General features: G+C 39.4%; 4 protein-coding genes and 1 long non-coding RNA gene across 7 annotated transcripts in view; 2 read left to right on the top strand and 3 right to left on the bottom strand.

The window, feature by feature from the left end:
- Positions 1 to 14245: 14245 nt before the first annotated feature.
- Positions 14246 to 14761, bottom strand: LOC308627669 (ADP-ribosylation factor 1-like; the record flags this gene model as incomplete). The annotated part of the gene is made up of 1 exon (XM_081254006.1): positions 14246 to 14761. One exon carries the CDS (start codon positions 14759 to 14761, stop codon positions 14246 to 14248), a length of 516 nt encoding a protein of 171 aa, XP_081110132.1.
- Positions 14762 to 30760: 15999 nt separating this feature from the next.
- DNAAF10 (dynein axonemal assembly factor 10) lies at positions 30761 to 56287 on the bottom strand. 2 transcript variants are annotated; one of them, XM_081253497.1, is made up of 8 exons: positions 55873 to 56287; positions 45357 to 45457; positions 42730 to 42860; positions 40431 to 40532; positions 37317 to 37432; positions 36469 to 36603; positions 33791 to 33888; positions 30761 to 31722 (listed from the first exon to the last, which is right to left on the bottom strand). In XM_081253497.1, the coding sequence occupies exons 1-8, from the start codon at positions 56053 to 56055 to the stop codon at positions 31515 to 31517; spliced, it is 1074 nt and encodes a 357-aa protein (XP_081109623.1). In that variant the 5' UTR covers positions 56056 to 56287; the 3' UTR covers positions 30761 to 31514. The 2 variants fall into 2 exon arrangements, with proteins under 2 accessions (XP_081109623.1, XP_081109624.1); XM_081253498.1 differs by lacking the exon at positions 55873 to 56287 and adding an exon at positions 47444 to 47619.
- A 217-nt stretch (positions 56288 to 56504) lies between these two features.
- PNO1 (partner of NOB1 homolog) lies at positions 56505 to 66131 on the top strand. The gene is made up of 7 exons (XM_081253580.1): positions 56505 to 56784; positions 57019 to 57168; positions 59813 to 59896; positions 60085 to 60145; positions 60366 to 60483; positions 64905 to 64975; positions 65668 to 66131. The coding sequence occupies exons 1-7, from the start codon at positions 56578 to 56580 to the stop codon at positions 65733 to 65735; spliced, it is 759 nt and encodes a 252-aa protein (XP_081109706.1). The 5' UTR covers positions 56505 to 56577; the 3' UTR covers positions 65736 to 66131.
- Positions 66132 to 70628: 4497 nt separating this feature from the next.
- PPP3R1 (protein phosphatase 3 regulatory subunit B, alpha) lies at positions 70629 to 129636 on the bottom strand. Of its 2 annotated transcripts, XM_081253499.1 has the most exons (7): positions 129200 to 129636; positions 123531 to 123633; positions 95501 to 95540; positions 80117 to 80293; positions 78983 to 79042; positions 77054 to 77238; positions 70631 to 72758 (listed from the first exon to the last, which is right to left on the bottom strand). In XM_081253499.1, exons 3-7 carry the CDS (start codon positions 95511 to 95513, stop codon positions 72711 to 72713), a joined length of 483 nt encoding a protein of 160 aa, XP_081109625.1. In that variant the 5' UTR covers positions 95514 to 95540; positions 123531 to 123633; positions 129200 to 129636; the 3' UTR covers positions 70631 to 72710. The 2 variants fall into 2 exon arrangements, with proteins under 2 accessions (XP_081109626.1, XP_081109625.1); XM_081253500.1 differs by lacking the exon at positions 123531 to 123633 and having other exon boundaries at positions 70629 to 72758; positions 129200 to 129576.
- Positions 129637 to 140379: 10743 nt separating this feature from the next.
- LOC308627395 overlaps positions 140380 to 144179 on the top strand; it is an 8876-nt gene continuing 5076 nt past the window's right edge. Inside the window, exon 1 of the long non-coding RNA XR_014017399.1 lies at positions 140380 to 140649. This is a non-coding gene — a long non-coding RNA (uncharacterized lncRNA). The remainder of the gene's footprint in view (positions 140650 to 144179) is intronic.

The following is a 144179-nucleotide window of genomic DNA, read 5'->3' as shown; positions in this document are numbered from 1 at the left end:
TTAATTCCAGAAATTTCCAAAAAGCAAAACTTGACTTTGCTCCCCACTAGCACCTGTTTACATATCACTTACATTGTATTTACAACTATTTACATAGCATTTACATTGTATGTCATATTATAAGTAAATTCAGATGATTTAAAATATAAGGAAGAATGTGTGTAGGTTACATGCAATGTTATATGTCATTTATATCAAAAAATTTTGAAATTAAAAAAGAAAAAAGTAAGTAAGGATTTTAATAATGATTGAAAATATGACCCATATGCTAGAACTATTCTGTAGGTTGCTCAGGCAAGGTGTGATCAATCACACCTTGAGGCAGAGGCAGCATCAGGCAAGGTGTGATCAATCTTTGAAGAAAGAGTGAACTTTTTAGGATACAGTACAGCTGGCCTGGTTGGTAAAGCCTATCCATGTGATAAAACAAGATGGTTAGGAAATAAAGCCACCACTGTGGATACACAAATGCAGTGATTCTCAAACTTGCGTGTGCATCAGAATTAACGGGAAGGCTTGCTACAATACAGATTGCTGCTCCCTCTCCCCTCCCCCCAGAATTTATGATTCAGCATGTCTGGAGTGGGGAGCTGAGAATTTTCATTTCTGGCAGGTTCCCAGGGCACACTGATACTGCTGGTTCTAGCCTGCATTCTGAGACTCACACAACTCATGGTATTTAAGTGAACTCTGGCAATATATGCCGACCGTATTTTAACAGATATAAGTCCATTTTGGTTTCAGGATGTAAATAACTTCTCTCCCTGATATTGATTACTATTAAAAATAATGGGGGAGATGTTTTCCGAAAGACAAATCGTTTTGCCTATCTGAAAAGTTATTTAAAACCAGTCGAAAGACTTGAAGATCCAACTGCTATTTGGGGACTCCCAGAACATAGTATATAAGCAGTCATGAAGAAAATGATACACACATCTAATGTTGAATGAGTTACTATTAAAAATCAACCTGTCTTGGGGCTTCCCTGGTGGTCAGTGGTTAGTACCCTACCCTTCCACTGCAGGGGGCCCAGGTTCGATCCCTGGTGGCGGAACTAAGATCCCGCAAGCTTCGTGGCGTGGCCAAAAAAAAAATTTTTTTTTTTAAATCAGCCTGTCTTTACCATTTAGCCTTGTCTGGACTAAATATTCCTGGGCTACAATATAACTCAGGCCTGAAATAGATTTTTAAAAGATGAATTACAAATCGAAACTGTAACTTGTTTTATTTCCCCATTTCCATCCCTGTTTATTACTTTCCTTTATTCCATCCTGATGGATCTTTCTTTTTCTGCCCTTTCTTTTTTTTATTATTTTTTATTCAATGACTCCACTTTACTAATACCTACAAATACTTTTTCTCTTATTGTAGGGCTGCTAAGTACTTCATGTCAAGTGTAACAAGCAGAAGAGACTGTACAAAGGAATCTATTATAAATAGCCAGACTTAGTGGATTTGAACTAAATCCAGTGTGTTCTCTATGCGGCTCCAGATAATTTTTCCAAGCTAACGCTATTATGATGTCAAGTGGAAACGGCTCCCCTGACCCCACCTCATCTTATGAAATTCTCACCCTCTGTTCTTATCTAATAATGGGTATAACACAGTTAAGTTTTCTGTGTTTAGCCTACTCACTCATTCAAACAGGAATAGTGAAAAGTCATTGGGGCAGGGCTGAGCTATGAAAGAAATATCAATTCCTCGTGTTTAGAGGAGCCCAGAAATGATGTTGATTTGCCAGCGTGAGCTCTAGTGACTGTATTTTCCCATTATCAAAGCCAACTCACAGAAGCTTAGTCTCTCCTGGGGGAGAGGAGTCACTGAAAATATAATACTTTATTGCTTTTACATATTTGATGTCTATACAGTGACTTGGTGGATTTTATGAGACTCACATCGATGTGATTTGTCAGACTCCAAACAACTAACTCTTACAGAGCCATGTTGAAACCCAGGCATCTCAGTTTGCTGGAGATGGACGGGGTTCTTGGGATGCGGGACTTTGACTTTTAAAATGGGACAGTCCCAGGTGAACTGGGGCAAGTTGATCATCCTAATAGATCTAGCACATGCGGGTGCTAAAGCATCATTTCTGAAGGTTAAGATGCCTTTACAGTGCTCTGAAGCCCCACCAAAGGAGATGACATTCATGTGAAACCCAGAGCACTTGAATAAGGAAGGTAGCTTCTACCTCCTGACTGACCAACCTGAGGACTCTAGCATCACAAGTGTCCTCCCAGAGGTGACTCCTGTCATCCTGTCACCACTTGTGGGTACACAGCTATTTCCTCACCAAGTTTTTAGCCATATTTTAGTCTGCCATTGGTGCTTCTCACCAGAACCGATGGGGTCAGAACTTCAGCTGCCTCAGTTCTTGCTTGTAAGGTGAGGTTGATAATACCAAACACTTTCTTTAGGTGCTGTGGAGAGTAATGAGGTGACGAATGAAAGCAGCTAGAAGCGTGCCTGGTGCACAAGTGTCCTGCAAATGTGAGGTTCACACTTCTTTGAGTTTCTAGTGATACCTATAATGGAGAGGAAAATGAATCTTTTAGAAGAGGCAACCTCTAAATGATCACTTCCTAAAGCCTAGTATTTATTTTTGTCAGCCTCTTTCATTTTCTTTTTTAAGTTTTTTTTAACATCTTTATTGGAGTATAATTGCTTTAAAATGGTGTGTTAGTTTATGCTGTATAACAAAGTGAATCAGCTATATGTATACATGTATCCCCATATCTCCTCCCTCTTGTGTCTCCCTCCCACCCTCCCTATGCCACCCCTCTAGGTGGACACAAAGCACCGAGCTGATCTCCCTGTGCTATGCGGCTGTTTCCCACTAGCTATCTATTTTACATTTGGTAGTGTATATATGTCCATGCCACTCTCTCACTTCATCCCAGCTTACACTTCCTCCTCCCCGTGTCCTCAAGTCCATTCTCTATGTCAGCCTCTTTCAATGGAAGCATTCTGTGAGAATATTTTAACTGAACTTGTATATTGAAAAGGTGCTGGTTTACTATGGTAATGGATTTTTTTCTATCCTACAGACATAATCTGAAACAGACCTGAACAGAAGATACAACTTAGGGCACACAAACCTTGAGATCACTGAGATGACCCAGATTGCACTTAAAGGGTTTGCCTCAAAACATTAGACATAAGAGACACTCCCTGACTTATTTACTATGAACAATAAATTGGTGCAGTGGGTGGGAAGTTTTTAAAGCAGTTTTTTCTATGAAAAATTTCAAATATGCACAAAAACACAATAGTACAATGGAGGGAGTTGTTTTAACATAGCTGAAGTTATATTGCAACACAAGGAGCAGAGTGATTAAAGGAAAATGTTTGAACCCTCAGCTTATGCCTCCAGTAATGAGGTAATAATTTATTTAGTAGTCGTAGGATTCTGTTTAAAGTGTCATATGACATTCTCTCTCTCTTCTTTTTTTTTTTGTTTTTTTTGGGGTGAGGGTGGTAGTGTTTTTTGTATGATACTCTCTTATCAGCAGTGATTAGCGCAAACCACAGTAAAAAAAAAAAAACACAAAACATTTTACCTCGTGACTCCTACTTTATGTATGACCAAGAGAAAAGTTTTCTAAAAGAATCCTTACCATTTGCCATGATTCATTCACTTATTCCTCCATTTGTTCAGTATATGCTTGTAATGTTATATAAAATAGGTAGAGTAACATCTGCTTAGAGAACAGGGATGTAGAAAAGAGAACAAATACGCCATTTGTCTCACTTGATCTCCTTTCTGAAGATCTAACTAAAATTATGCAGGAGACATAATTTCTTTTCCGCCATAGGAAGCCCACAAACCTGATGTTCATGTAGCCTGATTATTATAAAGGAAACTTTGAGTATTTTTCTTGAGAATTGGAGAACCTAGGCACATATGTGTCATTTAGATCCTGTGACCTGTCCTGGGTCAAAATGCATAATCCTAAAGGGACTGCAGAACTTCTGCCCCCAGGCAACAGTCTCCACTCCAGTGCTCTCCTCTGCCCTCTCCTGGTGGATTTTCTGCAGCAAAGTACACATCCAGGCAGCTCAGAGTCCCAAATCCTAGACAATTAAACATATCCTTTGCTTAAGCAGTGGGCAGACTACTTGAACTTCCGTTCACCCTGGACCCAGAAGAAAAAAGAAAATGAAAAGGATAAGGGAAAAACGAGAAGAAAACATTTGGCTATGTCTAGCTTTGGTAATTCCAATTAAATTAGAATTATTTCTCATCTACCCATCTACCACTTAGTTTCTTTTTCTTTTCCTTTTGGTCTTTATTCAAGAAATAAACACAAAATAGCTCATCAAAATAGCAATGACTAAGGGGTTGGGAAGAAGGAGCCCAAGTTTGATGTTGTTTTGTTTCTAACAGAATGAAAAAAAATTCTAAACCCAAACCCTATAATTCAACCCAACTTTTCGTAACCCTCTGATTAAAGCATTGTTTAAAAATAACAGATAGAAGTAGAGATCTGCACTGAGATAAGGATGGTTAGCATAGATCAAAAGGAATTGTACATATGTCAGTTAGATTAAGTGACAGGATGTGGGGAAGTGGTGGGTTCCATATCCAGTTACTTCATGCAAGAGTACATTTGCTGAATGCAGGTACTCTAACGGGAGCCGCACATAGACGGAAACTGGGGAAATAAATGGAAGGCGACCTATAACGGTTAGAGTGTTTGTTCTAATATGGATCCAGGACCACATTTCTCCTAATTGGTAATATTACTGTAATTTTTTATAACTGTCTATCTTGCCCCGCCCAGGATAATAAATTATCTTTGAAGCTTTCATCTGGCATTTCTGAGAGGTTAGCATTATGTGGTAAGTACTCCATAGCCCACATATATAAACTTAGTCATCAGATATAGACAGACTACTTCCCCAAGCCTAAGAGAAGGAAAAATATTTAAAATCCTCCCCCTCTCCACACACACACAAAGATTCCATCTATGGCATTTTAAGGAACAAAAGGGGCAGGTAATGTAGAAGAATGTCAATATCAATGGATCCCGAAAAAGAAGAGTCAGGAGGCTTTATGGTGAGGTGGGGCTGGGAGATGAGAGGATGAGAAGGAGAAGGAGTAAAATGGGAAAGTCACGCCATGTTTATTTTTCTGACAGGGAAATTTGCAGTAGAAGAGTGTTGCTAAAGAGTATAGTTAATGCCACGTATTTCTTTGGGATGCCATTCATACATTACATTTTATAATGAAGATGATCTTGGCTAACTGAGGCCAGGCTATAAATCAGAGAAGTTAGGAAGCCATGTTACAGAAATTCTATGCAGCTTAACATAGGGGTCGCTTCCTTATTTAACTTAGTCACCAAAATCTAAAATTCTAGAGCTGGAAAAGACCTTCTCATTTACCTCCACCAGGCTTAACTATTCCCCAGCTTAGTAATACTCAAATCAAATCACCTTTTAGCTGAAACGATTCCACACCCTTGATAATCCAACAGGTCAGGACTAGAGTGAGGGGACTGAGGTCCTTGCCTGGGGCACAAAATTTAAGCGAGATGCCCCTCAGTAATCAAGATAAACAAGATTTTAACTTCCTCTACGTAAATCCCATCTCTGTTGGATCCTGTCTTTATTTAAAATTTTGATACACTGTTCATCATGGATGTTTTGCACTGATTTTCTAAAAATATTATTTATCTTGGTTACTGAGGTTTTTGACACTCAAATTATGCACCCAGAGGCCAGTGCTTCACTCACCCCACAGTAGTCCTGGACCTGTAAACCCACTCCGATACTTATATAACTTAAAGTTTAGAAATTTCTTTCTTACATCAAACCCAGGGTTTCTCAACTTCAATACTATTGACATTTCTGGCCCAGATAATTCTTCATTGTGGGATTTTGTCCTGTGCATTATAGGATGTTTAGTGGCATTCTGGGCCTCCACCCACTAGATGCTAGTAGCACCCTCTCTTTTCCTTCTCCCTACCATCATTGCCAAATCACCCCTGGTTGAAAGCCACTGATCTAAGCAAAGTCACCTCATTTCTTCCCGTTGTGTTCTCAGGAGAGACAGAAAGCAGCTTTTCATCATCCTCTAAAACAACCCCATGAAAGTCTTTGCTTTGTAGAGTGTGTGTTTAATTTACAACCTGATTAGAGTGATGATAATCATATTAGTGTGTCTAGACTTACGAAGGTCAAACCCCTGGCCTCTGTAAGGTTTATTCCTATCTTATATCTGACATCTCAGGAGACCACTTGGCCATCTGAAGCAGTAGCTTCTTCCAGAAGTTCAGAGATGCCTTGTAATTATAAACCCCTTTGTCAAACGGCAAATTCAACTCTCTCATTGCATTAGGCCAGAGAGATTCGTTACCCAGCAACCACATTTCATTCTCTTCAAAGTGAATTCCATCTTGGAATTTATCAGTAACTTTTTTGTAAGCTATCGTATCTTCTTCCATCTCAGAAGCTAAGCCTCTAATGAGTCAGATTACATTAAATAATTCAGCAGTTCAACTTCCTCTGTGATCTCAGTTTTGTAAGTACTGAAATTTGAGGAAGCCATTTTGCTTAAAACAGCAGGAAAGATACGTAGTAATTTTCTTTCTTATTATTCAAAGGCCAAATTCATCACAAAAATTTTAAAACACAGAGTCAGACTTGGAAGTCAATTTACACTTGGAAGGTAAAAGTCCACTTCTGGACACCGGTTTTGTAACAACACCCTGAAAAATCCCATAATCATCCATGCAAACTGCAACGTGAATCATAAATAGTCAGATCAATGAGCTAGAAATTGTTCCCAATGATCCACCATCTTCCACCTTCACCCTCTACTCTGTTGAACTTTTATAAAATTCTGGGTCCATGTGTGTTTTTTCTTCCAGGTAGGAATGATGTATGTTGGAGTCAACCTACATTAAAGATAATGAGTCTATATATTATACCAGTCAGAGTTGTTGGCTGCAAGCAACAGAAACTAATTATGGTTGATTAAGCAGAAAAAAAAGCATTCGTTGGTGAGTTGTGAAATAGTTCCAGGACTTTCCAACATGACTGGAAACAAGCAAGAAAAGGAAACCAGACAAGGGAAGCTTTGCCGCAGGTGGACCCCAGCCAAAACACATCACCTAACCCACCTAGTAGGGAAACCACCACCACTGACCCACCATTGAAAAATGGAAGCCACAGATTGCCTGGCAACCACAGACACCGGACTTTGGATGCTGCTGCTCCTGCTACCACCCCCTTGGCGCCTCTGGATTCTCCACTGTCTCTGACTCTTTATGTCACCAGCTCCCAACTCAGAGTCTCTAGCAGAGGCATCTGTTCAGTCAAGCCTGGGTCACCTGCCTGAATTCTAGCTGCAAGAGAGGATGGGACAATGTCTGGGCTTTTCAGCTTCTAAAATAGGAGGCAGGTCGCCAAGGAAATGACAGGTGTCCATTAGAGGTGTGATAAAGGGAGGTCGTTAATAATAACAGATGAAGTCTTGGGCTCTGAAGTCAGACTATCTGAATTTGAACTTATGCTCTATTACTAGTTATGTGACCTTGGGCAAATTACTTAAACCTTTAATCATTTCTCTTTCCTTATGAAGATTAAATTAAAATATCCCTGTATGTACAGTATATGGTACATAGTAAGTAGTTCTATCTATCTGTATATGTGTGTGTGTATAGACACATATGTGTGTATGTGTGTGTGTGTATATGCCAGCACGCAACATTGATAACAGAGATAGAGCTTCTCCACCTCCATTCCCTTCCCTCTTTTATAAACACCCACCAGATACTGAGACTGTACTTGCCTATCTTAGACTTTTCATTTAGTTTAATGCAGGACAAGGCAATTCAGTTTAACGACAAGGCAATTCAGTTTAACTTTGGTCTCCCCAGTTAAAGCATACGTGATCTAGCAGAGTGACACCAATGAAGGAATAATTATAATTCAACATATGCTATTGTAGCATGAAAATGAAATTTCAGAGAAGGATAGGATTAATTTTATCTGGGGAGCTAGAAAAATCATCATAGAAGAAACTTGCCTGGGAACATAATGAATGGGTAATAAGATTTTTCCAAAGAGTTGAGAGAGAAGGATTTCTACCAGGCAGTGAGAATACCCTCAGCACAGCTGTGTAAGTGCAGGCTGTGCCTGGGAATTGGGAAGAGTTCAGAAGGACAAAAGCAAGGAATTGATGGGAAGGTGGGAAAAGATGAACTGGGAAAGATAGACTGGGGCCAGATCGTCCAAACCCTCAGGGTCACACCAGAGTGGTATTTTTTCTTCTGCTAACACACATGCCAGCAAGACTGCTAAGAACTGATCAAAAGCCCCAGCAATGTGTCTCATCACTGCTATCAATATGTTAGGTCAATATTTATTCCTGGTAAGATTTTTAATTCATTATTCAGAAGTTCAACCTGTCAACTGAAAAAAGATGCACAACTAAAAGTTGAGAATTATATTTTATTCAGCAGACTTGCTGAGGACTTAAGCTTGGGATACAGCCTCTCAGATAGCTCTGAGGGAATGTTCCAAAGAGGTCATGGAGGGGCCAGGATATATTGGAGGTTTTGCAATAAAAAACAAGTGGTCAGAACATCAAAAATTAATTACTGTTAATTAAAGAAAAAGCAGATATCTCAAAGTAATGAATTTAGCACTTTTCTCTGTATGGGAAGATGCGAGAGTCTGGGCTCATTGAAATCATTCCTTTGATATGCACCTTAACTACCTAGGACCACTGTCCTGCTTTTCTCCATCCTGAATCCCCTCAGGGTGGGTGCACAGTTGGGGGCGGCTGCAGTGGCTGATAGTTTGATGGCTGCACCATCCTTTGTTTACTGATAGGGCAGGTGACATTCTTCGTCCACAAACCCCAGGGATTAAGGTTGGCTTAACGGAGACAGGGGGACAGGCAAAGCTTGTCCCAGTCCTTCATTTTGATGAGTCTTCCTGTCCCTCCTAACCTAGGTCCCCAAGGCCACCTGGAAGCCTCTGCCTGTACAGGACACCCAATGTTATACTGCCAGAGGCTTCAGGCCCTCACTTGTGCTCCCAGCTCCATGCCCTGCCATTCTTCTTCCCTAACCACTCATCAGAGCCCTGATTTCTGTCCAGGACGAGATTGAGAATGGGCCAAACAGATAAACAAGCCTCCACGGCAGCCCCGGTCCACGGCCATTCTTAGTAACACATTGTGCTAATTGTACAGGACTCCCCAGAAACCCCATGAACAGTTCTCCAACTTCAACTTCTGTTTGCTCCTAGACGTACATTTTTCCCAACCTCTCTTCCGCCCACCCCTGCCACAGTTAGAACAGATGCTCTCATCAGATAGAACTTCTATCCACCACAAAATAAGGGTGCTTGAAAGAGGATTGCTCCAGAAAGTCTGAAGAGAGCGGTTGCTTCTTCGTTTCTTCTCAGGAAATAGAAGCAGCTTTGGGCTGGGCCTGAATCTGCTCTTTCCTTCTGGACCTAGAGTCTGGTCTCAACTTCTCCAACCCTATTAACCAACAGATCTGAGCCCAGTGGCTCCAGCCTCCGCAGGACTGGAAATGGAAGCGTTTGGCCCCTTGCTATGGACGGGGGCTTCAGCACACTGATTGCAGAGCCCAGTGAGTTTCTTTCAGCTTTTGTTTCAGCTGCCAAGAGCCCGGGGGCTCATGACCTGGGAGAAGCTCAAGAATGTCAGGGAGGAGGGGTGAGCCCAGCAAAGGCAAGGAGGCCTGGGGCTGAGGGCCATCTGCAGAGCTCAGGCTGAGAGGCCTCTGTGCCGCGGGGCCAGCCTCTTTAGTAGCCCATTCTAGTAAGACACGAGGGATGGATAAAAATGAGCCATTATACGTAAGACAGATCCGTTCCTCCAGGGGCAATATATTTTCCTCACATGCTTTTCTCTTCACAGCAAGTAAATGCATGTGAAGCCAGTGACTCTGAAGTCGGTCGTATTGAATTGACTCAGTTTTCCTCAAGTCTTCAAGCGTGAAGTGTTGCAAACCTTCATATGTACACTGGGGAAAGAAAGGATGAAAAAAAAAAGCTCCAAGGCAAGGCCTAAGGAAGAGCCTGTGAAAGAAAACGGTAAGATAAAGCAACACAATTTCAAATCTTAATCTCCTGAAATGGTGCCTTGAAAGCCACACTTTCCACATTTCTGAAGGGAGCCTTCCAAACTCCGTGTCAAATCACGTTATAACCTTGCTTCTTATCTGTTTGTGAGAGATTTCAAGGGCCAGTAATTCCCCCAGATGTGGCAGAAAAGTTCACAGTAGAGATTTGCACACTTGACTAAGCTTCCTGCATTGCTTTTCATGAGGGCTGGTGTAGGAGAGAGATTTGTTCTCCCTTCAGAACTAAATCATGCCACTGCCAAGGACACAGTCTCGAAGCCAACTCCCTTGGTCAGATACTCTCCAGGACAATGACTTCATAGTATATACTCTCTGCTTTGGTCCAGCAAAACACATAGCCTGGGAGAATGTCCCTGCATTTTTTTCTACCAGTAAAAACTAAGAGGCAAGACCCCTCCTATGAGGGACGCCTTTGGGTGCCCTCTCCCCAGACACTCCTGTGGCACCCGATCCCATAACCAGTGATGGCCTGGATATTTGGGCACTGGCTGGAGGCTGCAGTGATGACAGTACAGGGGGGCTTAGGAGAGAAGAGTCACGGAAACACTAATAGCTGTGGAGAGAGGGTGTCACCTGCCATAGGAAGGGTGGGAGACAACTTATTTGGTCTTCTCCTCTACCCACCTGGTGGCACTCTGACCGGCCTGAGGCTTCCACAGGAAGAGGCAGGCGTGATGAGCTCTCAACAGCATCCTCAGGACCAGGGGTCTCAACACAAGCGTCGACTGGGGTCAGGCAGGTAATGTCAGGGAGTGACTCACCTCAGTCGGTGAGGTGTAAGGCTGTAAAGATGGCTGGGGTCTAGAAGAGAAAAGGAAAAAAAGACAACATCTACTGTGTTATTTGTTTGTTTGTTAAAATAAAGACAACTTTCTGAAACAAAACCAAAATTAGTGCTTCTTGGCAAACTAATATACTTTCTTGTACGCATGACATTCAGCATTCCCTTTTCCTCTTGACTGTCCAGAGGCTCAAAGCTATATTCTGTGCTTCTCTTTGATTTTTTGATTTTCCCTTTGATTTTTTCCCTCTCCTTCCCATCCTCTTCCTCTCCCATACACACACACACACACACACACACACACACACACACACACACATACACACCGGCTTGGTAGTCTGTAAAGACGTGACATAGATAACATAGGAGTAATACTGGTTAAGTATTTCAGAGTTCTTAATTCCTTTTTATTAAGCATTAATATATGCCAAGGTCCTGTTTTTTATTTTCTTCTGTTTTATGTATTTTCATGTAAAACTCTCTACTGAATGTCCAGACTCAGTAGAAAAGACTGTTAGGTTAATTCTAAATTCTGGCTCTGCCAGTGAACTCCAAGGGATTCTAATTTTAAAAACATCCTGTTATCTTCATTATCAGGACTTAAAGTATCTCCCTTTGGAATTTTTTTCATTTTGTTGTTGTTTTCTTTCACTCACTATCATCTCTGTCTGCAAGCCAAGATTATGAATAGAGATAATATATTTTAGGGAGGGGCCGTAGATCAAAAATTAATCTCTACCAAAGTTAATTCCTGCATAAATTAAGCTGAATGTGTTTTTCAACACCATAAATCCTGTGTAATAGGTATAAATAAAACATGAACGTGGGTTTCCTTATTTATAACTTCATATCTATGACGCTCCAGGGTAGAAAGGGCAAATTTGTTTTTTCTTTTTTAGAGCTGTTGGGCTAGCCATCTCAAAGGTGGTAGCAGACAGGGTAAAATTAGATTTCCTCTCTGTGGCTGAAACAGCTAATAATCAGAAGCTCACAGAAAAATTTCCTCTGTGTACTACTTGTGCAATACTTCATGACCCTCCTCTTGGAACCAGCAAACCAGTAGAACTGCCAGGGATGATTTGAGAATGAGGTGGGAGAGAAACCAACATCTCTGGGGACTGGGAAGTTTGTTCTGCCCCATGAAGTCAGTGGCCAGTTGTTGGCTTCAGGTTATTCTGGGACTGTAATTCAGTTCTTAGAGAATCTGTGAGGTAGGATGAAAATAGGGCGTCAGGATGACCCTGTTGATCATCCTGTGACCTGCAGGGGGCGCGCTAGTGCCTCATCCGCTTTACTTGGCCAGAACGCACACCCCACACCCCTCAACTGTCTGAATGTCCACTGCTAACAGGGTTTTTTTTAAATTTTTATAGAAATCGAGTTGATTTACAATGTTGTGCTAGTTTCAGATGTACAGCAAAGTGATTCGGTTATACACATATATAAATATATTCTTTTTTTACATTCTATTCCATTATAGATTATTACAAGATGTTGAGTATAGTTCCCTGTGCTATACAGTAGCTCCTTGTTAGTTACCTATTTTATATATAGCAGTGTGTATATTTTAATCCCAAACTCCTAATATATCCCTTTTCCCCTTCCCCCTTGGTAACCATAAGTTTGTCTTCTATAACTTATTTACAAAACATAAATAGACTCACAGACGTAGAAAGGCATCTGTTGATTAAGGAGAGAAACGTAGAGCAAAAAGCACCGCTAACAGTTTTGCCTGGGAAATTATGCTCTACCCACCCTCCCACCAAAGCCAGGGCAGCCCATAGCCAATGAGAGCATAAGATGCTCATCCCTTCTTCTCAATTCTGACTTGGGGTTTATACTCCAGGACTGCATTGTCCAACAGTAGCCATGACTCTTATGTAACTATTTACATTTTAATTTAATTTAATTAAAAATTGTATGTCAGTTACACCAGCCATATTTCAAATGCTCGATGGTCCTATGTAGATAGTGGTAACTGTACTGGATTGTGCCAATTACATAGAACATTCTCCTCAGTGCAGTAACTTCTACTGGACAGCATTGCTCCAGAGTCTACCCCTATGGATCACACAAAGGCCTGTCCTGCTTCCATATCTGACTTCCCTGCCTCCCCTGTATTTTTTAATTTATCTTCTTTTTTTTAATAGTTAAGAGATTTTATTCCAATAGCTGTAATTATAGTGCTTGTTTGTCGAAATGAAAACTGAAAACAAGTATACAAAACAGTTGATTACTAATTGTGCATTGAAAGCCATAAGAGGTTCCACGACACCAAATAAACCAGCTGGGAGGTTTTCCCCAAGATAAAGTTTAACAGCTCCAGCTTCTTCGGTGTTTATCCAAATACAAAAGAAAAAAGTAGAGGTTATCGTTTTTGATGGCAAATCTGACGCTTGCAGGCTAAGGGAGTGAAAGCACAGGTAGACAGGGGTTCCCAAGGGCTGGGGCTTAAGGATGACCACCCACGCTCCTGCTGGTGAGACCCCAGAGAGCCCAGAGCAGGCAAGCAAGGGGACTGCAGGGCTCCCATTCCAACCAGAACGTTCCAACCAAAGTGCCCATGCTGAGCCAAGAAAAGGCTTGGGTTCCTCCAAGGGGTCTGAGAGCGGTGGCTGCAGCCTCCAGCCCATCTCCTGGGCGGCCATGTAAGCACAGATACAAGCACAAATGCTGCGGTGTGTGGGATGACCCGAGACAGAGCAAATCACAGGGACCCCACTGTGACCATGCAGAGTGGATCATGGCTGGTTCTGCCCCGTTTCACCTTCCCAACGGGAAGCAGACCACTGGTGGACTGGACTCAGGTCATTACTGCAGAACCTACACTACGCACATTTCTCCCTTCTGTGTGTTCAAGTCTTCTCCTTACCTTGTATTTGTAACTGTTTTTAAAAATGCACTGAGTTTGGGTTAAAAACCAACCACCAGAATGGATCTCTACACAGACCTAAACCCCAGAGGAGGAGCATCGGGCTCGTCTGACACAGCAATTCCCGGATGACCTGTCTGCCTAAAATCCCTTCTCAATACTAAACAGTGGGTTGATTTTCTTTTTACAATTAAAAAAGCTGAGTAATATTGCATAGGAGTACCAGAAACTGCCTCATAGGAAACAAAAACTATTTACATTAAATAAAAACCCAGTTGCAGGCTGCGTCTGCACATTTACAGCATGGTGAAGCACACTGTGACTGACCATGGAGACAGCTTCTGGCACTCACACCCCAGGGGCACGTTTGCCACGTGAGAATAACGTGAGGGTAGAAGGAGGGAGTGAGAGGGGAGGAGAGAGCAGTACAACTCACTTCTGGTTCCAGAGCTGATTGGACAGCTAGTCCGGTCCCTCATAGAGCCCGTCCCCGCTGGTGGCACAGGTGGCCTGAATGTACCAGTTCCTGTGGTGCAGAGAGTGCAGACCCAGCTTGTCGGTGATCTCGGCTGCTATCATGGCATTGGGGAGGTCCTGTTGGTTAGCAAACATGAGGAGAATGGCGTCCCAGAGCTTGTCTTCTGCCAGCATCCTCGTTAGCTCCGTACGGGCCTCGTTCACATGCTCTCTGTCATTGCCATCAACCACAAAGGTGAGACCTTGTGTGTTCTGGAAGTAGTGGTGCCACAGAGGCCAGATCTTGTCCTGGCCGCCGACGTCCCACACAGTGAAGCTGATGCTCTTGCATTCCACGGTCTCCACGTTGAAGCCTGTAGTGGGAACGGTGGTCACGATTTCACCCAGCTTCAGTCTGTACAGGACGGTGGTCTTTCCCGCAGCATCTAGACCCATCATGAGAATGCACGTTTCTTTTTTGCCAAAAAGGCCCTTGAAGAGGTTTGCAAAGATATTCCCCATGTCGTAGAAGGACGGCAGCAACACTGGCCAGAGAAACCCTTGGCGGCCGCGGAGCAGCTGCTGCTCTGAGGCAGGTGTTGGTTTCACTCCCACGAGATGCTTTATTTATTTTCTGAAGAGCGCTCCCTCAATGAGTCATATGCACCCAAATCCCTGTGTCAAGCTCTGCTTCCAGGGAATTCTATCCAAGACACCATCTCTATTGCTTTCAGCTCTAGGCTCACCGTAAACCAACAACTAAGCATTAACATTTGGAAGCCTTAGATGTCCTTACTCTAAAAGATACTCATGCGTGCTTGCTTTCTAAAGCACAGGCCCATAAGGTCAATGCGCCAGGCTTTTGTAAAATCAAAAGCTTTCTGGGACCACAGTGAAGTAGTTTTCTTGCTGGTTTGTTTGTTTGTTTTTGAATTTTATTTTATTTATTTTTTACACAGCAGGTTCTTATTAGTTATCCATTTTATACATATTAGTGTACACATGTCAATTCCAATCTCCCAATTCATCACACCACCATCTCCCCACCCCACTTTCCCCCCTTGGTGTCCATACTGTTTGTTCTCTACATCTGTGTCTCAATTTCTGCCCTGCAAACCGGTTCATCTGTACCATTTTTCTAGGTTCCACAAACATGCGTTAATATACGATATTTGTTTTTCTCTTTCTGACTTACTCACGGTGAAGTAGTTTTAAATTGCCCAAGATTGTGACTGAGGAGTGTGAGTCTCTGCAGGAGGCATGTGATGCCCGGATGTGGGAGATGAGAGGCCTAGCTGAGCCTAGCTGCCGGTGGAGCAGAACAGTAAGCGCCCTGGGTGTGAAAGCACATAGCTGACTGATGGTTGAAGACGAGCCATAGTCTCAATGTCAACTTTTTCATCCTTAACAGGAACTAAATATCCAACAGAGGAAATCCAGTTATCCCCTGCGCTTTCCCGGGAGCTTGCTTGCTGTTGTTTGGCATGACTTCTGCCTCCACTTTCTGTACCTAAGTCTTCCCTGTGAGTCTACCAATGAGTGCTTTCCTCTTCCTGAATATTTCAACATGGAGCTGTCCGTAAGAAATATAATGCAAGCCACTTATGTGATTTAACATTTTCTGGTAGTTACATTTAAAAAAAATAAAACGAAACAGGTGAATTTAATTTTAATAGTGGATTTTAATTAACCCAATATATCCAAAATATTATCACTTCAACATGCAATCACTATAAAAAATTATTAATGAGACATGTTACATTGTTTTTATATTAGACCTTCACAATCCAGTGTGTGATTTACATTAAGAATACAGCTCAATTCAGAGTAGCCACATTTTTTTTTTTAATCAACATGTAGTTGATTTACAATGTTGTTAGTTTCAGGTGTACAACAAAGTGATTCAGTTATACATACATATATATCTTTTCTTCTTCTTCAGATTTTTTTCCCTTATAGGTTATTACAAAACATTAAGTATAGTTCCCCAGACTAGCCACTTTTCAAGTGCTTGCTGTCACCATATTGGGTATTGCAGTTCCAACCATGGCCTTAACTTAAAATCTGTCCATCTGTCAGTATATCAGGAATGAGTTCCATGAACAAGGACAAATAAGTGTGTCTTCTGGGGCCTCATCTAGAACTACTTGATCTCTAAAAACCCCTCAAGCTCTAAAATTCTTAAGCTCTGTGATGTTTGTTTCCAAAATCTCCTCCAGCTGATTTAACCAGTGTGACCTACTGCCTATCAAACCAGCAAGATTTGAGGTAGTGAGCTATCCATTCGTGTGTGTGTTTGGGCCTGTGTGCAAAAGTCGGCCCATTTTCAGATGGCATAGGCGTTCTACAACTGGGAAAGGAGACTGGCCGGGGAAAAGAGTACAGTTTGGTTCATGGCTTTTAAAGATAATTAAATTAATTTTTTTTTTTTTTTTTTTTTTGCGGTAGGCGGGCCTCTCACTGTTGTGGCCTCTCCCCTTGCAGAGCACAGGCTCCGGATGCGCAGGCTCAGCAGCCATGGCTCACGGGCCCAGCCGCTCTGCGGCATGTGGGATCTTCCCAGACCGGGGCACGAACCCGTGTCCCCTGCATCGGCAGGCGGACTCTCAACCACTGCGCCACCAGGGAAGCCCTAAATTAATTTTTAAATCATTTTTAATTTAGTTTAAAAGCAGTGAGCTTTACCTATCTAGTATAAAATTTAATTGTATATCCACACAAATATTAAGTAAATATATACATACACACAGGGGTATTCATTGCAATATTTTTTAATATAGCAAAATATTGGAAATTAATTTTGTCTACCCAAAGGTAGCTATTAAAAAAAAAATAAGAGGCAGTTCTACAAACTAGTGGTTACCAGTGGGGAGGTGGGGAGGGGTAATATAGGAGTGGGGCAGTAGGAGGTACAAACTATTGGGTATAAGATAAGCTATAAGGATGTATTGGACAACACAGAGACAATAGCCAATATTTTGTAATAACTGTAAATGGAGTGCAACCTTTAAAAATTGTATTAAAAATTGAACATGCATGACAGTAAAGCCATAAATCAACTAAAAAATAAAATGAGGCAGTTCTAGATTGAAGTAGAAAGATCCCCAAGAAATTTTTAAAGTGAAAAAAACTAGATGCAGTACAATGCATACGATCACGTATAAGGGGAAAAGAAAATACACACACATGTTGCAAGTGCATGGAACAGTTCTGGAAAGTTGCAAAATCAACTGATAACAGTGAACAGGTGGATGTCTGTGAGGAGGGCAACTATATAGTTTCCTAAGGAATAGAAGAGGGGAGAGATTGACTCTTACTCTTGCTGTATACTTTTTCATACACTTAAATTTCGTGCATATATTATCTACACAAAATAAAGTGCAAATGATTAATTTTAAGTGAGATTAGAAACAAAATAATTTAGAACAAATGTTTCCAAACAAGTAAACGTGTCCGCTTTACAGAGGATTTTAAGGTCAAATAATATTGTTCACGTGGATGCCCTGCACAGCCTGCCATGGAGTAGGTGTGAAATAGATCATCAATAAGCGTGAATTAAAACAAGAAAAATTACAGCTACCCTCATTTACATTACATAGTGAATTGGTTTAAAACCTATGGCTTTCCAACTGTCATGACACTATTTTTTGGAAGGAGCATCATGGGCTGGAAAAAAAGAAGCCGGTGGGATTAGGTGGGCTAGACTGGAATCCCACTCAGCCACTTCCTAGATGGGTCACTTTTGACAAGGGATTTCATTTCCCTTTAAGCTCCACTCCACATTTGGGAGTGAGGTGGGGAGGGGGGTGGGAAGTCTGCCAATTTGTAGATTAACCGATTCTGTGCATGGGTTTAAAAAGACAGAGCCACATACAGAAAATCTCACCCTCTCTTAGGAAAGCCAAATTGGACACACTTAAAATGTTTTCAACGTTGCCCAGATATATGCTGCATTCACTTCTCCCTCTTGCTTTCCCTTACTCTTCTCCAGTGGAGCTCCTTTGCCATCAACCGGGCATCCAGTCTGGGGATTTGTATCAGAACAGGACACTCCATCTGTATGATAACGGCTAGGTTTGTCCATAGAAAGAAGGAAGAAATAGATAAAGCAAGTGGGGTGAGACAAGGAGGGCAGTGTAGAACCACCAATTATCTGGACAAAGAAACTTCCTAGTCACCAGCCCAGGAGAAAAGAAATCTGGATGGGGGATAGGACAGTAATGAACTCTCCTCCTACAAAAAAGCATAAAGGAAAGCCTCTGGATTCTCTTCTGCAGCACAGTGAACAACATTTCATCTGGTTCCAGAGTATCTCCCCTGGGATTTACGATGGCCCTGGGTGTGGCCCCAGGTGTGAGAAGCAACCTCACTGCAGAGGCTCTGCCTGTAGACTGGTCCATAAGGTCATGGAAATAAACATATTCTTCAAAGACTGTGGTCTGAGACCACACAAAATGCAAGGTGGTCGAAAATTGGAAATAACAGGATAAACTTTAAACAGTCCTATTAGTTACTTTTTTAAGAATCAGCTCAGTATGTTTTCAGGTGAAATATCTCTGAATTTAAAGCAATGGGCCCAATTTTTTAAAATCCGGGGTCCAATTTTGAAAAAAATTGCAGAAAGAACTCCATTTTTCATGTGTTTCTCAGACTTGTGAACACCCTTTGGAATTTCTGGAATGTATTCACAGTAGTTTCCCGCCTTATCCATGGTTTTTCTTTTTGAGGTTTCAGTTACCTCGGTCACCTGAGGTCTGGAAATGTTAAATGGAAAATCCCAGCAATAAACAATTCCTAAATTTTAAATTGCATGCCGTTCTGAGTAGCACGATGAAATCTCACACCATCCCTCCCCGTCCTGCCCAGGGGTCCCCAACCACCAACATCATCTGCTCCTGATATGTAACCATCAACATCATCATGTCTTAATGATCCAGGATCACCCAAAGTCGATGATCCTCCTTGTGATGTATTTTTAGAAGGTCAATAGTAGCCTAACGCTCCGTCACAATGCCTACATCATTCACCTCACTTTATCTCATCAAGTAAGCATTTTGTCATCTCACATCATCATGAAGTGCAGTGAGTCCAGTACAATAAGATATTTTGAGAGGCCGCATTCACATAACTTTTATTACAGTATATTGTTATAATGGTCCTATTTTATTATTCGTTACTGTTTTAATCTCTAACTGTGCCTAATTTATAAATTAAACTTTATCATAGGTAGGCATGTATGGGAAAAAACATGGTATAATATATATAGGGTTTGGTGCTATCCACGATCTCAAGCATCCATTAGATAAGGGGGGACTATTATATTACTTTTTTTTTTTTTTTAGAATTGTGTTGAATTGTCAGGACACCCAGCTGGTGGCCGGAGCATTGCTTGGTGGTGTGGAGGAAACCCCCTTCTCATGTTGGAATTGGTAACAATCCTTTTAGTAAATTAACAGTAAGTTTATCCTATAATTCCCAACTTTGCAGATATCCTGTTGAACCCCTTGGTTCAAAATGCAGACTCCTGTGCTGACTCCAGACCTACTGCAAGCGAGTTTCTGGGAGGGTAAAAATTTGCATCAGCAGCTGTCCTTCTCCCCCAGGTGATTCTTACATATACCCAGGTCTGAGAAAAGGACCACTCTGGGTGGGCTGCACAGGCTACTGCATAGCTGTCAGCTAAGACAGATTCTGAGGGCCGACCGCAGTCCATCAGCTTTGATGGACCTCACAGCAGAACGGGCCAAGAGCACTAGCTCTGAAGTCAGATATGCTGGCTTGAATCTTGGCTCTACTGAAACCACACAACTCAGATGGCATTCGAACGCAGCCAGAACTCAGATTGGGACTTGAACCCACAGGCTGGGACTCAAACCCACTGTCTTTTAATTCAGCCCCCATACTTTTTGGCACCAGGGACTGGTTTCGTGGAAGACAATTTTTCCATAGATTTGGGGGTGGGTGGGTTGGGAATCATGCGAGAGGTAATGCAAGCGGTGGGGAGCGATGGGGGCAGGCAGATGAAGCTTCGCTTGCTCGTCTGCCGCTCACCTCCCGCTGGGCGGTGGGATCCCTAACAGGCCTTGGACCAGCACCTGTCCTCGGCCCTGGGGTTGGGGACCCCTGTTTTAATTGAAATCACACACCTGGTCTTAGGGCTTAAGAAGTTCAGGTTCTTTATGTCTCAGCGCAGAAAGAATTCAGCAAGAGGCAAAGTGATAGGTAAGAAGTATATTTACTGAGAGAAAAACAATCCATAGACAGAGTGTGGACCATCTCAAAAGGAGAGAGCGGCCCTGAAATAGGGGTTGGTTAGTTTTGTTATGGGCTGGGTAATTTCATATGCTAATAAGTGGGAGGATTATTCCAACTATTTTGGAGAAGGGGCAGAAATTTCCAGGAATTGGGCCACCGCCCACTTTTAGGCCTTTTATGGTCTGCCTTGGAACTTTCATGGCACCTGTTGATGGGGCATTAACTAATGTATTACAATGAGCATATAATGAAGCCAAAGGTCTATTGGAAGTCGAATCTTCTGCATCGTGGGCCTAATCAGTTCTAACTAGATTTTGTCATGTTGTCAATGGCTATGTCATTCTTTTCAAGGTTGTGCCCTGCCCCCTTCCCTCCTGTCTCACTACAGTTAGTCCACTACATAAGAACCTTCAAGTTGCAAACTTTCAAAGATGCTAACGTGCATTTTCATGTCCAATCATGTAAGTTAGTTCACGTATCTGGCGTACATTGTCACTTGTGTGCATCCTCTACAAGTGGTTGTGTTTTTGTGTACTTTCCTGTACAGTACTATATAGAATACAGTAGTACAGTGTCTTTATTTCAAGCCCAGGATGTCGGGAAACAAGGATAAAAGCAGCAGTGATGTAGCTGGTACTGCTAAGAAGTGCCAGCTGTTGTACCACACACTACTGTACTTTTTAAGGTCCTGTACTGTAAGATTAAAAATGTTTTATTTACTTTTTGTGTTTGTTTTTTATGTAGTATTTGTGTGAAAAGTATTCTAAACCTATTACAGTACAGTACTATATAGCCGATTGTGTTTGTTGGGTACCTAGGCTAACATTGTTGGACATACGAACAAATTGGATTTATGAACTCGCTCTCGGAACAGAACTCGTTCGTATGTAGGGGACTTACTGTACCACTTTATAGCTGGGTGACCAAGAGCAAGCTACTTAAACCCTTAACTTTTGTTTCCTCATCTACCAAGTAGGGTTAATGATTGTACCTAACTTGTAGGGTTGTAAGGATGCCATCAAGGGGAGTGATGGTTAATTCTATGTGTCAACTTGACTGGGTGACAGGATGTCCAAATAGCTGGTAAAACATTATTTCTGGATGTGTCTGTGAGACTGTTTCTGGAAGAATTGGTAGGCTGAGTAAAAAAGGTCATCCTCACCAGTGCAGGTGGGCATCATCCAATCTGTTGACAGCCTGAATGGAACCAAATGGTGGAGGGAAGGTGAACTTGCTTTTTCCGCTTGAGCTGGGATGTCCATCTTCTCCTGCCTTTGGACTTCAGTGCTCTTGGGCCTTTGGACACAGACTGGGACTTTCACCATTGTCTCCCCCCGTTCTCAGGCCTTTGGGCTGGGACTGGAACTACCCCACCAGCTCTTCTGGGCTTCCAGCTTGCAGAGGGTAGATGGTGGGATTTTTCAGTCTCCATAATCATGTGATCCAACCCTTCATACTAAATCTCTATCTCTATAGATCCTATTAGTTCTGTTCCTCTGGAGAACGCTGACTAATACAGACTTCAACATATCTTTTTTAGGGGGGCACAAATCAATCATTCATTACATGACAACAGCCAGAGAAGATAAAAATCTGAGGAAGAGGGCTTCCCTGGTGGCACAGTGGTTGAGAGTCTGCCTGCTGATGCAGGGGACACGGGTTCGTGCCCCGGTCCTGGAAGATCCCACATGCCACGGAGTGGCTGGGCCCATGAGTCATGGTCACTGAGCCTGCGCGTCCGGAGCCTGTGCTCCACAACGGGAGAGGCCACAACAGTGAGAGGCCCACATACCGCAAAAAAAAAAAAAAAAAATCTGAGGAAGAGTTGGGAGCTGGAAGCTATGGACAGAGGACCACATCAGGCATCAGACATCAGGCCGTGGATCATACTTCCTGAAGTTAAGGGTTTGAAGGAGAGTGAAGGCGGTTAGATATGAGCTTCTATTTCTGTCTGTCTCCAGCAGAGGAAGCCAACTGCAATTCCAAAGAACACAAAGGGAAGCGCTCTAAAATGTGCCGCAAAATGCCCAGTTCCTGAGCCAGATGCTGTACCGGAGCTAAAAAAAGAAGAAAGTGGGGGCAGAGGGTGGCTTTGTACTTATTTTCCTCCAGTCCCAAGGGCACAAACAGTTTTAGCTGGAGACTTTTACTGCCGAGATTCTAGCAAGGTTTTTCAGAATGCCCCAGTCATCGGCACATCCATTATTGCTTGGGAATCCCAATTTCTTAGGCATTTTCCACAACCCATTCAGACTCCATCAGCAACCAAATCCTCCTACAGGGATGCCTCTTGATTTAATTTCATCAGACCTGAATGACTTGGCTGGAGCCCTCAGGATGCTTCACTTAGACATTACGCATTCAGAGTGAACCATCCAAAAACATTCTGACGCACAAGCCACATCTGCTGGGCATTAACACAAAGATTCTGGCCCTTCATACTTAGAATTCCCTTCTTGGCATCCATATATGTGCTTTTAAATGCTTTGTCGGACAAGCCCTGACTATCACTCATGAGGTCTGTCTACTGGCATTAAAGCTGAGATGCACTGGGGACCTAGAGGTGAAAATGAGTGGATTACACCCTGACACATGACCATCGATGAACTTGATTGCACACAGTGACCAGAGGGAGGGAATATCCAGAAATAAAAGTAATAATAATAATAATTGCTCCTTACATTTTCTGAGCATTTACTAAGTGCTCTAAAAGTATTATATAAGCCTCTAAGAGATAGGAACTTATTGTCCCCATTTTAAGGGTGAGAATACTGAGGCTTGAAGGAGCTAAGTGATTTACCCAAGGTCATACAACCAGTTAAGTAGTGGTGGCAGAACTGAAACACAGGCTATCTGACTTTGAAGCCAGCCCTACTCTATTTTTTATTTTATCCTATAATAATTGATACTTGCAACATATATATATATATATGCACATATGTTACAAAGTGTAGTAGTAACATAAATACTCATAAACCCACCATGCAACTTAAAAGATGTGTCATTACCAATATATTTGAAGTGAGCCACATGTTTCCATATGTCCCATCTCCTGCCTACGCCCAGCAGAAACCACCATTCTGGGATTTTGTGTTTATCACTCTCTTTGTGTTGTAAAACAGCTTTTATCTAATAGGTATATATCCTTAAAATTTAGTTTGGTTTTGAGCTTCAAAAATGGGGTTATATTATATACAATCTTCCGTGACTTGCCTTTTTTTTACTGAATATTATGTTTCTAAATTTCATCCACATTGTACTGGTTAGCTGCCCTTTCATCATTTCCACTGATGGGCTCTGTTTGTTTAAATAGACCACAAATTTTTTTTTGGATGAATAAGTGTTTTATTCACATTTTAAATTATAATTCACATTTAATTGCATGGAGAAACAAGGATCTTATATTGAGAAAGATAATTCAGGATAACCTGCTTGAAACTAATTTACTAAGTTCAACCTATAATCTCTATGCAATTTCTTTCTTTTTTCTTTTTTTTTTTGCGGTATGCGGGCCTCTCACTGTTGTGGCCTCTCCCGTTGTGGAGCACAGGCTCCGGACGCGCAGGCTCAGCGGCCATGGCTCACAGGCCCAGCCGCTCCGCAGCATGTGGAATCCTCCCAGACCGGGGCACGAACCCGTGTCCCCTGCATCAGCAGGCAGACTCAACCACTGCGCCACCAGGGAAGCCCTGATAACACTTTTTAATAGGACTTATATCCTTAAGTTAAAGTGGCAAAATTGATGGGAAAAAAAAAAAAAAGCACCAACAGTTTCCACCAGGTGAGGCTCAGAGTTTGGGTTCTAGAGATGGACAAACCATGTTTCCACTTCCTGCTTTGTGGCCGTGGGGCTATGGGCAAACCTCCTAGCCTCTTGAAGACTGTCCCTCAATTGCCAATGTCCACAAAGATAGTGCTGACCTCAAAGTTCTGTGGTGAGGACTGAAGAATGTAATGCAGGAGGGGAGACACTTAGTATAGTGCACAGTAAATATCAGCTGCTATTATTGTCAATATTATCTTTATATATGTTATCTGGGTCAAGTCTCTCTAGAAGCCAGCTAATGGTTTTCCCTCTGGGTTCACCCTTCACGGGCTTCTTCAGTTTCAGTAGCCTGAACAGTGAGAAAGAGAATGAGGCTTCTGATGCTTCTCCTAAGCTTTACTGAGCAGATCTGGGAAATACAGAGCAAGCCTGATGGCCCTTTGCAGATAAGTAGGGACTGTGGCCGCAAGCACTCCCCTCCTGAGACTTCTGGGTATGTCCTCTTAGCCTGTGACCACCCACCTCCAGGAGCTCAGCACCCCCTGGGCGGGTGTTAACATTTCCCCTCATCTATTGTTCCCGAGTCCATTGTTCAGAGCCATTGTTCTGTGGCTGTGAGGACCAGGCCAGCTCCATTCTTACTGCAGGCACAGGCTTCCTCGAGTGTGAATGTTATCTGTCACCAGATAAGGGATGTGCTCAGCCCAGGTCAAACACTTGCTTATCTGCAGGCTGCTGAGCGCCAAGTCTCTGCTTCTGTTCCTCCGGGTCGTTTATTCGCTACCCTTATCGCCTCTGACCGTGGTGTGGTTTGCACACCGGATCTCAGATTCTGGTTTGTGGCCTGAGAGGTGCCCTGCTTCTAGGGGACTGGAGTGTGGAGCGGCCTCCTCGGACAGTGCAGGGAGAAGAGCCCTGGGCCAGGGGTCAGGACATGCAGCACCCAGTCTGTCTCTAAATGATCGGATTGGGCTCAGCGGTGTCTGACGCTTCTTCCAGAGCCAACATTCTGATTTACTACAAAAGGCCCAGTGTGAGCATTCTTAGGGCCTGTGGATGAGCAGTGTCGCCTGCCCTATCAGTAAACAACGGATGTTGCAGCCATCAAACCCTCAGCCACTGCAGCTGCCCAGACTGTGCACTCTGAGGGGATTCAGGATGGAGAAGGGCACAATACTGGCCCTAGATACTTAAGGTGCGTGTCAAAGGAATGAGTTCAATGAGCCCAGACTCTTGCACCTTCCCGTACAAAAAAAAGTACTAACTTCATTTGAGATGTCTGGTTTTCTTGAATTAACAGCAGCCTTTTGATGCTCCAACAACCGGTCTTTGTTGCAGAACTCCTGTGTATCCTGGCTACTCCCTTACCTCTCGGGGCAGAGTCCCTCAGAGCGCGTGAGAGGCTGCCTCCTGGGCTTGAGTCCTCAGAAAGTCCACCAAATAAAACATCATTCTCAAATTTTAGGTGGTGGGCTTTCTTTCAGTCAACAGGCCAAGGAAGAAAAGTTGAAGAAGATTTAAAATGAAGAGCAGGAAGTGGGAGTGTCTTCAGCCTCCTAGTGAGGGAAAACCGTGAGTCCCTCTTGACCGCACTGTGGATTTGATGTTGCTTGTTTTAGCTTGTGTGGTCCACGGCGCCGAAAGTGGGCAGGTGGAGGCCTCCCGCTCATCGACTTATTCATTCAGAAATAGCTTGTAGGGAAATTCCCTGGCAGTCCAGTGGTTAGGACTCAGCACTTTCACTGCCATGGGCCCAGGTTCAATCCCTGGTTGGGGAACTAAGATCCCGTAAGCCACAAGATGTGGCAAAAAAAAAAGAAAAAGATGGGCTTCCCTGGTGGCGCAGTGGTTGAGAGTTCCTCTGCTGATGCAGGGGACACGGTTCATGCCCCGGTCCAGGAGGATCCCACATGCCACGGAATGGCTGGGCCCGTGAGCCATGGCCGCTGAGCCTGCGCGTCCGGAGCCTGTGCTCCGCAACAGGAGAGGCCACAACAGTGAGAGGCCCGCGTACAGCAAAAAAAAAAAAAAAAAAAAAAAAAAAGCAAACAAAAAAGAGAAAGAAATAGCTTGTAAAAACAATGACTATATCCCAAGCAAATCCCAAACAAGGTGGGGGAAAATTCTAGAATGATGGCAGGAAGTTAAGTAATGGCATAAAGAACTCCTTACTTTAAGAAATACGTCACGTTACAAACAGAACTTACAGAATGAACTGGTGGTGGGTGGTGGAGGCATATACTATTTATTTACTTCATAAGATGATTCCTCACTTTATAAAAAGCCAGATGTCTCCTCTTGGAAGTCAGCTCTCATGATGCACTAAAAGTAAGGTTGACACTATAATAAAGCTAATCAGACAACTTTTGAGTAATTAACCATTGTGTAAAACAAACAGCCATGTTATGCAGTGTTATATACAAAGTGTTTTGGTTTTTTGTAATAAACACACTCACATTTGGGGGATAAATTTCTGTAAGATAATGTCTTTCTCAAGGCCCAATGTGACTTGTGTGCCTACTGTGAATTGAACAGTGAAGATTTTTCAGGTGCATGTGAAAGCAAAATCCATTTTCTTCTGTGATGAAAGGTCTGCAATGCCCACCTTCTTCCACAAGGCGGAAGCGTGCCACAGTGTAGTTAGTTACAGCAAAGGTCTGGGGTTGGGAATGCACAGCCTTGGGCGAGAGTGCCTCCTTCCCCAGGGAAGACAATTCACTAAAAGTTGAGCAGAGGCAGATCTGATGGTGCCTTGGCAAACCGAAAGCCTGAAGTACAATATTTGCCAGGAAACTTTTGGCTGTTCTCCTGCAGAGAAAGGATGAAATCATTTTGCGTGATGGACATTCCTTAGACAGAAACAAATTATTTTTCCTATATAAATACAAAATTTGTCCACCTAAGTCATCAACAAATGTGATTTTAGGTAGATACCAATACACACTGAATCATAAACATATTGTTCTCCCTTCAAGTTTCTTTTGTGAATTTATAGAAATGCATGAGTTAATTCATTCGTGTTCCAGTGCTTGTGTCTTTGGACAAGCCCTGGATGGAAAGAGTGCTTAAGCCTTGAAGTAAATTGTTACTGAGTAAAAATAAATTCCCAAGAAAAGAAATTTAGGGTAGAAAATTAGAGTTTTGCTCTTTGGGGGTTTTTTTAGGGGGAATTTTCCTTTCATATTTTTGTACTGGGCTGTACTTCCATTGAATGTATGTAAAGGATAATAAAATGATTCAACAGGTCAGGAAAACAAGTGATTCTACTGTATCTTGTCTATACCAGCTGAAGGAGAAACCAAAGGGCCTATTAGGTGCCAAGACCCAGATCTGGCCTAAAGCAACATGAATTGATCACTCCATAGTTTTCACTTCATGGGAGAACTTAGCCAGGGGGACTTTATGCTTGACTATGTGGCAGAATCCACTTATGTCTCCTAATGCCCATTTCCCTGTCTTCCTCGGTACCAGAGCTCCCAGCTGTCAGCTGAGTATATCACTGCAGAGAATAAAGTCTATGTTTCTTGGGCTTCCCTGGTGGCGCAGTGGTTGAGTCCGCCTGCCGATGCAGGGGACACAGGTTCGTGCCCCGGTCCAGGAAGATCCCACATGCCGTGGAGTGGCTAGGCCCGTGAGCCAGGGCTGCTGAGCCTGCACGTCCGGAGCCTGTGCTCCACAGCAGGAGAGGCCACAACAGTGAGAGGCCCGCATACCACAAAAAAAAAAAAAAAAAGAAAGAAAAAAAGTCTGTGTTTCTCAAACTTACTCTGTAGGTATAACCAAGCCATGGCCAGTGGGATGAAAGCAGAAATGGTGTTCTTTAAAGTGGCAGGGCGTTACTTTCCTGATGGTTGAAATATGGATGCGATGGTTGGAGCGGGAGCAGCCACACTGGGTGTTGAGGAGAAAGGTGGATCATGAGGAGGGTGGAAAAACAAGAAAGAGAAACCCAGGTCCCTCATCATTATGGAGCCATCATAGCAGCCTGGACTGCCTACCTAGGTTTTTATAAAAAAGAAAAATACAAATATTTTGTGTTCTTAGTTACCTGCAGCTGAATCTCTACATCAATAGAGTTATCTTGAGAAAACAGAAGATGGAATTTTTACTCATTTTGTCATTATTTCATAATTTTTATCACCAATCAACGCTTAATTGACATTGTGGGAAGGACAACGCTGGGTGACCTGGTGTTATCCTTAAGGATGGAGCTGGATCAGGACACCATAAGCAAAGGTCAGTTGTTAAAAAAAAATCCTTCAAGAAAATTGCTCCAGCACTACTGTATAAATGCCGCTATACGTGGTCACAGCCGTAGCTGTGTTTTCCCTGGGAGTAGAGGTTGTGTTTATCCTGACTTTCTCTTTGTGATTTAAGAACACAAAGTCAAAAGCCTGTTCCTCCCTTCAAGGCTGATGTTTGATACCAAACATGCAAAACCCATGCACACTGAATTAACGGCTGTGGCATTGTGAGGCCAAGATGCATCTGCTCCCTCTGTGTTGTTCTAATTAAGAACCACTTTTCTGGTTCTAGGTTGAGGACAGGCAGGTCATTTTCCCTCTAGATCCCTAAACAGATTCTAAATAAATGAGTTCTCGTGCTGTCCCTTGTCCACGCTAGCCCCATAGGGAAGATGGAGTGGGGAGTCCACGGGCCAAACGATTTCTCACCACTCCAGGGGTGTGAGGTCAAGTGGGGTAGGGGACATCTTCTAGCAGCCTTGAGTCCCTAGCAGGCTGGATGAGGGACAGGACTTCTGTCAGCAAGTCCCAACAGATCTGAGAGCAGCATGTGCCCAATGCTCAGGCTCTCAGGGTCAGGATCGGGCCCTTATAGGGAATTATTATACAACTTACAGGGCCTGCTGGGTCCAGCCTAGCTCTAAGGGAGAGCTCTGTGCAAACAGGGGCCTAGCAGCCTCATCTCATCCAGAGTAACAAGGTGGGGCTGCACAACACGATGACAGTCGGGGAGGAGGCTTCCTGGGCAAAAAGAAGCAACCAGTCCCTTTTAGACAGAGCTAAAAGCCAATGGCCCACTTATTTTCCAAACTAGCCATAGCATCTGAATGCAGATGGTGGTATTATACTCATGTTGCACAAGCCAGCTTTATAAAATCCAAAGCCTACGTGCTTCACCTACTTCAGGGGACAATCTGGTGACCAAAGGAAGAACATTTCTCTATGAAGCAGCTCTTGCTTGGAAGGGCCTAGGACCCATGATGAGAATTATTCCTGGGGTTCCTTACCAAAACATTCCATAATTTACCACCACACCTAGTAAAGTGCCACATGTTAACACAAAAGAAGAGTGGAGACAAACTTGCAGTAAAAATGTGCCTGATGTCCAAGAGACTCCCTGAAGACAACAGAGAAGCATGTTTTAAAGAAGTGTTCCATCACCAACAATTTGACAATATTATAAGAAAAAACACGAACATTAATGACTCAGTTCAAAAACTTCTTCCTCTGATTAGGAAGAAATTTGAGGAATACCATACGCAATTTATTTTGTATATATTTTCCTTTTAAAGGACGTACAATATAATGAAAAACACCTACATCTAAATAAGTTTAAAAGAACATTCAATGAATATTAAAGAAATGCTAAGCGATAAGAAAGCATTGTATCAGTTTCATTGGCAATATTTTTCTCAGTGGTATAATATAACCTCACAATCAATGACACCTTAGATTTAATGAAATTCAAGTGTTTATTGTTTTTGACTTAAGCTTCTCTAATTATATCACCAAATATAAGTGTTCTAAAAGAATTTCACAAATTTTTCATTTTTTCTTTGAAAATTAAAACCAAAACCAAAACCCATCAGGGGTAGGCTTTTTTAAAGTTCAATTTAATTTTTACTTTCATAATTATGTCCATAGTATTGCTCTATAAACACTTTGGGAATTTCTTTTAAAGTTTAATTTTCTGAATTTTATATTCCAAACAAGTGACTTTCCAAGAACCCCCGAAATCACATGAATTTTATGAATGTTTTAGGTGGTTCTGTCTCTTGAAAGGGGGCGGTGCTTAATTAAAGGGTGATGAATTCAATTCCTCTGAGCTTAGCTACAGACATGGTGGGCACTGGAGAAACAAAGTGACTTAAGAGGTACCTGTTAAGCACTTATAAAGCAAAAGAAGGGATTGTGTTGGCTTTATTACTCCTGTTAAAAGAATCAAAACTTCTAGGGCTTCCTTGGTGGAGCAGTGGTTAAGAATCCACCTGCCAATGCAGGGGACACAGGTTTAAGCCCTGGTCCGGGAAGATCCCACATGCCACGGAGCAACTAAGCCCATGAGCCACAACTGCTGAGCCTGCGCTCTAGAGCCCGTGCTCTGCAATAAGAGAAGACACGGCAACGAGAAGCCCGCACACTGCAACAAAGAGTAGCCCCTGCTCTCTGCAACTAGAGATAGCCAGCGCACAGCAATGAAGACCCAATGCAGCCAAAACTAAAATAAATAAATTTATAAAAAAAAAGAATCAAAACTTCTACAGATTTCAAAAACAAAATTTATTCACAAAATATATTAAGAAGTTTGACAAAAAACAGGGCTACCAAAAGCCCCACAATCTTATACATCTCAAACAACATAACCACAGTCAACAACCAGAAAGTCTCAGGAATTCAACTCCTGCTTTTTAAGTTAAAAAAGAGGTCTTTGTCAATCATACTATTTCATTTTATGAGTTAAATGGTCGAAAACAATGGCCTAAATCTCGGCTGATCATGCCATTTTGGTATTTTATAAAGTAATGTTCTTTACAGAGATTTACTGACACTGAAATGTCTCAAAGTGTATTTATTTAGGAAGGTTAATTCACAATAGTCTTACCAAGGCAAACTATTTTAAACCAAATTAAGTCACTGCTACAAAATTGTAAACTCTAAAATGCAACACAAGTATTATTACAGAATATGGAACTTTGGGGATACAAAATGAGCTTAAAATAATTAAATATAGAAAACTTTCAACTTTTTACTAGAAATGGAGGGGAGAGGAACAGAGTTGGCGCTGGAGACTGTGGTGCCCCCATGTGCAACAGCAAACCACCATCCAGTCAGGTCGCTGGACACACCGTGTGGCCTTTCACCCGGAGGGATGCTGGCCCAGAGGTTTGCATCTGGGTCCTTTTTTCATCAGTCAAATCCCACTTTGTTCAATGAGAATCAGAGGATCCCAGAACGTAGTCTAAATTCTCTGAGTGTTGCTTTGGAAGGTTTCAAGTCCAAAGTCTTCAGATCAAATTTTGTTAAGTTTTGTAACAATCAGGACTCTTACCATTTGATCAAATGAACTACAGATGCACAGACCCCTCTTATCTGGACTCCAGTCCAAATTCGAAATGGGCTGGGAAGACAATGTAACATTCTGCAGAAGGCTGACCGAACCCGCAACTCCCATCTCTACACCCTCGGAATCTTTCTTTGACCGCTGAATTGGGTATTCGCTGAAAACAAGATCCAAGTGGTAAGAGGAGATAAGTCCTAGCATTCACCATTTTATTCTTATACATATACTCCAATAACTATTTTTATTTCTTACTTGACTACAGGAACTGATAAATACTTAAGGCACCTCTCTAATATTGAGTTGTATGGAAATAAGGAGACAATATTTCAACCTCAATCCCAACCCCCCCCAGTCTCATAAAGAAGCATTCGATCTACTAAAAACGTTCAAACATCATTTCTGTTCAGCATGAGTAGGTATCTTTTCTTTTACTATGAAAGTTCTAGGTTGATCTAGCATTCTTTAATAAATTGACTTGGTGCTCTAGACATCACTGCCTCAAAAAAGAAAACAGCGATTCCTAGAACATTTGATTTTCTATCAGCTGAAAATATAAATTTATAAATAAGAAGGGCTGAAGGTCAACAGCTCATAACTATGACTTGGTCTAGATTTGAGAGAGGGAAAAATGGAACACCCCTCCCCTATGGAGGGATACAGGGGTATTCCTTCTCAGAAGGTTTTTTAAAGCCTGTTAGGTATCAACTATGATACTACCTTTATTTCAAAAGTGCTAATAAAGACCAAGACTTAAAAAGGCATGAAGCAACTCAGAAGCAGAACAGAAACAGAAGTAGTGATAAGCAGATAACATTCTATTCTTTCTTCCTCACAGACCCTACACCTTCTTTTGATCTTTTTTAAAGGGAATAAAACATTCAGATGGATAAACAGGTTACAGAACATTTTTCATGTCTCTTGGAAGAGGCTGCAGTTATTTAGTATTTAAAAGATAACATGGGGCTTCCCTGGTGGCGCAGTGGTTAAGGGTCCACCTGCCGATGCAGGGGACACGGGTTCGTGTCCTGGTCCGGGAAGATCCCACATACCGTGGAGCAACTAAACCCATGCGCCACAACTACTGAGCCTGTGCTCTAGAGCCCATGAGCCACAACTACTGAAGCCCACACGCCTAGAGCCCACGCTCCGCAACAAGAGAAGCCACCGCAATGAGAAGCCCGCGCACCGCAACAAAGAGTAGCCCCCGCTCGCCACAACTAGAGGAAGCCTGCGTGCAGCAATGAAGACCCAATGCAGCCAAAAATAAATAAATAAAATAAATAAATTTATTTAAAAAAAAAAAGAAAACAGTTTAAGAGATCTCTGGGATAACATTAAGTGTACAAACATTCTAAAGGCAGCAAGAGAAAAACAAAAAGTCATATACAAGGGACTCCCCATAAGGCTATCAGCTCATTTTTCTGCAGAAACTTTGCAGGTCAGAAGGGAGTGGCATGATATAGTCAAAGTTCTGCAAGGGAAAAATCTGCAACCTAGGATACTCTACCCAGCAAGATTATCATTTAGAATAGGAGAGATAAAGAACTTCTCAGACAAGCAAAAACTTAAGAGAGTTCATCAATACTAAATCTACCTTAGAAGAAATGTTAAAGGGTCTTTTCTAAGTGGAAAAGAAGAAAGAATCTATAGGAAAGAGAAAATCCCACTGGAAAAGGCAAATATATAGTAAGGGCTGATGCTCAAACGCAATGACAAGGCTTTTCCTGGAGACCAATCAGGGTTCTCATGCTCTGTGTCTGTTCTATCATAGTGATGTTACCTGAGCTTGGGCAAGTCAATTATCAGGAACCAAAACTAAGAATTTCAACCCTTTTCCTTTCTTCTAGAGGTACTGCTCTAATGGCTGAATTATAATATTTCACAAAAGCCTTTGGTCAAAGTTTTCCTATTTTTTAAAAAACTACCAAAAACCATGATTTCAAATCTATGAAAAGAATTGTTCATGAGCTACTCTAATATATGGAAGATGTCACTAAAAAACATATTTGGTGTGTCAAAAGAATGTTAATATTTACAAAGTATAAAATAAGTATATTAGTTAAAAAAAGGCTTAGAGAGTAATGCTTATGTAATACCATGAAATTTAAAATCATATCAAAATGAACCAAGTCAAAGGAGGAAAAACAGACAAAAAGTTCAATCGAATCCTACTTTACACCCACAAGTAACTTAAAAAGGAGCACTGTGCACTGGTAGGGACTTACTACTTCCAGAGGTGCAGGCTGCCGGTGCCTCCCGCTGTCAGGAAGAGCTCTCTGTTCTGTGGTAGGTGTCGGACCTGCCACACAGTAGATTTATGAGCCTGAACAGAATGAGAGGCACACAAGTGGTTTATAAGTTTATATGATAAAGAAAGACTATCCTACACAGAGAACAGATTTGTGGTTGCCAAGGGAGAAGAGGGGTCGGGGAGGGAAGGATTGGGAGTTTGGGATTAGCAGATGCAAACTATTATATACAGGATGGATAAACAACAGGGTCCTACTGTATAGCGCAGGGAACTATATTCAATATCCTGTGATAAACCATAATGGAAAAGAATGTGAAAAAGAATGTATATATATGTTAACTGAATCACCCTGCTGTACAGCAGAAATTAACACAACACTGTAAACCAACTACACTTCAATAAAATAGAGGAAGAAAAAAAAAAGACTGTCGTAGAAGAGAAACCTGTAAAAAAAAAAAGATTTTTACCTCTCTCACTTCAACAACAATTTCAACAGCTTCTGTCACTGCAATTATAGTTACTATTATAAAAGTTAACTATTTTCTGGCACTTCTCTTTATAATGGCTACAGAGAGTTACAGGGGCCCATCAGGAATTAGGAAAAGAACCATCATTCCTCCTTATTGTTTTACAAAACAAAGTTCTGCTGGATTAAAAAAAAAAGATTATCAGATTAAAAGTCTTAACATTTAACCTTATAGTATCATACAAATTACACAAATAGATTTTATATTTAAATATCTCTAGCTCACTCTAAGGAGGAAAAAAGCCTCAAAATACAAAGAAATACTTCTTCCTAAAGGGAAAAAAAGGATAGACTGAACTTCTTTTTAATAGACTTTATTTTTTTAGAGCAGTTTTATGTTCACAGCAAAACTGAGTGGAAAGTACTGAGAGTTCCCATAAACAGAATGAATTCTGATGTAAAGCTCTCAGAGCCTTATCTTCAATTTACACTATTTGACTTGTCTAGTCTTCAAAGTAAGTACCAGGGGGACTTACAGACGGTGTTTATGGTTATAAGCCCAGGCCTTTATCAGTCATATTAAACAAAAAGATAGAAATGGCAACTGGATGAAGGTTAACAGCTTGTAAATCAATCCTAATAATGCTACATTCACTGTGGAGAATTTAACAAGACAGGGAGGGGGGGAGAGAGAGAGAGAGAGAGAGAGAGGGAGGGAGGGAGGGAGGGAGGGAGGAAAGACTTCTGCTTTATAGAAGCAATGAGACCAGCCAACTTGCGCTAAGCCACACATAAGACACTTTGCATTTTAGTTGATGATCAGTCTTGACATTTGATTTTAATAGTCTTTGAAGAGAATTACCATTAGCAGAGAAAAACACATATCTCAAAATGCACACTTTAAGTGTGTGAGAGTCCTCAAGTGATTAGGTTCAAGCTATTAAACCTTAATTTGTTTTGTAGCTTAAACTTCTCTTTTTCTCCTGGAAGTTGATAAAAAGCAAAAAGAGGGGAAATGACTTGTTAAAATACACCAGTCATTTATTTGACAGATTTAGCAATTACTGGATTAACTAAATGTAACAGAAAAATTTTGGAGACACACTATAATTTCCAGTTAATGAGAAATGTGTTGCACTTGTATTTGGAACAATTTAGTAAGTGCTTTATGTTGTGGATAGATACTTCTGAAATGACAAAGGCAAAACAATATTATAGTGTATAGTTAGTTACCTTAAGAATATAGTTCATCAGGCAGTAACAGTAATTTATATGCAATAATAATTATTTTAATAATGAAATAAGACAAAATAGGAAGGTTTGGGAAGTACTACTGATTCCATGACATAGGGAAAGGGAGCAAGGGAGTGAATTTTTATTTCCTGAGCAACTTACATATTTTAATCTTATGGAAACTACAAATCTATAACTGATTTTTCTTTATTTTTATATTCAAGAAAGCTCAGAGTGACATTTCCAACCCATCTCTTGCAAATGACAGGATGTTTCAGCATGAATTTTATGCAATCCCCTTACTCCAGACATCAACTTCAGTTTTTTAAACCAGTGTTTTCCATTTGTGCAGCTTTCTTCATCAATTTTTCTAACGTTGTAATACCAAATGTTTCCCTCTAAGCTACCTAAAATACAATTTGGAACAAGGCAAAGTATGCATATATGTATGCATGAATAAATAAATTTATATTTACATTGCTACTATGTACCAATCACAGTGATTAGCACTTTAAATAATCTCATTTAATATATCAAACTGGAATATAAAATATTAGCTATTAATACAAATATATATTTTAGGAAACACCAGGCTAGGTTTTGTTGACCAAATTCCTAAACCAGCTAGTTTTCTTGTGATTGCTCCTAAACTACAAAATAAGAGTCATTACCAACTGAGGCCTTTATTATAATCAAGAAGTCTAGCAGAGAGTGGCACAACATTGTAAATCAACTATACTTCAAAAAAAAAAAAAAAAAAGCCTAAAATTGACAAAGTTTAGAAAGGTACTCTTTGCACAGAAAAACTTGTCAAGATCCTACAAGAATATATTAAAAATAGCTCCCTTCATATAAAAACCTGGAAGGAACTTGGTGACTCATTCTATTTATCAGTCTAAAACAAGCTATAGCGAATATTCCTCTTCATAGAAAGACATTTCCCTCATATTTACCTTTTCTGAAACAGAAGCAAAACCTTTGGTTGGATGCTGTGTTCTCATGTCAAAAACATGAAACTTTCCTTCCAGAGACGTAGCTACTAACTTATTCATACTTATGTCTTTTCTATCAAACTCCAAGCTACATACCTGAAAATAGAGAATATTTAGTAGTGATCATTCATTTAATAATGATTATTATTCAAGAGGTTCTTTCAAACTAAGTAAAACAACTTTAACATTATCAGCTCATGTGAAAGCATTTTAAATAATCACTTTATCTTTGAATCCATATATCAAATACTTGTAACTATATAAATTTCTTCTTGGTTAGTAAGATCCACAAAATCATCTAGGGTACCCTGTTCTCGTGGGTACATTTGGAAAGCCATAATTTAGCTTTTTACTGTTATTATGTAATTATTTTATAAAGTTAAGTCAAGGCTGACTAGAGAAAACAGGAGGGAACCACATTCTTCACTAAAGATGTACAACCTGGGAACCAAAAACCTGAAAGTACTTGGGAGGCTATTACAAGTTCAAGCTTCCTGATATTAGCAGAAGAAGGCCTCTTACTAGGTCATTTTAATGCCACACTGATGGCCCACAGGAGTCCACAGATGGGCCACAGGCGTAGTGACTCACCTGGACATCACACCACATCTGGGTGTGTGTTCACTTTCTGAAGAGAGCATCCTTGATTTTTATCAGACCCTCCAAGGTTAAGCCCCAAAAGGTTAAAACCATGCATGCACAGAGGGGTTTTACTGAAATGAGCTATCAGAGGAGCTTTCCTTTTGTAGTAGTTCAGGGTGGGTAAAAACACATTCAGAGAATCTGGAAAGAATCCAAATGTATGTTACCCCATTTTTTATATTTGCCTCCCACCGTAAAGACATATTTCTGAGATCAAACAGCTTGATATCTCCGTTGTCATAGCCAGCACACACTACACGTTCCTCTTGATTGTAAGCATTGCCTGGAAATCAAAACACAACATTTCAGACCTTCATAAATGCTCATATGAAGACTGCTAAAAAAAAAAACTTACGAAACTACACAGATACTTGTACCAAATCAGGTGAAGAAATCACATTAGGTAGAATCTCATTTTATTAACCCTGACAGGACATCAAGATCACTAACTTGGTATCTAATATTGTTTACAAGAAAAAGCTCATTCATTGAGATTGTATACTCAAGGGATATATGAAAGTCTTTATTGGATTTCAAATTCTCTCTATTCTCTATTTGCAAAGACTAACAGTTCAAATGGTAGTAGGATTTGGTAGAATACATACAGCTAGGCTTCCATTGCTTTCTTTGGCAGTAACTATATTTGAATGCCAAAAGAAACTACTTTAAACGTATTTGTATCTTGCAAAATGTTGTTCTGGTGTTATCTCGTCTTTGCAAGGAAACCTCAGATAAGCTGTGGTGCACTGTGATGTATTTTTAGTTGTATGGATGATTGCACCCAAAGTAAATCTATAATCTGCAGTGAAACACATCCTGCTCGGATCCAGGGATTTTTTTTCTTTTCCAGAGTACCTCTTGCTGAGGCAAATGTATTAGGTGAGAGGGAAGCCCCTGTTAACTGTGCCAGGCTCTGTGGGCATCTTAACCCAATGCCTTTGTTCTCTGCTGCTTGCAACTCCCTTTTTCTTATAAACTCCAGCCCTGCATTTCCACTGTAGGCTCCACCGAGACGACACGCCAGCATCTGAAACTCATGATGTCTAAAACTGACCTCACCATCTTCCTTTACAAACCATCATATCCTCCGTGGCACTTCTTCAATTAATAACATCATTCACCCTACCTTCAGCCTCAAACTTCAGTCACCTTGGACATAATCCTTTCCCTCGTTCCTCATCTCAAAAAACCTGCCAAATTTTATGTCTTTTGCCACAATATCATCTTCTGAATCGACCTGCTCTGCCCCCTTCTTATTGCATCTAACCTACGTGTTTCCTGGAATATTGCAAAGAGCTTCCCTCTGTCACTCACCTCTCTCTCCTACATGACACCAGTTCAGTTTTCCCAAAGCTCTGATCATACCTCATTCTTGCAAAAGCCTCCAAAGGTTTACCACTACCTCCAGACCATCGAAACACCTCTGGCCATGGCCCAGTGCCATGTTTAAGGCTATTCCTACCACCATTCCTTCTCTGTACTTTCCTCCCAATGCTTGCAATCCCCTCCCAATTTCAGTGGTTCAAATGCTACATATCCCTGGTCTGAGGTTAGTATGTTCTTCCTCTCCAGTTATCACTCCCTTGGGATTCCTTCTGCATTTATCCATACTTCTGTGACCTTTTATCACTCCTACCTCGTACTATAATTAATGTAGATAGCATGCCCTCTTTATTAAAATTACAAGCTTCTTGAGGCAAGAATATGAGTCTGTTTCACCTTTGTATGACCACAGCTATGCACGTACTTGGCATTTACAAAAACAAACAAACAAACAAACAAAAGATGGTCAAATCAATGGATAAATGTTCTTTCTTTAAATTTAATGTCCTATATTTAAAATGGCACTTATGGGCTTCCCTGGTGGCGCAGTGGTTGAGAGTCAGCCTGCCGATGCGGGGGACACGGGTTTGTGCCCCGGTCCGGGAAGATGCCACATGCCGCAGAGCAGCTGGGCCCGTGAGCCATGGCCACTGAGCCTGCGTGTCTGGAGCCTGTGCTCCGCAACGGGAGAGGCCACAACAGTGAGAGGCCCGCGTACCACAAAAAAAAAAAAAAAAAAAAAAAGGCACTTATGTCCCTTAGATCAATGATAAAAAGGCTTTAATGGACCCAAAGTTAATTACTTTTTAATTATTACATAAATTTTTATATGATGATTCTAAACACTAACTCTGAAATTTCTGCACAAGTGTGCATGTCTTCAGTTTATATTATTGCTTGTAATATATATACACACATAGTAATTATAATATACACACACAATGAAATCTCCTCTCAATTTCAGTGGTAATTTATTTTTAAGATCGGAAATCTAAAACTTTCCTCTGATTAAATAACAATTCAATTTAAAAATAACATAAAAAGCTAAACAGTTCACATATATCATTTAATCTCACTTTTATGTCTGTTATCTACACTGGATTATATAAGAAAAAGGGGAAAGAAAATAAAGGTTTAAAGTGAAATATGGCCCATATCCTTTCTTCCTTTTTTTTTTTTTAAAAAAAAATCTTTGGCTGCACTGTGTGGCATGTGGGATCTTAGTTCCTGGACCAGGGGATCAAACCTGTGCCCCCTGCACTGGGAGGGCAGAGTCTTAACCACCAGACCACCAGGGAAGTCCATATCCTTTAGTAGCAAAAATGATTGTAATTTTGGTGCTCAGTAAGAGATACAAGGGCAAACATCAATGAGTCCTACAAGATCAATATTCATTTTAAGTATACTACTAGAGGAACATGGTTAACAACTTTATAAGAAATAATTCTGTAATGGCATAACTATTTCCTAGAAAATAAACATACTCCGTATATACTAAAATGTAGGATTTGTTAGGTTACCATTCGCATCTGAGGCTCTACTTAGTTTCACTAATGGCATTTGGTTCTAAACTAGGTCAATATTACCAAGTTAAACAGAAGTACATAATAATAGCAAATATTTCTGAGCACTTAATATCTAAGCACAATTCTAAGCATTTTACCTGTATTAACTGAGTCCTCATAACAACACTATTATTTATTACTTCCATTTTATAAATGAAGCAAGCAAAAAACAGAGATGCTTGATAACCTGCCCCAGGTCACGCAACCAATCATAGCACAGTGAGGATTCAAACCTAGGCCCCAGAGGCTGCCATTAAACACCATGTCTATTTGCCTCAATAAACTGTCAGATAATCCACAAAACAGACTATAAAGAGACTATTAGGACTTTCGTGAAGCACTGGCCTTTTTACAACCTGATACTTCAAATGCAAGGGTACTTCAGTAATTTACCAAATGCCACCGTCCAACAGTCTCTCTTGTTTTCTCCTTGTACAGGTTCCATATTAGCAACAGGATCATCTTTTTGCCTTGGGTCCCACACCTTCACGGTTCCTGACAATAAAAAAAGTGAGTTGGCAAAATTCAATAGTGAATGATGACATTTCTCTCTGCATTCTCTTCATATGGCTTCCTATGGACATGGAGATATTATAGATGTTATAATGTCTGAAAAATATTCACATCTTTCTGACTTCCAATTGGGCAAGTTGCACTTAATATCAGAGATATAACCCACATGTTACTGCCTGATTTGATTTCCAATTAATAGATACACACAAAAGCCAACAACTGTTCCTAAGTCATCATCAACAAGATATGATTGACAAGGCAAACACAAATGTTATGTAATTCAAATCATGCCTTACTTTCTTGGTTTAAGACTAAAACAAATGTAGTATTTATTTAGAATAAAGTCAGTGTCATTTTAATGTTTTTTCCTTACTACTCATATAACCATTGCCGTTTTTCTTATGCAGATGAATAAAGTAATTTTTACATCTATGATTTCTTATCTGGAGTTTTAGAATACCATTTCATATACAATTAAGTTTAATTTCCCCATGGCAATAAAGAAGAGAGAAGGAGTTAATAAAAGTAACAAATAATTCTTCTCAATTTAATTTCAACTCCCACGTTTTAATGCAAATTATAGGATAACTAACTAGCTAGTGTCACTAACTTTGAGAAACACAAAGATGTAATAAAATGGCTAAAAGGCCTAAGTGAGAACAGGAAAAGGGTAAAAAAATTATTAAAAAAGGGTAATAAATCCAGGAAAAGGGAAGATATTCCACTAGACTTATCATCAGGGATAAAATAAAGTTGGTCATTAAAAAGGCTGCTTCAAGGAGAAATACATTTCCTACAAATGTGACAAGAGTTACATCATTCTACAGGGTTCATACAAATTGATAACGTTTATATTAAGTCTGTTAACAGTTAAATGAGAAAAGAACACAAATAAACAATTCACAAAGCAAAATTAACTAATAAACAAATATAGAAAGAAGTTAACAGAAGTCGGAATGGAATACCATTTTCTCTCTAAAATTAGGGGGGAAAAAAGGAAATCAATGCTGGTAGGGTAGACTGGAAATCTACCTCATCTACTGTAGCTGAAAAGGTAAACAGGTACTTTGGAAAGTTTGACAATTTTTTTAAAATCATAAAGTATGATTATTCCAAAAGAGCTATATACATGATACTCATTTCTTCATTATTTTAAAGTCACTCTCCCAAAACAATAAAGAAAAACTTAAAGCAAATTGAATGCTCATTAACAGGGGCATGGCTAAGGACACTGTGACACATCCATAGGATGGAATATTATGAAGTCATTAAAATGATAATTATGAAAACCACATGGAAACAGCAATATTTACATAAGGACAAAACATTAAATAAATAAAAAGGTTAAGATACAAAATCGTATTAACACTGATAATACACATAAAATTGTATCTATGACTGGAAAGGAAAACAAATCTAATAGTTATGCTGGTGTAGCAGACTGTTATTTTTCCTTCTATATTCCACACTGTTTCTATGATTGGAAAAAAAAATACCTGATTTCTAAAACACAGCTGCTCTTGAGAAACTATTAGAAAATCAAATTCCACTTTTCTTTGAAAACAATTTCCTCATGGTCTTGAGCAGCCACTAAAAAACTAGCTGAACCAACTAAGGTACCAAATCACTTACATAACCCTTGTGAAGCAACAAAAATTCTGACTCTGTTACATTCAGAACAGCTCAGGACACCAAAAGACCTGTCCCTTGTTCGTCACTGCAGGGGGGAAAAGCAGAGTTGGCGCTCTTGGAGCTTTCTACAATGCTCAGCGGAAAGACCACAGAACTGCAGTGTTCAACCAGCTGGCAATATGACCATTTTCACAAGTACTAATTCTGCTTTTCAAAAAAAGAAAAAAGCTGCCACCCACAGTATATCATCAGCTGCCTCAAAAACCTGTAGAGACATTTTAAATCCTCAAGGTTCAGAGGAAACTATGGTTGTTAATAGTTGAACTAGCTCAAAACTAAAATAGTAAGTGCTATGCCTCTAACTTGAAATACCCCCAAAGTCTGAAACAGTTGAGGGATATGCAATCAAACCTGCCTATCAAAAAAGCAGAATGTTAGATTTAGGGGATCAAGGACTGAGGAAGATTTCCACATAGAATAATATACTGTTGCACAGAGACTTACCTAAAAATAAAAAAATTAAAATACACAGAATATTCTGACTTACCGTCTCGGCTGCCAGTCACAATTTCAGGGGCCCCTTCTCCGATTCCGAGTCCACCTACACCATCTATAGTATTTATAATTTCTTTATGGCCCTGTACAGAATATACTGGGATCTCTGGAGCTTCCAAATTCCTAAACAACAGAACACAGCTTCTTACTTACACATGCCCCGAATGTTTAGTATACTACTCAAATTTAAGAATGCATGCCATATTGAGATTTTTGTTTAAAAATAAGGGTTTTGCACTCAAGGTAATTTACACACTTACTTCCAAATTTTCCTCTCCACTTTAGCTTCTTTCAAGGCCTCAATGAGAGTTGTCATCATTCAACTTGGAATTCTAAATCCTGAGCCCACTTTACTCAGTGGTCCTCAAAGATGATCGATCGATCTAGGACCTCTGCACATGAATTACCACGTATGCTTGTCAATAAATGCAGATTAACGGGCTCCTCCCCAGACATAATGAATAAGTATCTCTGGGATGGGGCCCCAAATCTGCTGACTTTCTGGTACACTGAGGTCTGATAATCACTGCTTTAAATATAGAGTAAATGCAAAGTGATATAGAATATTTCCAAAGTAGTCTTGGTAGCTTGATCTTGGGATCTTTTGAGAGATTAAAATATGAGCAGTGTTTACTTTGTATACCTTTCTTCCTTAATAATGTATTATTTTCTCACTGAGTTCCACACTGATTTTCAACTAGTTATGTTTTTCAGTTTATCATCATGCTGGTCACAATAAATATTACAGTCAAGACTGGATGAAGTTTGTCTAATTCTAGGTTAATTAAGTGAAGGGAATGCAGGAAAGCACCCACTCCTATGTGTGTCTGAAGACTACACTACAGGGCTGGGTGAGTGGCTGAAGTAGGTTATGCTAATACACCCTTCTCTTGCCTCCCAGCCCTTCCCCCCTCTTCTGCTTTTCTACTGGAGCCTCCTTCCACATTTCTTTTTAACAAGTCAGTTTTTAACAACTTATGTTTCTTCTTTTTTAATGAACGTAGCTCTTCATGACACGTAATCCCAATTTATTACTGGGCCCAGATTTATCAGTAAAATCTTGCAAATCAAAATTTGAGAAGTTCAACCTAGTTTAGAGATGATGTTTATCTTTGTGGCGTAATTGTGGAAGCATCAAGAGACTAAACAGGACTGAGGTTCTATTTAAAGAACTGTTTTACTGTTTCCACAGACTTTGAAACATCACTTCTTTTAACATGAAATTATGACTTACCAATGAAAATAAAGCAGTAATACGTGCACTATACTAGGAAGCTCTATTAGGGAGATAGTCAACCATTATATTTGTTGCATATTCTTGTGTTGTAATATATTTATTTTAAAAAATAACACTCAGACTGGTCTCTCTCCCAAGTTCTTTGAAAGTTTATGACACAGCAGGTAAAAACTAATGCATTCTAATAAATGCTAACTTAATTATTAAGTAGTTAAAGCAAGGAGAATTAAAATAGCTTCATTCTATGTTATATTATGACTCTAAGACAGATAAATATATCAATGTAATTTAATTACAAATAGCAAATTCTAAGTTAGAATCAAGAAAGGTCACAATAAAAAACATAATGTAGGGAAGACAGTTCCTCTAGAATATTACTGTATACTTTACATGATTAAGAGATATTGTTGAAAAGTAATTACAGAGGAATTTCAATTCATTCAACTCTAATTTAAATATGAGGAAATAACTCTAGGTAAAACACGAAAATTAAAAGCACTTGGGGGATTTCCCTGGTGGCGCAGTGGTTGAGAATCCACCTGCCAATGCAGGGGACATGGGTTCGAGCCCTGGTCTGGGAAGATCCCACATGCCACAGAGCAACTAAGCCCAAGTGCCGCAACTACTGAGCCTGCGCACCTTAGAGCCAGTGCTCCGCAACAAAAGAAGCCACTGCAATGAGAAGCCAACTTAATGAGAAGCCCGTGCACCGCAACGAAGAGCAGCCCCCGCCTGCCACAGCTAGAGAAAGCCTGCATGCAGCAACAAAGACCCAATGCAGCCAAAAATAAATACATTTATTTAAAAAAACATTATAAAAGCATTTGGCACAATTGTGATTTTGCTCATTCGAAACAGGTTTATCTTGATTTACTCAACACATGTGTTCCTAAAAACTTGTGTTCAGCTAAAGCATTAAAAGAAAAAGAAAAACATTTAATGAACTGAGAGTTCTATGTTAAAAAATTAAAACATACAAAAATACAGTGTTTCATTCTGTAATGCCAAGTATCTTTTAAAAATGTAAATGATATCTAATTTTTTAGTGTTATACACGAGCATTTTTATATGTTGTATCCTTCATGGTGGAGGGGAAGAGCCCTTTATTTACAAATATGGGTATTAAATGCTAGCACCAAACAGCATGTGTGGAAATAAATATTAAAAACATTATTTGAAATAGCTAAAGAAAAATATGTTAGTATTTTAAAATGGATATTGAACATGAAATCTAAAAATATATATGAGGTAACTGTCATATTCTTATAAATTTAAAATTTAACAAAAGACATTTCAAAGTTAGAATTCTTTCAGAGGAAGAGTAACACGACTATCAAAAAAATTGCTTATCTCATGTCTTAACACTGATGAAATAATCTTACCATATATGAAGGTTTCCGGCAAAATCTCCAGTAGCTAAGTACCTCTGCTGTAAAGATGTGGCACCAAATGTTCCACATTTAATGGGTTTGGCCTTTTCAATCTTGTTAGGAGGGAAAGAGAGAGGATACATTATTTATGTAAGCAGCTATCCATAATCCACGATATTTATGGCTCTATTATGGGAATCAAATAAGGCACACAATAAAAAAGGCAATTAAAACGTTTTCTGATTAAAAAAATGATCATGCTTTTCCTTTAGTCATTTTTGTATAGTTTAAAAGTACAGGCAGACCTCAGAGAAATTGCAAGTTCGGTTCCAGAACACCACAATGAAGCAAATGTTGCAATAAAGCAAGTCACATGACTTTTTTAGTTTCTCAGTGCATGTAAAAGTTATGTTTATACTATACTGTAGCCGGGCAACAGCATTATGTCTAAAAAGACAATGTACATACCTTAATTAAAAAATACTTTATTGATAAAAAATGCTAACCACTTTCTTTGCTCATCCATAAGAAGCAACTCCTTATCCATTAATGTTCTCTCATAAGATTGCAGCAATTCAGTCACATCTTCAGGCTCCATTTCTAATTCTAGTTCTCTTGCTGTTTCCACCACAACTGCAATTACTTCCTCCACTGAAGCCCTGAACCCCCCAAGGTCATCCATGAGAGTTGGAATCAACTTCTTTCAAACTCCTGTTCATGTTGATATTCTGACCTCCTTCCATGAATCACTAACGTTCTTAATGGCATTTAGAATGGTGAATCCTTTCCAGAAGGTTTTCAATTTACTTTGTCCAGATCCATCAGAGGAATCATTAGCTATGGCAGCTATAGCCTTACGAAATGTATTTCTTAAATAATAAGACTTGAAAGTTGGAATTACTCCTTAATTCATGGGCTGCAAAATGGATGTTGTACTAGCAGGCATGAAAATAATGTTAACCTCATGGGTACATCTGTATCAGAGCTCTTGGGTGACCAGGTGAATTGTCAATGAGCAGTAGTATTTTGAAAGGCATTTTTGCCCTGAGCAGTAGGTCTCAACAGTGGGCATAAAATACTCAGTAAAATATGTTGTAAGCAGATGTGCTGTTATCCAGGCTTTATTGTCCCATTTATACAGCACAGCCAGAATAGATTTAGCATAATTCTTAAAGGCACTAGGATTTTCAGAATGGTCAATGAGCACTGGCTTAAAATTAGAGTCACCAGCTGTATTAGCCCCTAACAAGAAAGTCAGCTTGTCCTCTGAAGCCAGGCACTGACTTCTCCTTTCTAGCTATGAAAGTCCTACATGGCATCTTTTTCCAATAGAATGCTGCTTCATCTACACTGAAAATCTGTTGTTTAGTGTACCCTCCTTCATGAATTATCTCAGCTAGATCTTCTAGATAACTTGCTGTAGCTTCTACATCAGCACTAGCTGCTGCATCTTGTACTTTTATGTTATGGAGACATTCGTGTGTTCACTGGAGAACTTTTAATTTCCTCCGAGGACTTTTCCTTTGCGTTCACAACTTGGCTGTTTGGTGAAAGAGGCCCAGCTTTTGGCCTATTTCGGCTTTCAACATGCCTTCCTCCCTGAGCTTAAACATTCTTAGTTTTTGATTTAAAGTGAGAGACCTATGACTCTTCCTTTCACCTGAACACTTAGAGGCCACTGAGGGGCTAATTTCAATATTGTTGTGTCTCAGGGAATAAGGAGCCCAAGGAGAGGGAGAGGGACAGGGAAAGGCCAGTCAGTGGAGCAGTCGGAACACATACAACATTTACCAATTAAGTTGGCAGTCTTGTCGGGGTGTGATTCGTGGCGCCCCAAAACAGTTACAACAGTAACATCAAAGATCACTGATCACAGATCACCATAACAAATATATTGTGAGAATTACCAAAATGTGACACAGAGACACAAAGTGAGCAAGTGCTATTGGAAAAATGGCGTCGATAGACTTGGTCAACACAGGGTTACCAAAACCCCTCAATTTGTAAAAAATGCAGTATCTGCGAATGCAATAAAGAGAAGTGCGATAAAAGGAGGTATGCCTGTGTGTCCAAAGAATGAGTTTTGCCTTTCCTCTCACCTCACTAATGAGACATTCAAATGCTGGCGCCTCTAACATCTTCACTGGTTTGCAAATACGCAGATTTCAGCATTTAATGTGGTATTCTTCTTTAAGATCCTCAAAGAATAAGGACAAAATGAAGGTATTATTCTTTCCAAGTGACTAAAGAAACAAAAATGCTTATGTGTCTCTTATAGTTTTCCCTGCAAAACCCTATAAACAGAATGGTTATGTCCTCTGAGACCCCTTCAGTACAGAGATTTGTATACCTGTGTGCACCAAAGGCACTGTTATCAGCATGGATTAGCCAATCTTTTGAGGTTTCTTTAATTTGAAAGGCTGTTGGGAATTCCCTGGCAGTCCAGGGGTTAGGACTCTGCGCTTTCAGTGCCGAGGGCCCGGGTCCAAACCCTGGAGGAGGAAGTAAGATTCTGCAAGCCACACAGTGCGACCAAAAAATAAAAACGAAAACAACAACAAAACTATTGCTCCAAGTATTATATATAACAGGTGACCCTTGAACAGCACAGGAGTTAATCCACATATAACTTATAGTCAGCCCTCTGTATCAGAGGTTCCTCTGCAACCGTGGATTCAACCAACCTTGAACTGTGTAGTACTGTAGTATTTACTCCTAAAACATACCTGAGTATAAGTGACCCGTGCAGTTCAAACCCATCTGTACAAGGATCAGCTGTAATCACATCAGTAAAACCACCACAGGCAAACTCCACCTGCCCAAGTCACTGATGTCTCTCTTGGGGTCTACCTGTCCGGCTGCCTTGGCCCCCCAGAAACTCTAGGCAATATGGAATTGAGGGCTGCCCCACACCACACTCTAGATGTATAATAGCACCTTCCACTTACTGTCAGCCTCAACAGGGTAAAACGATTTCTCTTATTTAGTCTCTTACAATCTTTTTTTTTTAATTTTTAATTATTTTAATTTTTTTATTCCTAACGTTCACAAAAGTAATACATGTTCCCTATAAAAATTCAAACAAAACTGTGGAATCTAGAAAAATGGTACAGATGAACTGGTTTGCAAGGCAGAAATAGAGACACAGATGTAGAGAACAAACATATGGACACCAAGGGGGATAAGCGGGCAGGGGCGGAAATGGGAGATTGGGATTGACATATATACACTACTATGTATAAAATAGATAACTGATAAGAACCTGGTGTATTAAATAAATAAATAAATAAAATTTAAAAAAAAAATCAAACAAAACCAAAGACTGAAGGATGAAAAGAAGTTTCCCTTCGACATGCCTCAGAAGTAATCCCCATTCTTCTAGACCCTTTTCCTACACATTGACAACCACATATAGATTTGTTTTAATATACAGAGGCTCATAATATATTGTTCGTTGACTTGATGTTTTTTCACTTAGCAGTATATCCGGCTGAACTTTTTTCCCCTCCACAGAGTTCCCCAGTTTCTAGGGCACCTCCTCTTGTAACCCTTCAGTTGCTGAGCCAATCTTCCCCACCCAACTAGGGCTGGCCCGATTCACATACTTTGTGAAAATAACTTCCCTGCCACTTTCAATGTTTGGTTGGGCATTTCCACATAGGATATACATAGCAATTTTCAAAGAAGAAAATAAAATTCACTTAACACAAACTATAACTGAACTTTTCTTTCACGATTCAAAAGACATCAACATATGCTCCAGGGCTTTGGAAACTCCCAGCTTGCTGAGCTTTCTCACTGTTTGGGATCTGGATAAATTAGCAGTTACTATGTAGCCTGGTCTAAAATAAAGCATTCATAGCCTCCTTGGAATTGTCCGGTAAACTTTGATTAAATTGTGTTTAATCAGTCGCCTATAATAACACGGTTGTAAAAGACCATATTGATGAGAAGCACAGAACCACAGAATGTTATTTTTCTCCTTTTTAATATAGGTGGTCCAAGAGAGCATCAGTTATTCACTACACCAGAAAACTGATATTCATTTATTTCAGCTATTTTTCCAATTTTATGAAAAACCTATCTCACAATGGGGCAGCATGGAGATCAAAATTTTGTCAATTTAATAAAGCAGACAGTTTCCAACTCCAAATCACTTATGTTTTCCTCACCATCCCCTCCCCCAAATAAAATTACCTGAAATAACATATTAATAGTGATATAGTGGACTTCCCTAGTAGCGCAGTGGTTAAGAATCCGCCTGCCAATGCAGGGGACACAGGTTTGATCCCTAGTCCGGGAAGATCCCACATGCCGCAGAGCAACTAAGCCTGTGCGCCACAACTACTGAGCCTGCACTCTACAGCCCGTGAGCCACAACTACTGAGCCCACGTGCCACAACTACTGAAGCCCATGTGCCTAGAGCCCGTGCTCCGCCACAAGAGAAGCCACCGCAGTGAGAAGCCCATGCACCACGACAAAGAGTAGCCCCCGCTCGCCGCAACTAGAGAAAGCCGGCACGTAACAACGAAGAGCCAACACAGCCAAAAACAAATTAATTTTTTTTAAAAAAGGAAAGCTTTGCTTAAAAAAAAAAAGTAGTGATATAGCTAATCATCCTTAATTAACTAATTAATCACTGTAGCTAATCACCTGATCACACTATTAGAACACACTTTTTTTTGGCTAAACTAATTCAGACTTCCAACTGAGGCCAACTGATAAAATAGCTACCCACCTCTTCCTCCCATGTGTCTCCCCCAGCTCCAAGTCACTGATAATGGCTCCCATGATCTAAGGCAGAGGGTGAAGACAGGCCTCTCAGGCAAGAAACAGGTGGGCCCTGATGGACAGGAATATGCTTCCAGGGATTCGGGTATTAAGAGCTGCAGGAGGGCTTGCACCATACACTGATATAACTCTCTGGGAAACTTCTTCCCCAAGTAGCCCTGGGAAGACTGGTCACCCATTTTCTTCTCTTCTACCAGCTAGAGCATTCTGCTTCCTGTAATTCCACTGCTATCCCTGGGAGCCTCTGATGGGATCTCTATTCTTCTTAGGCCATGGAAGAGATAAAAGCTGACCCCTGCTTTTCAGTCCCTACAGTAAGCACACAGTTCTAAGAGTTTACTGCTGCTAATAAAAAATTGGGAAGCAAAAGCTTTCCTCTCTGTTACGGCTTTACCTAACTTTTGCCTTTAGGCCCTTTGGAATAGAGAAACCATGCAACTGGAACCACTGATCTTCCAGTACCAACATAAATTTTCTTTCTTTCTCTCTCTCTCACACACACACAGCTAATGGATATGTTTTACTCAAATTTAAGTTTTCTTTAGTAATTTTTTTAGCTTGTCTATTAGGAAATACTAGCTAATAAACACCAATAAGAAAACCTGGAAATGAGGATTAAAAATTTTATGTATGGGGCTTCCCTGGTGGCGCAGTGGTTGAGAGTCCGCCTGCCGATGCAGGGGACACGGGTTCGTGCCCCGGTCCGGGAAGATCCCACATGCCACAGAGCGGCTGGGCCCGTGAGCCATGGCCACTGAGCCTGCACATCCAGAGCCTGTGCTCCGCAACGGGAGAGGCCACAAAAGTGAGAGGCCCGTGTACCGCAAAAAAAAAAATAATAATAATTTTATGTATGGTTACTTCTTGTGATCTAAAGGTAAGAGTATGTATAATATAGTCAGATTTTTCTACTGGGAAAACCCTTCCTTGTGCAGAGGTGGAACTGATTATCGCAATATTTCATGGTGTTCTAAAAACAGCACCACAGTGTCCAGATGTTCTGACACCTGAACACATCTGAGAATTCCTACCTTAGGAGAAACCAAACTGGGAACCATTCCATTACATGATGGGCCCTATACTAGTTTCACATTTGTCATCGCAGATTCTAAAAGTGGGTTTTATTGCAAATACAATGAATGAAATGAAACAACATGTATCTACTTTTAGAGGCACAGACTCACAAGAGTAGCACCAAGGCCTGTGGTATATAAAATGTACAAAGCCCTTTGAAGTCTGGCCTTGCCTGTCTCTTTGACCTCATTTCCTGCTTCTCCCCTTCCACACTCCAGCCACACCTGCGGCTTTTTGTTCTTCAGATTCACTGAAGTCATTTCTACCTCAGGGAATTTGCATTTACTGTTCCCACTGCCCGGACTGCTCTTCTCTCAGGTCATCATGTCCTCTCCCAACTCAGATTTCAGTTTAAATGTCACCACCTCTAAGAGGCCTTCCCTACCCTTCCAAATCTGAAGTGAAACCCCCAAATCACTATCACTTGCCCTCTTTAATCTTCATTTCACTTATCAACAAAATTCTTTTATTCATTCAATTATCTATCTCCTCCCTTTCTAGAAGGAGTACCAGGGGAACGGGGCCGTGCCCAACTTGTTCAACATGTAGATGGTGTTCAACATTTGTTAAATGAAAGTATAAATGAACATGGATTAATCCCTCAGTCCTAGTGCTGGGGAGAGAAACCACTGCCAGAGGTCATGTTCCTCTTTCTCCCACCATGTTTTCACCTGACTGTACAGTTTCCGGTGTCGTTTATAAGCAATAATGAAAATGGCATCCATACATGGAACACTAATGTATCAGACACTATTCTGGATGCTCTTCTGTACTACACCATCCTTTCTCTTTCTAACACATGCAACTGCAAACTAAGTGTTTGAGACACCCCTTTCCAGAGGAGGAACAGGCTGGGAGGACTAAGTGACTAGGCTGTCTCCAGGCCAGTATGTTAATCAATTAAATAAACATTTTCTTACGTAGCCCCCATTCTGTCAACCTGAGTCATTGGAAGTACCAAAGAAATGTTCCAATCCTGAACTAGACTGGTGAAGTAAATGAGGCCTGAATTAAACCTACTTTCAGATTTGTGTCCTTTGGTTTTACCTTCATTCATGTCTTTATAAAACACAAATATATGGTATTCATGCTTCCCTGATGTTCTCTTTCATCCTTAAATCAAATCTCTTTTATCCTTGTATATTTATATCAAAGATTTTTAGGTACTAGTGGTCTGTTCTGCAAGAATCAAATTAAACTCAAAATACAGAAACCTACTGAAAAATAAACTCAAATGTATAAGCATCTTGTCATCTGCACTGCAGCGAGGGCTGCACTTTGCTCAGAAAGGCTGAGCTATGCTGGCAAGTGGACTTAAAAAAGCAGAGGTGTTTGCTCTTTCCTTAGACATTCAAGGAAATCATAATAGTAGCTAAATTAAGAGGACATTGGAATGAAGCTAATTTTTTTCTATAGTTCATAAAAGGGCCCCCTCCCTGTCCCTGTTAAATCTTTTACCTTTGGAAAAGGAAAGATGCAAAGAATTCAGCAAACACTTAAAACTTTTCTTGCTGGAAAACTGGTTAAAAGAAAATAAAGATCTATTTTGCGAAATCTGTCTCACAAAAAAATTGGTATATATTAACTTTTGCCATATGATACTGAAAATCACCACCAGTGATGAGCATATTTGACCTAGCTGTTGGTTCTCTTTGCTCTAATAAGTTAACCTGACTAAGGAAGCCCATGATCCATAATTCCCAGCAGAGCTATTTTTGTTCTGTCTGTGGGTGGGTCTAGTACAGCTTGTCAGTGTCTCCTCCGCCACATCCTGGCACTACTTAATTAATGTTAAAAGGTTTAGTCACCCAAATGTTAATAAGCAGGGAACTCTGCTGCACAGGGGCTAAAAAAGCAGAACTTTATTAGCCTATTACTAATTTTTAAAGTGTAAACATCCCCAACTGTGATTCCACTTTGCAGGGCCACCCCTAGTCCTTTGGGCCAATTAGAAAAAAAGGTGCCCGCTATGGGCTGAGGGAAGTCTCGCACACGCAAGGCTTGATGAGAGACAGAGATGGATTTCAGCTCTCACTTGAACCCTTGGCCAGACACCTGTGTGCACTTCAACAAACTGCTTAACTATATATGAAGGCCCTGCCTTCACTCCCTATCTATCTGCTTAGTAACAAGATAAGGAGGCACCAACAAATACCCATTTGCTTCCTTCATTTTATCTTGGACAAGGCTTGAGTTCTACAAGGATATAATCAAGTATGTTTCCTAATATTTTAACAAATAATTCATCTAGCCCAATGATAGTCAACCCTAGTACTTATTAGAATCACCTGGTGGAAGTTTAAAAAATACCGATGTCCAGGACTCACTCTAGTCTAGAGGCGAGAGTCCTGGTGCATCAGAATTTCTAGGGGTGGGACCAAGGCACGAATATTTTAAAACACACAGACACACACACACCCCACAACAGCAGCAATACACATTCGGGTGATCCTGATGCACAGTAAGAGTGGAGAATCACTGAGATTGTATTTAACCTATATTCTTTCCACTGCATCATCACAGCTAAATGCAATGTAAGCTCTCAAATTTGTTTGTGCATTTGTTTTATCCTCTCTTTAGACAGTAGGTTCTTTAGGAGGAGGGACTCACCTTTCAAATACCTTTGGTTCTTCTTTAGCACAGTACCTTGAAATGATAGGTTCTCAATGGACAGTTTATGGTAGAAAAAGAGAAGAGCCGCAGGATACAGGCAAAAATATAAAAAGTGGTTTTACTCCTAGTGTGGAGATGGGTGACATTACTTTTCTCCTTTTTCCTATCTATATTTTTGGTATATTCTATCATGAACACACATTACTTTCGTTAAAAAGCAAAGTTATTAAAAAAAAAAAACCTGCTAGAATCTTCCAGAATCTCTAGAATAGACAAAGAGCACTGTTTCTCTCTACAGAACAAGTGTATTCCTGAAATGTACCCAAGTCATACAGCCTTATAAAAAGAAGTCAGGAGTCTATAGATACTCTCTGGTTAAGCTTTGACTAGTATTTGTTCCTAATAATTCACTTTTCTTTCTGCAATTCCAGTGTTTCCTATTTGTTCCAACTCCTGACCCCAAGTGATTAATGAACCAATATTTAAATGTCCCAAGTTATATCTTTTTACAGACGTAAATTTACTCATTCTTTAAATAAGTAATTTATTGAGCGGCTGCTCGTTACATAACACATTAAAGAAAGAACTACTGTCCTTACTCTCCGGGAGCTTACAATCTAATTAGAGACACATGGGACAGAATGATATATTTCTGGCACAGATAATAAGTACTATAGGAATGCAATGTAAAGAAAAGTTACTTTGTGTTGACGGGGGACTAAGTGATGAACAACATAAGGAAAGGTAGAAAAGAACACGCCATGTTTAGGAGTAGAGTGGCTAGAGAAGACAAACTGAACAAGAAAAGCGGCATTCATAGAAATTTAAAGTGGGATGAGCCTTATGTACCTTCTAATGTAATCCTTCCTATTGCAAGTGTATTCATCCTTTACCTACCAGTTTAAGCCCTAAAAGCCCTAACTCCTCCAAGCAGATTCTCTCCGTAGCTTTTGGTCCCTGGAGTTACAGACTTCCCTGCAGTCTATTAGGATTCTAAACATCTGAGTATGACTGATCTTTTCTTTTTTTCAGGCAACCCAAATAAAGGCATTTTAAAAACTGTAAACAGGTATAAAAGTGTTATTTAATATCGTTATTCTCCAATTCTTTCACTAGTAATCTTTTACAAAACTTGTAAACCTGATCGTGCCACACCCTGCTTAAAGCCCTTCAGTGATGTCCCATTTTTCTTACAAAAAAAGGCATACATCTTTTAAATGACCTACAGCTCTTGCAATGTCTGGTCCCTGCTTACTACTCTTTTTGTTTCTTAAGGAGATAAATGTGTCTCCCATCGCTGAGCTGCTTCCTCTGGAACTATCCTCTACGCCTAATTTGGCCTAGTTAACTTCTACTCAACCCAAATCTGGTTTTTTGTTTTTGTTTTTGCTTACTCTCAAAGAACCGTGTTCCTTTAGGTTAGAATTCATCTCGGTTTGTGTTTTATGTATCATTGGTTTGATTTTTTAACTGATTCTCTCTCCCACTAGAAAATAAAGTCCATGATATCGGGGACGTTGTCATTTACATGCCTAGGAATACCAGGCAATCAGTTGATACTTGTTGAATGAATAATTGTTGTCAGATTGCCTCCTCCAATTACATAGCAGGCAGTCCAGTGCCTGCTTTGGCTCTGCTTGTCTGAAAAAGCATTTTAGTAACTTGTACCTATTAAGAGACTCTCCACAAACAACTGCGCACTGCCCAGAAGGGCCTCGAATTTAAACAGGAAGGCGTTACGTCACTTCCACGGGCTTCGCTCTAGACTGGGAGAGTGGCTCGGGGGTGGCCGGAGGAAGGGACCCGCAGCGCGCGGATGAACTAGCCCGACGAGAATTCAAGTCTCCAACCAAAGCGTTTTGCCTCCGAAGTATTCCTCAATCTCGGTCAACTTAGCTACTCCCGCGCAGCTCGAGCGGAGCTTTGGGGGGACGCTGGGCAAACGCTTTGGCCAAAAGGAATGCAGACCCCCCGACCCCCAAGATCCGCACTCTCCCCCCAGTGGCAGTCCCAGATCTTGGAACTGGGCAGTCTCGAGCCGGCACCTACCTCCCGAAGCAGTTTTAGGTCCCCCTGCTGGATTTCGTACAGCTGAATGACGCCGGTGCCGCGTGCGAAGTTGCCCATGGTCACAAATTTGGCGCTGCAGGGCACCCACTTACAGTCAAACGCCGTGTAACTGAGGCCCTTCTGGATATGGGTGATGATCTGAGGCTTCTCGAAGGCCGACATGGTCCAGCCGATTGATTTCGCCTCCGCCAACAGGCACACTGCCGACAAACCCTAACAAAACACTAACCTGGAAACCAGACTCCAAACAGTCAAGGATAGTTTGTCCCTCCCGCTTGCCGTACGCGCCCCCAGACGCCCTAGCAAGTTGGTTTTAAGTGTCTCAGATAATGCCGGATGCTCTACTGAAGGCACAGAAGATTTTTCTTCACCAACAACACAGACTTGTTTATGCTTTTACTTTTACCTTTCGTACATATACAGGTTAGAGATTACAAAACGTTTTGGCTGCGAGCGGCGGGGCAGAGGTCGACCATAAGAATCAGGCATATTTTAGGACAGCCCTTCCCCCTCCCCAACAAACACAAACTCCTGCTCCAGGTCCCTTGCATGGGACTTCTTAGGAAAGGGGGCGGAGCCCTAGGGCTGGTTGGCAAAGGCTGGGTCCTGCGAGGCGCGCCTGCGCTATGCAGCCCTGCACGTGTTCGAGCCGCAAGCTTCCGCTGGCGCTGGAGTTTCTTGAGGATGCAAACCGAGATGGAGGCACACAGTCCCTTGGCAGAGGCCGGCTTCACCCAGGTCACCCGAAAAGGTGGCCGGCAGGCGAAGAAACGGCAGGCTGAGCAGCTGTCCGCACCGGAGGAGGGCGGGGACGCGTCCCGCATGGACACCGAGGAGGCCCGGCCCGCCAAGAGGCCCGTCTTCCCGCCCCTCTCCGGGGACGGGTTTCTGGTACTGGCGGGGACCGAGGGACAGGAACGGGGCAGGGGCCAGAGGCGGGTCAGGACGGTGGCCTCTGGGTGATGTTGAAGCTTTTTCTGGAGTGAAGCTCCTAGAGAGGTGACTCTCCTGATGTTTAATTCGTCCAGTTAAAGGGGGCTTTTTGATAATCAGCTGTTGTTTCATATCTCCACCCACCCCCTATTCCTCCAGACAACTCCTGAATTGTGTTTTCTTGTATCATAGGGTGGGAAAGAAGAAACCAGAAAAATTCCAGTCCCAGCTAACAGATATACTCCCTTAAAAGAGAACTGGATGAAGATATTTACTCCTATCGTGGAGCATTTGGGACTTCAGATACGCTTTAACTTGAAATCGAGGAATATAGAAATCAGGGTGAGGATGATATTAACTATTTTCAAATATACTGCGGTTTCTCTTTTCTACGGGGATGAAAAGGCATGAATAGACTTTACTTAATGAGGCTTATTTTGTTGAATGATTTTCTTCCAGTTTTCTAATATATTTTAGTGTTTGAACCTCTCAAATGCCTTCAGAATCTGCATGCAACACAATTATTAGTTGAACTCATAAGTTCGTCCTGAAATCATACTAAAGTACTAGCTGTGTCTTAGAAGACTTTTAATGATGTTCTGTTTTTATTGAGAAAAGGCTTAGTAAAGAGGTTGTCATGTTTCAGAAGTATTTAAATAAGCAACCAAAGTACTTGCTGCAGTACAGGTGCTATATATTTTAGTGGTATTTTTTGAAAAAAAAGTACTATTTTAAGAATAAGTGTAAATTATGTATAAATGTGTTTATTTACTTATTCATTTGTTCATTCCATGATGTCAGTCTAGGAGTTAGACAAATAAAATTAGTAAACTTTGGGGTATTTTTTTTATTATTATTTATTTATTTATTTTTGGCTGTGTTGGGTCTTCGTTGCTGCGTGCAGACTTTCTCTAGTTGCAACGAGCGGGCGCTACTCTTCGTTGCAGTGCGCGGGCTTCTCACTGGTGGCTTCTCTTATTGGGGAGCACAGGCTCTAGGCGTGCCGGCTTCAGTAGTTGTGGCGCATGGGCTCAGTTGTTGTGGCACACGGGCTCAGTAGTTATGGCTCAGGGCTCTAGAGCGCAGGCTCAGTAGTTGTGGCGCACAGGCTTAGTTGCTGCGCGGCATGTGGGATCTTCCCCGACCAGGGCTCGAACCCGTGTTCCCTGCACTGGCAGGCAGATTCCTAACCACTGCACCATCAGGTAAGCCGGGGGTTTTTTTTCAGGGTGCCAATTTTGTATCAAAATCAGTGACCAAAAGTAATTATATCTTCCTTTTTAACGATTCATTATCAGGAGTGGTGTAGACTCATCTCTGTTGAAGGACTAGAATAATGGAATAAAGCAAAGAGGCACTGGTCTAGATAGTTGGCAAAGTTTAAAATACAGAACTTGACAGTAGAATTCCTCTTTGTTCCCACTGGCACTTTCATTCAGGTTTTTATGGCTTTCTGCCAGAACCTCTTGTTTGCTTATAAGTGTCTAAATGTCCTTTACCTCATTGCTTTAAACCTCCTTTCACTATCCCATCCTCTATGCCAGAGCCAGATTAATTTTCTCAGACCACACTGGTTTTATTGATATCTTGGTATCTTCAGTATTTCTGAAAGATAAAAGTTTTTGACAATTTGCCTTTCAAGTAGGAGTCTCATTCCCAAGTTCTCTCACCATCTCTTTGAACATTTTTCTGTCCGTCATTATGGATGGATTTGCTCTCTGAAGGCCCTCTCCTCCCTTCTCCCTTCTTCTTCCTCAGTTTCATCATCTTTCAGGGTCTAGCTCAAGTTCTTTCTCCTTTACCATCAGTCCATTTTTCAGTCTTGTCTTCAGGGCCTAAACGTTTATTGTGCTTAACTGTCTTAAGAATTGCAGCACCATCAATTTGGATTCCACTGACATTTGTTGATACTGCTTTGTGCCAGACACATAGCAGTGGTTTGGCAGGCACTACATCATTTTGGTCTTCAGGACAGTCCTTTGAGGTAGATGACATACCCCATCTAACAGATGTGAGGAAACCTGCCAAGGAGTTTCTTGGCCAAAGTCATCAATGCTAGTAGGGACTCTGCCATTCCAACCTCCTTATTTTACAGATGAGAAAACTTAAGACCTAGAGCATGCATGGGACTTGCCTAAAGTCACATATAGAATTGCGCCTGGGATCTAGTTTTATATGTGCTGTTACACAACCCTGTATGGTTTCAAATTTGTCAAATATGTGGTCTCCTCAACTCGATTGTGAGTCTGTGTGGGGGAGGAGAAGTGATGGTTTTGGAATCAGATCTGTGTTCAAATCTTATTTTTTCACCTTTTGGTACTTGAGTTTCCTCAAATATAAAAGTATTTATCTTACTTAAATTTAGGTTGACATGAAGATTAGAGCTATAGTGTGTCAAGCACCTTTGTAGTACACATCATTTACAGGGATGGGCATTTTATGAATAGCACCTATATCTGTGATTATTGAATAAACTCTTTGAGGGCAGGATCCCCTGCTTTAAGCATTCTTGGTAATTAGTACTAGAGTTATTGCTTTGGGAAAGAAAAATCAGCACAGGAATGATGGTTGAAGTCGGGAGATTAGATCAGGACTCCCAGGGAGACTGCATTGAAGGAGAAGAGAAGAGGACCAGCTTGGGTGGAGATGGGCTGAGGATGGAGGTCCTTCAGAATAGGAGCCATTGGAGGAATCTTGCTGGTAACTCCAGAGTCAGATCAGCCTTGGAGTACAGTAAGTCATTTGACAGCCTTTGGGGGGCACTGCCCAGTTCTGGAGTTAGCAGAGTTTTGTTTTGAAAATTAAACATGGTACTTACCTCACCAAAAACTGGGTCATAGAGAATGTATTGGGGAAGGGTGGTGGTGAAGGAAATTATAATAATTGGAAAGGTCAATCCTAGTAGTTTGTTAGAATATTATCTTTTTTCATTCCGAGCTATAATTTATGCTCCCTAGCCCCACCTTTTTTTTTTTTTTTTTAACAGACTTGTAAAGAAACCAAAGATGTTAGCGCTCTGACAAAAGCAGCTGATTTTGTGAAAGCCTTTCTTCTTGGGTTTCAGGTAGAGGTGAGTGATTTCATGATATCTGAAATGGGGGCTCGGAAAATACGCCATATGACTGTTTTGATGGATTTGGGCTTTTTTTTTTTTTTAATTTGAGTGTTGTAGTTCTACAATTTTATGAGAGTTAGCTTAACACTCATTCGCAGGTGCCTGAATGGAAGAGCTTCACAGTATGTATTTCTGTATTGTAGGACGCACTTGCCCTCATTAGGTTGGATGACCTCTTCCTAGAGTCTTTTGAAATTACAGATGGTGAGTGTATGAACTACTAGATGGCACTTTTGTATTGCTTTGTCTTGTACCTGAGTCTCAGCTTTCCAGTCACATTAGTTGAGTCGTGTTATTAGCAGCTTTTTCAAAAATGCGTGTTTTGTGTCCTTCAGTAGGGAAATTTGGCGAATGATTAAACTTCCCATGGAAGTGGGTGATGCTGGGATGGCTTCCCTCCTGAGGTCTTGCTTTTCTCATTTAGTTAAGCCCTTAAAGGGAGACCACCTGTCGAGGGCAATAGGAAGAATTGCTGGCAAAGGAGGAAAAACCAAATTCACCATCGAGAACGTGACACGGACACGGATAGTTCTGGCTGATGTGTAAGTATGTGGTCTTGAGAAAATTATTGTCATAATTTATAGTTGATCGTTTGCTGGTTTCAAGAAGTGATAAAGATTGTATTTTACATATAACGTAGCCACTAAATCTTTGTCAGGATATGGTTCTGGGTGAATAGTTACCTACTTTGAAAACAGATTTAGTTGAGAAAATCTTAGATATTATAGCTTTTTTATCAATTAGTAATGAAGGAAATGTTTAGAATCACTGTTAAAAGAAATTACATGACAGGTGAAGATTGAAATAGTATCTCAGGAGAATCTATTAAATCAGTAGAGGAGAGCAAGGAGTAGGTGTGTTGAATGCCATCATGAGGCTTTCCTTTAAAAAAGAGAAACATAAATGTATATACACACACATGCACGTATATATAAAGGCCTTTCATAAAAGGAAGGTGAGCATTGCACATTGTGGGAAAAACTAGAGAGCAGTTATATGTGAACATCAATAAGATGATACAGGCTTAAAATAAGGGTGCAGGAAGTCAAGCTGGGATTACCGTTCCCTGCCGGAGGTTGAAGCCGCTCTGTTGCCAGTTTGGGGTTACTGGCAGATGGCACAGAGATTATATAATGCCGTGAAGTTGGGAAACGAAGCAGTTGACTGAGAGGAGGAGGGACCTGCCTACTGCTAAATCCAGAAATAATTTTATTTAAAATCATCTCATCTTTGCTCTGAACCAAGGGGCTTACCATTATTTTCGAATCTGAATTTTAGACTTTTTTATACTGTAAATAGAAAACTATTAACACTACATTGGTGGCCCTGTTTACCTGAAGACAGGTGTGTTATAATTTTGACCTTTTATGACTTGAGCCTGGAGTTGGGACCACGGAGCCATGGGAAAAGCTCTTTTGAACTAGAAATTTCAAAAATTGAAATGTTTACCACACTTTAAAATATCATAAACAACCCTGAACGTTTTTGTTAATTTAGAAACTTTAAAATGTAACTGATTTGCTAGTCCAGTTATGGTTAACGCATCATATTAAGTTTATAATTTATAAATGTATCGGTGTATTTCTAAGGGCTAACTTAAAATTTACTCATTGAACTGATTTTTTAAACGGCTGTATTACAGTGTGGTTTACATACAATCAAAGTCACCTGTTTTAGGTATATAATTCAATGGGTTTTTGGCAAATACTCTGCAGTCCTGTGATCCCACTGTGCTCATTTCCATCAACCCAAAAGTTCCTTGTGCATCTTTGCAGCCCCTGCCAATTCCCAGGCAATCACTCATATCCTTTCTGTCCCTATGGTTTTGCCTTTTCTCGAAATTCATATAGGTGGAAATACACACTATGTAGTCTTTGATATATGGCTTCTTTTAATTAGCGTGTTGTTTCAAGTTTCTCCATTCTGTTGGGGGTTAGTAGTAGGTTTTTTTCAGTGCCAAGTACTGGCAGCGAAATGTACTGTCTTGCAGTTTTTGCTGTAAATAGGCTAATTGGAATCCACATGTTCAACAATTTATATTAGTTGCGATACAGCCATAAGATGGACTGTTATGCACCCATAAATGTGATTTTTGATGAGTTGCTGAAAACCTGGCAAAGATCACAGTAGGATGTGAACAAAATATAAAACTGAAAACCATTTGTTCCAGATACATTCAGGATATCGAATGGGAAAGAATGTGACCTATGTGTCCTGAGACCTGTTTGCCATTCCAACTACTGCCCCATTGCTTTGGTTGTTTTAGCAGAAAAACTACTCACACTGTATGTATGCTTGCTTCTGTATCTCCTCATCTTTCATGCTGTACTTCACAGAATTTTGTTTTTATCGAAGTTACACATACACATACTTTAAAATAATTCCTCCTGTCTGCTTCCATTTCCCCCTCCTCTGAGGGAGGAAATTTCAAGTCTTCAAGTTCAGCTAGCTAACTTGTAAAAATTATTTTTCCTCTGTATTTCCAAATAGCTTTGTATAGCAGCTTAATTTTTTCCCCTCAGATTCACTGTTGCTTTTCTCCTGTGAAAGATGAAGATTTCTCTTTTGGACTTCCCCACCTCCGCTCGCATGCTCAACCTTTCCAGCGGTCCCGTTTGCTTGCCCCTCCCTCTACACTGTGGGTTTGGTTCGACTCAAGCTCAGTATTAACCTGAGCGTGAAATCGGTGCGCAGGGTATTAACAGCTGAGCCAGGTGGTGTACTGTGGTTACTTTATCTGTCCTCTGCAACTTTGTTGTCACGTGAAGAAATAATTCTTACGTTTCTGTGTGCTTTCTCAATATTTCAGCATACTAATTGAATAGAAAGCCATACATTGTCTGTATCTCCGCTTGGTGGACTCAGATGCATCAGACATTTTGGAAATCTCTCCTGGAGCCTTCTGTTCCAGAAGCACTGCTACCCTCTGCCTGGCACACAGCTGCCATCCCGGCTCCTTCTTTCACCATTGCCCCTTTGGTGTTTGAATCCCTCGGTTCTTGGATTCTTTGTCCTGCGTCGTCCTTGTTTTGGTGGTGTAGGTAGTCCTGGAGCTCGCTTAGCACAGGAAGGACATTTGTGAGACCTGGTTGGGAAGATGTCTTCTCTTCTGGCCGAGTATACAAATCTGTTGTGAATCATTCTCATTCATAATTCCTTCCTGCAATTTAATCTTCTAATCCTTCTATTCAGTTTTCTTAACATCCTGTTGTTGATTCATGAGTGCCTGAAAATTGCTTTTCTAATCTCACTGGTTCTGGGGTTTGTTTTGGTTTGTTTTTCTTCTTTTCTCCCTGCAGTTTCTGTTTCTGTACTGCTTTATTCCGCTTGCTGGTTGTGCCTTCTACTCTTTTGCACTGGGTGCTTTCCTCGGATTCTGGTTCCTCAGTGTGGGCGTCATATGTTAAGGGTGGGGCCGTAAGGAGCAGACTAGAAACCTGGGCTCGGGATGCTTGCGGGTGGGCTAGGGGTGGGGCGCTGGTGGCCTGTAGGCTTCACTTAGGATGATTGCCAGCCTGTTTCTTTGGGGAAGCCCTGATGTCAGTATCTTTAGTCTTTCCCAGTGAGCAGGCCAGGTTCCCCAGAGAAGCATTCTCCAGTCTCTCTGCTGACAGACTTTTGGAGCCCAGTTACGGAAGACAGTTGGAAGTCTCGCTGCTCATTGTGCAGACGTTTGCTTGGCATTGCCCCTGTTTTCGTCCTGGTGCTCCTACTTCCACTGTGCCTGGTGCCCCTGGTCCAGACCCCAGGTCTTTCACCTTCTGCAGTGAGCAGCCCCACCCCTTAATTTTACCAGAGTTACAGAGGGGTAGTAAGGTGGTTGCCTGGTCGCCCGGAGTGGGGAAGGAAACCTGGGGATCATCCTGAACAGACTTTTAACTGATTCTCTTGTTTTTAGCCTCATTTTTACCCCAATTTCAGAAATGCCTGAGCCTTTGGAAGGGAGAGGGTTCTGTTTGACATCCCCCCTGAAGATTTTGGTGTCAGTTTACTAAGTTTACTGATATTTTGGAAGCTGGGCTCAGAAAAGCAAAATGCTATATTGCCAGTCTAATTTGAACCATTTGGCAAGGAATGCCCATTAAAAAGGTCTGGATGATCTCCAGAGAGTAGTGAAGAAATTTAAAGAATCTTAAATCTTTTTTTTTTCTTTTAATTTATTTTTATTTATTTATATTTGGCTGTGTTGGGTCTTCGTTGGTGCGTGCAGGCTTTCTCTAGTTGCAGCAAGCGGGCTTCTCATTGCGGTGGCTTCTTTTGTTGCGGAGCATGGGCTCTAGGCACGTGGGCTCAGTAGTTGTGGCTCGTGGGCTCTAGAGCTCAGGAGTTGTGGTGCACAGGCTTAGTTGCTCCACGGCATGTGGGATCCTCCCGGAGCAGGGCTCGAACCCGTATTCCCTGCAGTGGCAGGTGGATTTTTAACCACTGCGCCACCAGGGAAGTCCCTAAATAATGTTTAGAAAGCTTTGCAGTTAAAATACAAATATGTTTTAACTAAGTACGGTATTACCTGCATCTGGGTACTTTAATATTCCCAGCTCTGCCAGTGTGTCATCTCGGACAGGTGTTCTGGTTTCTCACTAACTTGTTTCCTCGTATGTAAAGTGGGCATAACTTCTGCCTGATAAAGCTCATGCAAGGATTAAATGAGAACATGTATGTAAAGCCCTAGCATGCTGGAGAGCACTCAGTGGATAGGAGCCATTGTTCACCAAGGGTCTTAAAGAACTGAGTTTTGTTTTTTAATTTTTATGTCTTTCCCTCATAATTTTCTGCTGGGATATAATGCACTTATCATTCCCCTTCAGAGTGGTTTTCAGTATACTTACAGAGTTGTGCAACCATCACCACCACCTTTATTTAGGCATCTGTATCTATCATGAGTTTCCAGAGTTTCTGGATCATGGGACTTAGTTAAGGAAATGCTTTTTGTTGCTAACCTGTCTCACTTTATCTCTTGCAGGAAAGTTCACATCCTTGGTTCTTTCCAGAACATCAAGATGGCAAGAACTGCTATTTGCAACCTCATCCTGGGTAACAGCAGTTTCTTCCTATGTTGTTTTCTCTGAAAGAAAAGAACAGGGAATTTAGGAACTCAGATCACATTTGCAGGTCACTTTAGGGTCAGGGTAATGATAAAGGTAGCAAGCAGAAACTCTTGGGGGTTGGCAAATGTGGGCCCAGAGAGAAAGCAGGAATATTTTTGCTTGAATTCCATCTGCAAACCCGAGAGAAAGGGTTTATTGGATTACATTGCTTACATCATCGCTGCGTCCCCTGATGAGGTGCACTAGGGAGCCCTTCCAGAATAGCAGGCAGCATTGTTTTAGGTTCAGCCAAAAGGGAGCTGCTGAGCAGCATCAGTCAGTCATCTTAGTTGACTTACTTAGTCCCAGTTTCAAACCACGAAGTACAGTCACTTGCGGTCAGAGCCGTGGGTGGTAGCGCTTGCTCGGGAAATGTGTGGGACTCGCCGCGGTGCCCAGGTCAGTTGTGCCCAGGTCTGACTGGCTGCTTTTCGAAACATTTTGACAACTCGGTGTCTTTGGCTGTTAGGATTTAAAATGTTCTTTGGAGAATATTTATGTGGTTTCCTTTATGGTTCTTTTGTTGATTTAAGGTAGATCCAGCAGAAAATGTCCCTGTCCTTTGTAGAGTTGCAGACCATTTTCCATGTAGCATCTATATGTATACGTGTGGATAAGCTTTTTTATTTTCTCCTGCAGGAAATCCTCCATCAAAGGTTTATGGCAATATTCGTGCTGTGGCTAGCAGAGTGGCAGACCGATTCTGATTTCAAATCAGAGACTTTTTATCTTGTCTTTGGACTCTAGAGAAAAAGCCTTTCCCCTCTACAAGTGGTCACCAGACACCATGTGAAGAACTTTTCAGTCATGGATACCATCATTTATACTAGCACATTAAGTATAATTTATATTTTCCATTTTAAATCACATGTAGATTTGCATAGTTTATAATCCTCTCATTTGGAGGGAAACTTATTTTAAAAAACAGTTCTGTATTAGCTTCTAAGCTTTTTGTTTATAAATTTATAAAAAGTTATTTCTTCTCTGTGAGTTGTAATTAAAAGAATCACCTCAGAAAACCTCTCTTGACTTGTGACCCTTAATACTGGATGGTGTGTGAATATTTTAGACCCAGGTCATAGCAGCAGTTTGGATATACTCTGTGAACCAAGGAAGGCTAATATTTGTACCTATTTTTGCAGTTTGTAAAATTAAAGACTACATACATCACAAGGTTGATGTGAGGAAAGAGTTTTATTTTTTAAGTAAGTGTTTAATGAAAGCAGTCAGACCTTACCAGTGTTCGGGTATACTTATTCTAAGTAGTAAAGGTGAAATATAAAAGAATATTTTTACCCCTAAGAAAACTACTATATTCTGCAAATGTAGTAGATTGTTTTAACAGGTGTCTACCTAAATGTTCTGATTTATATTATGCATTTTTTAATGAAAGGAGCCTACTTCATTAAACTGTGTGATGTTATTCTCTTGTACATCTCTACAACCCTTGACCAAAACTTTAAACTTTAATGATAGGAGTATTAGAAAGTACATGTAAGAACTAGAAAAAGTGTTGTTTTTAAGTATTGCTATTAAGCTTTCTATTACGTGTGCCACTGTCCCAAACTAGTCTGTACATTGCATTGGGATTAGATATACTTAATATTACAGTGGGAATCCAGTGGGAAATTGCTGGAAATGTCCCAGCAGTAACTTTTTGATCCTTTGGCAACACAACAGCATGGAGAGTGTATGTGTATGTTGATACCATTTTACTCATATCCTTTTGAAAAGGAATTTGTTGGGACTGTCTTATTCTGGAGCCTGCAAAGGCTTTAGGAGGTACTTGCCTACCCCCCACCCTTTGTCCAGGAAGTTATATGCAAAATTGTGAGTACTTAGGGTGTACTTTTGTAAGGAATGGGTCCACAGTTTTAATCAGGTTTCCAAAGCGCGTGGCTGAGATGAACCATCGCTATGTAACCATAAACATTTTGTGTTGATTCTTAAAGAGCATAATTTTGATTGGAAAAACACGGGTTTTCTATGTTAAAGTGAAGTAATCTTTTGGTATTGTTTGCATTTACTTCCTTTTGAAGACTTCTTACGTAGTTAGAACTATCGGGAATATAAGAGCAAATATATTTCTTTGGCAGTTGCTAAAATTTGGGATACTGAACTTTTACCATCTTGAGTTTTGGGCCTCTCCCTGGGCAAACATCCCCAACCCCCAGGGAATCAGCACTGCTTGGGGCTTGAAAGGGAAACAAAATGTTAGAGGAAACCCAGCTAATTTCTGGAATGGAATAATGAAGAAAAAATAGAGGTAATAAATCTGACTACATCACAGTGGTAGTTGCAGTGGGAGTTGATCTTGACCTGGATGAAATCACTTCTTCAAATTCTTCTCTAAGGCCTGGACATGAAATCTAACACCAAAAACCTTAGCGATGCTTATCCACATTTTTGTGGCATCTGTCATGCTAACCTGTGATTATTTTAGTGTCTGCCTCCCACCCTAAAGCCTCTGATCTTTAGATTCTCAGTATCTAGTACAATTTCGGACACATCATATAACAGTTTATTAACATACTAATTGCTACTTGGCTGGGGAACGGGCATGAAAGAGGAGTATTTTCTTAGATACTCAGTGGCCGGTAAGGGAAGAGACCTTGTTGTTTCCTCCTAGTCGTTCCAGAAGATTTGGACTCTAATTCTCATCCTATCTACAGAAGAAAGCTCATGTTCATTGAGCATCTGGGAAAGAGACCTGATTTTCCTGATTCCAGAGCCATGGGACAGCATGCTGAATGTTAGATTATTGAGTACACGGTGACAGTGTACATAACCATCCTACAACTTGCAAAATGCTTGTATTATACAAATGTTAATTACTCATTTGGTGAAAGAAATCAGTAATCTTCAAAGACACCAGTAATCTGAAGGAGGTTTGGGAGAGCAAGGACTCGCTAATTTGATCTGGTTAGCTGATAAATTTATAATGCCCAGGGTTAGTAGAAGGTTGAAGTGGCAGTGGACTTTAGCTTAAAATGTGAGCTAATTTAATGAGCGATTTTTGAGCATGTGGGAATTTTTTTTTTTTTTTTTTTTTTTGGCGGTACGCGGGCCTCTCACTGTCGTGGCCTCTTCTGTTGTGGAGCACAGGCTCCGGACGCGCAAGCTCAGCAGCGGCCACGGCTCATGGGCCCAGCCGCTCCGTGGCATGCGGGATAGCCCCGGACTGGGGCACAAACCCGTGTCGCCTGCATCGGCAGGCGGACTCTCAACCACTGTGCCACCAGGGAAGCCCAGAGCATGTGGGAATTTCTGAAGACTAAGAATTGTTTGAAGGACTTCCCTGGTGGTGCAGTGGTTAAGAATCCGCCTGCCAATGCAGGGGACATCGGTTCGAGCCCTGGTCCGGGAAGAGCCCACATGCCGCGCAGCAACTAAGCCAGTGCGCCACAGCCACTGAGCCTGTGCTCTAGAGCCCGTGCGCCACAACTACTGAAGCCCGCACGCCTACACCCGTGCTCCGCAGTAAGAGAAGCCTGCGCACCGCAACGAAGAGTAGCCCCCGCTCGCCGCAACTAGAGAAAGCCCACGTGCAGCAGCAAAGACCCAACGCAGCCAAAAAAAAAAAAAAAATCCATTCTATGAAACAAAAATTGTTTCAAGACATATATGAGCTTGAACAGCATTTCTTTCTAAGTCCTGGAAAGTATCCAGAAAGATTTCTACCATCTTGTCTACTCTTTCTTTTAAACTGTGGTAAAATATACATGATTCACCATTCTAGCCATTTCAAACTGTACAGCTCAGTGACACTAAGTACGTTCTCATGCAACCATCATCCACCATTTCCAGAACTTTTATATCTTCCCCATCTGACAGTGTACCCATTCAACACTAACTCTCTACTTCCCCCTCCTCCTGGCCCTTGGGAACCACCATTCTACTTTCTGAGTCTGACAACTCCAGGAACTTATATAAAAAATACAGTATTTGTTCTTTTGTGACTGGCTCTTTTTTCTTAGCATGTCTTCAGAGTTCATCCGTGTTACAGCATGTGTCAAAATTTCCTTTTCTGGCTGAATAACATCCCATTGTATGTATATACCACATTTTGATTATCCATCTGTCATGGATGTTTTGGTTGCTTTCAAGTTTTGGCTGTTGTGAATAATGCCGCTATGAACATGGGTGTGCAAACACTTCCAGTCCCTACTGTCACTTACCTTGGGCAAGTATCCAGAAGTGGAATTTCTGGGTCATATGGTAAATCTGTGTTTAATTTGAGGAACCATTATACCATTTTTCCACAATGACTACACCATTTGATATCCACACCAGCAGTGCACAAGCCTTCCAGCTGCTTCATATCCTTACCAACACTTTTATTTTGCTAATGGCAATGCTAATGGGTATGAAGTGGTATCTTGTTTTAATTTGCATCTCCACAAGGACTAGTGATATTGAGCATCTTTTCATGTGGTGTTGGCCATTTGTGTACCTTTCTGGAGAAATACCTATTCACGTCCTTTTGCTCACTTTTTAATCAGGTGGTTTTTGAGTCGTAGTCTTTACATATTCTAGATAGCCATCTCTTAGCAGATACATGATGTACAAATATTTTCTCCCATTCTGTGCATTGCTGACTCACTTTGTCATCTTTTCTACTCTTAAGACCATTAGAACTAGGTAAAGAAAGGGAGACCTAGGGTTTAAAATGTTAACTATTGGTTTAGGCCTAACTAACCTATACTCCTAGTTCAAAGAGCCAAGGAATCCAGTGCATAGTATCTCATAACTAGTGCATGCCTGACAATATGGGTGTTTTGGGTATAAAACACCAAGAGTCCATAATTTACCTGGGCCAGGTACATCATTTCCCGTCACAAGAACCTCAAGTGCTTATTACAGTGCAGGCATGGTGTAGGAACCCTACAGAGTTGTTGAATGAATAAAAGTCTCAAAATTATACTAATGCTTACCTTTTATGAAGTGACAAAATGGTGGATATAATTTAACATCACAACCTGTAGAAACAAGGTGTCTCCTATTACCTAATTCACTGATTACGTATTCATTAAACACTAAGAACTAGGCAGAATCTAGACGACCAGGTCTATCAGTGAACAAGGGACAGAAATCCCTGCCCTTGGGGAGCTTTCATTCGTGTCATTTCCACAACCGGGGGAAGACAAATACAAGATGCTTAAGTGAATCATGTCAGAAGAGGTTAAATGCTATGGAAGAAAACAGAGTGGGGTAAAGGAGAATCGGGTGTATTAGTGTGTTTAAATGGTGGCCAGGAGAGTTCCTGTTGAACGAGGACACGGCTGAAACCCTTGGAAGCATTCCCTGTGGGTAGCCTGGGGGGGAAAGAGACGGTGCACAGGCCTATAGAGGAAGCACGCCAAAGGCTTGGGGAAGCACGGAGGCAAAGGAGGCTGGAAGCAGAGGAAGGGTGACCCACCGGATCCTGCAGGTCATTGTGATGACTTGTGTTTTCACCCAGTGACAGAGCAGACTTACTTATGGCTCATAGTCAAAGATCAAATGTCAACTTACTAGAGTTTTTTAAAAATCTGAAAGAATGAACAAAGACTATCCAATGGCTGGGAAAGCCTGAAGACCACTGTGAATACACTCAATCAAGTTTCAAATATTTTATTTTCTTATTCATACAGTATGAAGTTTTCTAAAGATCCCACAACATGATGTTTCATGCAGAAGAAAAACTAAACATTCAACATAAACCATCCCTCCCCACCCACCCACGCACGCTAAAAAAAAAAAAAAAAAAAAAAAGAAAAAGAAAAAACCCTCAGTCCCCAGTAAGGAAATAATGTTTGCACTGTTTTTCTGTAATGCCAGCCAAGATATGCACAAGCAAGAGAAATAGAAAGCATTTGCTAAAATATTTGTAACAAATACTTATGTACAAAAAATTCACAAAAGACTAGTTCCCCCCCTTGAAGCAGAGCACATGGCAGTTGACACTGGAACAGATCAAACCACTGGCTGGGATTAGAAGCCACGTACTGATCCAGAGGAAGAAAGTTACATGTAGTGGAGATTTTCAGTTTGAACATTAACATTTCCAAAGTTTGGCAACATTATGTTTTAAAATTATGCAAATTATGTAAACAAGAGGTACATATTTTAAATCGATCTACATGCAAAACTCCATGTCATGCAAGGACACCAAGCACCGGGATTTCTCTCACAGACAGAGCCCATGGCGTGCAGCACTCAGTTGAAGGAACAGCGATGGCAGGCGGGTGTGCCCAAATTAAGATTCTTTCCTCTTGATTCAACCTGCCTTTTCCCTCTCATGATTATAAAACCAGTTTTCTAGAAAAACTATACAGGGAAAGACTACAGTCCTACAAAGCTAACCAGAATGTCTTCTTCCAGCCAATAGTACCTTTGCAGAAAAGGGAAGGGATACTATCAAGTGGTGGAACATGGTAAACTACTTTTATATCACACAAATTTATTAAGTTACCTGTTACATATGTGGGCAAATCAAGAACACCATTATGCACTCTCTATGCCTTGTGGTAAAGAAATTTAAGAGGTATAAATTTGGATATAATTTTGCTCTTCTGTGGCATATAGATTAGTAAGGTTTCTCCCATGTAAGTCATAAATAAGTCTATGTGGGTGTATAGATACACACATGCACATTAAATATCACCCGTTTTAGATTAGCTGCAAGTCTTTTGAAACAGAGAAAGGAAATTTATGGTTTAAACGTAAGTTTAATGACAATTTACCACCCATGTAATGAAACAAACGGATACCCTAAGCAGTTACATGATTATTTCAGGAACTCTTCAATAAGTCAGGTCCGAGATAAATCAGGATTTTGCCTCAGATAGCTTCTGTCCTTTACGAATAAAATCACAACAAACTGACACTTACTCAGGGACATCTAATGAATGTAATGGCTCCTAGTTATGCAGTAACAGAATGAGGTGGCCATAAGCTCTGTGCTGTTACTATGTGAACACAAGAGCAGCAGCACTGAACTATACTTTCTGCTCAAGCAGAGATGTAGTCAAAGCTGCACAGCAATGAGACACAGTCCCTGGAAATATATCACAGGTATAAATAAAGTTACAAACTCCTTTGTTACAAAAATGTAATCAAGGTAAATAATAAGATGTTAACAAATGCTTTGTCAATCTCTCAAAAGAGAAAGAGCAGGAAAAGGAAAATAGCTGGCCTAACACCTGGCTCAAATTGTACAATCTTCAATCTATATATAAAACTGTGTGAAATAAAAGTAAGGATGTTGAATGTTCTGCTTGGCACTTTTGTACTCTATCATTTTGTTTCTGAATCAAGTATATTAAATTAAAGCCAACCTACTACACATATAGAAAGCTACATATATCTATATATAAATATTTACATATGTATATATAGATACTTTCTTGTTATAAAAGATGAAGAAAAATAAATTAAAAAGCCAACCCCTTCCCTTTCTTCACCACATTGATATGCTCTTTTCATGCTGCTGTCCTTCAGCTTTAAAGTGCTACACTGAGTTATTGAGAGAATAAGAGTTCAATAACAGTTGGCTTCATGAGGCTCATGTTGGAAAATGTGGCTTCACAGAGAAAAATACTTCCATTTAAATACACAGAGAGCATTGCTGGACGTCTTGAGCAGATCTTCAGAGATGGAGAAGAAAGCAAAAGTGTTGGGTGGTACTCTTTACAGAAGAGTCACACGTCTACCACCATCTTTTTGTGAATATCAAGGCCGCCTACAACCTGCAACAGAGAGAACAAATCAAACTTGACCAGGTTCGACGGACTCCTTTGTACTAGTCTAACCACCTTACCAAAAACTACAGCTTAAAAAACATACTACTTTAGCCATTTCCAGAAGCTGTTGTTTTTAAAAACCTGCATTGCCTTTTGTTAGAACTTTCATGGCTTCTTTCTCCTGGGATCACATTTTCTTGTGTTCTAGTACTAGGGCTGGCAAAATTTTTTGTGAAGGGCTAGGCAGTAAATATTTCAAGCTCTGTAGGCCATGTACAGTTTCTCTTGAGTTTTCTTCTCCCATTTTTTCTTTTTAAACACCACTTGAAAATGAAAAAACTTTTCTAGCTCAAAAACATACAAAACAGGCCACATGCAGGATTTGGCCCACTCTTTCGTCTGACGTTTTGACATGGCCTTTAGTAGTTTAATATTAAATGATAACCAGATGTTACCATAAAAACTGTCAGAAACCAGATGCAGGCTTCACTGTCAGTCTGTTCTAGAATATATCAAAAAGTAACAAATGAATAAAATTTTCTGCACGTTACTTTCCCATGGAGTCAAATACTTGTAAAGTTGTTACAGACACCTCAGTGAATACTGACATGGCCATGTGAAGTGCAATTACCTGTATTATTATTTGGGGGATAAGTTTTATTAAGTATAACCTACATAAAGAAAGGAAACCATAAATGTTCACAGCTTGATGAATTTTCAGAGTGAACACCCAAGTAAACAGCAGCCAGGGAGGACATCACCTGGGCTCTTCCGTGGCCCCCTTCCCGCACTGGCCACCTTCCTCCTCCCAAGCCACCACCCGCCAGAGGTGGTCACTATCATGATTTAACACCATAGGTTACTCTGGTCTGATTTATACATTTTATAAATGAAATCTTTTGTGTCTGGCTTGTTTCACTCAGCGTTGTTTGTGAGATTCATCCATGTTGTTGTGCATAGCTGCATCTGTATTATTTTCAAACCTTAAAAAATTTTTTTTGAAAAAGAAAGCTTAAACAGCCAGCCAGTTCCACAACTTCTGTTATGAAAACAGCAGTTTGCTATCCTGCCCTCAAATTTCTTTTTACTTAGAGGCAATCATTTAGAATTTTCAGCTGATTCTCAGTATTCACCTATAGGTCTCCAAATAACACCCCTACATTGCTTTCGCTTGGATTCAAAGTCTTAGGCATCATCCACTGACTTCCCACCACAGAAGATGAAGATTGTACTTTCACACACACCTCTCCCTTCTGTCTCCTACCACATATACTTCCCACCTCTCCCACGCTTCAAATAATTATCTTTTTTTTTGATTAGGTAGAAATTCAGCATTTTATTTATGACTATATAGAATACTACTTACAGCAGAAGAGAATTGTGTACTGTAGTTACTTTTTCTTTCCTGCACATTTGTTTTGCTACAGTTAATAACTGATCTTTTTCTTTGCCAGGTGTTCTATGTATTTATCATTAATTCAACCCTAAACTTTGTTCTAAACGCACTTAAATATATTATGTAATTCTATCAGTTTTACTGTCTTGAAATCACTCCCAGAGCTTTCCAACCTGCTCCAATCCAGGCCTGTCATCTATGGATCCTCCTTCACCATCATCCTAGAGACTTCCTTCTTTCATATTGGACCTTCTGCTTCCTGGATCCCACATTGTCTTCTTTTTTTGATTTATAACCTTTTTATAGTGGGAGCACATCCTCTAGTAGTTTCCCAAAAAGGGAGGCCTTGCATACCTGAACATGTCTTTATTTCTACCATCTAGTTTGAGTTTATTGAGAGTTCTCACTTGGAAATAACTGTCCCTCAAAATTGTGAAGGCAATGCTTCCATTGCCTTCTAGTTGCCAACTCTGCTGAGAAATTTGCCGCCATTATGATTCTTGAATCTTTGTATGACACCCTTCCCCTACCCCTCTACTTTAGCTCTTTGGAAGTTTGTAGAACCATCTGTTTGTTTTAAAATTTCATGACAATGTGCCTAGGCCCACATTATTTTTATATACTATGCTAGGTACTTAGTAAGTCCTTTTGGTCAAAGAAGCTCATTACTTTTGATTCTGACATATTTTCTTGATTCATTTTTGACATTTCCTTCCCTGCATTTTCTTTCTGGAACCCTAGCATCTGGGTGTTAGACCTCCTGGAATGTATTTCAAAGTTTAAATGTCTGAGAGCTCTTTTATATATTCTCCAATTTTTGTTTCAAAAATCCAATATATTATATCCCTGAGGATAACCATGACAGATTTTTGTTCTACTTTGAAAGTTGTTACTGGCCTTGCATAGCCTGCTTCTCCAAGCTTCTTTTTCAGGTGTGATCTCATCTCTATAATCCATATTAGAGGCTTTCCTTGAATGTCTGGTGATCCGTGGCTCTCTGCTCCTGTGGAAAGGGCACTAGAGCCTCCACATACAAAATGGGGCTGTTGACTGTGGGCTGCGCTTTGAGTGAGTGATCAGTTAAGACCATTTCTGGACATCAGATTTCCCAAAGAGGGCTGTCCCACCTCTTGCCTGGAGGGTACAAGTCTAGCTGCCAGGGAATCAGGTTAGGCAACTGAGCCTTTCAGGGATTCCACCTTATAAACCAAGTTGCTTCTCAGCTTTCCAAGTTTCTAGCTTAGAATTTTTACTCCTGTCTGCTAAACCAATTAACCATTCAACTTTATAAGTTGCCAAATCTAGTTACTACCCTCTCTGCTATCCACTTGGTCCTTGGGGGTTTATAACCTTTTCTTTTTAACCCATTTAATTTCAGTGGAGTTTTGAGAGGAAGCAAAAGTAAATAGATGTGTTCAATCCACCAACTTTAATCCTGTCACTAATCGTTTATAATATTTGTGCCGGTAAAGTATTCTGAAAATGTTAAAGTAGGTATGTAGTATGTGATCTTATTTAAAATAACTTCCTTGGGACTTCCCTGGTGGCTCAGTGGTTAAGAATCCACCTGCCAATGCAGGGGACACGGGTTAGAGTCCTGGTCCGGGAAGATCCCACATGCCGCGGAGCAACTAAGCCCATGCGCCACAACTACTCAGCCTTCGCTCTAGAGCCCATGAGGCACAACTACTGAGCCCATAGGCCACAACTACTGAAGCCCACGTGCCTAGAGCCTGCGCTCTGCAACAAGAGAAGCCACCGCAATGAGAAGCCCACGCACCGCAACGAAGAGTAGCCCCCGCTCGCCGCACCTAGAGAAAGCCCGTGCACAGCAACAAAGACCCAATGCAGCCAAAAATAATTAATTAACTTATAAAAAAACAGTGAGGGAGGAGACACAACGGAGGGACAGGACACAGAGCAGTACCACCTGGCATGGGTTCCAAATCTCAAGGCTCAAGCCTATCTAACCTCTTCCAAAAAGACCTAGAGTGTTCTTTAAACTACAGCACCACCCTACTTTTTGAAACAAAATGCAAAGATAGTATTCCCTTGAGATTAAGAAAGATCCTTAAAGGATCATGTGAACTTCTACTTAAATGCTGAAGTAGATACTTAAGTCCTTATATAACACACAAAGTAATTTGTTTTCCTTGGTGTCATCTAAGTAAAAAATGAGAAGAAGGAGGAAAATCTTTTATAGAAAGATTTCCCAGTCATGACTGAAATTTTTCAAAACTTTTTCTTTGTTATCTTTGCCTTTCCTTTGCATTGCTCAGTATCTCTAGCTTACAGTTAAAACTGCTTTTAACACATCAAAAAGTTAGTATCTTTGCTTTAGGGGCAGGAGTAAAGAAGAGAAGCAGTAAACTGGAAGCTAAGCCATTGCCCCAGTTTCCACCTAGAGCTAGTTGTCTAGGCCTTCCCACAACTGTAGCCCCTGCCTCTGTGGAGCCCCTGCCCCAGATTACAAGAACTACCCATCAGTAGCTTAGAAAAATAAAATCACCTTTTTACAATGCCTAGCTGCTGAGTTTAAGACGGACAGGGACTCCCATTTCTGTTGTCCTCGTGAAACCAAGCCTCTGGATTCCTAGCTGAAACTCATGAACTCATATTTCCCACAAAAGTATTTTCAAACAACCTAGTTATTCATTTGGGAGGCTACCAATAATAAGTAAAAGTTACTAGTACCATTCTTGTGGCATTTGATCAAACAATCACTGAGAATATTAATCACTGAGAATAAAATTAGTAACAATTACAACAAAGAACATTTCAAAACCTTGAATATGGGGCAATTAGGCAAAATCAAAAATAGGAACGTCTAGGGCAAAATAAAGGAATTCTCTATTAAGTGGTATTAAAAATGTTTTCATGAAATGTAACTAATGAATGTACTTACAGCACAGAATTCTTCAAAGGATATTCTTCCATCCCCATCCTTATCTGCATTTATTATGGTTTTGTCCACGATTTGCTGTAACTGTGTATCTTTCAGATTGTTCCCCACCATCATCTTCAGCACCTGGAAGAGTTCCCCATTGGAAATATAGCCATCTTTATCCATGTCATAGATACGGAAAGCGACTAAAAAGAGAGTAAGGAAAATCAATGGCAAAATCAAAGGCAATCACAAATGAATACTTTCAATGAGAGAGAGAACAATAAGCTGCCAAACAATTAGAATTCTACTACGAGGACAGCTCCTTCCTACACAGAGATGTCTTTAGGTGAAAATGGTTAAGAGTATATGGGCTATGGGACTTCCCTGGTGGTCCAGTGGTTAAGACTTTGCCTTCCAATGCAGGGGGTGGGTTAGATCCCTGGTCAGGGAGCTAAGATCCCACATGCCTCATGGCCAAAAAACCAAAACATAAAACAGAAGCAACAAATTCAATAAAGACTTTAAATATGGTCCACATTGGGCTTCCCTGAATCCACCTGCCAGTGCAGGAGACGCGGGTTCAAGCCCTGGTCCTGGAAGATCCCACATGCCGCGGAGCAGCTAAACCCGTGCGCCACAACTACTGAGCCTGCACTCTAGAGCCCGCGAGCCACAATTACTGAGCCTGTGCGTCACAACTACTGAAGCCCGCGTGCTAGAGCCTGTGCTCCGCAACAAGAGAAGCCACCACAACGAGAAGCCCATGCATTGCAACAAAGAGTAGCCCCCGCTCGCCGCAACTAGAGAAAGCCCACGCACAGCAACGAAGACCCAATGCAGCCAAAAATTAAAAAAAAAAAAAAAAAAAAAGGTCTACATCAAAAAAATCTTTAAAAAAAGTGTATATGGGCTATGGAGTCAAGACTGCTTTGGCCAATTAGTGTAGCCTAGTGGTAAGGTATTTACCCTTCCTAAGCTTTATTTTCTGCACATATAAAATTGGGGCTAATAATAGTTTTAACCTTCCAGGTTCTTTACAGTACCGAATGAGATAATATACAATCAAAGACAGCAACTGCTATTACTATTATTCTCATTTATATCAAAAAGAGTTCGTTTGCAAAGGATGTTTGCATATAGCCTGCGCCTCAGAGAACATGTTATAAATACAACATCTCTCTAGTTAAGAGCTGAATGTTTTAAAAAGATATCAGATGTTCCCTATGATAGAGGCAGGCTACGTAAACCAAAACAGTGGACTTCTGGCTAAATAATTCTGAATACAACGAGTGTAAATGAAGTTAACCTAATCATATTAGAGTATTCTCACTTTCATGCCAACATTTTTTTTTTTTTTTTTTTTTTTTTTTTGCGGTATGCGGGCCTCTCACTGTTGTGGCCTCTCCCGTTGCGGAGCACAGGCTCCGGACGCACAGGCTCAGCGGCCATGGCTCACGGGTCCAGCCGCTCCACGGCATGTGGGATCTTCCCGGACTGGGGCACGAACCCGTGTCCCCTGCATCGGCAGGCGGACTCTCAACCACTGCGCCACCAGGGAAGCCCTTGCCAACATTTTATAATAACTATAAATGGAATATAATCTTTAAAATTGTGAATCACTATATTGTACACTTGTAACTTATAAAACACTGTACATCAACTATATGTCAATTAAAAAAATCTCTTATCTAAGACATGTAATTCATATGGCTGTAGAAGGAAATTCTACTTTCCTTCTATCCAACTAAAAGCAACAATGACACATCATTAAAAAATGCAAACTGCAAATGTCCAGAAAGGATTTTCTCCAGAATGTAAAATATTTGTTATGTTTACTAAGGATCTAGAATAAAAGACATCTTTTAGAGTATTTTAAAAGGAGGTTATAATGCAGTATGGGGTAGTGATCTAAGAGGGAGAATGAACTCAGTGAAGAGAAATACTTACACCTCAACTTCTGTTCCTTATCTCCTTTGACACTGAACTGAGAGACTCCCTCAATGAACTCTGAATAAGAAAAATGTTTACAAATCAGGAGTTTCAATTTTTTACAAAGAAAAACAACACATACCCATACACACACACACACACACACACACAAACCCCTACATGCTCACAAAAAGATATTTTCTTGCTGCAAAAGAAAATATTACTAGCTGTGTTTAAAATTGAAAAAGCCAAATTTGAAACTTTGCAACAAACGAGGTTCTACATATATATTTTTTAATCTGAACCTGGAGTTCTCTAAAGTCAAATAATCAATTTAAACAAATATTTACTTATGCTACAGAGCATAACACTCAAAAAAACCATATTCTTTAAGCTATTTAACTCTTTTTTCTCAGAATATGACAAAAGGAGGCTTTAAAAAAAAAACTACATTGTTTGGCAGAAAAAAAAATTTTTAGATTTCTGGCTCCAAAATTCAGAATCATTTAAATAAACTGTTGGAAGTTTCATTAACAAATGGTCATTTTTCTTCACTGCCTGCTAAACACTAAATCATAACGAGTTTTAAAGCCCTTCACTTATAATCCAATTCCTCAAACTAAAATAACAAAATCTATTGATTCCCTGGTGAAATGAAATGTTTATTTAAAGTACAGAATCAAATGGTTAATATTAGCAAAAGCACTACTGTCTTTGTAAAATCTTAGATTAACTAAATTAATCCTTTCTATGATAATACTCATATCCTTATTACTTCAGCTTACTTTTTATTGCTGACTTAGTATTAAGTCTCATTCTTTTATAAAAGGTTTTAAAAATGTAGCTTCTAATATTATAAGTTTCCCTAAAGTGAGACTAATTTTCTAACAACAAAAGAAATACTAAATCCCATTTTTCAGATTACCTTAAAGGGCAATTTGATCATTTACGACCCCAAAAGTAAAAGATCTTATTAGCCCATTAAGGTTCATATATCACAGATTTTGAGGTTTTAATGTAATCTATCTTTATAAGAAAACCAGTAATACACATTCAAGAAAAACTAAATTTTTCAGACATTTTTGTACACAGAGCTGTAAGACTATTCACAGATTATCTAACTTGTAGTTTAAAAAAAAACCACTTCCTTACCTTTAAAGTCTACTTCTCCATTCCCATCTGTGTCAAATATATCTATTACTCGCTGTACTAAGGGATTCTGTTGTAACTCAGGCAGAGACATGAACTCTTCCACACTCAAAGAACCAGAATTGTCCAAATCGAGCTTCTTAAATCTCTTTCCTAGCCTTTTAATTTCATCAGCATCAACTAAAAGCAAACAAAAAGAGGCAGCAAGATTTACCAAACGATTTTGTGATAATTATAGGAAAAAAATTCACCACTTATCCAAGAGTTTAATTTCCAATTTAAAGAGTTGCATATACGATTGACTAATTTCTTATAACAAAGAAAATATATCATAAAATTTTTTTTGTTACCCTTTTGTTTGTCTGCACCTGCCATAACATACAACCAACTGTATGCTGAGTAAGATATTACAGGATTAACAATGCTAAGCTGATCATGGAAGTCAGGTGGTTCTTACCAGGCAGACTAAATCAATCTCTATGTACCAGGCACTCTAATTTTCACTTATCTTGTAAAATTTTAATTTAGTTTATTTCTAGCAGTTCATGGTTCAAAATTTGAACATGGTTTGAACACAGTTCAATATTCAAAGCCTCCCTCCAACGTTGCCAGCTTCTTGAATATTCTTCTAAAGATATTCTTTGCAAGTATGAGCAAAGAAAACCCAGCATTTTTAGATTTTAATTCTTTAATTAAATTTTTAAGAAAAAATTTTATAAAGGTTAAATTTTTAAAGGTTACTATCTGTTTACAGTTATTACCAATATCCTAAAAATCAGGCACAGATTTTTAAAACAGATCACACCCACCTTGGCAGCACCATTAAATGCTTCAGCTCTGCACTTCGTACAATATAAAGAATTCCAACTTTTGGCACAAACTTTCATCAAAGATTTTTTTCTGCTACTTGGGATCATACTCCCTTAAAACAGATGAACAAGGAAAAACAAACAAACCTCACCCTTTTGACTCATCTTGTGACTCAGAGATACTGTTTTTCATATGTTTTGCCAAGCTGAAACTCATGTTATTTTTCCACTTTTTGTAAGGATACCTTTGGGAGGATTATCTTTTTTAGTAGTTGGAAGTGCCTACATATTCAATTTACATTATATTATACAAAGTACTGTAATAATCTTATAGGCATACATGTATGTATGTCTCTAAAATTTAAGATATTAAAAACTTAGATATTTTAGTCTGAGTTTATAATATAGGTATATATTATAATAATATAGGTATTACTATGGAATGTTTACATGGAAAACAGCAAATTAAATTGTTGAGACCATACCCAGACCACTGCACCCTTGAATATACTCAGGAATAAATGTGAAATCTAGATGGTTTCCTATTTTAACAAGTGATTTCAAGAATCTTATTAATATTACCACATAAAATAATTAAGAAGTTGCTTTTAGAGAGCTCATGTTGCTATAGTAAATTTAAATAAATATTTCCAACTGGACATATTAACACTAGAGAGTATATAATATTAGTAGAGATAGAAAGGTTGCTTATTCATTCATCATCTTCTCAGATGAAGAAACATTAACCACCTCTCTTTATTATACGTATATTTTTTATCATTTAGAAAAAAAGAATGTGAGAGATTCCCAACAGTAGCAAAGAGATGCAGGCCTCTGGCTCTTCAAGCACTGTTATTACTATACACACACACCAAGCTGCTACTCCACTGTTAGGTGATTTTGAGGTTTCTCAGAATGAAAAGGATAAGAAATAAGCAGAATGGTAGAAAAATAAACTTTCCTCAAATTTTAGCCAATTCTCCAAATTTGTAAAACAGTAATAAGTAGCAACAAGACTACTCCTTCAGGAAAGTCTTTTAATAGCCACTTTATAAATAATTTATTACTTATTAGTCCATTAACAATTTAAAACAAAATAAAGCAAGTCTTATCAAATCCTCCTAGTGATAATAGTATCTTCAAAGAAACAACTAAATGCAATGTGGGACCCGGAATAGAATTCTGGAAAAGAAAAACTTTCCAGTGTCACAATTTCTTTCTTCACTAATAGATAGTTTAACAGTACTGTAAGAATGTTAATTTCTTGATTTTGATAATGGTAATTGCACTTTAAGTCTGTGAGATGTTAACATCAGAGGAAGCTTGGGTGAGTGATATTTGGGAACTCTATTATTTTTGCAACATTTTTGTAATTTTTCCTTAAGCCTCCTCCTACTTGTAACAACTCTTAATTTTTTCCTTGTGTTTCATGACTTTGAAACTTCTGATCCAGTATTTTGTAAAATATCCCTCAGAGTGAGTTGCTGATGTTTTTTCATGATTAGAATGCTCTGGGGCAAGAATACCATAGAAATGCTATGTCCTTCTCAGTGCATCATTATCAAGGGGTTCATGATGTCAACAAGTCTTTTCACTGGTGATGCTAATTTTGATCACTTGGCCAAGGTGGTTTCTGCCAGATTTCTCCACTATAAATCTATCTTTCCCTCTGTATTAAAAAATATTGGGGGGGAATACTCTGAGACTATTCAAATATCCTACTTTTTCCTCAAACTCTGATCTAATTGGAGCATCATCTAGGTAGGTCTTGTTTGCAAAGACCTTTTTATTATTGTGGTATTGCCTAATAATGATTTTCTTTTTCCCTCATTATTAACTGGACTGTTCCTGTCAAAAAACAAAACGAAACAAACCTGTCCCCTTTCCCTATTTGTTTCTTTATTCAATTATTCGTATCAGCATGGATTCATGGGTACTTATTTTATCCTATGGGTTAAAATCCAATGTCATTACCTGTTAACCAAATTATTCCAGCTTTCTTCTTTAGGTACTACCTCAAGCTGGCTCCTGTGTGACTTTTCAACAATCCCCAATTTGAGCACTTCCTTATTTTCTGGCACCATAAAATGTTCCATTCTCATCCTGACTATGTATTTCTAAGCAGATCTCGTTTGTATGGCAGGATATTTAGAACTACGCTATAGAATGAAAACTATAGATCCCTAATAAGGGATCTTAGAGGTACTGTGGAAAGAGACCTCAGATATGATAAAATTACCTATGGAGAAATATGTGTTGGTTTTTTTTAAATTTATTTTTATTTCTGGCTGCGTTGGGTCTTCGTTGCTGCACGTGTGGGCTTTCTCTAGCTGCAGCAAGCGGGGGCTACTCTTGTTGCGGTGCGCAGGCTTCCCATTGCGGTGGCTTCTCTTGTTGCGGAGCACGGGCTCTAGGTGCGCGGGCTTCAGCATCTGTGGTGCGCGGGCTCAGTAGCTGTGGCTCGCGGGCTCTAGAGCGCAAGCTCAGTAGTGGTGGCGCACGGGCTTAGCTGCTGCACGGCATGTGGGATCTTCCCGGACCAGGGCTCGAACCCGTGTCCCCTGCATTGGCAGGCGGATTCTTAACCACTGTGCCACCAGAAGCCCCGAGAAACATGTATTGAATAACCTTGTAAAGACTACCACAAGAATAAAGCCTTATAGTGTTGTCAATAGAAGCTATTGGGTAGTTTTCAACATAAAGATTAATTTAAAAGTTTTAAAGTCTTCTGTAAAATTCATCTTCTACAAAAGTAATGACATTTCCAATGTTATCCCAAATAAGAAATCAAAACCACCAGGGGGCGCAGATAAAACTTTCATAAGCAGCTCCAAAAAAACGCCTCATTTTATAACAACCTTGTGATTAGACTAGCAGTCTAATATTTATATTCTACACAGAATACTTTAACAGAACAAAGCAAAGAAAGCTCCTTATTAATACTGAAAGAGAATCAAAAAGGCATATTATGAAAAATGGACATTTGTGCTGTGTCTTTTCCTTACAAATAAAAAACTTTCATCCACTTTAAAAGATCTAGATTCTAGAGGTATATCATAATTTTCTAATGCAAGAGGCAACACATGCTTTTGGTGTTTCTAGATTAAAATTATTACATACTTAAAAAATTATTAGTTATCAAATATACAAGAGCTACACATCAGCACCAACAAAAGAATTATCAAGTTGTAATCAAAACGCTAAAAAGAAATTTTAAACCAACTTTGGGAAATAACTGATATTCCAAAAACACATTATTAAATATACAGCTCTACAGGTTTTGACAAACGTATACACCTACGTAAGCAGCACTGCAATCAAGACAAAAGAGGCACACTTCTATCATCCCAAAATGTTTCCTCAGGTCCTTTCCAGTCAATCACAAACACACCGCACCCCCTCCCCACCACAACCCTAGGCAACCACTGTTCTGCTTTCTGTAACTAAATTCTGTCTAGAATTTCACATAAATGGGATCATAGATATGTACTCTTGTGTCCATCTTCCTTTTCTCATTAAGCTTGTGACATTAATCCAAGTTGTTTCATATGTCAGTAGTTTCTTCCTTTTTATGGCACAGTAGTATATATATAGTCCATTGTATGGATATACTACAATCAGTTTATGCATTCATCTGTTAACAGACATTCCTATTGTTTGCTGTTTGGGACTATTAGGAATAAAGATTCTAAGAATATTATACTTAAGTCTTTTTGTAAACAAATGTTTTCCTGGAATTGCTGGGTCATAGGGTAAGCATACATTTGACTCTCAGAAACCGTTAAAAAGCCTTCCAAAGTGGTGTACCATTTTACACACCCACTGGCAATACCTGAGAATTCCAGGAGCTCTACACCTCCTTGCCCACTCGTGAAATTGTGAGTCTTTCTAAGTTTAGCCACTCTGCTGGGTGGCAGCACTATGCAATTACAGTTTTAACCTGCATTCCTCTGAGGATTAATTATCCTGAGCATCTTTATCATGTGATTATTGGCAGCTGATATATCTTCATTTAAGTGACTTCAAATATTTTATCCTTTTAAAAGGTGGGCTGTCTTTACTTAGGTCTTTTTAAGTTTCTCTCAGTGATGTTTCATAGTTCGGTGTATAGATCTTACATATATTTGGTTAAATTTACACTTGAATATCCCAATGTTTTTATTCTATTATAAATGGTATTTTGGTCAGTTTCATTTTTTTTTCAATTGTTCACTGCTGTTACAGAGAGATTCCACTGCTTTTTGTATATTGCCCTTGTATCCTACAATCTTGCTAATAATAAGTTCACTTCTTATTTCTAGGAACAGGATTTACTACCTACACAACCATGTCATCTGAGAATAAAGACAGCTTTACTCCTTCCTTTCCAATCTGAATGTATTACGTTTCTTCTACTGGACTTAATGTACCGGCTAGAACTTCTAGTACAGTTTTGACTACAACTGGTCAGAGTGAAAAACTACTTTTTTCCCCATGGAAAGCATTCAGTCTTTCATCATTAAATAAGTATGATGTTAGCTATAGGTTTTCGGTAGCTGCCCTTTATCAGGTTGATATAGTTCCCTTCTATTCCTAATTTGCCAAAACTATTTATCATGAATGGCTACTGAACTCTGTCAAGCAAATGCTTTGCTACAACTATTGAGAAGATGTTTCTTCACTTTTATTATGTCAATATAGTGAATTACATTAATTGATATCTCTAGATAAAATCATACTCCTGGGATAAACTCCACTTGACCATGCTTTATTGTCCTTTTTATATATTGCTGGATTTGACTTACAAATATTTAAGGATTTTTACACATATGTTCATGGTGAATACTGGTCTACAGTTTTCTATGATGTCTTTGGTATTGCTATCGGTATAACGCTAGCTTCTATTTTCTGAAGGAGTCTTTATTTTTTTCCATTACATGTTTGCTAGAATTTACCAGTAAAGCCATCTGGGCCCTGGAGTTTTCTTCGTGGGAAAGAATTCAATTTCATTAATAGATATAATGCTATTAAGATTTTCTATTTCCTTTTGTGTCAGTTTTAGGAACAGGCATACCTTGAAGATATCGCAGGTTTGGTTCTAGACCACTGCAAAATAGCAAGACACATGAACTTTTTGGTTTCCCAATGCGTATAAAAGTTATGTTTACACTAGACTGTAGTCTATTACGTATGCAACATCATTGTCTAAAGAAAACAATGTACATACCTTAATTTAAAGGTAAATTAAATTATGCTAAATTATTATGCTAAAAATGCTAACCTCATCTGAGCCTTCAGCAAGTCGTAACAGAAACATCAAAGATCACTGATCACAGATCACCATAACAAATATGATAATAATAGTGAAAAAGTTTGAAATATCGTGAGAATTACCAAAATGTGACAAACAGACACAAAGTGAGCTAGTGCTCCTGGAACAATGGTATCAATACACTTGCTTTATACAGGGTTGCCACAAACCTCCAGTTTGTTAAAAAAATTTTTAAAAAGCCAAAAAACAAAGAACAGTATCTGTGAAGCACGATAAAGTGAAGTACAATGAAAAGAGGTCTGCCTATGTTCGTTTTTTCAAGGAATTTGTCTTGTTTCATCCAACGTGTAGAACTTATTGGAATAAAACTGTTTATAAAATTCCCTAGTTATTCTTTTAACACCTGTAGGATCTGTAAGTGATTTCAGTTGTTTCGTTACTAATATTGTTAACTGTGTTTTCTTTCTTTCTTCTAGAATGCTCCTTCAAAATGTGAATGCTGTGTACCACTGACTTCCTCCTACCTTATGTAAAAGATACAGTCAAAAATGATTCACCACCTCAAAACTCACAAAGGCAAATGAATATTGTCCAAAGATGTCACAAAAGAAGCTACACGCTTAATCCTAAAAATACATTCGTAGAATTGTCTTCAAAGCTCACTGAGTTTCCGAAGAAAATCTGTAATAGAAAAGCCATGTAATGTAAAAAGTTGGAAGACACCTTGGAGATGAAAAACTCCAGATGAGGATAAAGACCCAGAGAGTTAAGTAAGTTGCTCAGTCTGTGAAGCTTGATGGCAAAAGCTGGGCAACGGGATTTCCTGAAATACTTTCTGATCTAATTTCTTTCCTTGTTAGTTACATCAGCAGAGTTAACATAGAAGGTTAGGCTAAGAGATACTAAACACTGTTGTTCCTCAACCTGCACTCTTGGGCCAAATATAGAGAAAAGGGAATAATAAGAATATTTCCACTTCAGGTAGATAAAAATCAAGCAATATATTTTTAAGATGTTCTCCTACTGGTATACTACTGGTTTTCCTGCTGAAGGTGTTTGTATTGCTGGTGTTCTTCTCTTTTTGGTTTATTTACATTGTGGTTCAAATGAGACTATGCAATAAGCATATATTTATAAGATCATAAAAACACATCTTCAAGTTTTCTCACTAAGTTATTAATAACCCTGGCTTGAAAGTCACATTCTTTTTTTCTTTTAACCGAAGTATACTGTGTAGGTCAGTAACATATCTTAATCAAAAGATGTGGCTCTCAAAGAGTTCCACTGTTTTTGTACATCAAATCCAACCCTATAACCCATTATATCACATTCTCCAAGCTTTTCTTTTATCTTTTCCTATGATATGCTGCAGTTAAACATATTGGTTGCACTTTTCTTTAGCTTTGTATCAGTCCCCACCACCAACTCCCCCCAAAATACGGTATTTTCACAAAAGCATGCATATTCAAGAGTCTTCTTTTACTTTCAGCCCCATTTGGTCAAAAGACTTATTTATGGCTGCTCGAGAGCTCAATCTGGTTTATCGCCAAGAATGTAATACTGCATCCCCAGTCTCTGCTTTCTTTCCTTACTGCCTTGCCTTTTACCTTAACATTAAGAAATTCCAGCGTACAATTTATATAATGACTTTTACTTTCTTCTTGATGACATCTTTCACAGACAATTCTAGCTTCTTGCTCTAATTTGAACCACCTGCTTTCCAGGTCCCTGGCATAGTTGTTATCCCAGGATCTTCACTGGTGTCTTAAGAGATTTAGTTTCTTGGATCTTGTTTCATCTTTTTTCTCTAACATCTCCTTGATTTTTCTGGGTACATATTCAAGAACATATGAAGGGAAAATTTCCCAAGCCCTTACATTTCTGGAAATGTCTTTAATTTGGCCTCTCACCTGAGTAATCACTTGGTTGCTATCAAATTCTAGATTTAGGAACTCAGAACGAACTTTGAATTAACTGCCCTATTGCTTTCTAATATCTATTGCTGCTGCTAAGAAATCCAACGCCAGTAGACTCTTATTCTTTTTGAGGCCAACCATTTCCCTGTCTAGCAGCTTTTAGGGTTTTCTTTTTGCTCTTGGACTTTTAAAACTACAAAAGAGGTTGACACCAAATGGAGATCTTTTTTTTTTTTTTTTTTTTTTCGCGGTACGCGGGCCTCTCACTGTTGTGGCCTCTCCCGTTGCGGAGCACAGGCTCCGGACGCGCAGGCCCAGAGGCCATGGCTCACGGGCCCAGCCGCTCCGCGGCATATGGGATCCTCCCAGACCGGGGCACGAACCCGTATCCCCTGCATCGGCAGGCGGACTCTCAACCACTGCGCCACCAGGGAGGCCCTGGAGATCTTTTTTCATCTAAACTTCCCGAGTATCAGAATGCTCTTGCAATCAGAAGATACAATTTTTTAGGTGAAGAAAATTTTCTCCTACTATTTCACTGATTATTTTTGCTTTTATTTCATGTCATGTAACTTCTACGATGTCTTTTAGACAGATGCTATTACACTCTGTATTTGTTCTCCAAGCTCCTCTTTTCTTGCGTATTTTTCCATCTCTTTTGCTCTAACATTCTGAGGGAGATCCAAGAATTTATACTTTTGCTAAATGGCTAGCTAGGCTTTCTTAAACCAGCTGAAGTAACTGTCTTCTACATACCAGCTACGAAATTACTCAATTTTGTGGTAGACTATGAAATTACTACATGCCATGGACTTCGCTGCTGAAACTACCAATTTGTTAAGTGCTACCGTGATGCCAAAACTTGACAGGATGGATAAAGAAAACAGATCTAGCACTTCACTGTTCCTAAGACTACTCATCTAAAGACCTGAAATATTTAGAACATAGTAAACAATCCAGGCATTGCTCTTTAAAAAGGTACTGTGATGGCAAATCAAGGTAGCAGCTTCAAGCCTAGGCGTTCAGGTGCGTGCACTAGACTTCATTACTCAGCAATAAAGCTTTACTGAAAGAAAACAGAATAGAAGTAATTCTCAGTGGACTAGGTGAAATAAATTAGAGTTCAGGATCACTAATTACTACATAAATGATAAATCATGGCTGGTAGATTAAGAAGCATGAATTACTTGATACATTTATGAAGATTTAAATCTAAAGTAACAAGTGTACAAGTCAATTTCAAAGTTAGTGACATAAAATTTTTATGGATATTAAAAGTTCCCTCCAAAGATTTGAGATGATAAATAAAGATTTGGGAGTAAACCAGAAATTACTATTTAGAACACACATCACTGAAAAATTAAAGTGAACTGGAGGGCGGGAGGCGCTGGCGGGACGTGGGCCTGCAAAACCATGAGCGAAGCAGGTTCGGGCCCTCGACGGTGGGCGCAAGTGTCCCGCCTGCTCTCCTTTAGCGCGACCCATCAGCTCCACAGGAGGCAATTATGAAGCCCCCGATCATAAGAATCTGGATCTGGATGTGCCGTATTTTGCAGATGTCGTAAGACGACAGAAAATGTAGCTGTTTATATCTGGAAAGACCTTCAGAAATTTCTTCCTGCGGGAGTTCTCCATAAAGTAAAAGTATATGAAACTGACAATAATATTGTAGTCTATAAAGGAGAATAACTCTTAGAGGTTAGTACTATAGAATGATTTAATTTCTTTCCATATTTGAAGAAGATCTTTATCCCCTTGGACAATTAAGAAGTCATCACATAATTGTTACATCTCCAAATTGTGTTCTGGAGCACTTGATTTACTGGAATCATTGTGAGTAAGACCTGTTTTAAACTCAAATCTATCTTAAAATCAAATTGTAATGTATTCTGAGTATCATTTAAAGAGTGTTTCACCTAGAGATTAAAATCATTTCAGCAACAAAAAAAAATTAAAGTGAGTTAAGCTGGTACATATAAGAAAGAAAACATAAAAGAATGCAGAAAAAAATAAATGTCAAATATTTAAAGCAAACTCAAAAAAAATGCAGAAATGAAGGAGGAAATCAAATTAACTTTAGATTAACCTTTTCTGTGAAAAAGTTTTCTGTTTTCAAAACAAAGAAAAACCCTAGTCTAAGTAAAGAATATGAACATGTAAACCTCACTGAGACAACTGACTGTGAGCAGAAATTAACAGCACAAATTGAAGTCAATATCTCCTGTTTTCAAGTCACTTGTAAGTATCTAAACCAGAAACAAAGCTGAATGAATATGAGACTGTTTACTCAAAATGAGAGCAGTGTCCTAATGGCTAAAGGTGTCTTCAAGGTTTCTACAGATAGTTCATTATGCAAAGGGAAACGTTCCTTCAGAGGCTGCCAAGCTCCTCTTGGTTCACCTTCTAACGAAAGAAAATAGAGAAAGCTCTTCAGATAAAAGACTGTTTTAGTCTTTCATCTACATTCAATCTACAAAATAGTCCCTCTGTTCACCAACTTTATCAAAATTATTCAGAATTATACTGGTTTTATCAACAGTAAAAAAATATTAGTTGAATCTGACTTTCCACTCACGCTTCCCCCCGTGCTCCAATCTAGCCCTCTGCTGAACTATCTAACCTAGTATCTTGCACTCAGCCACTTTTCCAAATTATCATGCCAAGTTACAACCACAGTCTCAACTTTGAGCAAATCACCCCAACAGAGTATACATTTCCTCCTCCAGACAGGTTAGCCAACAGACAGAAACAAAGTCACAATGGCCTAGAATAATATAACTCAACAAAAAGCAAACACTCAATTAAGAGACAAAAAAAAATCAGAGAATACCTAACTATGTCTTAGAAAAGTCCAGTTTTGCCTAAAATCGTTCATGTAGACAAACATAACATTAATCTTGTAAGAGTTACTATAAGAGAGGCTGTACAGTATTGTGATTAAAAATATAACTCTAGAGCATGACTGCTTGAGATTAAATCATGGTTTTGTTACTCTACCTGCTGCTGTGTGATCTTAGGCCAGTTATTGATGCCTGTCTTCTCATCTATACAATGGGGAAAGTAACAATACCTCTTTCATGAGGCTACTGTGAGGATTAAGAAGGTAAAGAAATGTGTGTGAAACGCTTAGAACAGTGCCTGGCATGTGTTAATGCCATGTAAGTACTTGTTATTATTTATGAAAACAAATGGGGTGATTGGTAACTACTGGGTTTTTTCTAAAGATACAGCCTTTAAAATTATCCAACTAGCTGTCTCTACAGTCCAGCTCTGAGCTCTACAGTCCAGCTCTGAGTCTAGCTTATTCAGTCAACAGATACTTACTCAGTATCTGCTCTATGCCAGGCATCGCACTTCCACTTCCACTGTCAATACCTCAAATCTTTTACGGGTGAAAATGAGCTCAACCGCCTCTTATTATTAAGGCTTGCTGTGCTGCATGCCATACCTAACTATAATTAAATAATTACTTCTCCTTGATATTGCTCTTAGTTATTTCCCGCCTCCTTTTTCCACTCATTAAAAAAAAAAAAAACTTTATAAAGGAAACTTTCAAACACATACAAAGGTTGAGAGACTCATATGATGAATCCCACATATCTATCACCCAGTTTCAACCACTGACACATTAGAAATCTTATTTATACACCCATTTCAATTATTTTAGAGCGAATCCCAGACGTACCATGTCCTTGTAACTGTTCAGTATTTATCATCTATCTCTAAGGTATTCTTTTAAACCACAATATCATTACAACTAAAACATTAATTATTAATTATTAATTCCTTGATATTAAATAATCAGTGCTCAAATTTTCCCAAATAGCTCAAATTATTTTACAGGTCTTTCCACTCCATCAGATTTAGCAATTAAGCAATGTGTCAATAAAATGAAGGTGACCATGGGAATTCCCTGGCGGTCCAGTGGTGAGGACTCTGTGTTCTCACTGCCAAGGGCCCAGGTTCGATCCCTGGTTGGGGAACTAAGATCCCACAAGCCACATGGTGTGGCCAAATAAATAAATAAATAAATAAATAAAACAAAACAAAATAAATAAATACAAGGAAGGTGTCCTTTATAGTAACAGTGTCAGCAAGGTAGTAGGAGATGAAAGCCAGATTTGAGCAGGCAGAAATAAGAAAATGGAGATCACTGTAGATGCTCATGCAAAGCTCAAATATAAGAAAGGAGAACTGGGAGGCACGTGGAGGATCAGGATCAAAGGGGAGTTGATTATGTTTGTAATGTGAAGAAAAATGAAGAAGCGGAGACACAGGTAAAAACAAAGAGAAACTAAAAACATAAGGTCCTAGAGATGAGAGGGCATGAGATCAAAAGCACAAGTGCCAAGGCTGACCTTGAATAAGAGAGATATAACCTAAACTCTGATATTGAAAGGAAGGAGTTATTAAGCATGAGTACGAAAATAGCAAAATTTCTGTGTGTGGCAGGCAGGGGGTGATGGGGTGAGGAGGTAAAGAGGCTAACACTTAAAAATGTTCTCAGTTTTCTTAAGCATTCGGAGATGAAAATCACTGATTAAAAGTAGGGTACTGGAAAGAATTATGCAGGGGGTTTAGATGAAGTATTGAAGATCTGGATGGAATTTAAGGAAACTGAAAGGGACAAATGACCAGACAGGTGAAAGAATTAATCAGCATTCAAATCTTATGTAGATTTCAAAAAACAATTTCAAACATCACCCCTTCCATGAAGCTTTTCTTAATTTTCTTAACCAAAGGTAATTTTCCCTCCTTGGAACCTTTGCTTTTATTGCTCATAATGGTTTGTTTCCGCTGTAAAAATTAAGGCATCTCTTCTCTTTTTCCCAGTAGCTAGACTGTAAGCATTCTGTGGGTACTTACCTGTGTGTCACAGGGTTAAAAACAGTACTTTACAGCATACAATTTAGAATCTTACTACCTTTTTTAAAAATAGCATAATTTAAATACTAAAAGAACAAAAGAGACAGTAACTACTAAGGTGAGGACTACTGAAGGCCTCACAGAGAACACAGACCTGAGCTAGGTCTGGAAGGGAAGGGAAAGCACAACTTGAACAGGGGAAGTGTAAAAAGTAAAGTGCCTCAAGGATTGGTTTTAACATTTTATACATGGTAACAGCTGTTTACAAATAACACTAAGCTCTCCCATTAATAAAGAAGTTTTGCAAATGAGCAAAAAAAGACTTACTACAATGTGTGGGTGGGGAAAAAAGTGGTGGTTTTAATGTGAATAAGTTCAAATTCATCCAAATCATGTATAAAATATATTCTAGTAAACCAATTAGAAAATAGAGGGAAACTACATTTTTACTGGATGACAGAAGAATTCAGACAGATTCATATCTAGTTGAACAATCACTGACAAGTACAGATCTTTAGTGACAAGGCTCAAGTTTCATCAAAGCACAGATGAAGTCCTAAGAAAGAAGACTTACTCAGTTCTGAGGATAAAACTGAAAGAGACAGCTTTTAACAGTGTATGAAATCTATTTCAAATACTTACTATTTAAAAAAAACTTGGCTTTCACCATCCTGGATGTACCCAGGGGAACATCCATCTTGCCTTTTGCCCTGGTACATTTTTCTTTGCAATCAGGTAAATGACCCTCAGTCCCAGACTTTAAAGGAGTGCAGAAGGTAAGAACCTGGGATGTCTTGCCCCCTTAGGACCTCTGTTCCCTGACCAAGAAGCAAAAACTAACCTCCTAGTACCTCATGCTTTTCAGAGCTGCACTCCCAACAGCCTACCCCAACTCTGTTTGCAGCCTGAATCCTAGCTAATTACAGGCTTCTACACCTCCTTCTTGCCCACTAGCAACGGGAGTAAAACACCACAGGCTCAAGCTGAGCAGTAAGTGGCAAGGCACAGTTCTGAGCAGAACTCTTTCAATTCTAAAGAAACTATACAACTGACATGTCAATTATGGCACAGACAAGAATTATAGATCTAGACAACACTCAGAGCACTAGTCTGTAAGTACTCTATCTTGACCACATTTCAGAGGTCAAACAAAAACAGCCATAGACAATGTGAGCAAATGGGCATGGCTGTGTTCCAATAAAACTTTATTAAAAAAACTGTCGGTAGGCAGTAGTTTATCAACCTCTGGTCTAGAGAGTCATAATTAGATTTGGTTTTTGGTCAATTCTAACAATACACTGGATACAACACTTTATCTTCATGTTTAAAACAGAAATACACACCTACATATGATCAAAATTATATAAGAAATTCATAAAGGAAAGCCTGGGAGGAAACAGTAAAATAAAATGTAAATAGTAGTACGGATGGCCAAACTATGGGTCATTGGTCATAGAGCATCACCATAAAAAAAAAGTTTAAAAAATTGTAGAAATTACAAAATGGAAAATAAAATGGATTAATAAATAAGTAATTTAAGCTTATTGTAACTGCTCTAAAGAAAATAAACAGGGTACTGCCCATGTTAGAGAGAATCTGAAGAGAGCATAGAAAGAGAAAACATCTCCAAAGAGGGGACATTTACGCTGAGATCTGAAAGACAATGAAGTTGCTCAAGAAAAGAGCTGACGGAAGAGCATTTATCCAGAGCTCATAAGCAAGCAAAGGTGCTGATGAGAATGAAAGAAACTGACAAGTGTTCTGGGAAAAGAAAGGAGACTAATGAAACAATAAGCAATGGGGAAATGGTTTTAATAAGACAAAAAAGAAGAGAACATCTCAATGCAAAGTAAGATGTCTCCAAACAAGGCAGGACCAGCTTCATCAAACAGGGATGGCAGAAAGGGCAAGGAAAGTTCAGAAGAGTCTGGGAATTCCAGGACCTCAGGACGGTATCTAAATTTACCAGCATCCCCATTCCAATTCTCATGATCTCCCTCTTCCCCAATCATTGTAGTTTCACACAAGAGACCTTCTGATTTTTATTTAAGCTCCCTGGTCCTCTGATCCTTGAATCAAGAATTTCTAAGATTGTCATTTTCTTTATGTTCTCCAGTACAGTCAGAAACAGCCAGCCCACCCACACTTCTTATACTCCTCATCCTCCCCAGAAATGTCTTGTACAGCTCCTTAGTCTATTCGTTTTGCCTTCAATAAGCACTTTATTTTACATAACCACAAGTTAAGTAAGTTAACTGTTTACTTACAGCTTTGTTAATCTGAAAAACTTCAGTTGGGTTAAGCCACTGAGATTTGAGGGTCGGTTTGTAATTACAACATAGTGCAGACACTAATAATAAAGAGGTCTATAAAAAAATCTTTCCCTATTCTGGTAACTCAGAAACACTCTAAGTCAAATTCACTGCCATTTAAAATGGTTAAGGGCTAACTTCGCTATATAAATTTATAGAGGCGTAAGATTTACATACATACATATATAGAATGTGAAAATAAAAGAAGTTCTTGATAAGAATATTTGACTTACAGTGTGAGCACATTTCCAAAGGATAACTTGCCTCATTTCCCTGGAGGAAAAAAAAAAAAAATTAGTCACAAAATTGGCACAAATGTCTTTAAAAGATTGAACTTAAATATTCTGAGTCACAAAACATTGGGAAATAAGCTATAAATGAAATGTGTCTAGATCTATAAATATTTTTTGATAAAAAAATTATACAGTATGATAGAAAGAGCTCTTGCATCAAACAGGCCTGAGTTGTGGCCCTGTCACTTAAGACTTATGCAAAGATTTGATTAAAATTTATTTTAAATATTTTTAACACCCTAAACATACTGTATATCAAATTTTAACACACTACAGACTGTCAGTGCTCCAAGTTGTCTTGCTGGATGAACTCATTTTTGGGTAGAGCTCAGAATAAAGCTTCTCCTGCCATTTCTATTTAATTGAAGAGTTTACTGAGACTGCAAAGCTGTTAAGAAAACAAAAATCCTTTTAGACCTGCATTGAAACAGAATGTTCTGTACACTATGCAACAAAAATAAGAAAAATATTAATAGGAAGGTTGGTCCAATGTAAGACAGCCAGCCACTTGAACTCCAAATTTTTCTTTTCATGAGAAGTCTTATCTCATGGATAAACTCCAATATAATTCACCTGAACTCCTAATTTACAAAAAGTTTACTTAAGGAAAAAAGTGCTCTAGAAAAACTACAGACCTGACCCAATGCCTACATTTAAAATTCTTGATGACTGAGTCCAGGGAGGTCAAGTAAGCTGGTGAAAGATCACACCATTTGATTAGCAACGGAACCAGAAGTAGTTCTAAATCTAAAACTGTAAAAATTCCAAGTATAACAGACTCACATGAAGTAAAAATCATGAAGAAAATCTTTTTAAAAGTCTACAGAATTTAAAGTAATACAAATTGAATTTTTAAAGTTCAACAATAAATTGAGTATACCATGCATCCTATATCCCATCTATTTAATCTTGACCCTGTCTAGCAGCAAATGTACAATGGGATTAACATATAAATATTGATATTTGAATATACCTACGTATCCTGAGAAGTTATTGAGTGCAGCCTGAAATAAGAAGTACCATTTTAGTGTGGCTGGCTAGCTTTTAAACTCTTAAAAGTATCTCTTATTCTGAGTAAACTTAAGGTCTGAGAAAAGTTTATCAGTAAATTAGTATCTTTAATTCTTATCTTGCTGACAATAATTAGTCTTTTCCTTGAAAATTATAGCAGATAAATTAACTGGTTAATCTAGTTTTAGGTCACTTTAAACATCAAATATATATTAAAACAGAGACAAGAGTAGCAAACATTAATAAAAATGACATTATTAATTAGCAGAGATGGAGTTCTACTTATTTTGCACCTTACTTGATTGACCTTAAGATTCTTACCATGATTCCTATCTTTTACTGTCTCACATATTCTTTAATGTCTAAAATTTTTAAATACCCTTTAAAAAACATTATTCCAGTCTACCTTACAATTAAGTATGTTTCTTATGAGGCTCTCAGAAAAGTATAATGATCCCTAGATTGTCACTGTGAGGTTCGTTTGTTTTTTAATAATGTTGTAATTGTTTCATAAGTGAGGGCAAAAGGGTTATGTGGTACTTTCAGGGAGGACTTTGAAACCAGGTCCTTATTTCTTCAGCCCACTGACCTTTACAGTGTTATCAATTCTTTATAAATGATACCATCCATCCTCTACCTGTACCACTCCCTGCTAGCTAACATCCCACGACCCAAGGACCAATCTGGCTAGGGCTTTAGGGCTTTTCCATCAACACTGAATGCCTCATCTCTCTCCTCAACTTATTTCAACCTTAACCTGTCTAATTTTATACCCAGAAAAGATATCTTTCAAATATTAAGGTAAAATGTTTTTCCCAGATAACCAAAAACTAAAAAAATTAGGCTGCAATACACATGCACTATAAGAATGTCAGAAGAAAATTCTTCAGGCAGAAGAAAAATGATACTAGATGAAAATCTGGATCTATACCAAGGGATGAAGATTACCAGAAATGGTAAATATGTAGGTAAATATAAAAGACATTTTCCTCATTTAAAAATATCTTTAAAATATAATCGACTATTTAACACAAACATAACAAACTGTAGGGTATACAATGTGTAGAAGTAAAAGGTTTGACAAAAACAGAACAAATGTAGACAGAAATATTGGTAATTTGTCAAGATCTTACAATGTGAGGGAAACATTACAACATTATTTAAAAGTACAGCATGATGTTGAAGATGCATATTGTAATCCCTAGAGCAAAACATACTAATAAAAAAAATAAAAATGAATCATAAAAATACTCAATCCAAAGAAAGGCAGATAAATAGGAAGCAAGGATCAAAAATCAAATGAGAAAAAAAAACAAAGTAACTAGCAAGATGGTAGATTTAAATCCAAGCATTTTGAGAATTATATTAATTATGTTCAATGTAAATGGTCTAATAACTCCAACTCAAAGAAGATACAACTATATACTATCTACACGAAGTCTACTTTACAGATAGGCTGAAACTAAAAAGACAGGAGGAGATACACCACACAAGTAATAATCAAAAGAAAGATACAGTGGCTAAGAATACTGGACAATGTAGAATTCAGAACAAGGAATATTACCAGGGGTAAAGAGGACTATGTCATAACCTTAAAAGAGTCAATTCATTAGGAAGAGGTAACAATCCTAAATATATTGTGACATAATGAGAAATATCCTTGGGTCCTCATTCATTTCTAGCACAAGAGCTCCTTAGAATGTCTCAAGTGTCTAGAGCTATAAAGATTTCTTTTGTTATGTTAATGAAGCGACTATGGGAAAGGACTAAAGGTAGAGGTTGGTGGCCAGGAGAATCATGTGATTAGAGGTTGGACCTTCCTGTCCCACCTTCCCACAATCTCTAGGGAAGAGAGATAGGCTGGGGGTTAAACCATTCGCCAATGATTTAAGCTGGGCTGGAGATTGAGCTCAATCACCACTGATAAGTGATTTAATCAATCATGCCTATCTAATGAAGCCTCCAGAAAAATCAAAAGGATGGGTTGGAGAGCTTCTTGGTTGGGGGGCATGTGGAGATGCAGGGAGACTGGAGCACCTGGAGAGGGCATGGAAGCTCCACACCCCTTCCCACGTACCTTGCCCTAGACATCTCTTCCATCTGGCTGTTCCTGAGTTACGTCCTTTTATAATATGTCAGTGATCTAGGAAGTAAAATGTTTCTCTGAGTTCTGAGTGGCACTAGCAAATTACTCAAACTCAAGGTGGGGGCTGTTGGAACCTCCAATCTATAACCGGTTGGTCAGAACTTCAGGTAACAACCTGGACTTGCAATTCGCATCTAAAGGAGGGAGGAGGGGGCAGTCTTGTAGGACTGAGCCCTTAACTGCGGAAGCTGATGCTATCTCTAGATAGTGTCAGAATTGAGTTGAATTGTAGGACACCCAGCTGCTATCTGAGAATTCTGTGGATGTGTAGGGAAAAATACATTGTAACTGGGTCCCAGAACCCTTTCATATATAGTTATCCCTCAGTATCTACAGGGGATGGGTTCCAGGACCCTGGCAGATACCCAAATCCATGGATTCACTTGGATCATGTAGTATCGATACTACAGTATTTATTGAAAAAAATCCCTGTATTAGTGGACTCACACAGTTCAAACATCTGTTGCTCAAGGGCCAACTGTATATACTTAATAACAGGGCTTCAAAATTAAATGTGTCAAATACAGAGAACTGAAAGTTAAATAGACAGTCATATTTGGAGATTTTAACATTTCTCTCACAGTAAATAACAGAAAATAAGTAGACCAAAGGAAAAAATAAGATGTGGAAGATCAGAACAACACACTATCAACCAAGATGTCCTAAAACAACAAAATATTCTTTTCTACTGCACACGAACATTCACGAAGACAGACATTATTCTGAGCCTCAAAAAAAGTCTCAATAAACTTTAAAGGTTTGAAATCATACAGAATATATTTTTTCATTACAATGGAATTAAGCAAGAGAGGTATTTAGAAACATCCAAATATTTGAAAATGAACAACACAATTCTAAATAACCCATGAGTCACAGAAGAAATGATGAGAGAAATCAGAAAATATTTTGAACAGAGTAAAAACTGAAGCTATCAGAATTTAAAGGATGCAGTTATAAGCAGTCTTTTGAGGAAAACGCTATTACAAGGGAAGTCCAAAACACAATGATCTGTTCCCACCTTAAAAAGCTAGAAAAAGAATAAATTAAACCCAAGGCAAGGGGAAAATGAGAAAAAAAAGCAGAAATTAATGAACTAGAAAATGGACAAACAGAAAGAAAAATCAGTAAAACCAAAACTCATTTTTTGGAAAAGGTCAATAATTAACACCCCAGGCAAATCACTAGAGATTTTACAGACGTTAAAAGAAAAATAAACGGATATTCAAAAAAAGTATGAAAATAAATTTTATAACTTAGATGAAATGGACAAGTTTCTTGAAAAATAAAACTACCAAAACTGACTCAAGAAAAAAATAAAGTTGAACAGCTCTATTGCTATTAAAATAAACTGAATTTGAGTTAAAAAGAACACACAAAACCTTCTTAACAAAGAAAACTAAAGATATGATGGCTTCACTGGTCAATTCTATCATACATTCAAAGTCTGAAAAACATACCAATCCTATACAAATTCATTCAGAAAGCAGAAGGGGAAGGAATAGTTCTTAACTCATTTTATGAGGCCAGCTTACTACCCTGACAGCAAAATCAGACAGTGACATTACAAAAAAAGAAAACTATACTCCAATATTTCTTCATGACCATGGATGGAAAAATCCTTAACAATATTTGATTAAATTAAATCCAGAAAAAAATTTTAAAGAATAAAAATCATGACCAACTGGGCTTCCCTGGTGGCGCAGTGGTTGAGAGTCCGCCTGCCGATGCAGGGGACATGGGTTCGTGCCCCAGTCTGGGAAGATCCCACATGCCGCGGAGCAGCTAGGCCCGTGAGCCATGGCCGCTGAGCCTGCGCGTCCGGAGCCTGTGCTCCGCAACAGGAGAGGCCACAACAGTGAGAGGTCCGCGTACCGCAAAAAAAAAAAAAGTCATGACCAACTGAGGATTATCCAAGTAATGCAAGGTTGGTTTAATATTCAAAATTAACATGGTTCACTATACTAACAGAATAAAAAATACCATACCTATGGTCATCTCAACAGATAGAATAAAAGCATCTGACAAATTTAAATACCCCTTCGCAACAAAACAAGAACAACTCAGTGAACTAAGAATCTTCCTCAGTCTATAAAGGCTATCTACAAAAAGCCTACAGCTAACATTATACTTAATATCGTGAAGGAATGCCTTCTCCCCAAGATCAGGAACAACATAAAGTTATCTGCACCAGTGCAATAAGGCAAGACAAAAGAAATAAAAGACATACAGATTGGAAAAAGGGAGTTAAACTGCCTTTACTTGCAAATGACATCATTGTACATGTAGACAAATCCTAGACAAACTACAAATAAGCTATCAGAACTAATAAATGAATGAAACAAGGTCACAGGATACAAGGTCAATATATAAAATCGAACGTACTTCTACATTCTGCAAGCAATGAAAAATGAAATTAGGATCCCGTTCACCTAGAAAATCATCAAAAATACAAAATATTTAGTAAAATATGTGCAAGGATTGTACAATGAAGACCATGAAACATAACTGAGAGAAATTCAAGATGATCTAAAAAAACAGAAAGCTATACCATGTGCATAGATCAGAAGACTCATTAAGATGGCAATTCTTCCCATACTGATTAACAGATAAAAAACAATCCCAATTAAAATCCCAGTAAAATATTTTATAGAAGTCAATACACTGATTCTAAAATGTATATGGAAATGCAAAGGATATAAACAGCAAACGATCTGAAAAAGAAGAACAATGTTGAAGGACTTCAAACTCTCTCACTTGAAGAATTATTATAAATCTAAAGTCATTAACAGAGTCACAGTGGTATAAGAGTAGACATAAAGTTCAGTGGAGCAGAATAAAATGAAAAAAAATACATAAACACACAGAGTCAAGTGATATCTGACAAGATGTCCAGGTCATTCAATGGGGGAAAACCTCTGCAACAAGTGATGCTAAAACAAATGGATAGCAGTATACAAAAGGAAAAAAAAGAAAAAAAAACCCAAAGATCTGAATAGATATTTTACAACAAAAGATATATACATAACAAATAAGCACATGAAAAGATGTTTCACACCATTAGATATAAGAGAAATGCAAATTTAAACTACAGTGCGATACCACTACATGTGCAACTAGTGTGTGTGTGTGTGTGTGTGTGTGGCTAAAATTTAAAAACAGAGATACCAAATGATATTGAAAATGTAGAACAAATGCTTGTGTGCTGCGCAGAATCCCAGAATGTCCTGAAATTTCCAGCCTCTGGTATATAAACATCTCCCAGTTATTCAAACACTAATCTAGGTACCACTGCAAAGTGATTTTGTATATGTAATTAAGGTTCCAAAACAATTGATCTTAGGATAAGATTGTTCAGGTGGATCTGTTCTAGTCATAAGAGCCTTTTAGAAAGAGAGAGGGGAAGTCAGAGATTCAAAGCCTAAGAATTCAACACCAGGGAGATGGAGTGAGTCTCTAAGAGCTGAGAGTGGCCTCCAGCTGACAGTGAGCAAGGAAACCAGGATCTCAATCCTACAACGGCAAAGAACTGAATTCTGCCAATAACGTAAATAAGCTTGGAAACAGAAGCTTCCTCAAAACCCCCAGATTAGAATTCAGTCTGGATTTCAGCTCTGTGATCCCTGAAGACCCCATGCTAAATTTCTGACCTACAGAACTATGAAACAATAAATAGGTGCTGTTTTAAGCTACTAGGTTTTTGGTAATTTGTCACTCAGCAATAGAAAACTAACACCCAGACATACAGTACATGTAGCTAAAAGGAAAATGTTGACATATCAAGCGTCAACTAAAAATGAAACTCTTATACATTGGTGGTGGGAACTAAAATGAAAACATGGCCACACAAAGATTTGTACTCATATGTCCATAGAAGCTTTACTGTTAATAGCCTAAACAAGACACAACCTAAATGTCCATCAGCTGTCAAACAGATAATACTGTGGTGTATCCAAACAATGGAGTGCTACTCACTAATGAATAGGCAAAGACTACTGATACACATAACATAGATAATTCTCAAAAGTTATGTTAAAAGAACCCAGATACAAAAGGTTACATGCAGCATGGTTCCATTTAGAAATCCTAGAAAAGGCAAACTATAGTTACTGAAAGATCAGGGGTTGCCACGGATCGGAGGGTGAATGCAATGGGGTACCAAGTAACATTTGACGGCAACAGAAATGTTCTACATCTTGATTGTGGTGATGCTTAAAAAACTATATACATTTATCAGGACACATTAACTGTACACATGAAATTGGTTAACTTTATTATATGGCAAGTTATACCTCAATAAAGCTGATTTTTAAAACTTAATAAGGAGTCCCAGGTATAATGGAATTGTTTCATAACCCATAAATTTAAGTCTCTAGTTAAGATAAAAATCTTATCACTTCTTAAAAAATAATAATATAGTTTTTTCCTGTCATGCTATTATTCCAAAACCATATGGGATCTTTATTTTTATAAGACACATATGCATTTCAAGATAGCAGATTATATATTTTTCAGATTACCTTATAGTATCATGAGGAACCAGAAACTATTTATTAGTAATCTTGACCCTTATAATTTTTTTCATCCGCTATTTAGTCCCTTTCTCAGATTATAAAGTCCAGGATGGCAACATTCTCTTGTTATCTTTTTATATCCCTAGCCAGATTTAACATTATCCTAAATTTATTGAAGGGAGAGTTTCACAGGTGCATGTAAAAATCTACCTAGCCTTAAGGAACTTGGTTTAAGTGGAATTTTAAGCACCCATGTGTTGAACAGTGAGCCTGTCACTTTGAGGAAAATAACTGACCCACGAAACATGAAATATAGAAAACCTCAGCAAAGAAACAGAAGATATAAAAAAGAACCAAATAGCAATTTTAGAACTGAAAAACAATAATTGATATAGTAACACAGTAAGTAAACTCAACAGAATAGAGCTGACAGAAGAAAGAGTCAGTAAACTGGCAGATGGAGGAAAACAAATTACCCGGTCTGAACAACAGGAAGAAAAAAGACTGAAAAAAATAATCTACAGAGCCTCAGGGAACTGTGGGACTATAAAAAAGATTTAACACTTGTCTTATACTTCTGAGAATAAAGAATATCTGTTTTAGAAGTTACTAAGATGGTCTGATTTTATCCTAGAAAAAAACTGATTTGTGGTAAATTGGCAAACTTTGTCTTTCAGCAAATAAAGACATTTGGACTGATTCTAACTTTTGCCTCAAGTCCATATTATTCAGCATTTTAAAAATAAATTTATCATGCTTATCAATTTTGGTATACGTAAGAATCAGCAAGAATATGAAAGTATGTTCTAAAGAAATTTTCTGGCAAAGAAATGGAGAAAATATTTTTGGATCTCTTATCTCATTTTGTTTAGAGTTTCTTTGATCTTAAAGTGTCAAGATGTGAGAAAACAAAAATAAATTTTATAGACGCATACTGTAAAGTTTAGAATATTTTTAAAGGGCATGCTGTCAGCCTATTTAGACATTCCTCGTTGTCTAGCAGACTTTAAGAAAAGACAGCATTGTCTTACTTGGTTATAGACCTTCCTTGTGAACTCTAAATATTATTTCAGTAGTAAGAGTAACTGCTTGCTTATCTCAAGTGCATATAAATGCTTAAAAGATAAAAGTGAGCATCAAGGAAAGTAAAAATCTGAACTTTTTTAATAAATGAAATTTTAAGAATTTGATTCTCCCAATATACCATTAAGGATAAGGTAGGTTTTTATAAATGTTCCTTATCCAACTGAGTCAGTTCCCCCTAAGTATCTTTTTCCTAAATGTTTTTTTTTTCAAAGTACGAATGGCTCCTGAATTCTATCAAATGCTTTTTCTTCATCAACTGATATGATCACGTAATTTTTCTTCTTTAGCATGTTAATATGGTGCATTAGTTGATTTTCAAATAGTGAAGCAGCCCGGCTCCATCCCTGCAATAAGCCATGAATTCTATTTGCTTATATTTTGTTAAGGACTTTTGCATCTACATTGATATAGTAATATTGACCTACAGTTTTCTTCTTGGGATTTTTTTTTTTTTGTATCAAGGCAATAGGGCTAGTTAAACTACCCAATTCATATTGGGTGAGATGTGGTGGTCTGTATTTTTCAAGAAACTGGTCCATACATCAAAGTTGTCAAATTTATGTTTGTAGAGTTGTTCATAGTATTCCCTTTATTATCTTTTTCGTATCTGCAGGGTCTATGGTGATACCTTTCTTTTTTTAAAAATTTATTTATTATTACTTTTTGGCTGCATTGGGTCTTCGTTGCTGCGCGCAGGCTTTCCCTAGCTGCAGCGAGCAGGGGCTACTCTTCACTGCAGTGCACGCGTTTCTCATGATGGTGGCTTCTCTAGTTGCGGAGCACAGGGTCTAGGCACGTGGGCGTCAGTAGTTGTGGCTCACGGGCTCTAGAGCCCAGGCTCAGTAGTTGTGAAGCACAGGCTTAGTGCTCCACAGCATGTGGGATCTTCCCGGACCAGGGCTCAAATCCATGTCACCTGCACTGGCAGGTGGATTCTCAACCACTGCGCCACCAGGGAAGTCCAATACCTTCTATTTCATTCCTGACACTGATACTTTGTTTTTTCTTTAATTTCTCTCAGTCTTGCTAGAAGTTTGTCAATTTATTGATCTTTTTGAAGAACCAGCTCTTTCATTGATTTCCTTTACTGTTTCTCTGTTTTCAATTTCACTTTTATCTTTATTCCCTTCCTTTGGGTAGATTTTTCTTTTTGGTTCTTGAGATAGAAGCCCTCTTTCTTCCTCTCTCAGGAATCCAATGACACAAGTGTTAAATCTTTTTTATAGTCCCACAGTTCCCTGAGGCTCTGTAGATTATTTTTATCAGTCTGTTTTCTTTCTGTTGTTCAGACTGGGTAATCTCTTTTCCTCTATCTGCCAGTTTACTGATTCTTTTCTCTGTCTGCTGAGTTTACACACTGCATCAGTTTATACACTGCTCTGTTCTGTTGAGTTTACACACTGCATTACTGTATCAATTATTGTTTTTCAGTTCTAAATTGCCATTTGGTTCTTTATATCTTCTATTTCTTTGCTGAGGTTTTCTATATTTCATGTTTCATGTGTCAGTTATTTTCCTTGAAATGACAGCCTCACTATTCATTTTTGAGAACGTGTCTGTCAAATACTCAAGTGTGAATGACCAGATTTTGTCAGTTGTTTTCAAGCAATTTTGGTATTCTATGAAAAAGATAGCTACTTCAGCTTAAAAATCACATAAGTGCTTGTTTTTCCTTAAAACAACCACCGTAAATTACATATGCAGAAATGATGATTTATATATATCATCATACAGGGTATTAAAGATACATGTACACAGTGGTTAGATTTGATAAAATTAATACTTTTTACTGCTTTACCAAGGATATTGTGAAACTGGTATTTTTTAAAACTGCAATTGCATGGCAGTGAATACAATGATTACTGGTACAGTACAGTATCACTGTTCTGATTCATGCTAAGGTATCAGCAGTTTTACCAGCCAGTGCTTTTGCACCATCAGTGCAAATGTAAACAGAGTGGATAAAACAAATATTATTTTTGTGTTATAATGAAAACATTTTGACCTCATGGACCCCCTGAAAGAGCCTTGGGGATTTCCCGGGTATACATGGACCACTCTGAAAACTACTGATCCAATCCAAAGATCATATTTAAATTTTGAGAATTGAGAGTATTAGCATTTGAAGAGAAATTCACCAGTGAAAAAGAAAGCAATCCAATACAGCAACAAAACCAGCAGACTATGGATCTATTTTCTATTTGTTCTAATACTTTATTATGGTTCCATAATAATATTCTATATTATTCTACAATACATAAATATGTCCCAATAGCATTCTTTATAGAAAAAAAAAAATCTCGGATCATGTATTGTATTCAATAGTCATGTCTCTCTTTAGCATACTTTAAATCGCAACAATTCTTCAGTCTGTTTATATCTTTCATGACTTTGACATTTATAAAGAATACTGGCCAGTTATTCTGTAGACTTGTCCCTCAAAGGGTTTACCTAATGCTTCCTCAGGATTTGATTCAGATTATAACCCTCTGGTAAAATACCAAAAAGGTGGTAATGTGTTCTTCCCAGATATCAGGAAAAAGATAATGTTGGTTTTTCTCATTACTGGTAATGTTAACTTTGATCACTTAGATAAGCTCTGCCAGATTTCTCCGTTATAAAGTTGCATTTTCCTCTTTGTATTTAATACATCTTGTGAGAAGATATTTTTAGTCTATGTAAAGATCCAAGTTACTCCTCAAACTTTCATTCACTCATTTTAAACATCCACTGACGATTCTTGTCTGAATCAATTATATTATAATGGCTGCTGGGATAGCCAGCCTCTAAGATGATTCCCACCTCCTGATATTCACAGCCTTGTATAATTCTCTTCCCTTGTGTAACTTGCCTTTAACCAATGGAGTATGACAATATCAAGGGGACATCAGTTTTGTGATTAGGTTACAAAAGACTGTGACTTCTATTTTGCCAACAAGTATTTCTATAACTTTCTCAGCTTGCACACTTTAATGAAGCTCACAAAGCAAGAAACGAAGGGTGATCTCCAGCCAACAGCCCACAAAGAACTGAGTGCTGCCAACAACCAATGAATGAGTGTGGAAGTAGATCCTTCCCCAGTCAAACATTCAGATGAGACCACAAACCCAAGGTTAATACCTTCATTTCAGCCTTACAAGTGACCATGAAGCAGAGAACACAGCTAAGCCCAGAGAAACTGTGAAATAATGTGTGTTGTTTTAAGCCATTGCACTTTGGGGTAATTTGTTACAAAGCAATAGGTAACTGATACAATTGCCATATGACAGTTTTCTAATTTCATCATTCCTTCAACTTTTTTTTTTTTTTTTTTTTTTTGCGGTACGCGGGCCTCTCACCACTGCGGCCCCTCCCGCTGTGGAACACAGGTTCCGACGCGCAGGCCCAGCAGCCATGGCTCACGGGCCCAGCCGCTACGTGGCACGTGGGATCCTCCCGGATCGGGGCACAAACCCATATCCCCCGCATCGGCAGGCGGACTCTCAACCGCTGCGCCACCAGGGAAGCCCCCTTCAACATTTTTTACTTGGCTTCCTCCTGCAGGGAAAGATTCCTTTTTCCTCCCTATCTGTAAGTACTTAGGTATTTCAGTGTGGACTTAATGGATTTTATTTCAATGGGTTATAATCTTTTATCATTATCTAATTTGATGTTTAAATTGTCCCACATTTGGCCAGTGGGAACCTTCCCCTTCAGGTTGGTTCCTGTGTCCTTGTAATATATTCCCATCATTCTATGGGCCTTCCTAACCTTCTGGCACAGGACGTTCCAAGTATACATTGTACTTTCCCTGCCCCAGTCCTGAAATCAGCTATTTCTCCAAGGAGCCCAAGATTCTTTTAGTGGAGAATGGTTAATGGTACCACTTGATGAAGAAAAGTTCTTAATTTTAATGCAGTCTAACTTATTTATCTCTTATTTTATACTATGACTAATTCACAACACACCAGATTATTCTTTTACTGAGCTGTCTGAATATAAATATAGCTTTACTATATGAATTTCTAACTTTTTATATTGCTTTATTAATACTCTGAAGTATTTTTCTGCATGTAAAGAGCCTGCTATTTATACCCTTGAACAGAACAATTAGTGAGGAGAGGGGGAAATGCCCATCCATGTGTCTGTCATACAACATGCTAGGCATGATCAAAGTATAAACACAGCAGATTCTCAAGTCCCCCAAACATACAATTTTGAAACTGTAAAGGGGCTATGGACATCCAGGTAGATATATCCAGCGAGTACAGAACCTGGGCTCAGGGGAAAGATCGTGACTAGAGATACGATTTTGGAAATTATCAGCATACAGATAATAGCCTTCACCACTAAAAGGAGAGTCCATTAAAAAAGGGAAAATGAAATAAAAAATAGAATACTAACACTTAAAAAATTATATGAGAAATTCACTAAGAATAAAGCAAATTATTAAATACAGAAAGAGAATCAGTAGAATACAAATCTATTTTAATAGTTTAATATTCCATTATGGCTTTATCATAATCTATATTATTCCATGATGTCTTCTTAGACTATAATAGAGCATATATAGTATTTGGTTTCTATTATGGATCATATTCTAATATTGTTCTAGAAAGCATACAAGGAAAAATTTTAGGAGGGAGTTAAGAGTCACAAAGGAGACAAATAACAATTATTCCCATTTTGGGGTGTAGGTTCAGACTTTATATAAGTCATACTATTAAAAGCAAGGTGTAGGACTTCCCTGGTGGCACGGTGGTTAAGAATCCGCCTGCCAATGAACCCCAGGGGACACGGATTCAAGCCCTGGTCCGGGAAGATCCCACGTGCCACGGAACAACTAAGCCCATGTACCACAACTACTGAAGCCCACGTGCCTAGAGCCCACACTCCGCAATGAGAAGCCACTGCCATGAAAAGCCCGCGCACCGCAACGAAGAGCAGCCCCTGCTCACTGCAACTAGAGAAAGCTCGTGTGCAGCAACGAAGACACAACACAGCCATAAATAAATACTTTTTATTTTTTAAAAAGGCAAGGTGTAACTTTAATTTGCTCAGTAACAACTCTTAGTTATGCAGATTGCTACACAAAGAGTAATTACCAAAACTAGCCCTACAAAACTATCTCTAAAATGATCTTAATTGGTGGCTCTTTTCATCTGGTTTTATTCTAACAATGAAATTACTTTTCTTCAAATTAAGACAATTTATATGAAGTTCTAAAATCCTTCAGCTACTTTAAATGTACCAGTCTAAATTTCAGTAACTACTTTAGCTCAAACTAAACATGCAATTGGGATATTTTTTAACTTTGGTTCTTTTAAAATATTTATTTATTATTTATCTATCTATTTATTTATTTATGGCTGCACTGGGTCTTCGTTGCTGTGCATTGGTTTTCTCTATTTGTGGCGAGCAGGGGCTACTCTTCATTGCGGTGCACGGGCTTCTCATTGCAGTGGCTTCTCTTGTTGCGGAGCACGGGCTCTAGGTGTGCAGGCTTCAGTAGTTGTGGCACATGGGCTCAGTAGTTGTGGCTCGCAGGCTCTAGAGCGCAGGCTCAGTAGTTGTGGCGCATGGGCTTAGCTGCTCCACGGCATGTGGGACCTTCCTGGACCAGGGCTCAAACCCATGTCCCCTGAATTGGCAGGCAGATTTTTCTTTTTCCTTTAGAATTATTTTATTAAATCATAAACATACAACTGCTTCTTAACTCTACACACACACAAAGTTTTTCAAGGAATAACATTCTATCCTATTGCACTATGATCCTGGCTAATAGTGTTTCAAAACTTTGAGAAAAACTGTTAAAAATGTTTCACATGTTACAACTTACACATTTAACATTATCTAAGAAGGAAAGCTCCTGTTGCAACAAAAAATAGAAATGAGGTTTTTCCTCTCCTGGTAACAAGGAAAATAAAGGGAAGAGTGAACAGGCTAGGGAAGCAGCATAAACTGGCCTGAAAGAGTTAATCAATCCTAGTTATCTTGTAACTGTCACTAGTCTGTATTATCTGTAACTAGATTTGTCCTTCACAAAGCTAACCTCTAACACTCTGACTCTGTGTGAATTACATCCTGCACCTAACTGCAGGCGGATTCTTCACCACTTCACCACCAGGGAGGTCCCTGCAATTGGGATTGACAAGTACGCACTGCTGATAAAATGCCTTTCCATGAAAACAAACAAACTAACTAACTAACTAAACATGCAATACAATAAATGTTGTTACTCTGTCGAGTTCCAATGGATTTTTTTAAAGGTAAAAACTGATGGATCTAGAAAACAATCTTTAAAAGTTAGCTTTGTGAACATAAACATGGATGGAAAAAGGAAAGTTAACATTACAGAATACAAAAAAAAAGAAGTATTATGTGCTGGGTACTCTGTTAGAGACTTTATATACCTTCTCATTTATCCTCCGAACAATCTTCTGGGTAAATGGGATGTCAAGGTTAAACAGTTTGCACAAGGTCACACGGTTGGTAGTAGTAGAGATCAAATTTGAACTCAAGCTAATATAATTCCCATAGTATTCTTACCAATATATCATAAAGCCACACCCTTTCTGTATTATACAAGAGAAGAAGTAAGTTAGTGAAACTGTTTTCATCGCAACTTAGAACACTTAAATTCAAGTGGCTTGTTGCTGACAACTCACACATAGCCATTTAAAAATGTGTTGTTCATGTATCTAACACAGTAGTAACAATCACAGAAACATGACAGTGAGAGGGTGTGAGATAGGTGGAGACAGCTGAGAAGAGGAGGAGTAAAGGGATGGAATACTTTACATGGAAACAAACTGTCCAACAACTTCTTGTAGAGAACAATACTCATTTGGTACTATATTTTAATTTAAAAACACACACAATCCCAAAACAGAAAACTCTATAAAGTCATAGCATTTTCAATAATTAAGAAAATAATCTCAAAACAGAGGAAATAAAGTCCTAGCTGTGGAAGAGTTCTGGATTATGGTAAGAGACCACCCTGCCTATGGCCATAGGATATAGTTTTAGTAGAGAGAAAGTACATGGGGTTATGGAGAAGGTTAATGTTGCTAAAGCAAGGGTGTACATGAAGACAAAGTGATAGTGGAACCTAGAGGGACAATATGACACAGGTACTTAAATTCTGAATGAAAAACTGTAGTATCCAGAAAGATGTTAGATGATAACAATGAGAAGAAATAAGGAAGGTTCAGTCAGAAGAAATGACTTTGCAGGAGAAATTAGAAGTAATAATCTGTTAGGTAGCCAAAGCAGACCTACCACCTCAAGTATTTTTTTAATTGAGATATAAGTAATTGACATATAACATTATATTAGTTTCAGGTGTATAACACAATGATTCGATACTTGTATACGTTGCAAAATGATCACCACAATAAGTCTAGTTAACACCCAACACCATATACAGTTAATAATTTTTTTTCTTATATGGGAACTTTTAAGATCTACTCTCCCAGCAACTTTTAAATATGCAACACAGTATTAACTATAGTTGCCATGCTGTACATTACATCCCCATGAGTTGTTTATTTTATACCTGGAAGTTTGTACCTTTTGACACCTTTACCCATTTCCCCCACCCACCACCCCTTGCCTCTGGCAAACACCAACTGTTACCTGTTATGGGTAAGTTTGGTTTTGGGGTTTTGTTTCTGTTTCTAAGATTCCACGTATAAGTGAGATACGGTATTTGTTTTTCTCTGACTTATTTCATTTAGCAAAATGCCCTCAGGGTCTGTCCATAATGTTGCAAATGGCAAGACTTCCTTCTTTTTTTATGGCTAATATTCCATTGCATATAGAAATATATATACCACAATTTCTTCATCCATCCATCCATGGACACTTAGATTGCTTCCATGTCTTGACTACTGTAAATGCTACAATGGATACGGATGCATATATCTTTTTGAGTTAGTTTTTTCATTTCTTTTGAGTAAATACACAGAAGTGGGATTGCTGGATCACACAGTAGTTCTGTTTTTAATTTATTAAGGAAACTCGATACTGTTTTCCATAGTGGCTGTAACAATTTACATTCCTACCAACAGTGCACAAGGGTCCCTTTTTCTCCATATCCTTGTGAACACTTGGTATCTCTTGTCTTTTTGCTAATAGTCATTCTAACAGGTGTAAGGTGATATCTCGTTATGGTTTTGATTTGCATTTCCCTAATGATTAGTGATGTTGAGCAAATTTTCATGTACCTGTTGGCTATCTGTACATCTTCTTTGGGAAAATGTCTATTTAGATTCTCTGCCCATTTTTCAATCAGATTGTTTTTATGCTATTGAGTTGTATGAGTTCTTTATATATTTTGGATATTAACTCCTTATTGGATACATAATTTGCAAATATTTTCTCCCGTTTTGTTTTCTCCCGTTTCTCCCGTTTTGTTTTTTCTCTCCTTCATTTTGTTGACGGTTTCCTTTGCTGTGCAGAAGCTTTTTAGTAGTCCCACTTGTTTATTTTTGTTGTTGTTGCCTTTGCTTTTGGTGTCATATCCAAAAAAATCATGGCCAAGACTGATATCAGGGAGCTTATTGCCTATGTTTTCTTCTAGTAATTTTATGGTTTCAGGCTTTATGTTCAAGTCTTTAAACAATTTTGAGTTGATTTTTGTGTATGGTGTAAGATAGTGGTCCAGTTTTCCCAACACCATTTATTGAAGAGACTGTCCTTTCCCCCATTTTATATTCTTGGTTCCTCTGCCCTAAATTTATTGACCATGGATGCATAGGTTTATTTCTGGGCTCTCTATTCTGTTCCATTGATCTATTTGTCTGTTTTTATGCCAACACCATACTGTTTTGATTACTACAGCTTTGTAAGGGTTTTTTTTTAAATAATAGCTTTATTGAGATATAATTCATATACCATACAATTCAACCATCTAAAGTGTACAATTCAGTGGTTTTTAGTACATTGAGCTCTGCAGTCATTACCACAATTAAATTTAGAGCATTTTCATCACTCCAAAAAGAAAGTCCATATCCACTGGCAGTCACTCCCATTTCCCAGCTTCACCCCAGCCATAGACAACCACTAATCTAACCTTCTGTCTCTTCTACATATTTGCCTATTTTGGATATTACATATTAATGGAATCATACAATATGTGTTCTTTTGTAACTGGTTTCTTTTACTCAGCAGAATATTTTCAAGATTCATCCATGTTGAAGCAAAAATCAATACATTTCTTTTTACGGCCAAATAATGCTTCATTATATGGATATACCACATTTTATTCATCGGTTAATGGACATTTGAACTGTTCCCATTTGGGGGGCTATTCTGGAACATTTGTGTACGTGTTTTTCATTTTATGTCTTATGAGTATATACTTAGGAATGGAATTACCAGGTCTTACGGCAACTCCGTGTTTAACATTTTGAGGAACTGTTTTCTAAAGCAGCTACAACCATTTACATTCCCACCAGCAATGTTATGAGGGTTCCAATTTCTCCACATCTTCAACAGTTACCTGGTCTTTTTGATTACAGCCATGCTAGTGGGGTGTTAAGTGGTATCTCACTGTGGTTTTGATTTGTATTTCCCTAATGACTAATGATGTTGCGCATCTTTTCATGTGTTTACTGGACATTTGTTTGTCTTCTCTGGAGAAATGTCTATTCAAATCCTTTACCAATTTTTTAGTTGGGCTGTCTTTTTATTGTTTAGTTTTAAGAATTTGTTATATATTCTGGGTAGAAGTACCTTATCAGATCTACGATTTTGGTTATGGTAGACTTGGTACAGAAAATATTTGTGCTAATGAGGCTGACAACACGGGGTGACAGCTATGTATTGGTGAGGGAAGAGGTACAGTATAACATCAGAAGCCAGATATAATTCTCACTGCCAATGTTCCCATCAAAAATCTGCCACTTTTGTTCAGAGTACCAAATAAAATATTGATGAGGCTGTTTTTAGTACTATAAGGCCTATCCTCTGGTGATATAAAGTAAGCTAGCCAGCTAATAAAAACTCAGCTGCCTGAATAAGGAATTTGGTCTTTTTTGTGGTATGCAAAAAACATGAAAAACACAATGAGATCTAAGAAAGAACTTGCTATGAGACTTGCAAGAAAGTTTTTCCCCTCTAATAAAGAGAATTTGAGGAAGTGTTCCCTGCTCTTCTTCAGCCAGATGGTAGTGTCAAATTATGACAGCCCTCTCCTGACATGCAGAGCTCTAAAGTACACTGGACTTATGTCTCTGATGAAACTGATCAACTGCTAAACTACCCTGTAACTGTCTGGCTCTGGGCTTCTTATTCTGTGAAATAATACATTCCTTATTATTTAGGCCACTTTTAGATGGGAGGATACTGTTACTTGTAATCCAAAACATTCTGATACATTTTCTACTTTGTCAATAAGCACATTACTGGACAGAGCTATACAGAAATTAGAATGAAGTGATTATGAAAGCTAGATCTGCCTAGAACACTACATACTAGTTTTCAGTAGTTTGATTTTTTTAAATGTAAACAGTATTTTGCACTTTATCAAACATCTTAGGTACTAACTTACCCAATACTCACCAGAACTCTAAATCAGGCAGTCTTGTGGCTATTTTACAGATATATATATAAAATCCTCCAGTATAGGTCTTCCAATTCTATATCCCATGTGTGTTCTACCACATCATAGTATGTCTCATAGTATCAAATATAATGCATTAAAAGCAATATAATCGATAAACCATAATGGAAAAGAATATGAAAATAGTATGTCTATATGAGTAGTATAACTGAGTCACTTTGTTGTGCAGCAGAGAGTGGCACAACACTGTAAATCAACTGCACTTCAAAAAAAAGCACCATAATCCACAACAAAGTGATTGCAGTATTCTTTCAGCACTTAAGTAACTGCCTGACATTATACAACTCTATGAGATGAGTAATGTGACTAAAATGAATAATAAAATGTCCAAAGAGCTGCTACATGTTAAGTTTAAACTGGTCAAGCAGAGTGATCAGAAGAAATCTAGCACCTTCTAATAGCTCTACTGAAGCACTTACATTGTATTAAAATTTTTCCCTCTACATGCCTGACTCAATCTATGCTGTGAAGTCTTTGGGGCTATTTATTTTTTCCTGACATCTCTGCACCTAACACTATGTTTGATATATGTAGTATGTTTGCTAAATTAAGAAATCAAAGATTTAGAGTCTCAGTCCCCCTTTACCAGCTGTTCTAGAATACATCTAGAAAATGTTAAGATAAATCAGTTTAAGTGAACAAAATTAAACGTTCTTTATAAATTTTGAGTGTTATTTATGAAAAAGTTTGCTTACCATTTAACAAATGAAAGTAACACTCTCACATATAACTGACACTTTACTCAGATAGGTAAAAAGAATCTTAAAGCATAAAAGAGTCCTATAACTTTTAGAATCAACAGCAATTTCCTTTTTGGTAACTTTCCCATTGTGCCTAACACACTTGTGCTTTCTGTTTATTCACAGGACTTTCAAAGACCTCCCTATCCCTAGACGACAGATATAACTAATTCAGTTGCACCTCAGCTTCCCAAGCCACCAGGACAAGTGCCTACCTACCCATCCTGCATTAACATTTACATTCCATGAGAGATACTACACAGGGAACTGGCTTCACCAAGATGAATAAAAATGCATGCTCTGCCCATGGCTTGGTAGAGGAGGCAATGAAACACAATGAAATATGGGGTGTACTATAACGACAGTTACTTACAAATGGCCACTGATTGCCTGGAGGAGCTGGGAAATGCAACTGGGACAGGATCTTGATGTTTGCCAGACAGAGAAAGCAAGCGGAAGGACATTCAGGTGGGGAAAAAAAAGTACATACAAAGGCACCAATAAGTGAAAAATGATGAGGCATTTGAGAACCAAGTAGTTTGACTTGGTTATAGCATAAGCCTGGCTAGAAATAAGGATCAGAACATGAGTGCCATGAAAAGGAGTTTAAATGTTTAATTCTGAAGATAGGTCACTGACTTTTAAATCAGGTAGTGACACTAGATTTCCTTTTCAGAAGAAAAATGAGTGGCAGTATGGAAGACAGAATGAAGAAGAACTTGGAGGTAAAAAGAGCAAAGCCTCAAGTAGGCTACAGAAATAGTCCAGGTGAGAAATAAATGAAACTGCAATGAGGCCAGTGGCAGCGGGGATAAAGAAGAATTTGATTCAAGAGATATTTGGGGATCTAAATGACAGGACACACTTACCATAACATGATACTTATGTTCCTGAAAAATCTCCATGTTCTTAAAACTACACATTAAAACAAACAGTCGCACATTAAAAATAACATGGCTTAAGGAAAAGAGTTGGAAGCAAGACACTCAAAACCTGTGCAACTCTGTAACCAGAGTATTAACAAAACCAACAAGAATCCTAATAAGCATATTAACATAGTTAAAGATGTGCTAAGTAACTAATAAGCCTGGCACTTTCTAAAGGCACAGCTCAAACAAAGTTCAGCTGTCCTTCAGTATTCACAGGAATTGCTTCCAGGACCTGCCACAGACACCAAAGTCCGCAGATGCTCCAGCCCCATAGTCGGCCCTCAGTATCCGCAGTTCGCATCTGCAGGTTCAACCAACCCCCACGCTCACAGTACTGTAGTTATTGAAAACAATTCGCGTGTTAAGTAAGTAGACACACATAGTTCAAACCCACGTTATTTGAGGATCAAATGTAATAGAAAAAAGTGTAAAGGGTATTTGAAGCTAAGTTACAGAAACAAAGAAAAAATGCACAAACATCTGGGGGAAATGTGCAATAAATTCTTTCAACACAGATAAATGGCCAAAATCAGTCAAGAGGAAGAATGTGGTATATGGATAGAGTATACAGAACTCTATTCTTCAGTAGCTTGCTGCTTTCAGCTGTGTTAGTGTATTTTAGATTCAGCTGCCACTGCTTACGGCAGGAAACATTAATATGCTGGGAACGTTGTTAAGTATGTTTTCCTCTTTATGGACAGTATGTGAGCCAGACTGGAATGCCTCAAAAGTCCCTCAAGTGAGTGACTAAGCCTCCCACCGCCAAACCAGGTCAGGAGGTGTTCTGTGTCATACTTTTAGTACAGACTGTAACTGATGATTGCTTTAGGTAGTGGCGAAGGGGAGTAAAACGTATACACCAGGTTTCCAGATAGGAGTAAATGGACAGATACTGCTTCCATTAAGAAAAATTAGGGAATAATGAAGCATGAATATGAAGATAATATAATGCATGTGGTTTTTGTTACGTTGAGTCTGAGGCGTCTTACAGACATCCTTATTTAGATAAATATCAAGTAAGCAGTTAGAACTCTGGACTAGAGAAGAAGAGAATGATGTGGGCTGAAAATATGAATCATCAGTACATAGGAGATGATGAAACTTTGAGAATAAACAAAGAATTCATGCATTTACTCAATTCACTCATTCAATAAATATTTATATAATATATACGAGCCTACACTGGCAGTTAGGGGTGTATGGAAGAACAAGACAGCCATGATGCCCACTCCCACAGAACTCACATTATATCATGGGGAGACAGAAAACAGCCAAACACCTATAGGGCTAATTAATCACGTGCTACAAAGACATAAAGTTACTAAAAGAGTATAACACAGGAACATGGCCTGACCTGGCATGGGGGTGGGAGGCTCAGTCACTTACTTGAAGGACTTTTGAGGCATTCCAAACATAGTCCATGCAAAAGGCTCTGAGAGTAGAATAAACAGATGGAAGAACAAACATAGCATAAAATACTGAATAATTGTAAGGTTTAAGAGGCTATAGTATAGAGAGAAAGCAGAACATGGTGGAAGAAGCTGAAGTAAACAGCAAGTAGAACGAATGAAGTCTACAGGCTACGCTAAGGATTTAGTCTCTACAATGTATGAGATTTTAAATGGGAAAGTGATACAATCATATTTAAGAGGGCCCTGGACCAAAGCCAGATGAGAGGCAAGCAACGAAGATCAAAAGTGGTCAGAGAGGTGGAGGAGCCACTAGCAGAAAACGTTACAAAAGCCAGAAGAGGAGAGAATTTGAAGAGTTCCCTGCAAGGCCCAACATAACCAAGAAGTCAAGTAAGAAGAATGAAGAACCAAATACATTTAATGAGTGATTTCCAGACACTCTCTACTGTCACCACTATCTCAGGTGCTGTGATTCCCATTTTACACATGTACTAAACAAGGTCTAGAGAGTTTATAGCATTTGTTCGAGGTCACTTAGCTAGAAAACGGCAGAACCAGAATCTCAAGTCAAATCTTCCCAACTCCCAACCTCATGCTGATAATTAGAAGAGGACTGCCAACATAGTAAGTTTCAGTGAAATGCAGATGCGTAATCATTCTGGGCCAGCGCTGTCTAACAGACATTAATGCAATGCTGGAAATCTTCTATATCTGCGCTAATGCAGTAACTACTAGCCACAAGCAGCTACTGAGCACTTGAAACGTAGATATCGTGAAGAACTGAATTCACAATTTTATTTCATTTTAATTCATTTAAATTAAAGTTTAAATAGCCACATGTAGCTAGCAGCTACTGAACTGGACATCACAGATCTAGACTGTAGCAGACTGAAAAACAAGAAAATAAGCAAATACAGATGAGTCAAAAGTATCACGGTAAAGAAAGAATGACAGCTAGACAGGAAGGTGGAGCTGAAGTATACCTGTTCATTCATAAATTCACTATTTGAGAAAGATTACTATGAGCTAGTTTATAATTCATGAAATTCTATTTATTAAGAAAACAGTTGCAACATGAGCACACATAAAATCACAGATTTCCCTTATTTACCTATTAGCACTTGTTTTTCCTGACATTCTAATTTTCATTAAGGATTACCTTATAAGCAAATAATTAAAGATTGCCTTACAAGCTGGCATGCAATAAGCTGGATGCCAACTTACTGCATGCCTATAATAGGAGGTTGCTTGTGGCACTGCACTCAGGAGCATATGAAAGAAAACCATCCCTGAAACTAGATAAAGTACAAATAAATAAAAGTGCTAACAGACAGCTCTAACAATGCCAATGGTAAAGGTTTGACTCTTTTTGTAGGTGCCTGTGCTTCACACTCTCATCCCTAGGTTTTAAACTGCATACTTAATTCTTTTTTTTAATTAATAAATGTATGTATGTATGTATGTTTGGCTGCATTGGGCCTTCGCTGTTGCACGCGGGCTTTCTCTAGCTACGGCGAGCGGGGGCTACTCTTCACTGCGGTGCGCGGGCTTCTCATTGCGGTGGCTTCTCTTGTTGCGGAGCACAGGCTCTAGGTGCGCGGGCTCTAGGTGCACGGGCTTCAGTAGTTGTGGCATGCAGGCTCAGTAGTTGTGGCTTGTGGGCTCTAGAGCACAGGCTCAGTAGTTGTAGCGCACGGGCTTAGCTGCTCCGTGGCATGTGGGATCTTCCCGGACCAGGGCTTGAACCTGCGTCCCCTGCATTGGCAGGCGGATTCTTAACCACTGTGTCACCAGGGAAGTCCTGCATACCTAATTCTAACATACAAGTAAAAATGAATTCTCTGTATTGTTTACAAAAGTCAAGAGAGACCTGGCTAGAGCACAGATGAATTTAATAATGCTCCCAGAACACAAGTCAAAGTGCTATCTCACAGAAATGTTTTCTGGGATAGCAATGGGGCTACCATGTGGCCCTCCTGATGATACTGGTAAGAAAGGGCTTTAACTAACAAAACAACACTCTGAGAAACTAATCTATAAGAACCTATGACTTGCTGAATTACCTGTGCTAAACTTTAAAGGATTTCCTATAGAAATCTTCAAATGTTTTAAATATTTTTATAGTACAAGACTATAAAAACCAAAGACAAACCCAGAAACATTAATTAGTCACATTTCATTTCAAAATTTCATTCCTGCACCAGATCTATACATTAGCTATAATTACTGTCAACCCATGACCACAAAGTGGATATGGGAGTCCAAGGAAAAATCAGGAAAGGGAGAAAGTGAATATGGACTGTTGAATAAAAAATTTATTTGGAAGGGCAAAAGTGAGGAAGAAATTTTAATCTGGCAAGCTTGAAATAAAATAGATGCTTTCTCCACTACACTTCAGAGATCATTTTCTCTTTTTAATTTAAAAATTTGTTATCTATGTTGTTAATAAGGTGCTAAGTGGAAAAATAAGTACAACAAATGTTCTAGTAAAACAGTATTTTCCCTAGAGTAATTTCATAAAAATATTGACATAGTTCAGACCCTAGCTGAAGTACCAACCTCAACCATTATGAAACTGCTAACTAATTTAAAAAATTATGCTGAGTTGTTTTTGACTCAATGTTTACATTTCAAAGATGGTTCAAAACCTTGGAATAAAACTGCCTGTAATTTGTAAACTAGAGCATGACATCATTAAAAATCTCTTTAAGTCTGACCTTTGTAATCTTACTTAATAAAAGCTAAATTATAAAAAATTAATAAATCCACATACTGGCATAGCTTTAAAAAAAAAGGATGGGGGGAACACACCAAAAAAAACTTCTTGGAAGAATATACAAGAAACTTAACAATGATCAACACAAGGAGAATGGATGGCCAGGAAAGACTTTCCATTGTATACCTTTCAGTGTGGTATTATTTTTATTATTTTTTTTTTTTGCGGTACGCGGGCCTCTCACTGTTGTGGCCTCTCCCGTTGCGGAGCACAGGCTCCGGACGCGCAGGCTCAGCGGCCATGGCTCACGGGCCCAGCCGCTCCGCGGCATGCAGGATCCTCCCGGACTGGGGCACGAACCCGTGTCCCCTGCATCGGCAGGCGGACTCTCAACCACTGCGCCACCAGGGAAGCCCCAGTGTGGTATTATTTTTTAAGCAAATGTATTGTGTGTTTAGAACTTTAAAAAAGTTTTAAGAGTATTAATCTTCAACTAGATGTTCCCCTTACCATAAAACCTGAACTCAGAAAACAGTTCCTTTTAGAACTATGTAATTTGATCAGAAATTACTAACGCAAAGACTGACAAAGTATTAAGCTCTTTTCTTGTTAAAACTCCTGTTTCCTAGATTAATTTCCTAAGTCCTGGGTCCACCTACTATTGAATAAGGTTTACTTAATACCCTGTTAACCGCCTATCAAATCTTTCAAAATCTATATTATAATCGTTTTCCACACTACTCACCCTCAACCTCACCTCATTCACCTCAGCCTCAGTCTCAACTTCAGCAGATGATCTTGCCTCAAACTACCCCCAGTTGCTGAGGTGATTTTAGGTCACCTAGTTTGAACTCCATTATTAAAACATACCTGTCGTCATGGCCTACTCTCCTCACCTTGTTTTTTCCCCTCTTTTTTGATGTCCCTCCTTTCCTCTTACCCATCTTCTTTCTACCACTTCTAAGGCTCATTCCACTAATCATCCTCTTCCTCACAGATCCCTCTCCCTGCTTCTCTTCTAACTCTAAAGAATACTGACATTGGGACTTTCCTGGTGGCTCAGTGGTTAAGAATCCGCCTGTCAATGCAGGGGACACAGGTTTGAGCCCTGGTCCTGGAAGATCCCACATGCCACGGAGCAACAAAGTCCGTGTGCCACAAATACCGAGCCTGCGCTCTAGAGCCCGCGCGCCACAACTACTGAGCTTGCGTACCACAGCTACTGAAGCCCATGTGCCTAGAGCCCGTGCTCTGCAACAAGAGAAGCCACCGCAATGAGAAGCCCGTGCACCGCATTGAAGAGGAGACCCCTCGCCGCAACTAGAGAAAGCCCGTGCGCAGCAACGAAGACCCAACGCGGACAAAAAATAAAAATAAAACTACTGACATCGGGCTTCCCTGGTGGCGCAGTGGTTGAGAGTCCGCCTGCTGATGCAGGGGACACGGGTTCGTGGCCCGGTCCGGGAAGATCCCACATGCCGCGGAGCGGCTGGGCCCGTGAGCCATGGCCGCTGAGCCTGCGCGTCCGGAGCCTGTGCTCCGCAACGGGAGACGGCACAGCAGTGAGAGGCCCGCGTACCGCAAAAAAAAAAAAAAAAAAAAAAAAAAACCTGACATCTCCTATCCTGCAAAGAATTTACCTCAACTGTAAACCACTAGAGTTAACTTTTCTTTGTCCATTTTTCCATAAATGTCTCCAAACTGACGCTCACTGCCTCCACTGTCTCATCAGCACTTACTCCTTTATTCTACTTATTTGTCCATATATTCCTTCTTCAAACGCTACTTAATTATCTATCATATATCAAGTATTTGGAATATAACAATGAAAAGACAAAGACAAGGCCTCTGCATTCTCAGTTTACATTTCTTTGCAATTTTATTTTCATTACCTAGGGCTTAATTGAAGTTGCTGTCTCAGAGCTTTTGACCTCTATAATAGTTTTTATCTCCTTCTCTCCCATGTTAATGGATGAGAAAAATCTCTCTTCTTGTCTAAGGAGACTCATATACCCTCCTACCTCCCTGGGGCCCTCAAACTATTAAGAATTCCATCTTTTCTCTTTGAGTCTTCAACTGCTCCCTCCTTCCTGGCTTGTTCCCTTAACCCCCAAAATAAATTCTTCCTCAAACCTAAATTTTCTAACTTTCATCATCTCTCCTAGTCAAAGCATTAAAGAACAGTCTATACTCAACCTCTGGCTACCCATTTATTACTCAATTCACAGCATCCTGGCTTTCCTTGCTACCGGTACAAAATGGTGTTTTTCTGTACTACTGCCAAAGTCACCAGAACTCTTCTGATCCCTCCAAAAGACACTTTTTTTTTTTTTAAGGGAACCCTAGTACACTGTTAGTGGGAATGTAAATTGGTACAGTCACTATTTATTTATTTATTTATTTATTTGGCGGCATTGGGTCTTTGTTGCTGCGCATGGGCTTTCTCTAGTTGCGGAGAGCGGGGGCTACTCTTTGTTGCGGTGTGTGGGCTTCTCGCTGCCGTGTCTTCTCTTGATGCGGAGCACCGGCTCTAGATGTGCGGGCTCTGTAGTTGTGGCGCACGGGCTTAGTTGCTCCATGGCATGTGGGATCTTCCTGGACCAGGGCTCGAATCCGTGTCCCCTGCATTGGCAGGCAGATTCTTAACCACTGTGCCACCAGGGAAGTCCCCAAAAGACACTTTTCAGTTCTTCTCTTTCCTGATCTCTGCAAAATCTAGACACTGCTGACTCCTTCAAATATGCCATCACTCAGCTAATTTTCCAACTACCTATTTATTCTCAGACAACACTGACAGGTTCCTCATCTCCTACCTGCCTCTTAAATGCAGTGTTCTTTAGGGTTTGTCCTCTTCTCTTATCACTTTATATTCTTTCTCTATGGGATTTCATTCAGCTTCATGGCTTCAATTACTACCTAGAACAAATACGCACAACACTCAAATCTTTAAGATAAGCCCAGATTTCTCTTCCAGATCCAGATATAGCGAATTACCTGTTGGTCATATCCACCTAGGTGTCCCATAACTATTTTATTTATTTATTTTATATAAACTTTTTTATTTTTATTTTTGGCTGCGTTGGGTCTCCGTTGGTGCACGCGGGCTTTCTCCAGCTGCGGCGAGCGGGGGCCACTCCTGCTGCGGAGCACGGGCTCCAGGCGCGCAGGCCTCAGCAGTCGTGGCGCACGGGCCTAGCTGCTCCACCGCACGCAGGATCCTCCTGGACCAGGGCCCAAACCCGTGTCCTCCGCATTGGCAGGCGGACTCCCAATCACTGCGCAACCAGGGAAGTCCCCCCATGACTACTTTAAATTCACCATGTCCAAGGTAGAAATCATCACCACCCCTAAATCTACTTCTCCTGTATCTCCTAGACAGAGAATGTGCATTTCTAACAAGGTTCCAGATGATGCTGATGCTGCTAGTTCAGGATCCATATTCTGAGAATCACTGCTCAAACATATGCTGCCTCTTCCTACCTCCAGGCTGTCAGGTTCCTTCTGCTATCTCCTAGACCATGATATCTATGCAGCAGGCACTGTTAATATTTCACAACACTCTATCTTATTGAACTTAGACTCTTGCAACATAGCATTCTAAGCATTAATTACCAAATGATAAGAGAAGACTAGAGATGAAACAACAGTCAACCCAGAAAGCTGGATGTTTCTTGAGGGCGGAATAGCATTCTAGTGTATCCCTCGAATCAAATCTTACCCAAGTACATAGGCTCTTGATAAATATTTGCTGAGTGGATGGCAGTATTATCTATCCAGCACCCAAGCCAGAAGCCACAGCAAGATTCACCCCTTCCTTCCCCATAATCCAAGTCACCAAGTCCTATCTTCTGCCTCCTAAATGTGCCTCATACATGGTCCCTCCTCTCCATCTGCACTGTTATTACGTTCTTTCAGGTCCTTATTATCTCACTTTACAGTAATAATTTTTTAATTGGTCCCCATGTCTACATTCAGCTATCCTATTTTATCCACATGACCATTAAGACTGATCTCTCTAAAACAGTACATGAGATGATGTCATTCTCCTGCTTAAAAACAATAACTTCCCACAGGCTTTAAGGAAAAAAATATTAATTCCTTCATGTGATATGCAAACCCTTCTAGGATCCCACATCAATCTACCTGACCACCCTCTCTCTCCATTCCACCCTACCCCCCTACCCTCCAGCCATGCTGAACTGGCTTATATATTCATGCCTCAGTGGCTTTAAACATAAAGCTTTCTACCTAGAGTGTCCTTCCCACTGGCTAAATATTCATCCTTTTAAGCCTCAGCTCAGGCACCATCTCTTCCATGAAGCTTTCTTTGAGTGACATTCATTCATCTCTCCATCCAATCCCCACCTCAGTTTGGATTACACCTCTCCCCTGCCATGTGCTCTTACAACACCCCATGTTTAGTTTGTTAATAGCACATATCACACTGCATAATAATTGTCTTGTTCACCTAGTTGATTAAGTTTCTTGGAAACTATAATTATGTCTTCTGTTTGTATAGTCAATGCTAGGTATATTAACAGACACTCAACTAAAATTTAAATAAATACATTCCATGCTATTCTCTAAACAGTGGCTCTCAAAATTTAGCATAGATCAGAACTACCCAGAGGTATATAAATCTAGACTGCTTGGCCCCAGCCCTGGAGTTATAGACTCAGCTGGTTCAGGGTGGGCCCTAACAGGTTCCCAGATGATGCTGATGCTGTCCAGGAATCACATTTTGAGTGTCAGTGCTCCAAATCTATGTTGTCTCTTCCTAGCTCCAGGATTTAGAGTCTTTTCCTAGCTACCTCCGACTCTGCCTACTGCAATGCTAATCTTTTTAGACCCAGCTCAATTGTCATCTCCTTCATAAAACTTCCCCTAATCCCAAAAGAAACTGATTTTGCTCTTTCCTCAATTTCTGTCCAGCTTTGTGTATATTATTCATATGGTAACATGCTAACTTTCTTTCACACCCATTGGCAGTTGTCTCATGTTCTCTACTTAAATGAAGGGAGGAAACTTGCCTTAATCATTTTGATATCCTCCACAACCTGGCACAGTAACCAGTGAAATGCAGATGAAACCTACAAGTATCCGTTCATCTGAACGAATCCCAGCAGACTGCCCCGACTCTGGGCCCACGGTCTGTCTGACTCGCTTAATCCTCCTGGCCCAAGCTGACTTCTTACACTGCCTTGTACTTTTGCTTGCCTTACAACCTACGACAGATGCCTGAGCCTCCCACACTTGTCTGTCCCTCTCTCATTGCTGACTGACCCTTAGTCAGCTTCTTTACCTTGTACTCTGAACCCTTTTATTTTCTTAACCACTATGGGACATAGTAAATGGAGAAATTTTCTCTTTATGATTGACCTGAATTTTAATTCTGCTGGCCATAAGACAGGTTGCTTGGTTTTTTCTGAAGTAGCCTTTCTTGGTCAGAGAATCCAAACTAAAATATGCTGGGTACAACTCCAAGTGCAGTTATTGTAGACAGCAATAAATGTGTTTTAGGTTCTATTTACAGATGGTGGAGATAACTGTAATACAAAGTTTAAAAACACAAAAAAGGTCACTTATGAAATGTAAGGTTGGCCTAAGAAACAAAACTTAAAAGAATAGCTAATTATTTATGCACTATGTTCATATATGCATCCAAAACAAAATTTGTATTACCTATTCCAACGAAAAAGAGATACCAAAAAACCTGGTCATATTTCTGAGTTACACTAATGACACAGTAAAAACTACATCTGTTACATAAAAAGTTAACTGTTTCTAAAAATGCCCCTACAAAATTTACTCCTTCAAAAATTACTGAGAGACTGTTTTCAATCACACCGATCTAAACATTCTACTTGATTATTTTATTCTTATTTTACCTCTGTGTGTCAGTAACACTGAAGTACTCTATCTAAAACTACACATACCTACCTAGAGAAAATATTGTGATGATATATTTATTTCAATAAATAAACATCCATTTATTTATTTAATCATAGACGACTGACCATTAATGGTTCAAGAAAAATTCTTTGGAGCTCAGTACTCACATTTTTATATGCATATGCATAATTTTCAGCCCACCTGCTCAACAGTTTAATAAGACCCAAATAGAGATGAAGGGTTATAACAGGAAAAAAAGAAGTAGGCTACTTTTAAGGTAGCAAGTAAAATTAATACCTGTCAAAAAAGATTCTTGATAGGCTCAATTCAATCTCTAAGCCTTTTTACTTTCCCCTTACTTGAATTAATCACTGATATTCAGAAATTAAAATCTGTTGACAAAAATGTATGTCCATAATACTCAGTAAAAGTTATAAAGATTTTCCAAAGGGAATGAAAGTTTTCAGAACTGTATGCCCAATTAACAAGATAAATGAACCAGATCACTCCAAAGTCCAATTTATTTGAATTAATCAATATTCCATATGGCAGAGTTGAGCTACAGTCCTGACACTTTCGAACCAGTGCTATATTCAGCAGACCAACATAATCCTAAAAGTTGAGGGGCCACTGTCACAACAAATTATGTCCTGAAATGTTATTGAGAGGACTGCAGGAAAAAAAGCCAAGAGTGAATCAGAAAATAAATACTAAAAAGGAAACTGTAAAGAAGAGAGAAATAATGACCTGGAAGAAAAAAATCTCATACGGTGATTTTAAAAGTATTTTTGAAAAATAAGGAAACACTGAGTATCAGGAAGATAAATTTAAGACCTAAAAGAGAATTTTCAAAATTCAGCCTATTGTTCAAGAAAAAAAAAACTATTTGGAAAGCAGATCATTCTGCTATACACTGCATAAACAACAAGACTAGGTCACTGTTCCTCAAAACGTATCATTTATAAATAGAGGTAAAAACACTGGACAAAGATCTTCAAGATCTGGACCTTCAGGTAAAATACATGTATAAAGAAGTTGTATTAAAGCACTAAAGTTCAATTCATAACTCCAAAAGATTATGCAAAAAAAAAAAAAAAAAAAGGCTGCAGTATGAATGGCTCCGCTCTAACTTGTTTTCTGTAAGTCTCGAAAAGCCTAAGTTTTGACTCTGAAGGCCAAAATCGTCTCTGAGCTGCCTCCAAAGTTGGCAGGGTAAAACTTCCTCTACATATCAAAACCACTAATCATTTATTAAGTCTGCTCCTAATCTGAATTTTAAGGACACTAATAGGTGCACTTAATCATTTGTCCTGTTTTAAATAAAAGCTGACTTACTTGACTAATGTCACTTTCTTCCCCCCCGGTCACACAAATTGATCCCAAGTTGCAGTCCACAGAATTTCTCTCTTCACTCACCCACCGCTCTATTTTGAAATGCTTAAATTCTACATACAAGGTGAAATAAATGCAATTACAAGGTGCAAGACATTACGCCAAGCAATCCGTCGAAAAATCTTCGGACAACTGTTTAAAGACTTATAGAAAAAGCCTAACGACCAAATCACCTGTTCGGATATCTGATACAGATGAAAAAGCACTGCAAACTTTTTCTACTATGCATGCAATTCTTGATTACAAAGAGGAAACTGCACCGGCTAGCCGGAGCGAGAAAACCGGTAGGGTAACAGGCTAAAAGGGCGTCGTTGATTTCTTGGCTACAGTGACAGAGGCGGGAGACACACCCCTAGCGTCGGTCGGAAACACTACAGCAATGAATTCTACCTAGGGATTAATGTGAGGCTAAGGAAAGACAAATTTAAATCGCCATGATTCAAAAACACCAGCACAAGAGAGACTTACGAAGGTAACAAAGAAAACGAAAAACCCTTGGCAGTAAGTAAGCACTAAAAAACAAGTATCTCCGTTTATCACAAACCAAGTTTAGACTTGTTTTCATGAATCTACACCTTAGACCTCTCCGGTTCGCCACTGCAGAGTAAAGCAGCAGCGAAAAACAACCAAAAAACAAAAAACCTCGTACGTTTGCAAACAGCAGTGAAATAAACACGAACTGGAGAGGGGGAAGTAAGGCAGGATTCCTTCCAAGGCTCGCTGCTTGAAAACAGAGTATGAGTGGGAGAAAGAGCAGCCCTGGAGAGAAAGTGGGTCTTATATAAAGGGCCATTTGCCACACATGATTTCCATAGGATTCCGGAATCTCCCCGAACTTGAGAGAGTGAGTCTGGGGGTGAGGGGGGGCTCCACGTGGAAGAGGGTCCGGGGAAAGGGAAGGCAGGCCGATCTGAGGACTGTCCGGAGCGGACGGCCCAGGCAGCAGGGGGTCGAGGCCGGGGCGGAATCCCGGGGGCGCGGGGGGGGGTGCGGAGGGGCGCCCCGCGGAGGCCTGGGGGCGGGCGGCGGGGCCCCGCCGTGCTGTCAATAGGCCGCCCGCCGCCCCCGGGCCGCTGGGGCTCTCTCGGGTCTCTCGAATTTTCCACCGGGGGAAGCCGCCCCGGGGCGTCCGGACTCGCCCCCGCCCCTGGAAGCGGCGGGCGGGGAGCGATGGTGCGTGGGGAAGCCAAAGGCTCACCATTTTGCTGGGCGGTCGGCGGCTCGCTCGCGCGAAGGAGTGTCGGCGCTCAGACTGGCTCCCGCAGGAAGCTGCGGCGGCGGCGGCGGCCCAACTACGGTCGGCTGGGGCGGCTGCGGCCCTCGGGACGCCCGCGGGGGAGGGGGTGCGGGCTGGGGGAGGGGAGGCGGCGCAGCGGGGACCGCGCCGGCCGGGTGACTGGGCACGCGGGATCGGGCAGGGAGAAGAGAAATTAAGGTCGAGATTCAGAGAAGGAGAGCGCGGGAGGAGAGACGGCGAGAAGGGGGAGAGACAGAAACGGGGGGGAAAGGGGGCCAGGAGGCTCGGGGGCTGCAGCCTCGCGCTCGTGCTCGCGCCCGCGCAGGAGCCGTAACGGACTCACTGCAGTGGCTCGCGCTGACCCGCAACCTCAAGGCACGAAAAAGGGGGAGGGCGGGACAGGGAGGGGAAAGCGGAGCGCAGCGGCGCGCTGGGCGGAGGGCGGGGGCGCGCGCGGAGCCGGCAGCGGAGGCGGGGCTTCTGCGAGCGCCGCACATCCGGGAACCCGCGCGCCGGCTCGTCGGCGGCCGCCGTGGCGGCGCTCTGGCGAGCTCTGGTTGGGGAGCTCGGAGCGCGCCGACCACGTTCGCCCCTCCGCCGGTCGCCCCCTGCGTGCGGGGCGGGGGGAGCGCGGGGGCGGGGGCGCGGACGCTGGTGACGTCGTGTGGCGGAGCCCTTCCTGTCATGTGGCTGCAGGCGGGCGGGGTGGGAGGGTGAAGGGGGAGAGGCAGGGCCGGGAGGAGAAGGAGGAAATACGAGGGTGCCCCGGGAGGGAGGAAATGCAAGGGGTGCGCGAGCACTGGGCGAAGGGAGCCCTGGACCCTGGAGTGGGAGCCTCGTCGGGGAGGAGGAGCAGATGAGCGGCCTTAAGGTCGGAACCACCCAGGATCCTCACAAAAAAAAAAAAAAGACAATCCCGGCCCTGGGACTAGAGGGAATCAGTTTGCACTCGAAGACAGGTATCTTTGCACCAGTGTGATGGCTTGGACCCCCTACAGAATGCATGTCACATCTAGATAGTTGTCACCCCGGCGCAGTACCCGCAGTCCCACACTCCAGTATGGGTTGGCAGTCAGGAGCCGGGTTGGAAAGACAGGAGAAGAGCCAGAGTTGGCCGCAGCTTGAGGCGCGGGGAGTCACAGGACAACCGTGTAGACGGGCTGCTTCCCACTGCCGCAAAGCCCTGGTCACCCAGCTCTGGATTTTCCTTAAACCCTCCAGGCTACCTTTTGACGCGGGGAGGCAGTGTTTGTTTTGGAAAAACGCTATAAAACAGATTGACCACTTGTCCCTTTAGTCGTGCTGTATCCACTGTGGTGGCAATTACCATTCCCGGAAAATTCAGACAGCGGTGGGAAATGGAGTCCAGAAAAGCATAAGGAGGAAAGTTATGAAAAAGCTGCCAGGAGAGGTGTGATAAAGATAATGAAGAAAACATTTTGCAACAGTTTTAACCACTTAACTCCTTTTCAAGTCTGGATAATCTCGTGCGTGTGTGTGTGTGTGTGAGTGAAAGAGAGCAAGAGATGTTTACTGAGTGGTCAGAAACTCCTTATCGACAAATCCTTTTGAGTAGTTTTATAAAAAGCTATAGTGTTTTTAAAGGCAGTCTGTTAAAGCTCCTTACGTGAGTTTTATTCTTATGCGCTGTGATAAGCACTCATCTTTTGTAACAGAAGCCCAGTGATGTGCGCTAGGTTTCCCCACCCCCGTTTCTATAAGAACTACTTTGTTTCCGTGTCAGAATAAATAAGGAAAAGTAACTTTTATGACAAGCTGTATCACACAGTGAATGTATCAAGGAAAGGCCAAGAAATTGACCCTGTTTCTTCCACCGTTTAATCTAAGAGTGTTGACTTACATATATTGCTATTTAGATTCTAAAATGTATTCCAAAACAGGGGGAAATCCCTAAGGCAAATTGTCATTTACGTTTTCTAGGTATATTATTTTTAATTAGTTTTTCATCGTATAATTAAGACAGGCTCATTTTTTTAAAGTGCAATATTTTAAGCATTCCTCCCCCTCAGCTCCACCTCTCAGAGATAATATAATCACTGTAACTGCGTTTGTGTGTGTGCGTGTGTGTCCCTCAGACATATTTAGTAAAAATCAAATTTATCATTTTGACTGAGGATTAAATACTAAGAAGGAATTTGAGCTATATGGGATGCAGTAGGTTTAGAGTAACCCATAATTTTGTCATGATTTGAGCCAATTCAGAGTATAATCATTTAACATATCTATTGTGAACCTAAATCAGGAATTCAGGAGCTCAGCACTGTGAAAGGTTGGTTAGCCTCTGTGACTGATGAAAGCAAGAGACACAAGGCCAGTTCACTTGTTTCTTCCCATCCTGCAAATGTACCAGAGTTCACCACTTGCATTCTCCCAGCTTTGTGTATACTGCATAAAATACAGACACGTAGCAGGTAGCATCTCTGACACTGAAACAAATTATTCGGAATCCATTAAGAGAGGTAAATCCAAAATGCACCTTTAATATCCATGTTTTTCCCCTGAGGTCAAAAAAGAAAGTATGATAAATAATCACTCTCCTTTTTGTCATTTTCCACTAAGACAACAGGTACCAAATAGCCCTGCCAAAAATGCACATGTTTTTAAATAATTAGAAAAGTGAAGAGGCAAAGACATATCTAATAAGTGGATTGTTATTCCTAGAAAACTGAGCAACCAAAAGATGATTCTTGGGAAGTATTACGGAGGTGAGTTGGAAGGAGAGACACTTAAGATAGAGTTACCAGTTACAAGAATGGTAACAGCTAGGCATGCAGTAATGAGACGTACCAATGGTGGACAAAGGAAGGGGTCAGTAGGAAAGTCATGGAGTAAAAATGGACTGACTATGCAACTTAGCGGATGTAGGGAACAAGGAGAGGGAGAAATATAAGATGACTAGTTTTAGTTTGGATAACAGGAAATAGTGTTACCATTGAGAGAAATAGAGAAGTCAGGAGGAGTTTGATTGCTGAGTAAAAGAGATGAGATTGGATTTTAAAATGCTAAATTGGTGTTGCTGGTGAGATATCTTTGTGGAAGCACCCAAGTAGATAGAAGCTGGAGGTGTAGGGTAGAAAGGGAGAGAGATGTGGGAATCAACTGAAAAACAGAGATTGCAATTGAAATCTTCAAATGTCCCCTTACTTAGTGATAAGAAAAAGGACCCCAAGATGGTAATAAAGCTGCTAAGTAGAAAAAAATTTTTTTACGTTTTAAGGAAGAGAGAGAGTAATGTTTGCAGTCATATTTGACCACAGCAGCTTTAGGCTTCAGTACTTCCATGGTTATCTTTAAGAAGTTAGGTATGTCACAGGTAATTTTATCCAGATCATTGTAATATCCAGAAATCTGCCTAATAATAAAGGTCTGATTGCTGTTATTTACTTATATATCGTATATAAGAGTGGCAGAGGAGCTAAATTACCATTTCTGTAGTTGTTTAAGACATTCCAGTGCAGTATTACCCCAAAATACCCACTTTCATTCATGATTATATTGACTAATGTCAACGAGAAACCACATTTTATTTTACACGTGTACATGGGAAGAAAATGCCAATTGAAAAAGAGACTCAATTAAAACGATTTATCAGTAATGTCTGTTCCTTTTTAGTACAAATCTGTTAACATACATTTAGAGGAAACGTCTGCCTCTCCTCCTAGATAAAATATATATGTCCCAGCTCAAGAAGCCAAGATTTAAGAATATTTTGTACCTTTCTGCCACCTAGTTTCACACACAATTCTCTTTGCTGTGGGCACCAAGGTTGCATGGGGAAGAAATCACCTTCCTTCCCAGAATCCCTTTTTATACTGAGAAGAAAGCAGGGATGCCAGCTAGCCCCCTGCTCCAAGGTGTGGTTGAGCAAAGGTTCCTTGGCACCTGAGATGGCAGGGAAGTGGCTAGTTCCCCTCTTGCTAAGCAGCCGAGGTATGAGCCAAGGATTCTGAGTTCCATCTGGGAAACTCATTTCTCCATAGAAACCATTTCACAAAGAGTTCTATAAACAATGGCCTTCTTACAAAAGCCTACTTAAATTATAATGTAGCTGAAACTCTGTATTTGCTATTAAAAACACAAGGATAGAAAACAGTGCTGTTAAAAATATATAGCTTTATGAATTAATGAGTTTAAGAGAAATGTATACCAAGTGCTGGATGGAATTTTTTTTTTAATTTTAAGCATAACTACTTTTTAAATTATGGAGCGTATGCAACTTTTCTAATTCCCGTAAAGAGAATTAATAATATTGAATCTGTTCAAAATAAAATCTTCTCTATCATTTACTTTTCAGATGAAATCCAGATTAGAAATATTTCTTAATTAGGAAAAGTTTCCAAAAATTATGTGGTAAATTGGCTATATAAGTTATTCCCGTATTATATACTGGACGAAAAAGAAAAGGGGGTGAAGGAGCTTCCTGAGATTTATTCCTGAACCTCTTAAATCCACCTCTAATTCCATGTGCTGAACAAAAAATCTACAGTGTTTTTAAAGGCAATATGTTAACACGTTTTACATGATGCACTTTATTATATTTCTATACTGATTATTTTTCTATATGATAAGTACATTACAATTGAGTAATTATCTGCATAAAGATGACAGTTGAAACCATGAGAAAGAGGACAGAAATCAGAAAGCATAGAAGCAATAGGGCCAGACCAAGGGCAGAACCAAAGATAACATCTACATTTAAGTGACTGAAAGAGAAAGAAGCGACAGAAAAGAAAATGGACTAGGCAGAAGGGCAGGAGACCCAGCAAGGATGCTCAGGAAGCCAAAGGAGAGGGGTTCAAGAGAAAGGGGTGGTCCAGCAGTGTAGTCAAAGAGGACCAAGACAGATGGAGTAGCGCAGGCAATTGGTTTACATTCATACATATCCATTGAGATGTCCTAGAGTGTGTCTTGAAATAGTTTTTCTGAATTAGAATTCTTACTTATTTCTTTGCTCTCTTACACATAAAAATGAGGACCAAGAAAAAGCCATTTATTTCGACTCTGATAGTATTTCCATTTTACTAGGTTACGAAGAGTATGTACCTTATAGCATTTACCTAAACAGTATTTACCTAAACATAACAGAAAATATGATTTAAATGAAAAACAGATATAACACTAGAGAAAACCTGTTTGTCATACTTGTTAACTCTCATATATACTGGCACACTCACATTATCCCCACATGCTCCACACAAGACAATGTGTAGCACTAGAGTGAGACCCTACTTCTAATCCCACCTCTGGCTCCAGTCCACTTCTGAATGAATTATGAATTTTCCATTTATGAATTTTGGATAGTTGTTTAAATCTAAGTCTGTGCTGTGTAGTGTGGTAGCCTCCAGCCACTTGTGGCTGTTTACATTTAAGTTAATTAAAATTGAATAAAATTAAAATTCAGTTCTTCTGTCTCATTAGCTACATTTCAAGTGCTTGATAGCTGTATATCTAATGGTTATCATGTTGGCCATCACAAAAAGTCCTATCGAACAGCACTCATCGAAGTCCTTTACCTGAAAATATTCATCACCAACCAGTAAATAATGTTTGTTTATTAGGAGGGTTAGCAAATTTCAAATGCAAGTTAATTGAAACTAGCTTAGGTGCCCTTGGCATTTGAACAAACATGTAATGGACACACACACACACACACACACACACACAAAACAGAAAAGTATATCTGAACAAATGAAAATGTACTAATCTCAGGAAAAAACCTGCAATGTGAATATATTAGAAAGAGAGAGACTGAAAAATTAAAAATTTAAAGATTATTGCCAGTACTTTTACTGACAAAAAATGCATATATTCTATATTAAAATGTTTAATGTAGCTTTTTCAACATCTAACTGTATTGCAAACAAACATAATAAAAAGTTTTAAGTTATAAAAATATTTTTAACAACTGCATAGACTTAATAGTTAATTTACTTTGTTTTCATTAAGGACGTTTTTTAAATTTATTTATTTATTTATTTTTGGCTGAGTTGGGTCTTTGTTGCTGCGTGTGGGCTTTCTCTAGTTGTGGCAAGCGGGGGCTACACTTCATTGCGGTGCGCGGGCTTCTCATTGCGGTGGCTTCTCTTGTTGCGGATCACGGGCTCTAGGCACGTGGGCTTCAGTAGTTGTGGCACATGGGCTCAGTAGTTGTGGCTCATGAGCTCAGTAGTTGTGGCTCACGGGCTCTAGAGTGCAGGCTCAGTGGTTGTGGCGCATGAGCTTAGTTGCTCCGCGGCATGTGGGATCTTCCCGACCAGGGCTCGAACCTGTGTCTCCTGCACTGGCAGGCAGATTCTTAACCACTGTGCCACCAGGGAAGCCCAAAAGAGTTTTATTTTTTACTGTAATCTGATCTCCATATTTTACCCACAGCATTAATACAGATTTCAGGTAGCAATGAGGACACTATAGAGAAGTTTTAAAATGCAAAGCGAATGTATAAGGGATAAAGTATGAAACCTGTCATCTCACAGAGATTTCTAAGAGATCTTTAGTAAATAAGGAATCAGGGTTTCAATTTTATATTCCATCTAAAAATAACATTCCTTAGTGCTGAATCAGGACTTTGAGCATACAGCATACTGAATCCTCTTCTTTCAATGATCACGGTTTTTCTCAGGGCATTTTCAAGGTAGGCCTTGGCTTCCAAAGGAAAGGAAAGGAGTAAACTGGCAAAACAAGATTGCTTTGGCATAGAATATCCATTCACTGACCTAACCCAGCTGATATATGAAAAGGTAGGCACACGAGCATCAGGCTAAGCCCTAGAAAAGGGAACAGTGTTTTGCAGATTATAACCCACAGATACTAGGGATTACTCATTTTAGGCAGATCTCAGAAGTGCCCCCAGACTTCTCTTGGGAGTGAGGAGGCAATGCAATGCCACTGCAGTGCCATTAAGGGAAAACCATGCCCTTACGGCATGGTAAACCATACCTGGGGCATAGCTTAGGATGGCATTTTCTAGACAGATGTGTGGAGAGTGGGGAACTCTGAAGCTCAATACGAGGCATTAGTGACCTGTCCTTTACCTCCATTGTTTCCACTAGAAGGAACTACTCTGAACGTTCCACTTTTGAGCAAGCCTGGTTCTCTCTTTTGAGTAACACTGGACCCTGGGTAATTGTTTAGTGACATAAATGGAAGAGCTTAATTCGAAAGGGCGCTTGAGGGAAAACCATTGGATCAGTAACATGGTTATTATGGAAAATGTTTTACATACAGAAAATTACAAAAAAGAAAAATCATCTGTAATCATGTTAGCAGGAGATATCATTATTTATATTTAGATGTGTATCCAATCTTTTTTCTATGTATATACACAGGAAAAAAATTATGTATATATAGTATATAAATGTATATAATATATAAGTATATATATGTTAAAAATTGGGACCTACTGTCTTATATTTTTCTACTTACTATTTTGGAAATGTTTCCCACACCTATACATATTCTTCAAGAATGTGATTTTTAATTTTTGTATATTCAATAATGTTAATGTATGCCATAATTTATTTAATGATTCCTATAACTTAATTTTGATTTTGGTTGTTTTCAGTTTTTCCTATTACAGACAACAGTATATTAAACATTTTTGTAAATCTTTGTGCACATCTCTGATTGTTTTTTTAGGATACATTCATAGTAGTGGAATTATAGAACCAAAGGGTATAAACATTTTAAAGGTTTTGTATCATATATATATATAGAGAGAGAGACAGAGACAGAGTCTCAGATTACTCTCAAGAAAGTTTTTACCCATTGTAGACTCCCACCAGCAGTGCACATTTCCCAACAACTGTACAAACTATGTATTGAGATTTCTTTTAAATGTAGGTTTTTAAAAAACTGGCACCTTATCATAATTTGCATTTCTTAGTTTACTGGTAATATTGAACATTTTTCTTAAGTTTTGATCTTTTAACTCAACTGCTGAGAATATATTCCTGTGACATACCTGTTCATTGCTCACTTTTCTTGGGGAAATTTGTCATTTTTAGTGATTTATAAAAACTTTTTGTATATGAAGTATATGATCCCCTTATCATGTGTTAGGATGATTTCCCCCAAGCTTGTAGTTTGAATTTTGATTCTATTTGTGGCATTTTTAAAAACTATTTTTCCATTCTGCATATGGGGGGCGAAATAACATATGGATGACAATTAAAAAGTTCATACCTTTAATATATAAATATCCTTCTAGTTAAGTAAGAACTTTTTTCATATAATTAATCTATCTCTCCTATGCTGAACATTATAGAATATATATTCAATGGTTAAACTGGAAGGTAGACTATCTAGTAAATTACCAACCACTATTTACTTACAGAGTATGTGTTAAAGCTGACTTGACAGTGGCTACTTACTCTGTTTTCTATTGAATAGAGAAGCCAATTCATTCAAAACTTCATTTGACCTTAAAGGGAAGCAAAACTGATCTGTCAATCATATTCTTCAGTGAAGAAGAAAGTAACGTATGAAAATGTTGCATCAAAGCCACGTAATGAACCATGCAACCAAAAATTAAATCTTCAGAGACTGAAAACAGCTGAAGATACCTTCTGAAATTGTCAATGACCTAGGGTCAACTGTGTGCATTATTTTGTCATAATTTTGTAACAGTTGCACACATAGCCTATACAATGTATATGGTTATAAAATGGTATGTGTGATACACATTACTTTACATTTTTTCTCTATCAAGTACATACACTAAAAAAATTACACAAAAATGTATATCATATTTTTCTTTCTCTCCGTGGTATCCTAAGTAAGGTAAATTACAGAAAATTAAACCAGCCTATTATTTGTACATAAATGTAACTGCAACATAATTCCTCTACATTTACATTCTATGAATACATGAACACAATCTGCTTCAACAAAAGAAACGTCATAACTAAATACAGTCATAAGCCCAAGATCCATTCTGGGTAGTTAATTCGCATTCTGTTTTTCTGCTGGAATGGGTTCTTCCTTGTGCAATATTTTAAATTAGAAATACCTTTTGGGGACTTCCCTAGTACTCCAGTGGTTAAGAATCCTCCTTCCAGTGCAGGGGACGTGGGTTCAATCCCTGGTCGGGGAACTAAGATCCCACATACCGGGGGGCAACTAATCTCTAAAGCCCACACGCCACAACTAGAGAGAAGCCCACGCACCCCAACGAAAGATCCTGCGTGCCACAACTAAGACCCAATGCAGGCAAATAAATAAATAAATAAATAATTTTAAAAAGCAATATCTTTTTTATTAAAAAAGAGTTGACTAGTTATATCAGTTTTCCTTGTAATGATTAATTTATCATAGAAATTCATTTTTTCAGGGCAAACTGGTTGGAACAAAAATTTGAATTTTTCACTAGCATATTGTCTATAATGCTGTTCTTCCAGAAAATGTAAGAGTAACCAAAAAGGCATATTTTAAAGAAATAAAAATATACAATATAATGTTGTAAATTAAGAATATTCAGTAAATGAACCATGCCTGCATATTCAAGATTGTATCATTAAAATTGAGTATGCTTTTTAAAAAGTAATTTCCTCTTTTGAAAAGAATTTATAAACATATATGAGATACAAAGCATTTATAATACTATAAATAGAACTTGTTCCGTAAGATTGGCAAATTGCACTAGTGTTAAAATTCTCGAGGTCATAGCTTGAAATTGCAGTGTAGATATATTTTATGCATTTTGTCAGATTGGGGAAGTTGACTGTATTTCTAGGAAAGTTTTTTTTTTTTTAAGTAGTTATGTATTTAGTATTTTATTTATTTATTTTTGGCTGTGTTGGGTCTTCGTTTCTGTGCGAGGGCTTTCGCTAGTTGTGGCGAGAGGGGGCCACTCTTCATCACGGTGCGCGGGCCTCTCACTATCGCGGCCTCTCTTGTTGCGGAGCACAGGCTCCAGACGCGCAGGCTCAGTAATTGTGGCTCACGGGCCTAGTTGCTCCGCGGCATGTGGGATCTTCCCAGACCAGGGCTCGAACCCATGTCCCCTGCATTGGCAGGCAGATTCTCAACCACTGTGCCACCAGGGAAGCCCCCTAGGGAAGTGTTTTAATTAAAAATTTGTATATTTTTGAGTAAGGCTGAAATGTTTGGTAAATAAGTTTCGTCCAGTGATTCTGTTTTCCGTGATTTTAAAGAGCATCTTCAGGTCATCATAAAATCAGATAACATTCTCTTAACCACTCTGAGTGACAAATCAAAAAGAAGAGAGATGTTATCATACAAGCAGATCACCTTTGCCCAGAAGCAATTGAGTTTCAGGGCCCATTCCACCTTAGACACAAATTTTATCAATGATGATTGTGCTTAGTCTCAATTAGCTTTTTGCATTTTTTTTCTTAAATAGCTGCTCATATTAGTTCCAAGACACTACTATAATCATTAATTACTTCTTCTCAGCAGACAAGACTCTCTCTTTCACTATCAAAGCATTTACAATTAGCAGGATCTTTGTCCTTTCCCAGTGTCAGCATCAGTAGCCTTAGAAGCACAGTTTGCCAAGAAACAAAAGGACTCTGCAAAAGGCAATGGGGAACAGTGAAGAGTAATAGAAGGAGGAAACAGTAGAGCCTCCGGTCCAGCATAACAACTGCATCCAGGTCCATCCAGAAATCCAGATTCTAACTGTACTCTTCCTGTTCACCACCCCTCCTTTCTCGCCCCTATGCTAATCTCAAGCTCTGAGCTTTGATATCCTCACCTTACACTCTCTTCCAACCCACACTCAGTCCCTGGGTCTCCCCATTTCCTTGTTTCCTTTTATGGGATTCTATGAAACACTAAAATTAGCAATTAGAATGTATCCACCCAAGAGCCAAAGGATGGTTTTATTTGCAGAAAGCAGGTTACAGAAAGTTCTTTAAAATTGATTGCGATGTCTAAATGCTGGGGAAATACTTGGCTATGACTGAACAGAACCTGTCCGTCATGCAGCTGAATAAATTGCAAAGTAAGAGCACAATCCACCATGATATATTTTAATCTGCTATTCACTACAAAACAATCCTGATGCTATAGAAGAAAGACTTTCTTCTAACAGAGAAGTCTGAAACCTTATGGTCCTTTTAAACTGTGACTTTATCTCTCATTTTTACCTTTTCTAAGTTATGCAGCAATACAGGAAACTCTTCTTAATGATATAGGATAAAGAAAGGTTTAATAAAATGAAAACTTTTTGCATAATAGTAGTCATTTTAAGTTAACTAAATATGTGCATGTTCAAGATCTGATTAGTAATGGATATTTTCAGTGTAGAATAAAACCTCATTAATCTGGATGCCAGAGATGTTGAAATTCATCATTTGCCTTTAGCAGATGCCTTGAGGAAAAGACTGGTCTTTGGAGGACGAAGACAAAGTGATCCTGGTGCTCAAAGGGTGTGTGTTTTTTTGTTTTTGTTTTTGTTTTTTTACATTGCATTTAATTGTCATGTTTCTTTAACCCTCTTTATTTTTATTTATTTATTTATTTTTAATCTATTTATTTATTCACTTATTTAACTTTTGGCTGCATTGGGTCTTCGCTGCTGCACGCGCGTTTTCTCTAGTTACTGAGAGCGGGGGCTACTCTTTGTTGCGGTGTGCAGGCTTCTCACTGCGGTGGCTTCTCTTGTTGAGGAGCACGGACTCTAGGCCCGCGGGCTTCAGTAGTTGTGGCACACGGGCTTCAGTAGTTGTGGTTCACGGGCTCTAGAGAGCAGCCTTAGTAGTTGTGGCGCACGGGCTTAGTTGCTCCGTGGCATGTGGGATCTTCCCGGACCAGGGCTTGAACCCGTGTCCCCTGCTTTGGCAGGTGGATTCTTAACCACTGCGCCACCAGGGAAGCCCAAAAGGTGTGTGTTTAAGAGTAAGGACTTGGGGGGTTGAGATCAGGAAAGGGGGCTCAGCAGACTCAAATCAACTAGTGGCTGAAGTGCGCATGTTCCTGTCAGAGAGTGAATAGGCGTTGGACAGACAGGGTCTGCAGGATGTTTACACAGTGGTGGGTGGAAGGATTAGGCACTATAAAGACTGAGTTTAAGAACTGTGAACCCCAAAAGAGTGCTCCAGTACCAAGTGTTGGTGAAGCAAGGAGGGATCTGAGCTTGGCTGGTTAGCAGGGTATAGAGAATCATAGGTGTTACTGGAAGGGCCTGGGAATGAGTATGAACAATTTATAAATATAGAAACTTAAGCACTTTGAAACTCGTACCATTTTTTTTTTCGGTACGCGGGCCTCTCACTGTTGTGGCCTCTCCCGTTGCGGAGCACAGGCTCTGGACGCGCAGGCTCAGTGGCCATGGCTCACGGGCCCAGCTGCTCCGCGGCACGTGGGATCCTCCCAGACTGGGGCATGAACCCGTGTCCCCTGCATTGACAGGCGGACTCTCAACCACTGCGCCACCAGGGAAGCCCTCGTACCATATTTTTAATCTTTTTAGTTGACTGAAAGTAATTTTGTGGGTCTAAGAAGAGTGGAGATTAAGTTCTGGGCCTGGAAGTAGAACTCAGGTCTGTGTGACTCCAAAACTCAAGCTTTTCACCACTATGTTATACTGCTGTTTGGTGCATAACCATGGTGTATGCCTGTGTGAGTGTGTGTGTGTATGCACACATGCACCGTTTTTATGTGTTTGATTTTCCTTTTAAAATAAAATAGTAACTAGGCTTCCCTAGTGGCACAGTGGTTAAGAATCCACCTGCCAATGCAGGGGACACGGGTTTGATCCCTGGTCCGGGAAGATCCCGCATGCCGCGGAGCAACTAAGCCCGTGTGCCACAACTACTGAGCCTGTGCTCTAGAGCTCGTGAGCCATAGCTACTGAGCCCACGAGCCACAACTACTGAAGCCCGCACCCCTAGAGTCCATGCTCCGCAACAAGGGAAGCCACCGCTATGAGAAGCCTGTGCACCGCAACGAAGAGTAGCCCCCGCTCACCGCAACTAAAGAAAGCCCGCGTGGAGCAACAAAGACCCAATGCAGCCATAAATAGATAAATAAATAAATAAATAAAATAAAATAAAATAGGATCTAAATGCTGGAGAGGGTGTGGAGAAAAGGGAACCCTCGCACACTGTTGGTGTCAATGTAAATTGGTGCAGCCACTATGGAGAACAGTACAGAGGTTCCTTAAAAAACTAAAAATAGAAATACCATATGATCCAGCAATCCCACTCCTGGGCATATATCCGAGAAAACCGTAATCTGAAAGGATACATGCACCGCAATGTTTATTGCAGGAGTGTTTATAATAGCCAAGACATGGAAGTAACCTAAATGTCCATTGACAAATGAATTGATAAAGAAGATGCAGTGTATGTACACACACACACACACACACACACAATGGTCAGCCATAAAAAGAATGAAATAATGTCATTTGCAGCAACATGGATGGACCTAGAGATTATCATACTAGGTGAAGTTATTCAGACAGAGAAAAACATATCATATGATATCACTTATATGTGGAATCTAAAAAAATGGTACTAATGACCTTATTTACAAAACAGAAATAGAGTCACAGATATAGAAAGCAAAGTTATGGTTACCAGGGGGGAAAGGAGGGGAGGGATAAACTGGGAGATTGGGATTTATATTTACACACTACTTTATATAAAACAGATAACTAATAAGGACCTACTATATAGCACAGGGAACTCTACTCAATACCTGTAATGACCTATATGGGAAAAGAATCTAAAAAGAGTGGATATATGTCTATGTATAACTGAATCACTTTGCTGTACAGCAGAAACTAGCACAACATTGTAAATCAACTATACCCCAATAAAAAATTTAAAAAATAATAATCAAATAAAATAAGGTCATTCTGTCTTGTAACTCTTTTGTTCATGTAACACACTAGGCTTTGGAGAGCTCTGGTAACAATGGTTCCAGGGCCCCAGTGCTAAGCCTAAGAAGCATATTGAAACAAATGTCAATTCCCTCCATAAAGAATCATCCCAGAAGGCCATACTAAAGCTACCAATGACTTGAGCCTTTAGTCTGTCAGATAGCAAGCCCAGAAGTTGAGATGAGGGGAAAGACAATGGTCCAACTTCTCTGACTTTGTAAAAACAGCCAAATCATGGATACATTTGGGAACATTCATGACCACAGACTCACCAACTTTTTCTCATTTGGAATGTTTTTCTTATTTGGAATGGGGTATTATGTAGAAATAGCAGAAATATAATCTTCTCCTCTGTCTTCTCAACTAGTGTTTCTACCTATTTGATAACCATATGTAACAGTAAACTTTAAAAAATTACAACTTTGTTTATACAGTAAATAAATGTGTTTCCAAGATACACAGGAAGATATATGAAGAAAGTGAATTTTTAAACTATCTTTTTTTCATTTTAAACCCAGCTACGGTTTCCTTGCTTGAACATGTAGTCCTCCATAATACTGTTTTATTTTTATATTTCATGTTTGGAGTTTGTGATTATATAAAGTACATCAGAGAGTGTATTTTATTAATATGGAGGTTGGTGAATCAGATCCAGGTCCTTAAGTTTTGTCCAGAGTTTTGCTCTGCATTTGCTCACTTTTTTCAGGGGAGCAATTCCTCCACCATGTGGATGGAGTAATCACAACAAATTTGGGGGTCCCTGTGTGTTAGTAGGGTATAAATATTGTTGAAATGAACCGGAATTTTAAAAATGGCTTTAGAAAAATAAAAATAGAAAACATGCCTCTCAAGACCACAAACCCTATCTGGGATGCATTTTCACATCTCTAACATGAAGGATTTAGAATAAGCGAGGATTAAGCCTCATTCCTTCCAGCTCTAAAGGTCTATGCTTCCATTGTTTCTGACAGACCTTGTGAACCTGCCAGAACAAAACCCAGCAAGCTCCAACTGCAGCCTCCGAGAGAACAAAGAGGCTCCTCTTCATTTCTTGGGCTCAGTAACTATTTC

This window comes from Mesoplodon bidens, assembly GCF_964165515.1.
Source record: "Mesoplodon bidens genome assembly, chromosome: 14".
In the NCBI taxonomy this organism is placed as follows: domain Eukaryota; kingdom Metazoa; phylum Chordata; class Mammalia; order Artiodactyla; family Ziphiidae; genus Mesoplodon; species Mesoplodon bidens.
Note: the sequence above shows the minus strand (reverse complement) of the source record. Positions and strands in the feature narration are given on the sequence as shown.

What these genes read in the sequence shown, in the direction of transcription:
- PNO1 (XM_081253580.1), top strand. Translation starts at nt 56,578, where the DNA reads ATGCAAACCGAGATGGAGGCACACAGTCCCTTGGCAGAGGCCGGCTTC. An exon ending in TCTCCGGGGACGGGTTTCTG is followed by an intron (nt 56,785 to 57,018) that starts GTACTGGCGGGG and finishes CTTGTATCATAG; the next exon opens with GGTGGGAAAGAAGAAACCAG. An exon ending in TATTTGCAACCTCATCCTGG is followed by an intron (nt 64,976 to 65,667) that starts GTAACAGCAGTT and finishes TTTCTCCTGCAG; the next exon opens with GAAATCCTCCATCAAAGGTT.
- PPP3R1 (XM_081253500.1), bottom strand. An exon ending in TTTGGAAATGTGCTCACACT is followed by an intron (nt 80,294 to 95,500) that starts GTAAGTCAAATA and finishes GTTTGCTTTTAG; the next exon opens with TTGATGCTGATGAAATTAAA. An exon ending in TAAGGAACAGAAGTTGAGGT is followed by an intron (nt 77,239 to 78,982) that starts GTAAGTATTTCT and finishes CTCTCTTTTTAG; the next exon opens with TCGCTTTCCGTATCTATGAC.
- DNAAF10 (XM_081253497.1), bottom strand. Translation starts at nt 56,055, where the DNA reads ATGTCGGCCTTCGAGAAGCCTCAGATCATCACCCATATCCAGAAGGGC. An exon ending in TGTGACTGGCAGCCGAGACG is followed by an intron (nt 40,533 to 42,729) that starts GTAAGTCAGAAT and finishes TTTTATTGTCAG; the next exon opens with GAACCGTGAAGGTGTGGGAC. An exon ending in AGGCAAATATAAAAAATGGG is followed by an intron (nt 36,604 to 37,316) that starts GTAACATACATT and finishes CTCTATTTTCAG; the next exon opens with GTATGTAGCTTGGAGTTTGA.